Source organism: Raphanus sativus, chromosome 5 (assembly GCF_000801105.2).
Source record: "Raphanus sativus cultivar WK10039 chromosome 5, ASM80110v3, whole genome shotgun sequence".
In the NCBI taxonomy this organism is placed as follows: Eukaryota; Viridiplantae; Streptophyta; class Magnoliopsida; order Brassicales; family Brassicaceae; genus Raphanus; species Raphanus sativus.
Genome location: NC_079515.1, coordinates 21,375,358 through 21,483,487, shown reverse-complemented (window position 1 = coordinate 21,483,487; position 108,130 = coordinate 21,375,358). Strand labels below are relative to the sequence as shown.

General features: G+C 34.3%; 16 protein-coding genes, 1 long non-coding RNA gene and 3 pseudogenes across 25 annotated transcripts; 13 read left to right on the top strand and 7 right to left on the bottom strand.

Moving 5' to 3' along the window:
* The first annotated feature begins 3,166 nt into the window (after nt 1–3,166).
* On the top strand, nt 3,167–4,142 carry LOC130494933 (cytochrome b-c1 complex subunit Rieske-2, mitochondrial-like; annotated as a pseudogene).
* A 12,049-nt stretch (nt 4,143–16,191) lies between these two features.
* Nucleotides 16,192–18,313, bottom strand: LOC108860147 (peroxidase 3-like). Its single transcript, XM_018634052.2, has 4 exons — nt 18,046–18,313; nt 17,772–17,960; nt 17,527–17,689; nt 16,192–16,746 (listed from the first exon to the last, which is right to left on the bottom strand). The coding sequence occupies exons 1-4, from the start codon at nt 18,256–18,258 to the stop codon at nt 16,331–16,333; spliced, it is 981 nt and encodes a 326-aa protein (XP_018489554.1). The 5' UTR covers nt 18,259–18,313; the 3' UTR covers nt 16,192–16,330.
* A 4,406-nt stretch (nt 18,314–22,719) lies between these two features.
* Nucleotides 22,720–24,713, top strand: LOC108856825 (uncharacterized). Of its 2 annotated transcripts, XR_001950258.2 has the most exons (6): nt 22,720–23,161; nt 23,249–23,355; nt 23,461–23,527; nt 23,629–23,706; nt 23,779–23,891; nt 24,254–24,713. It is a non-coding gene; the product is annotated as an uncharacterized LOC108856825 (long non-coding RNA). The 2 variants fall into 2 exon arrangements; XR_001950255.2 differs by lacking the exon at nt 23,461–23,527 and having other exon boundaries at nt 22,721–23,161.
* Nucleotides 24,714–29,574: 4,861 nt separating this feature from the next.
* On the top strand, nt 29,575–31,163 carry LOC108860847 (peroxidase 1-like). Its single transcript, XM_018634697.2, has 4 exons — nt 29,575–29,859; nt 30,004–30,189; nt 30,277–30,436; nt 30,526–31,163. Exons 1-4 carry the CDS (start codon nt 29,590–29,592, stop codon nt 30,930–30,932), a joined length of 1,023 nt encoding a protein of 340 aa, XP_018490199.2. The 5' UTR covers nt 29,575–29,589; the 3' UTR covers nt 30,933–31,163.
* Nucleotides 31,164–33,163: 2,000 nt separating this feature from the next.
* LOC108860722 (peroxidase 1-like) lies at nt 33,164–34,732 on the bottom strand. The gene is made up of 4 exons (XM_018634575.2): nt 34,508–34,732; nt 34,235–34,420; nt 33,852–34,011; nt 33,164–33,768 (listed from the first exon to the last, which is right to left on the bottom strand). The coding sequence occupies exons 1-4, from the start codon at nt 34,718–34,720 to the stop codon at nt 33,362–33,364; spliced, it is 966 nt and encodes a 321-aa protein (XP_018490077.1). The 5' UTR covers nt 34,721–34,732; the 3' UTR covers nt 33,164–33,361.
* A 2,158-nt stretch (nt 34,733–36,890) lies between these two features.
* LOC108857597 (homeobox-leucine zipper protein HDG2) lies at nt 36,891–45,026 on the top strand. 3 transcript variants are annotated; one of them, XM_018631596.2, is made up of 11 exons: nt 36,891–37,107; nt 39,585–39,643; nt 40,641–40,915; nt 41,017–41,134; nt 41,835–42,023; nt 42,264–42,674; nt 42,753–42,854; nt 42,944–43,319; nt 43,397–43,668; nt 44,151–44,246; nt 44,324–45,026. In XM_018631596.2, exons 3-11 carry the CDS (start codon nt 40,674–40,676, stop codon nt 44,669–44,671), a joined length of 2,154 nt encoding a protein of 717 aa, XP_018487098.1. In that variant the 5' UTR covers nt 36,891–37,107; nt 39,585–39,643; nt 40,641–40,673; the 3' UTR covers nt 44,672–45,026. The 3 variants fall into 3 exon arrangements, with proteins under 3 accessions (XP_018487098.1, XP_018487097.1, XP_018487099.1); XM_018631595.2 differs by having other exon boundaries at nt 39,579–39,643; XM_018631597.2 differs by lacking the exons at nt 36,891–37,107; nt 39,585–39,643 and adding an exon at nt 40,420–40,543.
* Nucleotides 45,027–45,566: 540 nt separating this feature from the next.
* On the top strand, nt 45,567–46,519 carry LOC108862785 (uncharacterized). The gene is made up of 3 exons (XM_018637023.2): nt 45,567–45,726; nt 46,043–46,122; nt 46,287–46,519. The coding sequence occupies exons 1-3, from the start codon at nt 45,616–45,618 to the stop codon at nt 46,357–46,359; spliced, it is 264 nt and encodes an 87-aa protein (XP_018492525.1). The 5' UTR covers nt 45,567–45,615; the 3' UTR covers nt 46,360–46,519.
* A 21-nt stretch (nt 46,520–46,540) lies between these two features.
* Nucleotides 46,541–50,958, bottom strand: LOC108862784 (glutamate receptor 3.4). 4 transcript variants are annotated; one of them, XM_057010847.1, is made up of 8 exons: nt 50,617–50,936; nt 49,997–50,061; nt 49,778–49,905; nt 49,544–49,666; nt 48,152–49,470; nt 47,756–48,065; nt 47,270–47,679; nt 46,541–47,183 (listed from the first exon to the last, which is right to left on the bottom strand). In XM_057010847.1, exons 3-8 carry the CDS (start codon nt 49,866–49,868, stop codon nt 46,710–46,712), a joined length of 2,727 nt encoding a protein of 908 aa, XP_056866827.1. In that variant the 5' UTR covers nt 49,869–49,905; nt 49,997–50,061; nt 50,617–50,936; the 3' UTR covers nt 46,541–46,709. The 4 variants fall into 4 exon arrangements, with proteins under 4 accessions (XP_056866827.1, XP_018492522.1, XP_056866826.1 ...); XM_018637020.2 differs by having other exon boundaries at nt 49,544–49,905; nt 50,617–50,935; XM_057010846.1 differs by having other exon boundaries at nt 49,544–49,905; nt 49,997–50,935.
* Nucleotides 50,959–52,023: 1,065 nt separating this feature from the next.
* Nucleotides 52,024–53,097, top strand: LOC108860277 (50S ribosomal protein L6, chloroplastic-like; annotated as a pseudogene).
* Nucleotides 53,098–54,314: 1,217 nt separating this feature from the next.
* LOC108856812 (NEDD8-activating enzyme E1 regulatory subunit AXR1) lies at nt 54,315–57,769 on the top strand. Its single transcript, XM_018630703.2, has 14 exons — nt 54,315–54,474; nt 54,585–54,757; nt 54,850–55,013; nt 55,161–55,271; nt 55,374–55,453; nt 55,546–55,696; nt 55,794–55,887; nt 55,972–56,060; nt 56,230–56,303; nt 56,394–56,556; nt 56,663–56,748; nt 57,035–57,118; nt 57,207–57,387; nt 57,491–57,769. The coding sequence occupies exons 1-14, from the start codon at nt 54,398–54,400 to the stop codon at nt 57,572–57,574; spliced, it is 1,611 nt and encodes a 536-aa protein (XP_018486205.1). The 5' UTR covers nt 54,315–54,397; the 3' UTR covers nt 57,575–57,769.
* Nucleotides 57,770–59,756: 1,987 nt separating this feature from the next.
* LOC108858509 (glycine-rich cell wall structural protein 1) lies at nt 59,757–61,276 on the top strand. The gene is given in 2 exon segments (XM_057011042.1): nt 59,757–59,949; nt 59,952–61,276. Coding segments are annotated over 2 exon segments (1,197 nt in total). The 5' UTR covers nt 59,757–59,870; the 3' UTR covers nt 61,070–61,276.
* Nucleotides 61,277–67,284: 6,008 nt separating this feature from the next.
* Nucleotides 67,285–70,394, bottom strand: LOC108858507 (uncharacterized). Its single transcript, XM_018632424.1, has 3 exons — nt 68,023–70,394; nt 67,708–67,943; nt 67,285–67,649 (listed from the first exon to the last, which is right to left on the bottom strand). Exons 1-3 carry the CDS (start codon nt 70,392–70,394, stop codon nt 67,285–67,287), a joined length of 2,973 nt encoding a protein of 990 aa, XP_018487926.1.
* Nucleotides 70,395–72,591: 2,197 nt separating this feature from the next.
* Nucleotides 72,592–73,333, top strand: LOC108860579 (CLAVATA3/ESR (CLE)-related protein 20). The gene has a single exon (XM_018634441.2). It carries the CDS (start codon nt 72,827–72,829, stop codon nt 73,055–73,057), a length of 231 nt encoding a protein of 76 aa, XP_018489943.1. The 5' UTR covers nt 72,592–72,826; the 3' UTR covers nt 73,058–73,333.
* A 2,754-nt stretch (nt 73,334–76,087) lies between these two features.
* LOC108858506 (uncharacterized) lies at nt 76,088–76,639 on the bottom strand. Its single transcript, XM_018632423.1, has one exon. The coding sequence runs from the start codon at nt 76,637–76,639 to the stop codon at nt 76,088–76,090; it is 552 nt and encodes a 183-aa protein (XP_018487925.1).
* A 10,834-nt stretch (nt 76,640–87,473) lies between these two features.
* Nucleotides 87,474–89,819, top strand: LOC108862150 (receptor-like protein 54). Its single transcript, XM_018636194.2, has one exon. The coding sequence runs from the start codon at nt 87,474–87,476 to the stop codon at nt 89,817–89,819; it is 2,346 nt and encodes a 781-aa protein (XP_018491696.1).
* A 728-nt stretch (nt 89,820–90,547) lies between these two features.
* Nucleotides 90,548–92,429, bottom strand: LOC108862153 (uncharacterized). Of its 3 annotated transcripts, XM_057011414.1 has the most exons (6): nt 92,151–92,429; nt 91,863–92,061; nt 91,720–91,788; nt 91,501–91,633; nt 90,919–91,375; nt 90,548–90,855 (listed from the first exon to the last, which is right to left on the bottom strand). In XM_057011414.1, exons 1-6 carry the CDS (start codon nt 92,335–92,337, stop codon nt 90,842–90,844), a joined length of 1,059 nt encoding a protein of 352 aa, XP_056867394.1. In that variant the 5' UTR covers nt 92,338–92,429; the 3' UTR covers nt 90,548–90,841. The 3 variants fall into 3 exon arrangements, with proteins under 3 accessions (XP_056867394.1, XP_018491699.1, XP_056867395.1); XM_018636197.2 differs by having other exon boundaries at nt 90,548–91,375; XM_057011415.1 differs by having other exon boundaries at nt 90,548–91,375; nt 91,863–92,087; nt 92,151–92,263.
* A 3,697-nt stretch (nt 92,430–96,126) lies between these two features.
* Nucleotides 96,127–97,608, bottom strand: LOC108858505 (MATH domain and coiled-coil domain-containing protein At2g42465-like). The gene is made up of 3 exons (XM_018632422.2): nt 97,403–97,608; nt 96,687–97,066; nt 96,127–96,579 (listed from the first exon to the last, which is right to left on the bottom strand). The coding sequence occupies exons 2-3, from the start codon at nt 96,975–96,977 to the stop codon at nt 96,127–96,129; spliced, it is 744 nt and encodes a 247-aa protein (XP_018487924.1). The 5' UTR covers nt 96,978–97,066; nt 97,403–97,608.
* On the top strand, nt 97,604–99,584 carry LOC108862152 (nucleolar GTP-binding protein 1-like; annotated as a pseudogene).
* Nucleotides 99,585–99,689: 105 nt separating this feature from the next.
* Nucleotides 99,690–106,476, top strand: LOC108862151 (myosin-8). The gene is given in 23 exon segments (XM_057010178.1): nt 99,690–100,209; nt 100,370–100,515; nt 100,610–100,769; nt 100,952–101,010; nt 101,101–101,260; nt 101,348–101,497; nt 101,587–101,723; nt 101,811–101,957; nt 102,030–102,131; nt 102,420–102,477; nt 102,560–102,661; nt 102,753–102,790; nt 102,877–103,003; nt 103,122–103,182; nt 103,372–103,616; nt 103,704–103,813; nt 103,893–103,953; nt 104,043–104,220; nt 104,302–104,397; nt 104,623–104,889; nt 105,118–105,223; nt 105,317–105,517; nt 105,894–106,476. Coding segments are annotated over 19 exon segments (2,067 nt in total). The 5' UTR covers nt 99,690–100,197; the 3' UTR covers nt 104,316–104,397; nt 104,623–104,889; nt 105,118–105,223; nt 105,317–105,517; nt 105,894–106,476.
* A 245-nt stretch (nt 106,477–106,721) lies between these two features.
* LOC108858504 (uncharacterized) lies at nt 106,722–107,523 on the top strand. Its single transcript, XM_018632419.2, has one exon. The coding sequence runs from the start codon at nt 106,818–106,820 to the stop codon at nt 107,370–107,372; it is 555 nt and encodes a 184-aa protein (XP_018487921.1). The 5' UTR covers nt 106,722–106,817; the 3' UTR covers nt 107,373–107,523.
* The last annotated feature ends 607 nt before the right edge of the window (nt 107,524–108,130 follow it).

The window sequence follows — 108,130 nt, the reverse complement described above, 5'->3', positions numbered from 1 at the left end:
TTTCTAGATTTTGAAAAACAAACCTTTGGGAGATGGTGATTGGTGAGAACATGTCTGTTTTAGATCTAAACTAACCAGACAAAACCGATTTAAAAAAACAATTAATTTACTTCTTTTCTTCTTTCTTCATTTCAATCTAATCTCTTTTTCTTTTTTGGAACCAGATCGTATTGTTCCGTAAGATCAATTCTACGACACACCTGATCTCCCTTTACTCACTTCGTTGTTTCCTATAGAGGAACCCTAGTTTCCCTCATTCTCCAATCCGCTTTCCAAACGACGACATTCTTTCCGACAGATGTTGTTTGTTCTCTGATTAGTGATTTCCTCCTCTGTACCGTTCTTCCTCTGTTCCCCTCCTCCTCTGTTAGACATGGAAGATCTGTTTATCTCCTCTGTTCGACATAGAAGATCTGTAGACCACCGACTCCAAATTTCCGACATGAAGATCCGTTTCTCTCTTCTGTTTTGGTGGTGGTGGATGTTGTGGTGGTGGTGGTGGTGGCTGTGGTAGTGGATGTGGATACGAAGGTGGAAGACGTGAAGAAAAGGAAGAGGCGGTGGTTGATAATGCGGTGGTGGATGTGGATATGGAAAGTTGAAGACATAAAGAAGAAGAGGCGGTTGTGGATGTTGTGGCGGTGGATGTGGATACGAAGGTGGAAGACGTGAGGAGGAAGAGGTGGTGGTGGATGATGTGGTTGTGGATGTGGATACATGGGTTGCAGATGTGAGGAAGAGGAGGTGGTGGTGAATGTTGTGTTGGTGGATGACGTGGCGGTGGATGTGGATATGGAGATGGAAGGCGTGAGGAGAAGAAGGTGGTGGTGGATGATGGATGCCGTGTTGATGGATACTATGGTGGTGGATGTGGATACAGAAGTGGAAGACGCGAGGTAGTTGCATTGGATCTAAGTCTTTGATCTTCATGAATAGTTAGTGTTGTGGTTGTGATTTTCTAGATTTTGAAAAACAAACCTTTGGGAGATGGTGATTGGTGAGAACATGTCTGTTTTAGATCTAAACTAACCAGACAAAACCGATTTAAAAAAACAATTAATTTACTTCTTTTCTTCTTTCTTCATTTCAATCTAATCTCTTTTTCTTTTTTGGAACCAGATCGTATTGTTCCGTAAGATCAATTCTACGAAGACTAAATTTATGTGTCTCTACTCAATCTAACATATATTACACAAATGGTGAGACCTTTCTAGTTGGTTTCACCGGAAATCTTTAATATTTAAGGTTCAATTTTTTTTGTTTTCTCTGAACAAATCTACTATAATGAAAAACATGAATTCAAGAGACTCATTCAAGTTTGAGTTTTCAGATTTTCTAAAGCATACAAGTTCTTGTGGATAGATCATGAATACATGTTCAATCTTCATCTTCACTGATATCTTTTTCTCATCTGACCACCTCGTATTTGACCATTGCGCACTTGACCCCCCCACTCTCATATCCACAACCACCACATTCACTCAACTGTTGTCCACATCGATCAAATCCACACATCCTCTGTCCGCAGCACTCACATTTGCACCTCACCACTGAAACTAACACATCCACACAATTGACGTCCACACTCACCACATCCACACAACTGTCATCAACATCAATTACACAACTGTCGTTCGCATCCACACAACTGCCGTCCACATCTACACAACTGCCGACACTCACTTCTTCCTCTCTCACCACATCCACATGACTGCCGTCCACATCCACACAACTCCCGACACCAACATTCACCACATCCACACAATTGCCATCCACATCAATTACATTCAGCCTCTCAGGAGAAGGTGGTCTTCTGCGTTCTCTGCAAAGTTTTAAATAAGATGCAAAATTTGGGGTTTAGCCCGAGAAGACATACTAGACTCGAGTATTTGTTATAAGAATCGAGATCTAACCTTCCATGTGGAGTTTGTTGTGAATCAACGGAGGCAGAAAAGAACCGAGATCAAGATCGAGAAATAGAGAATGAGATTTTGATATCGAGAAACGATCGAGATTCAGAGTAAGATGAACAAAAATCAAGAAGATGTCAAAAGTGAGAAAGAGAATTAGGATTCAATTTTAGAGTTCGATTTCTGGATCTAGAAATGTCTCGAAGAGAAAGAAAGAGAAAAATTGGGATTCATTTGAACTGAGATTTTTTGGATACAGATGGAAAAAGAGAGAAAAAGAGAGAGATATTTTGGGAAGAGAAAAGGTTTTAATTACAACTGAATAAGTAACTAGTTACAAAGAAAATAAACCCATATACTTAAGAAGGCAACGAGAGAGAGAACCATACACTTAAGGCTTTGAGGGACAGTAATGGCAACAAAAGGACAGCTGTTCCCATAATGTGTCCCAAACCCACAATGTGTCTATGGATGATAAAAAAAAACAGAAAGTGCCTGTTTCCGTAAGTCTCTCCCTGTTAACGCATCTAATCCAGATTTTAGAGCTTATAACTCTGTATAATCGTGGTTCAAAACACTCATTCATGCCGCTCTATCTCCACATCTAAAAGGTTAAATGTACCTTTCTAAACTGTATACCCATCCATATTAAGAGAGAGACTCCGGATCTGTTCTCAGTGGGATAGGTTCTTCGTTCCTCGCTGGAGGCATGAGGAGTGCCGCCGTGTTTGGGAGCGGCTTGAAACTGGAGCTGCAAGAGTTGGCCGGAAAACTCTGTCTGATGTGAAAAGTTACTCCGTTTCTAAAGTTCGGATCTTCTGTATCACTGCATTTCGTTAGTATGAGGAAGATGGATGTTTTCTCCATCTATGGGCACATCATGTTAACTATAGTCTTGGTATGGAGGATTCATTTTAATGCTAAAAAGGCTTTCTCAGCAACTTGCATCAGTAAAGGAATATGGAATACCATTTTGTTTTACCAGAAGAACTATGTTGGCAATCTTCGCTTTTGTAGTCTTGTTGCTTTCTTTTCTATCTGTCGCTCAGCATCTGATCATTGAATTTGTAGAATTGTTTGGATGAATCTGTTACTATCATGCATCATTCTTATACCACATGACTCCATTTTTTTATATTTACTTATGAGTCATTTTGGAAGTGTCTGCATTAATGTCAAGTCGAACATTTTGTTGCTTATATGTATAGAAACACTAGAATGAAAATACCGCCGTGGTATGATATATGTATTAATGTTTCTTGCTATTTCCAGGTTTCTCATCTCAAGTCATTACTCAAGGAAATGAGATAGGTTTTGCCTCCGAAGTCCCAGCCACCGTCGAGGCTGTCAAAACACCTAACTCGAAGATTGTCTACGACTATCATAACCAAGAGCGTTACCCGCCTGGTTACCCTAGCAAGCTTGCATTCGCGTATTTCGTCCTCTCCGGTGGGAGGTTTGTCTACGCCTCTGTTCTCCGCCTTCTTGTTCTGAAGCTCATTGACAGCATGTCCGCAACTAAAGATGTCCTTGCCCTCGAATCCCTCGAGGTCGACCTCGGGAGCATCGAACCGGGAACCATTGTTACTGTGAAGTGGCGTGGTAAGCCCGTGTTCATCAGGAGGAGAACAGGGGACGATATCAAGCTTTCCAATAGCGTGGATCTCTGAGAGACCCTCAAGAAGATGCGGTCAGGGTTAAAAATCCGGAATGGTTTGTTATGAACAGCCTTCGTTTAGGTTAGAAGAAGAAAAGAGAAGAAAACGTATTGAGGCAAATACCCGTTTAGGGTTTCTTATTAATGATGTGATAATAATTTACAAACCCTTAGACCCATATTTATACAGCCTCAAAAAAACCCGATTTCCTTTTCCCAATAGAAATAGTAACTTTCCTAAACCGAAAAGGCATACCGTACGCGGGGGCCGCAGGCCCCCGCACCCCCCAGGTGTCAACTTTGACTACGTCCGACCCACGAGTGCTGGGCATTTTACTGATACAACAGAGATTTGAGACACACAGATGCAACATGGTTAGTCGTGGTTGGAGTCTGCACTCACCTGGGGTGCATCCCTTTGCCTAATGCTGGTGACTACGGTGGTTGGTTTTGTCCGTGTCACGGTTCGCATTACATCTCTGGAAGGATTAGGAAAGGTCCTGCACCGTATAACCTGGAAGTACCAACCTACGGTTTCTTGAAAGATAACAAGTTACTCATTGGTTGATGATGAATAAAAGCACGACAACAGACTGTCTGTGTCTGAAAGATCCTCATATGTTTTAAAAAAAAATATTTTGACGCTAAAATATTAGCCGGGGGTTCCTCACACTTTTGGTCTCAGCAAGTAAAAGATTGTCTTGGTTTTGCTCAATAATACTCTACAAAACTGTTGTAATTTGTATCACTTAGCAACTCATCTGGTGATTAACAGTATAACACTGTTCATAAGTCTGTTTATTTTTGAAATCATTTTCTTTGGATTTGAATAGTATTAGCAGTTTCTACTTTGACTTTTAGCCTATTACATTAAAATTTTAATTATAATAAAAATTATACGAAGTGCTGTTGTAGCAAATTTTCACATCCGGTAACTATACTAATTTTAATCAGATTTTTTTGTGTTTAATAATTTTCATAATCATTAATAAATCGTTTTTACAATTTAAAATGAAGTCTTAAACAAGTATTAATTATATAGATATATATATATAATTTCATATTAAACAAAAAATATTTTGGAATGAAAAAGAATAACTAAACCAAAACATCTATATATAATAAGACTTTTTCTTGGGTTCACCAACCAATAGAAAGTTGTCATTTTAAATCTAGTATTTTTTAATTAAGGAAACAAAATAATTTGCCAAATTATGTTATGTTTTTAAAATAAATAAAAAGATTAAATAAATAAAAATAAAAATAGTTCTAAAAAATATTATTTTTAAAAAATATTTATTTATAAGATTTAGAGTTTAGTGTTTAAGATTTATAGTTTAGAATTTATCCAAATGTTTATTGTTTTTCCAAGTGTTAGAGTTTACCCAAGGGTTTAGGGTTTACCCAAGGGTTTAGGGTTTAGGATTAGAATTTAGGGTTTAGTGTTTTGTTGACAACATGTTTAGTGTTTTCCAAGGGTTTAGGGTTTACCCAAGGGTTTAGGGTTTAGGATTAGAGTTTAGGGTTTAGTATTAGAGTTTAGGGTTTAGTTGACAACATTATTTTTTTTAATTCGTTTTTATATACTATTTTATTTATTTTTAAATTTTATTTTGAAAAGATAATATAATTTGACAAGTTATTTGTTTCCTTAATTAAAAGATATTAAATCTAAAATGACAATTTTCTATTGGTTGGTGAACCTTTAGGTTCACCTTAGAGAGTGAACCCAAAAATAACTCATATAATAATAAACCAGTTTTGGTCCTCCTGTGACATAATTTTTTATGTAGGAATTTTTTTTAATCTAATAGTCATAATTCTCTTTATTTTATGATCAGATGGATATAAACAATTTTTGCTATGTACGATGATGTCATCAAAGTTTTTGGCAACTTTTCTTTTTAGAGTCATCTATTTTAAACAACACATCATTTAAATAAACATAATCATACAATTTCATCATTAAAAACTTATTGTAAACAACATATCTTTTACATAGACACAATCATATATTTTTATCATTAAAAACTTTCTGTTTTGAGTAGTTATTTATTTGAAATGACACATCTCTTGAATAGTAAGAGACATACATTTTTTCATAATTTGTGTATTTTGTTAAAAATAATTTGAAAAGTTAGAATCTGACAGTTAGAATTATTTTTTTCTCATCTAATGGTCCTGAAAATTTCCTTACTAATAATAGCAATCATATTTAATGTTGAAAGCCTCTGTCGTTTAATAAAAAACCAAAAATATATTTATTTTAAGAATTATAATTTTTATTTTTTAAAAATTGTGTTTTTCATAAAAATTACTTAAATCTATTATTTAATTTTAGTGATAAACCATTATAAATTTTGGTGTTAACTATTGCATTCTTTAGCCAACCATTGCAACAATTAACTATCAACTATTATAATCTTTAATATTTAGTTGAAAATTTGCATCTCTTAAATATTTTTAACATGAAAAATTGTTAGTTGTTGTTAGTTGTTATTGATTTTAGTGAAGGGGTGCATGTGTTAAGGTTTGTGTCTTTTAGTTAAGTAGTTTTGTTTAAGAATTCTAAAGAGAAAATACACAATTCTTCATATGTAATAAGAAAACTCTTCATTGTAGAGATGCATTGAAAGGATACAAATACAATAAAGAGATGCATTTGTTCACTTGTATTGTTTCGTTTTTATTTAAACCCTTGTTATTGTGATGAAAAATAATAAGCTCAATTTTTTTCTCTTAATAAAATGTGAAGTTTTTTGTTCCTTGAGTTTTTAGTCATCACAATTACATAGATTGTGATATATAATTATTTTCTATTTTCTAAGAAATTCATGTTTTATTCTCTATTTTATTTTAGAAACTTTAGTTTCATTTACAAAATTATATTTATTAGTTTCTAGGACGAAAAGTTATGTATTTTTGTTTTCACTTTGCCCATATAATTTTATTAATACTTTATCTACATATTTGCAATTATGAAAGGTTATGTCTTTTTAAATAGTTCAAAAAGTAAATAAAATATCTTAAAATTATATTATAAAAATTTAAGAGTCATGTCTATTCATTTTGTTTTAAATGCATCTTCTCTAATGAATTCAATGAGAGAAGGACCCGAATAAGTAAAACAGCCACAAAGAAAAAGGAAAAAATAGAAGACAATTATTTAACTTATTATTGTTATTCTATCAAATAACAACTAAACTTCTAAATACATTACTAATATTTGTTATTTATTTACATATTGTATCTTTACACACATTTGTTGTGTACATATATTAATTCAATTATTTACTCCATTAAAATTTATTTATTTAACATATATTTAAGAAAGAATGAACATTAAAATACAATAAAAATCCGCCCTTCACGCGCGTTTACGCGCATGGTTGTTTCCTAGTTAAAATAAAACCAATTGAATAGTACTTCACACGACTTCTCTACCGAATTAATAATCAACTAGATACTGACCCGCCTTTAAAAAGGCGGGAATATTTTTTGCTTTACATTTTTTTAGAAATTTAATCTTAATATTTATATTTTTAATTATATTTATGTTTTTATTTGTATAACATTTCCCTTAAATGATTAATAAGATGTTTTAATAATTTTATTAAAATAATTAAACCACACTTATATCAATACATAATATATAATATATTAGTAGATGATATATTGGATTGTTTAGTTTCATTTTCAAAAGCATCTTCCAACCATCCAATAATAAAAGTATATGAGAGAAGGTGGGTTCCGAGATTTTGGTATTATTAAATAATATGTATATCAGCAATAGTATTACGTTTGTTCGGTTAAGTTAAATCCCACCCCAAAATCTATCCATTAACTTTAAATTTTAAGTTTGGATTAGTTAACCTTAAGATATAAATATATATTAATTCATTAATAAATTCTATTTTTTTTATTTTCTTTCTTGAGTATTATTTTTGTGAAAATAAATTAAAAAGCTATCCTATAGAATTTCACCATAAATTATGATAAATACTTTAAAATTTAGATATAGTACTAATTAATTTAGAGCGTATAATTTAAAAATAAAATTTAGGCGTATATAAATAGAACTATTAATTTTTAAAACTATTTCATTGAAAGCTTAAGTTGTAACAATTGTTGCATATAGTGTAAACATATTTAAATATACACCGCTTTACACATTGTAATATTAATTCACAATACTATTATTTTTATGATGGTTTAAAACCTATCAACCAACATTTTGTTTTAAATGCATCTTCTCTAATGAATTCAATGAGAGAAGGACCCGAATAAGTAAAACAGCCACAAAGAAAAAGGAAAAAATAGAAGACAATTATTTAACTTATTATTGTTATTCTATCAAATAACAACTAAACTTCTAAATACATTACTAATATTTGTTATTTATTTACATATTGTATCTTTACACACATTTGTTGTGTACATATATTAATTCAATTATTTACTCCATTAAAATTTATTTATTTAACATATATTTAAGAAAGAATGAACATTAAAATACAATAAAAATCCGCCCTTCACGCGCGTTTACGCGCATGGTTGTTTCCTAGTTAAAATAAAACCAATTGAATAGTACTTCACACGACTTCTCTACCGAATTAATAATCAACTAGATACTGACCCGCCTTTAAAAAGGCGGGAATATTTTTTGCTTTACATTTTTTTAGAAATTTAATCTTAATATTTATATTTTTAATTATATTTATGTTTTTATTTGTATAACATTTCCCTTAAATGATTAATAAGATGTTTTAATAATTTTATTAAAATAATTAAACCACACTTATATCAATACATAATATATAATATATTAGTAGATGATATATTGGATTGTTTAGTTTCATTTTCAAAAGCATCTTCCAACCATCCAATAATAAAAGTATATGAGAGAAGGTGGGTTCCGAGATTTTTGGTATTATTAAATAATATGTATATCAGCAATAGTATTACGTTTGTTCGGTTAAGTTAAATCCCACCCCAAAATCTATCCATTAACTTTAAATTTTAAGTTTGGATTAGTTAACCTTAAAGATATAAATATATATTAATTCATTAATAAATTCTATTTTTTTTATTTTCTTTCTTGAGTATTATTTTTGTGAAAATAAATTAAAAAGCTATCCTATAGAATTTCACCATAAATTATGATAAATACTTTAAAATTTAGATATAGTACTAATTAATTTAGAGCGTATAATTTAAAAATAAAATTTAGGCGTATATAAATAGAACTATTAATTTTTAAAACTATTTCATTGAAAGCTTAAGTTGTAACAATTGTTGCATATAGTGTAAACATATTTAAATATACACCGCTTTACACATTGTAATATTAATTCACAATACTATTATTTTTATGATGGTTTAAAACCTATCAACCAACATTTTGTTTTAAATGCATCTTCTCTAATGAATTCAATGAGAGAAGGACCCGAATAAGTAAAACAGCCACAAAGAAAAAGGAAAAAATAGAAGACAATTATTTAACTTATTATTGTTATTCTATCAAATAACAACTAAACTTCTAAATACATTACTAATATTTGTTATTTATTTACATATTGTATCTTTACACACATTTGTTGTGTACATATATTAATTCAATTATTTACTCCATTAAAATTTATTTATTTAACATATATTTAAGAAAGAATGAACATTAAAATACAATAAAAATCCGCCCTTCACGCGCGTTTACGCGCATGGTTGTTTCCTAGTTAAAATAAAACCAATTGAATAGTACTTCACACGACTTCTCTACCGAATTAATAATCAACTAGATACTGACCCGCCTTTAAAAAGGCGGGAATATTTTTTGCTTTACATTTTTTTAGAAATTTAATCTTAATATTTATATTTTTAATTATATTTATGTTTTTATTTGTATAACATTTCCCTTAAATGATTAATAAGATGTTTTAATAATTTTATTAAAATAATTAAACCACACTTATATCAATACATAATATATAATATATTAGTAGATGATATATTGGATTGTTTAGTTTCATTTTCAAAAGCATCTTCCAACCATCCAATAATAAAAGTATATGAGAGAAGGTGGGTTCCGAGATTTTTGGTATTATTAAATAATATGTATATCAGCAATAGTATTACGTTTGTTCGGTTAAGTTAAATCCCACCCCAAAATCTATCCATTAACTTTAAATTTTAAGTTTGGATTAGTTAACCTTAAAGATATAAATATATATTAATTCATTAATAAATTCTATTTTTTTTATTTTCTTTCTTGAGTATTATTTTTGTGAAAATAAATTAAAAAGCTATCCTATAGAATTTCACCATAAATTATGATAAATACTTTAAAATTTAGATATAGTACTAATTAATTTAGAGCGTATAATTTAAAAATAAAATTTAGGCGTATATAAATAGAACTATTAATTTTTAAAACTATTTCATTGAAAGCTTAAGTTGTAACAATTGTTGCATATAGTGTAAACATATTTAAATATACACCGCTTTACACATTGTAATATTAATTCACAATACTATTATTTTTATGATGGTTTAAAACCTATCAACCAACATTTTGTTTTAAATGCATCTTCTCTAATGAATTCAATGAGAGAAGGACCCGAATAAGTAAAACAGCCACAAAGAAAAAGGAAAAAATAGAAGACAATTATTTAACTTATTATTGTTATTCTATCAAATAACAACTAAACTTCTAAATACATTACTAATATTTGTTATTTATTTACATATTGTATCTTTACACACATTTGTTGTGTACATATATTAATTCAATTATTTACTCCATTAAAATTTATTTATTTAACATATATTTAAGAAAGAATGAACATTAAAATACAATAAAAATCCGCCCTTCACGCGCGTTTACGCGCATGGTTGTTTCCTAGTTAAAATAAAACCAATTGAATAGTACTTCACACGACTTCTCTACCGAATTAATAATCAACTAGATACTGACCCGCCTTTAAAAAGGCGGGAATATTTTTTGCTTTACATTTTTTTAGAAATTTAATCTTAATATTTATATTTTTAATTATATTTATGTTTTTATTTGTATAACATTTCCCTTAAATGATTAATAAGATGTTTTAATAATTTTATTAAAATAATTAAACCACACTTATATCAATACATAATATATAATATATTAGTAGATGATATATTAATTGTTTAGTTTCATTTTCAAAAGCATCTTCCAACCATCCAATAATAAAAGTATATGAGAGAAGGTGGGTTCCGAGATTTTTGGTATTATTAAATAATATGTATATCAGCAATAGTATTACGTTTGTTCGGTTAAGTTAAATCCCACCCCAAAATCTATCCATTAACTTTAAATTTTAAGTTTGGATTAGTTAACCTTAAAGATATAAATATATATTAATTCATTAATAAATTCTATTTTTTTTATTTTCTTTCTTGAGTATTATTTTTGTGAAAATAAATTAAAAAGCTATCCTATAGAATTTCACCATAAATTATGATAAATACTTTAAAATTTAGATATAGTACTAATTAATTTAGAGCGTATAATTTAAAAATAAAATTTAGGCGTATATAAATAGAACTATTAATTTTTAAAACTATTTCATTGAAAGCTTAAGTTGTAACAATTGTTGCATATAGTGTAAACATATTTAAATATACACCGCTTTACACATTGTAATATTAATTCACAATACTATTATTTTTATGATGGTTTAAAACCTATCAACCAACTATTATCAAAAGAAAAAACCTGTCAAGCAACTCTTTCTTAAGAAAATAAATAATAACTAACGGTTATAAAGTTCGTAGAGGAAGAATACATTAAACATACACTACGTATCAAACAGTTATTAAAGTAGATAGTTACGGTTTTAATTTTGTGGTTAGATGCATTGTTGAAATTTTAAATGGACACACCTAATATCAATGGAGCATATTTCAACTTTAATAATAGAGTTTTTTGCAAAATTGACTCAAAACTCAAAGTCAAATACAAAACTAACATATGCTTTTTTTTTGAATTTTTCTTTTGTCCTCTTCACCCCACAGGTTCACATTATTCACGAAAATGCCATTAATTTTTTTTTTCTTTTTTTTTCGAAAGTGACATTTTTACTCTCTCAACCTCATCATCTTCAAGTATTTACAAGATTACCATTGCCATCAATACCCTAACCACCATGAACAACCAATTTGAAACTCTTAATGCATCTCAAATCAATTTACACCCTTTTTCCCAATTGTTATGAACTAAAAACAACATTTCTTTCACTTTGTCTCCATATTCATCCAAAAAACTCAAGTTTTTTATTATAAATTTTTTTATGGTTGATAGAACCATTCAAGCTTATGATTCTTGGTGGGTTACTTTCGTTTGAGGTTCTATGTGGTTGGAAAAGACTTATGTGTGTTAAAGAAGTCATCTCATTAATTTAAGGTATGAAATTGATTTTTTTTCCAGATCTGTTCGCCTAGAAGACTTAAGACTTACAGGTAAGTCTTCTGGCTGTAGAAGACTTACTTGTAAGTCTTCTGGCTGTAAGTCTTCTAGCTGTAGAAGACTTAAGGGTAACTCTTCTGGTCAAACTGGATGACTTACTTGTAAGTAGTCCAGTTTTGTTTGTTAAAAAAAAAACTCCAGACGACTTACCAGTAAGTCGTCTGGGATAAACGGGTTAGTTTTGTAATTTACCGAATTGTGTCAGATATTTGACTTTTTCTGGACGACTTACTTGTAATTCGTCTCTGGGAAAACAGAAAAATCAATATTTTATTATTTCTAGACGACTTACAAGTAAGTCTTCTCAGGTTAGTTTTGCAATTGGAAAATAAAACTTAAATATTAATTTTTTCCTATACGACTTACTTGTAAGTCGTCCAGTCAGACGACTTACTTGAAAGTCGTCCAGTGAGACGACTTACTTGAAAGTCGTCCAGTGAGACGACTTAAGTTAAGTCGTCCAGAATTTTTTTTCTGAGATTCTGGTCAAACCTTATTTATCTCAGACGACTTTTAAGTAAGTTGTCTAGGAAAAATTAAATATTTAAGTTTTATTTTCCAATTGAAAAACTAACCTGAGAAGACTTATTTGTAAGTCGTCTAGAAATAATAAAATATTGATTTTTTTGTTTTCCAAGAGATGACTTACAAGTAAGTCGTCCAGAAAAAGTCAAATATCTGACACAATTCGGTCAAATGCAAAAATAACCTATTTGTCCTGGACGACTGATAAGTCTTATACACAAAAGATTTACCAGACGACTTACTGGTAAGTCTTCTACAAAAAAACATTTTCAACACAAACTTGTAAAAAATGTGTTATGCTTTGACTAGTTACTATTATTTTTTTCCATCTCTTAAGTATTTTTGTTATAGAAACCAATGATGATTATTGTTATGAGTTGGAACAATGGGTAAAATGCTTCTTAAAATGTTGTATCAGTATGAGGCTACCAACATTCTTATTTATTACATATATTACATCTTGGAAACATTATTAATGATTTTACAAAAATGTCACAACTAAGGGAGTACACATGTAAATCACAAAACATACCACAAACAAACTATTATATATCATTTCTCTACAAAGACAAACTTAGACTCCACTTAATATGGAAGAAAACTTCTTCAGAAGTCTTCTAGGAGGTCCAGACGACTTCCAAGACGTCCAGAAGACTTCCAGGACGTCCAGACTACTTCCATGAGGTCTAGACGACTTCTAGGAAGTCCAGACGACTTCCATGAGGTCCAGACGACTTACAGGAGGTCCAGACGACTTCCAGAAGGTCAAGAAGACTTCCAGGAGGTCCATAAGACTTCCAGGAGGTCCAGACAACTTCCAGGAGGTCCAGAAGACTTCTAGGAGGTCCAGACGACTTCCAGGAGATCTAGAAGACTTCCAGAAGGTCCAGACGACTTCCAGGAGGTCCAGAAGACTTCCAGGAGATCCAGAGGACTTCCTGGAAGTCGTCTGGACTTCCTGGAAGTCGTCCGGACTTCCTGAAAGTCGTCCGGACTTCCTGTAAGTCGTCCGGACTTCCTGGAAGTCGTCTGGACTTTCTGGAAGTCTTCTGGACCTCCTGGAAGTCGTCTGGACCTCCTTTAAGTCGCCTGGACCTCCTGGAAGTCGTCTGGACCTCATGGAAATCGTCTGGACCTCCTGGAAGTCGTCTGGACCTCCTGGAAGTCGTCCCAGAAGTCTTCCATATCTGAAAAACCTGCATATCCAGATCTGAAAAATCTGCACATCCAAAAACGTTCAAATGGCTTAAAAACATAGAAAATGAGTGGAAGATTAGATAAACATACTTATATAGAACACACAATGTACATATCCAAGTGGAAGTTGAGAACCATCTGATTAAAAACCTGCAAAAAAGATAGATTATTCAGAAAGACATGAGACAAAACTGAAAAATTCATATAAAGTTTGGTGTTTTCAAGTCTAAGAGATTAGAGTGGCTTTGGAGAGTATTAGTTTGAGGAAAAAGGTAAGAACTTTATGCAACAAGAAGTTACAAAATGAAGAAAAATGAGACATAAAAATACATTTCTAAAATTAATAGATCTACCTTTAAATGAGTGGAAGATGAGAATCATGTGATGAAAAACCTGCAAAAACAAGATAAATTAGTGAGAAAGACATGAGACAAAAACAATCAATTGATATAAGCTTGGTGTTTATAAGTTCAAAGAGATTAGAGAGAGGTTTGAGAGTTTTAGAATGATGAACATTACATTTTTGTTGCAGCCATTTGAGAGGAGGAGAGAGAATGTGTAAATTTTTCTTTATATAGGGAGACAAAAAATCCAATTAGGTTAAATATTTTAGATTCAGAAGACTTTCAAGTAAGTCTTCTGAATAGAAGACTTCCTAGACGACTTACTTGTAAGTCGTCCAGAAGACTTCAATATTTTTAGCGGGAAACTCAAATATTTTTAGCGGGAAACTAAATATTTTTAGCGGGAAACTAAATACTTTCACTCATCTATGTTGAAAACAATCACTTTTATTGTATCTTAATTTATATCACTTATAACATATGTTAATTACATGATTTCAATTTTTCATTTATCAAAATATTTTTTTTATAAATTTTATAAATTATTTTTATGATCAACTATACCAGAAGACTTACTTGTAAGTCGTCCAGTCGTCTAGAAGACTTACTTGTAAGTCGTCTAGAAGACTTACTTGTAAGTCGTCTAGAAGACTTACTTGTAAGTCGTCGAGACCCTAAATTTAACCCCTAAACTAAATTGACTAAAATTAACTAACTAAATAAGTTATAAAATCAAATTAAACTTGCTTAGTGTTTACTATACACATAAATAAACACATTTGGGTAAATTTCATATTTTTCAAAAATATTTTTATGCTTTCCAAAATCTAACCCTAAGAACACATACAATACTACAACATATGTTAGCAAAACCTAAACCAAAGAATATCATGACTCACTATTTTCACTCATCTATGTTGAAAACAATTCACTTTTGTTATATTTTAATTTATAACACTTTTAACATATCTTAATTACATGATTTCGATTTTTCACTTATCAAAATATTTTTTAAAAAATTTATAAATTATTTTTAAGATTAACTATACTGGACGACTTTCAAATAAGTCGTCTGGACGACTTACTTGAAAGTCGTCTGGCCAGAAGACTTGCTGAGGTTAAAAACGTAAAAAAACTGTTTTTTTTTTTGGTCATAAGGGGTTAGTTGTAATTTCAATAGTCTTTTAAGTTACTTCTGCATTTAATTCAAGTTTGGATATACTTTTGCATTTGAAATCAAGTTGTGAGTTATATTTGGCAATTTTCCCTTAATATAATCACGTATGTAATTTACTGTGATTAGTCATATCTAATATATCTCAATCTATGATAAATTTGAATCGCTTCAGCCGCAAGAAATGGAAACTTTGGATTCGATAACACTGTTGATCGAAGAACTGAGCAAGGAGTTTCCATCCCTCATGGAAACACTTGTGTATGAGCGAGACAGGTTAGTGTTTTCTTATCATGAATCATAATCTGAAAACTGAAATAGGAGTATTGGTATTAGGCTATTAGCAAATGTAGAGATGATTAATGATTTGATTGGTGTGGCAACATAAATGAAACTCTCAGGTACATGGCATTCTCTTTGCTGAGAGTTGCAAGTGAGTACAACACGGTTGTGGCAGTTGTCGGCAGTGGGCATGTTAATGGAATCAAGAATAATTGGAAGCAACCTGTATCGGTTCGTTGCTGTGAAATTTTGACAGTCTTATTATTCGTTTCCGGGTTGTGGTTTATTTCATACTTTCATGGAATTTACAGATAGAGGATCTTATGGGGATACCGAGCGACGACTCAGTGTTTACAGTGAAGAGGATATTATCATCAGTGGCAATTGCAGTAGCAGGGACAGCTATTGTTACAGGCATAGTTCTTGCAAGAAGAAGATGAAGTAGACTGTGTGATGAGGGCAGAGTTTTTTTCTCTTCAATTCAACTGAGCGAGCCCTACATCGTAATGATACAAACTTTATACAACAATGGTTATATTTCAAATAATAATTTCTCTTTTTCTATTGGCTTTTTTTTTTCTTTTAAACACTCGAATGTATCAGAATGGTTATATTTCACATAATATTTTCTTTAATGCTTTTGGATGGTCACATCACAATCATTACAATCATCATATCACTATCCTTATTATTTTCGCAAAATAAAGACACAAACTCCCATATACTTAAGTTTTGCACCACTTAACTATTTGCAACTGAGCATTGCCTTCTAATCACTCCTGCTGACCCAGTCTTGACATTGATCCGACCCATTTTCTCCATCGACTTTGCAAACTCAGAGAAGAAGCTCTCCACCGAACCTTTCAAGATCTGGTTTATGTTTGAGAGCGTTGTTGGGTTGGTGGTGAGAGCAGAGTCTGATTGAAACAGACCTCTACGCTTGAGAACCATCTGGTAGTAATTAAGATCAAACGTTTTACGACTCCCTGGATTCATCTCCACGATGGTCGTGTTATCATTGAGGCTAGGACATTTCCTGGACTTTAGATTGGCTGCGTATTGGCTGTCTAAGGCCGGATCTTGGTCTCCACGACCCGTGAAGTTGTAGAGACGGTTTGCGAAAGAGAAGCAGTGAGATACTCCGATAGTGTGTGCCCCTGTTATAACAGACCACATTTTTTAAAGAAAAGCTTGAATCGCAAGCTACTATGTTTTATAAACAAAAACGTAGGTCAAATGTTTTGAGACAATAAAATTGCATTTGAGACTTACAACTTTTACCAGTTTTCTAAAAAGCAGGGTAAATGGGGCCATAGTATCCATTATAGCAGAAAATATTCCGAAACTATTTTTCAAAATTGATTAAGAAAATATCAGTATAAACGGCGCAATTCCATTTAACCACTAGTCCCCTACAAGTACAGCTGTGCTTGTAGTGTGACCGAAAAGGTATTTGTCTTAGGTCTCCTAAAGATTATGAATTTTTAAGGTCTTCTATGATACTAAATCACTTATGGTATAGTGGTTTTAGTGTCTTTGTAGATGTGCTTTCACATGAGTTCAATCCTCTCTTTCACTCATATTTTCTTGATTATTTTTCTTATCTTAACAAATATTCTAATAATTTAAATTTTTATTTTTAAGAGTAACTATATTTGTTTCTTATACCATAAAAATTTAGTTGTTTGTAAGACAAAAAGAAAACATTTATGTAAGAAATCTTTTAAATATTTTAACTTCTTTCTTTAGTTCTTTTACAAACTATGTATAATTTTAAATATTTTTATAACTACTATTTAGAATTTGTAAAAAAAAAACAAATTTGCCTTAGGCGTCAAAGTTCCTTGGCACGGCACTGACTACAAGTCGCTTAACTACTGTTTAACGATCTTTGAGTATTAAGGTTTAAACTTTACCAAAGAGGGAAAAAAAATTACCAGAGAGTAAGACAAGGTCCCTAAGATCAAGTCCTTGGTTTGCAAAGAGTGTCTGAAGATTGGTGAAGTTACTGGTTGGAGGAGGAATGTTAGCTAATGCCTCTGATACGTTCGATATCCTCCCATCTCTTCTTCCGGTCGGTACACTCCAGCTTGGTCCTCCCTACAGCATACCATAGTTTATGACGACAAATACTAGAAATAGTAATTTACAATTATGTTTTGTGAATATAAATGTTGCTTACGGTGAAAACTACGGCGTCTCTAGATGCTAGAGCGATAATATCAGCGCAAGAGACGACTCCTGGACACTGAGCTTCAAGCAGAGTTTTGATTGCCTCGATGAAGCCAAACCCTCTAATCGTTAGGTTAGGCGTTGCGTCTCTCTCCGCATTTCCTGACGTTGAGTTTATAAGCACTGATCCATCACAGCCCTACATGTAGATATATCGTATATCCTTGTTATTAATTCAGTAGCCAAAATAGCATGTTCTATTAAAAAGATGAAAAATGGTTTACCCTAACAAAACAATCGTGGAAATGCATCCGTAAGAGAGTAGCGGCAAGGGAAGGAGCATTAGAAATGTGGTTTGAAACAAAATCTTGAACAATCTTTTCGGCGTTTGGACAAGTGTTGGCGTAGAAGTTCATCTGTAACTGAGCTTGGATTGGCCCGACCAATCCCACAAGTAAAAGAGAGAGGGACAGAGCAATAGTTCTCAGGCAATTCATCTTTATATTTGTGGTTTTCTGAGACAATGTATATTTTGGGAGGACTATGTTCAATGTGTGGTGTATTCAGACGTTGGAACTTGGAGGTTGTTTATATAGAACATTTTGACTGGTTGGTAATGTGTGCCTGGGTGCATGGGGTCCATCTAAGCTACCTATGTGCTCTTACGTGTTACTCCCTCTCTTTTTGAATAAGTGTCGTTTGACACTTTTGCATTTGAATTAAGAAATCAATTAATTTTGCATATTTTCCATATAAAAATACAATTACTCATACACCTACTTCTATTTCAACCAATAGAAAAATAAATTGCAGAATAAAATCAATAAATTCTACATCGAAAAACTAAAACGACATCTATTTTGTAACGAAAATTTTCCTCTACAATAACACTTAATATGAAACGGAGGGAATATATTTTTATTTATTTATTTATTTATTTATTATTTTCTGATTCGTCTTTTGTTAAAGATTATTTTTTTAAAATAAATAAAAAATTATTTTCTGGTATAATCAGCGTCACTCACAAAAAATGTTGAGACAAAAAGGAAAAAGAGTATATCATGTTTCACCTCAATGCATCAAAGTCCTCAAAAAAGATTTAAATGTTTGATTCTTGATGATGTTTGGACAATAGAACTAATTTTGTTTCATCTCACAAATTTGCCAGTGTACTATTTGGGTTTTTTTTCTTCTCAAAATATTTTTAGGGGAATTCTAATTTTACCAAAAACTTGATGCTATTTTCAAATTTACATAACTATTTTCATAAATACCTTAAATTTGTGATCAAAAATATCAATATAATCCTGCTAAATCATTTTAAATGTTTAATAATCATTTATAAAACATTTATAGAGGTTTATAAACTAAGCTTAATCCTGTAATTAAATATACAGATAAACACTAAACAATAATCATTGAACCCTAAATCCAAAATATTTGGGTATTTTGATTAAATATATTTTTAAGTGGTATCTAACTTATGGTATTTCAAATAATTTCTCATTACTTTTTACTTTAACGTTGATACACTATATTTATTTATTACAATATGAGGATATCTGGATAATTTATTTTCCACATTCATGATGTTTTATAACACTTTGGCCTTGTTGTTATTTTTATTTTTTATTTTTCTTATTCGTGAATATATTTTTAGTGACTAATATTGCAAAGTGAATTCCAAAGTATATCTACTAATAGGGATAAAGTAAGAATTAGATATGGTACAATGAGGGTGAATGTTTGGTCCATTAATGGAACTAGAGTAAGTTGTAAGTAACATATAAAATTAGAGCAAAACTTCATTGATTGTATTTAGCGTTATAATGTCATAATCAACAAAAATAAAGCTAATTAATTCGCAAAGTTTAATAAATATAATTGTTTGTTTTGTTATTTTCAGTTAATATCTTAGTTGAACAATAGCCCTCATATGAAACGAGTTGTTCACTTCGTGATTCCACTGATTTTTCTTTATGCCAAATTTACAGCACTCACCTAATCCCCCTAATAGTACAGCTAGGAGAACCGCAACGAACAAATTACTAACAGGCAAGAGATTATTCCACGACTAGATGATGATCCGTGCCCTACGCGGAGTAAATTTTTTTAAAATATGTTATAATTTATATATTATACACAATACATATTTTATTATCAGTAATTTTTTTACATTCGATTAAGGATGGACATTTAGGTACCATTTGGTTCAGTTAGGTTATTTTTGGTTTGAGTCTTTACGGGTATGATTTGAATTTTTACATGTTCGGATAACTCATTTATTTTAAAAAGATAAAGTTCATATATACTTTAAATTTCTTAAAAATCTAAAAATAAAATAATATATCATATAAATTTTAATAATGTATGTCAATATATTTAAACTTAACATAAAAGTTGGTTTAGCTTAAATATTAGGATAGAAAATCATTAGATATTTTAAGTATTTTTAGTATTTTGAGTATCATTAAGCTATTTTAAATATGTACTTATAACTATTTTATGTATTTCTAAGTATTTTGGACAATTTAAAATTATTTTATGTATTTGTATTCTCTTTTAGATATGAAATTTAAAAATAATTAATATATTTAAGTTTATAAATCTGGTTCGAATATACTCGGATACCCGAAATGTTTCGGTTTGGATCGGGTTCGGTTCCAGTTCTCTAGATATCAAAATTTTGAACCCGTTCGGATATCTAACAAATTTGGTTAAAGTTTTGTACTACTTTTTTGGATTGGATTTGGTTTGGTTATTTGGATTCGAAGTTTTCACCCAACTCTATATTTTTTATTATAGCAAAATTTTAAATGAAAGTAATGATGGTTCATATTGATTTTGGGTATGCAATAATTTTTTAACCAAAACACATTCTACTATGTACGTGACTCATTCAATTAATCATTAAAAAGTTGTTCAAAACCCATTAAAGATAAACGACAGATTTAACTTAAAACGTTACCACTGATCACAAAATTTCCAGTGTCAGACTTTTACCATTTATAGTCATTTTAAAGAATTCAAAATATAATATATAAGAATTTTTTTATTATACGTTTAATGTGATTGTTTAATTTATTTTAATAATTTTGAACCTGTTCGGATATATAACCCATTTGGTTAAAATTTTGTACTACTTTTTCGGATTGGATTTGGTTCGGTTTTTGGATTCCAAATGTTCACCCAACTCTATATTTTTTATCGTAGCAAAATTTTAAATGAAAGTGATGATGGGTCATATTGATTTTGGGTATGCAACAATTTTTTAACCAAAACACATTCTACAATGTACGTGACTCATTTGATTAATCATTAAAAATTGTTCAAAACCCATTAAAGATAAACGATAGATTTAACTAAAAAATGTTACCATTGATCACAAAATATTCAGTGTGAGACTTTTACCATTTATAGTCATTTTAAAGAATTCAAAATATAGCATATAAGAAATTTGTTTATTATATGTTTAATGAGATTTTTAATCTATTTTAATAGTATAAAATTAAATAAAAGTATGGATGATAAAAGAATTGTTATCAAATCTTTATTATTTATATCATTAATTATGATATATATGTTAATCCATATTAGGTAATTTTGTAACTTTTATCTAAGGAACAAATAGAGAATATAGTTTATACACTACTAATTAATTTGATAGTTGATTTAATAATAAATATAATATATGTTTAATATATATTTAGATGGACTAATTTATTTTTCTAAAAATTCTGAAAATCATTCTTACAATGACACACGGTTACAAAAAATGTTGTAATGTTCCAGAATTAATATATAAGGACATTTCCTTATGTTAGCATAAAAAATAAAACAATTATTATGTTCATATGAACTTTATAAAAGAATTGTCCATATGAACTTTATGAATGAATGGTCTATAGTTAAAAAGGACGTAAACATCATGCTACTAAAACCTCATTAGTCATAACAATCTAATTTTAACAAAAAAAATCGTGTATCTAAAATTCTATAGAAATTTTGTTATCGTGAATTTTTTTATGGTTGTTTAGTGGACCAAATAATACTATATGGTTTTGCTACTTTTGAACGACTTGAGAGTTTGTGAGCACATTTAGAACAATTCGAAAATATGGGCCGTAGGAAAAGGCCCAGAAAATCACGTGAACGAACCAACGCAAGATATTTTATAACTTACGGTTATATTAATGAATGGTCTGCAGTGGCATTTCTGTTATTATTCTAGTAAGTTATGTCTTATTTAATAGAGGATCTAAAAATAGCTGTAGTGATGACACCTCAGCACTAAACTCAATGTTACAACTTAAAAAAATGCTGCTCAATTAATATATAGAAGCTTACAGTCGTTGTTTAATAATTTTATAATTCCTTAAGGTGTAAATAAGATTAATTAAGGATTTGGTAGCGACATCGATTTCAATATGCCAATATATCATATGTTAAATGCATAAACACAAAATTATTATGAATATTCCAGTTCTACCACGTACATTCTTATCTGGAACTTTTGTTCTGTCCTTTACTGTTGCTGATCATATCTTGAGCCTATCTTTCTTGGTAACATGCGATTTAGAAACATTGTATTATAAGGAGAAATGAGAGCACATTAATATTCCATCCGTTTTAATTAAGTTGTCGTTATAAAATAAAATATTTTTTCAAAATAAATATCATTTCATAATTTTAATAATGTTAATTCTATTTTCTATTAGTTAAAATGTAGTTAAAATTATAGATAATAATTATTAACAAAGTGATTAAGAATAAAAATATCTCGTTAATGATAATGTGACTGTACAAAATCTATTTATATAAAATAGACTTTGCTTCCCTCTGAGGGTGTCCACCTAGGACGCCAGCGTGGAAACTCCAAGCCTGAGAGAGCGACACGTCAGCTGGGGAAATTAAACTCACCGTTTCATTTATTCCTCTTATGATGGACTTCGTTCATGTATTGTGAGATTGGGCTGTGAGATTGGAAGATTAGTCCGGCCCGGTGAGATGTATGTCGTCTCTAAACCTAATTCGGAGAGTTTGTCTCTCTTCTAGCGGTGGCAACGCGGTGATCTTTGAGCTTCTTCTCACGTTCTGAAACGGTCGGATTTATGACTTCTCCTTTAATCCCGTTGTTTCTCTTCCCCATGATGTCTCTTCAAAGCGTTGTTTAGATCTAAGAGGCGGTGTGAGTTCAGAATAAATATATGTGAAAACCCTCTCTTGATTGTGTGGAAGAAAGCATTGGTTCATTTTCCTACAGAGCCACCAGAGAAGCGGGTGTATGATCCACCACAAGGTCAAGGCATAAAGCTCGAGTCCGAAGAGGAAGCTGTTGGAGAGAAAGGCGACAAGTCTTGGTTGAGAGTCTCTTTGGCATCTACAGAGCATCTCAGCTAGGTCAGTGAAAAAAATAAAATTTAAAACATCTAAGCAGTGAGTTAAGTGTCAAGAAAATTGCAACTTATAATCGAGTTTTGGTTGCAGTCCGATGTAAGGGTTCTATTATTGTGTGATAAACCTAATACCAGGGGACTACCATCAGATACACTCTCCGGCTGACTGGAATGAATTGGTTCGTTGACAATTTGCAGGTTTGGTTACTCTCTAATCTCTCATTTAAGTAGACAACCTATTTGTGAAAGCATCTTTGTAACGATTGGTATCTCTCTAATTTCTATAAACAAGCAATTTTACAGGCCTGTTGTATCCTGTGAATGAGTAGCTATTAGAACGATAAAAATTCTCTGTGTTGAAAATGAAAGGGTAATTATTGCTTTGTTTCATTGTAGACGTACCAAATATGTGTAACCTTTCCTTTTCATCTCCAGACACTAATCATCAGCTGTTAATCTGATTGAGAACAGGTCGTGCTTGAAGGGATATGGAAACAAGGTTTTATGGCACTTGCTGCTGTTGGTGCTACCAACATTGGATCCATTGAGGTAAAAGTCTAATGAATAAATTGAAACCTTAACTCCCTGAGCCAATGACATTGCTGATGTTTGCTATCACAGCTTTTCATCGAACCTGAACTAAGAACAAACAAGCCAAAGAAACTGTTTCCTGCAGCCTCTTCTATTGTGTAGAAGAAAGCTTTGGTTCGTTTATGCATATACAAACGTTAATGGTTAGACCTCCTCTATATCCTAATAAGTCATTTAGATTTTTTTCTGCAATTGCTTAGATTCCAGATTTAGGTTCTAATACTATCTAAAGTAAGGTATGCTTTTTCAAGAAATATATAACTTTCGCTTTGTCAACTACACTACTTTCGTTGGTCTTACTCACCCTCATTTTAATATTATATTTCTTCCTTGCAAATGCTATTGTAGAGGTTGATATGAATCTTAGTTTTGGTCTCAGGCGTAAAGTCAGAATGTAATACCCATTCATGATCATTCTGCTTTAAAGATAATTGCATATATTAATATTGGGTTTGTGCTTTGGCACAACAAAGTGGATTTAATAGTTTATCTGCTTATCTTGCAGACTAATGTTTTGTATCTCATTTTCGAGAAACAAAGGTTGCTGGCAAAATTAGCGAACACCACTAGGCTTTCAATGGGGAGATGTCAAACTGAGACGACTGGGTGTTTGTCAAAGACTGTTTATTTTCTTTTCTTTTTTACTATGCTTTTACAGGGTTAAAAATAAGGAAACAGAACTTGACGAGTATATGGTCTACACGATTGATAGAGAAGAAAATAATCAAATGGAGACTAAAGATAAAAATTGTTTAGAAGACTCCAGTTGAGCTTAGCTAAGGCTAAGGAAAGTCGTCGTGGTCAAGCAAATGAAGTTTTCTCCGTCACGAGTCTGAGAGAAACGTGTTCCAAGCTGAGCCCCTCATAGCTTTCAAGATTCCTAACACATTTTTCATTTTTAATTAAATTTTGTTGCATTAATTTGGAAATAAATTGCAAATCAACACGAGACATAACTCACAAGATTCCTATAATTATCAATCAAAAGAAAAAAGCATACAATAGTAGATATAAAAATGCCATGGTATTTAAAAAAGAAAATTGATATTAGTAATAATCCATAGTACTACAATTAATATATTGTAGCTATTTTTTGCCACATCTTGATATACAAAGGGCCATTCAAAAATAAATAAAGGGATGTGTATTTAAAGAAACATTTAACCATCGACGTCATACGTTAAATAAATTTTCAATATATAAACAGAAAATTAGTTCTCACATATACAACAGAACTGTACTTTAATAAAATATGCTCTACAAAACACTATGGCTCTAAATGGTGACCAAAGGAATGAGTGGGAATGGATAATTCCTCTTCATTCTTCAAATTTTACACCATTCATGTGGAATATTATTTTCCTAATGTTACTTCTCATTCCTTTTAATTTAAGGAATTATAAAGTAAAAATATTCCTTATAAAATCTGGCAAGGAACAAGAAGGAATAAGTATTCCTATTATTTTGTTCCTCTGCATTCAATTCCTCTTTGTTCCTATTATTCCTTTTGTGGTCACCAGTTAGAGCCTATATAAAACATGAAAGCATAGAAATAGATATTAAATAACTAATGAAATTAACATATGTAGATTCAAACCTATGTATGTTAGAACCGATAAAGTAAAGAACTCATGTATCTTTCCTTTAACAACATAAGAAGGAATTAATGTTTCTAAATTGAAATAAATATTTATCAGTGTTTAAATTCGGATAAATGCCACGCTCATTTTCTTCATTTAAAATAATACATTTGTTACCTTTTTTTGCTAGCATTTATATTTTTTATTTTTACATTTTTTTCTTATTAATAAACACATTAATAAATTAAGTCAGTATATATAAGCAAATATAACCAGAAACATCCAACAAAAGAAACAAAAAAAGGCTAAGAAATTTATTACTCTTTAGTCAACAATTCAACGTGGTTAATTATGTTACAATACATTCAATAACCATATTAACCCATTATAATTGCACCATAACATAAAGCAAAAATTAATCCTCAAGTATAACAAAAAACAAAAAAAACAACTATTGAAAAAAAAGTTTATTTACTTTTTAACACTATAATAACTAATGTAATAAATATAGTAAATAAAAATACTGAAAACTTTATATTAAATACAATATTTGTATAACTTATATATATAATTATTTAAATATATGTCTATATATTCATATAACGGATCAGATCGAATATCCATTCTTAAAGATATTAGTATTTGTGCTTTGATTTGTTTCTTAAGGATATTTAATATTATTATGTTTTTTTCTTCGTAGAGTTATATATATCCGGATTTTTCGGTTTGATTCGAAACGGATAACAAATCGAATCAAAATTTACAGATATTTCCATAGCCCTACTAAAAACCATCCGAACATAGAAAAACGTTTACAAAAAGTTATATATTTCATAAAAACCGATACACCAAATCATGTGCGTAGCGCGGACCCACCTTAGTTTTCTATATACTGGTGTTTAATATATGTTTAGTAATAGATATTTTTTTACTATTTTTTATTTCTCACAATACTTATTTTTAGAACAATTCAGGACATTCGGGTTATAAAGATCACAATACCTATTTACGGTATTGATCTTTTGATTTTATCAAACTCAAGAAAATAAAAAATGTTTAGCAGTGTATTTAACGAACATTTTTTTGTCACCAAATTTAAATTTAGAAAAATTAAAAATTGATACAGCAAGAAAACCAAAAATTCATATATTAAAAAAACAATATATACAAAATAAATAAAACCAAAATACATTAAAAACTTATACATTCTATTGTTATGATTTTACTTATATGTTTTTGAAAATGTATAAAACCCATTCACAATATTTTTCCCATAGATCAATGAAAATTAAAAACATTGAATCTGATATATTTTCCTCTTTTAAAAATTCTATGTCACGAATCTAATAGTGATATATATATATATATAACTTCACTTACTGAATAAAGATATAATATACAATAATTTAACAATAAAACATTAATGAAGTTCTACAAGTTTTACAGCCTAAAAATAAAAATAAAACATAGCTCCACTAAACAGTTGTATTAAAAAGTTAATTTAGTGCACCAAGACTAAAAAAAGAAAAGCAATAACAAAACTAATGAATTATGCATAATATAAACCCAAAATTTTCAAAACAAAAAATAAATATAACAGGAATAATTTATATATAATATTATCGTTTTATATATCACAAGTAAATTATATCCCGCCCGAAGGGCGGGCCGACCCTAGTGTATATATACAAGTGAATAATCATACACTAATCTAATTTCTCTAACTGACTCAACACATCACGTGAACATCACGTGGTTACTAACATAATACGACCCCACAAGCCTTTAATCTTGAGGAAGAAGAGAAAGATAAAGGTTTTAGATTAATAATATGAACAAAAAGAAACGAAATGGCGCAGGTTGCAGAGCTTTTGTCAGAATCAGCTATGTTATGAGCGGAAGTAACATGTAACGTGTTGAGGAAGCCAGACTTCATGCGATCCCAAGTAACATGGCAGTCAAGTTCCACATGTATCGTCCTCTCATGGAATATAGGATTGGCTGCCAGATGAAGAGCTGACTACTGTCACATAAGAGAGTAACAGGAAGCTTGACGGTGATCTTGAAAGCATTCAATAGTTGGTGTAGCCAAAGAAGATCACAAATAGCATTGGCTAAGCTCATGTACTCAGTCTCCGTACTACTTCAACTGACTACATTTTATTTCTTGGATTTCCAGGAGATAAGTGAACCACCAAGGAAACACACATAATCAAGAAACAGAACGGCGAGAATCAGGACAGGTCCCCCAATCAGCATCAGCAAAGGCGTGCAATGTGAGATCAGACGAAGGAAGACTACATTTTGGCATTGTAGATTTTTTCTCAATAGATTTTCTTATAACTAAAATAAAATTTAAATTTATAAATAAATTGATTTATTATTAATATATTTATGGATTGTTAATGTAAATAATCAAATATATCATATTTAGTAATTAATTTAATGTTCCTACTTGTAAACAATAAATTAAAATTAGAACTTTAAATTAATAGATTAGATGTTTATATCTCTTTCGGTTTCATATTAATAACCTGACAACAAAAAAGGATACTTATAATATGTTAATTGAAACTGAAATTGAATCAAAACAGAGCCAAACCCACATATCTTAACCAAAGCCACATAAATTTGGTTTTAACCTGTTATTCACATCTGAAAGGATTAAATACGTACGTTACTGAAGTGACATTTTACACAGCCTTCGCACGAGAAAGATTTGAAAGCAATAGGAACTAGGAAGTCACAATATGGAATTGTATTTGTACCGGATGTCTTGACTTTACCAAGAGGGCAAAATGGCTTTTGTCATCTCATGACGCTGGTTTAGAACCAATATAATGGTAGGAAAATGTCAAACATGCCTTATAAGATTTGCCATTTGATTTTTTTCCCCAATAAAATATATGATATGTTAATAATATCAACTATAGCTAGATCCGCAACTGCGAAAGGTTTTAATTTTTACTTTTTTATATAAATTGTTTAATGGTATTTTAAACACATAGGTTATTTGTTTGACAAAAAAAACATATAGGTTATTTAGATATTTTTAAGTTTTTACGAACCAACCCGGATCTGAAAGGATGCAACTCAAAATCCATCTGGAAAATTATAATAATCAAATAGAGTTTCAATTTTTGTCACGAATGACGCAATTTTATTCAAACTTGTGAAATTATTATGATTAACGCGTAAAATATATGATGTCGAATTATTATAGTATTTACAATTAATGAAATAGTTAAGAGTGAAAAATAAAAATATAATAGAAAAATATGTAAAAATTATGTTTTATACTTTGTAATAAATGATGTCAAATTAAATAAAAAGACAATAAAATAATTGGTTATAATTAATTAAAAAATAAGTAAAAATAAAAATAACACTTAAAATAGATAAGTATTATTTTGTATTTCAGTTTTAATAGAACAGATTAATAGAATAAATGAAAAGAAAGTAGGAACATTGTCATGTGTATATGTTAAAGAACATTGTAAGATATGTTAAAGGAAAGTTTTTACATTTTTTAGTTTGTTTCATTGTGACAACAATCATATCATGGTTTGTTTCATTGTGACAACAATCATATCATGTTTGTTTTAACAGGATTATGGGGGATCAAAACTTTTTAATGTTGAAAAATACATGATGAACATTGGTAAGACTATAAGATCATCTTTCCTTGAATTGATTTTGTTTTTTATGTATTTTATTTTTGACACGAGAATGGAAATTTTAGATATTTTTCCTTCAGGAATAGATTGTTGAAAATTAAACGTTGATGGGTAATTGAAGACTGGAGGCAGACGATGGAGTTTGAGAAGATGATGGAAGAGAAGAAGAAAAGATGATGCAGGCGACGAATGCGAGAACGTGTGTAACACAAATGACAAGCAAGATAATATTATTTTCAAATTTTACAGATTGCATTTAGTAGTAAAATAATTATCTTGAGGTTTGAACATAGTATTGATTTCAGAATACTATTTTATTAATGAAAAAACAGAGCTTCACTAAAAAGAGTCAATATTTTGAGTTTATTTTATCTCTGAGATTTTAATATTTAAGCATCAAACAAGAATGATAAAAATCGTGGAGGCCTGCAATGTTCTTCAAATTCCAGCAAGAAACATAGGTATTATCTTAGATGACAATATTATTCAAAACTCCCTCCAATGAACTATAAAATGCCTGCGAGTTTCTCATTTTTCTTCATCCCTAAACTTGGCTGAATACTCAACAAAGAAGAGAGACAACAATGGCGCTCAAGAACTTACTTTCCCTTATGGTTCTTCTTGGCGTTGTTGGAGTTTCCGTTGCAAGACCATATGATAACCCATTTAGGAACTCACAAAGTAACCCACAAAGTAACCCAGGTACGATGGGTAATCTTGACCTCGACTACTACCGCTATAAGTGTCCGCAAATGGAAGACATTGTCCGTCGTGTTACAATTCAATATGTCTCTCCCAAGCCAACTCTTGCTGCTGCGCTTCTGAGGATGCATTTTCATGATTGTTTTGTCAGAGTAAGTTAATGACATGTTTTAGTAATATGTGAGGAATCATGACTGGACAGACTCACATCTTTTATATCCTAGCTAGTGTTTTTTTTAATGAATAAGACCACACTAACACTTTTTTTTCTTTTTGTGTGTATTAATCAAATTAAGGGATGTGATGGTTCCATTCTTCTTAAATCACCAAACAATGATGCGGAAAGAGATGCTCCCCCCAACTTGACATTGAAAGGCTACGAAGTGGTCGATGCTGTCAAGTCAGCGCTCGAGCTAGAGTGTCCTGGTGTTGTTTCTTGCGCTGATGTTCTTGCCTTGGTCGCTAGAGATTCCGTTTTAGTGGTAACATGCATTTTGCATTCTCTCGTCTCAAAACCATGAACATTGTTGTACGTACTAACTTATTTTGCTCATTGATTGGTTTCCTAGATAAGAGGACCATGGTGGCCTGTTCCATTAGGGCGGAGGGACGGACGCATCTCGAGAATTTCTGAGGCTAACTTACCATCTCCTTTTGCCGACGTAAATACACTGAAGAAGAACTTCACCGACAAGGGTCTTAACACTAAAGACCTAGTCGTCCTCTCAGGTATACTTCTATACAAAGTACTCAATATACATCTTTGGGCTTGTTAAGGATGATATTGTCAGCTGAGTATAAAATAATTTCTTGAACAGGGGCTCATACCATTGGTGTATCTTCTTGCGGTCTCATCAGCAGTCGTATCCACAACTTCACGGGCAGAGGCGATTTTGACCCAGCGATGAACCCTAACTACGTTAAAGAATTGAAGAGTCGGTGTCAGCCAAAAGATGTCAAGACCATAGTGGATATGGACCCAGGCAGTGTCGATAAGTTCGACTCTCACTACTTCGACGCTGTGGATCAGAGGAAGGGTTTGTTCATATCTGATTCAGCACTTCTCAATGACTGGGAGACCAAGTTATACATTAAGACGCAGGTGTGGACCGGTGGGGCTTCCTTCAACAGGGATTTTGCAGAGTCAATGGTTAAGCTCGGTTTCATCGGGATTCTTACCGGGGATCAGGGTGAGGTCAGGAGCAGATGCGATCTTGTTAAGTAATTTGGAAGTTTCTGTTTTTCTCATATGATTGAAACCCTTAAAAGCTTTCTTCTTTATTATTCTGTTGTATTATTATTTTTTCATCAAAGTTCTTTGTGTTAAAATAATGGTCTCTGAGTCCTTTCTCCAGGAATGTTCTTTATCTTTGAATTTTCGGATATATTATTTTTATGTAAGTCATGTATTTCTTTCTTTCACAGGTGTTATCAATAATAAGTAACAATCATTGTTTTAATTCTCTTTTGAGTTTGATATTAAACAGATATCCAAAAAGCTATACTAGAAATACATTTTCATTAGAGATTGAATTTGAATCAAAACAGAACCAAATCACGTAGCTTAAACAGTCTTACACCATGGTCTCAACCTTTTATTTACATCCGAAAAATGACGTAACTCAAGTGACATTTCACACAGCCTTCACACAAGAAAGATTTGGAACCCTGGGAAACTAATAAGGAAAGTTCCCTGGCTTTACTAAGAGGGAAAATGGTTTTTCTCATGAGTCATGACGCCTGTTTAGAACAAACCTTATGTAGGGAAGAAGTAATATTTGGCTTAAAATGTTTGATATTTGTTATAAAAAATATATAAGGAAAAAGATTTGATATGATAATTCAATGAGAAGACAGCAGGAACGTTGTCATGTATCTACTTTATTAAAACAGAAGTACATATATAGAATAACTCTAAAAATTGCACAATAATTACAATTCAATGCCACTGAATATTTAATAAACCTATTTTTAAGTATTGCTTGTCTTTTTCTGATATTAAATAATTTCCTAAACAAACTACTAAAGATTTATTTTTTGGAAACTTACAAACTACCAAAGATTGCATTAATAATTGACATGAGTATGATATAACTTACGCACGAAATTAATTCACTTACCATATGAAGAGCGCAAACGTAGGTTATAACATGAATCACCTTTTTAGTTTATTTAACATGCACCAACATTAAATTATATAAAATTTATGTGTAATTCGATTCATAGAAAAAATAAACAAAGAAACATATTCTTCATAACAGTTGGACAATTTCAATTCAAACTTCTTTTACCATAAAATCACAAGTTTAGGATTGAAAATCATTCTTTGAAAATAATTAATAAACTTAGCTTTAAGTAGTTAATGAACAATATTGTTTTAAATTTTATGTAATTATATTTTTATTATTTATCAGTAATAACTAAAAATAGAAGTCACATAAAGAAATCCTTTATATAATATATAAACATATTATGTTACATATATTATGTTACATATATTTTCATATAGCACCATATATTTTAAATAATATATACAACAATTTTATTATACATTATCATAAAATTTTTGATCCATAGAAAATACATTTGTGCGGATATAAGAGTAATATTTTTAAAAATATGGATGATACAATTAATGGTTTATAAGACAAAATAAAATTACTCAATTAAACATTTATTTAATCAGGTTAATTTTTAAAATATGTATTATCACTTATACGAATAAATACTTATTACAAGTTTAGATCAAATTCCTAACTATTTTAGCTAATTAAAATTTTCAAAAAATAGATATTTTTTGAAAAACTTGGTAACCAAGTTTAAATCCATATATTAAGTATTTTTATAATTTTTAGTATAACAATAATATTTAGAAAGTTAACCAAGAAGCAATTAAAATTAAACATTGTACTCATAAATTAATTAAGTTGACATATATTATCAGTCAAAGTTGTTATGATCTTTCCTAACGTGATTTATAAAATATTTTCACAATATATTCTACGAAATATTTTTATAAAATTCAAACCGAATATTCTACGGAATAAATTGTCTACAATATTTTTATTTTCTTACAAATTTTATAACTAATGTATCAATTTGTAATACCATACTAATTCATATTTATTTATTATCTTAGTTTTAATTCAGAAAATTACTTTTTAGATATTTATACATAAATCAAACTGTAAAATTTTTGGATTAGTTTATATGAGTCTAATAAATATCAATCATATAATTTACTGTAGAACGCAAAAAGGTTATTCGATGTAATTAAACACATTGTTATTTCTCAAAATATTATATTAATACCCATATTATAAATCATGTATAATATTTAGTATAAACAAAGATAGAAATGAAAATTAACATCCGCTCGGTCGAGCGGGTCAAAATCTAGTTTTTTTGTTAAAGAACATTGTAATATATTGAAGGAAAGGTTTCTGGTTGTTTGTAGCGAAATGATTATGTAACTTATAAAACGTGATGAATAATCAACTAAACATGAGATTCCAAAACATCATACAAAGGAAAAATGAAATACTCTTGTCTGAAAACAGACTTGAAGGAACGAAAAAACATACAAAAAGAGTTACTGGGAAATTGCTGAATCAACCATCCAAAGAGTGAGCTCTTATATTAACTTGATGAAACTCAGTTGACGAAGGCACATCTCTTCCTGATCTCTCCTTTGTTCCCGGTGAGGATTTCAACGAACCCGAGTTTAACCATTGACTCGGAGAAATCTTTGTTGAAAGAAGATCCAGCCGTAGCAACTTGTGTGTCAATGTAACTTTTAGTGTCAGGGTCATCAAGAAGTGTTGAGTCAGATGTGAACAAACCCTTCTTCTGAGCAACAATGTTAAAGTAGTGAGAGTCAAACTTCTTGACACTCCCTGGGTCCATCTCCAGTGACGTCCTGAAATCAGTTGGCTTGCACCTTTTCTTCAATGCCCTAACGTAGCTAGGGTTCATGGAAGGGTCAAAATCGCCTTTCCCGGTGAAGTTGTAGATACGGCTGTTGATGAGACCACAATTAGAAATTCCAATGGTGTGAGCTCCTGCATAAAAAAAAACATTCTAGTTCAGCTTAAATGGTGACATCAGGTTTTTATTAACTTCAAGGAAAAATGTACATACATACCTGAGAGAACGACAAGATCTTTAGTGTTAAGTCCCTTGTTCAAGAAGTTTTGTTTCAAAGCAGCAACTCCCGCGAATGGGGATGGTAAATTAACCTCAGATTTTCTTGAGATACGTCCATCCCTACGGCCCAGTGGAACCGGCCACCATGGTCCGTTAATCTGTAAGAAAAGCATTAAGAACCAAGTTAGAGCAATCCCAATGGAGGTTTCTTAACATAAGCTCTAAAAATACATATGTTGAGAAACCCTAGTTGAGATTGTTCTTATATAGACTTCTATTTCAAAAAAAAAAAAATTTAATAACCTAGAAGTATTCCAAACCTATGAAATAGCCCAAACTAATCACTAAGAAAAGATTTTTGGAAGGAAAAGAATGCAGTACCACTAAGACAGCGTCTCTAGCAACTAAGGCAAGAACATCAGCACAAGAAACAACACCGGGACACTTCTTCTCTAACGCTGCCTTGGCAGCATCGACCACTTCGTAGCCTCTAATAGACAAGTTAGGGATAGCGTCTCTTTCTGCATCCTTGTTTGGAGATTTCAAAAGAATGGAACCATCACATCCCTATATGGATCATCGTAACAAGAGTTAGCATTGTTCTTCATATATCCATTGTTACAGTTCTAAAAAGCAAAGTGAATGTAAGCTTACTCTAACGAAACAATCATGAAAATGCATCCTTAGAAGCGCTGCGGCAAGGCTCGTCTGGCGAGAAACATACTGAACTGTGGTACGACGGACAATGGCTTCTGCATCCGGACACCTCTGTTTGTAGTAGTTAAGGTCAAGACCCTTAGGGTTAGCAACTGAAACTCCAACAACGCTTAGAAGAACCGCAAGGACAAGAAGGTTCTTGATCGCCATTACTCTCTCTCTCTCTCTCTCTTGCTCGTTTGTTTTGTTGAGTATTACCGAACAAGAAAGGTAAGAGGGAGCTTGGAGATGAAGATGAAGGAGAGACTCTTAGGCCTTTTATAGATCATCCAGAGACCTTGAAAACGTCCATGGAGAAGTGTCAAGTGGGATTTAGATAAACCCATTTGCAGTATTCCTCTTTTCTTAATTTAGGTTTGAAAACAGAGAAGGAGGAGGACATTGCAGGACTCCACTATCTTTTCTATTTTGTTAAGTGGTTGAGTATAAAATTTTCACAGAAGCGAAACAACTCAAAATCATGCAACGACTAAGAAAGATTCAAATCCTCTTTTGCTCTTTGAAAAGCTATTGACTTTGGACAACATGTAGTTAGGGGGAATTATTTTATTAGTTTTTTGCTCTTAAAGTTGAAAAATACTTATCGTATGTGGAATCCACGTTCTGACATTAGCTTAGAAAATCATCCAAGTTGCTAAATCTAGTAATTGGATCTCATATGGCTTAATGTACTGCACTCTCTTGTGGGACAAGTAACAAACTATTTCCGGAACTTTCTAGTTGTGATTATGGATACTTTTCTATGATGACGGGCCTTAAATTTTATTTCAGTCTTACGGCCCATCTAGGAAGGCGGAAACAAAATTTTAACAACAATTTTTTTTCAAACAATTTTATTATATAGATTTCGGAAACAAAATATAACCGTGAATTCCAAAAAAAAAAGAAAAAAAACAACAATTTTATTTTGGTAACTCTTTTTTTTTTTTTGGAAGGCGGAAACTCATACTTTTTTACCAACAATTTTATTTTAGATTTCGGAAACAAAATTAACCACGAATTCCAAAAATATTCTACCAATTTGTTTGACCAGAACAGAATGATGCTATTAGAAAAAAAGAGGTATACACCATTATGGTTTTCTTAATATAATCGGTTGGATAAATCTTAGATCATATTTCTTTTTTTCAAAGACATGTATGTTTTTTTCTGATGTCTCTTAGATCTGTTTGGAGAAACACAATTAGTACTAGAAAGTAAACTTACTTGAAAATGTACTACTCTATCTATCCGAGTTTGGAATATTTTCAATTAATGTTAGAAGGTGTACCAGCTAATTGTCTGTTACGATACACAATGTTATCTACATAGGCCGAAACTCAAGTTTAAACCGGCCAAGTGACAATAGTTTAGTTTGCATCGACAATCAAAACTTAGAATCAACATGGATACACGCTGAATTTCCAAAGATTACCATTACACTACCACTTCACAGTGAAAAATTAATATAGCATAGCACCAAAACTGTAAACATGTTCACACGATCAGAAAACATCGATAGCTTCAGTTCAAAATTCAGACGATTTATTATATTTGTCATGATCGCTTCCAACATCTATTACGGATCCTTTTTCTGCGCTGACCTTATAACAGTTTTTGTATATGTATATGTAGGAGTTCTTTTTAATTTAACATTTATAAAAGTAACAGGAAAAAAAAACTCAAATGTTAGGCATTGAATTATTAGTTTTTGTTAGTAGGAGAGTACGAAGGAAGAGGAGGTTAAGTGCAAGAGAGGCATGAGAGCAGTAAATGGGCTAAGCCATGCAGCCTCTGTGTTAACATTCAATGCTAAGAAACTACTCGCCACCCTATCATCATATACGTACACGTACAGCTCCATCTACATACGCGTGATACAAATCAGAGATTAACTTTTACTCTTTTAGTCTTGGTGATTTTATATTAACTCGTTGACAATAAAAAAGAGTGTAATAGCTTACGGAATAATGAAGTAAATACGCAGTATCTTCATATATCTTCGAGTGATAAAGAACGTATAACTACATATGAATGCATGAGTTAAAACTATAAATTAGTCTTTGTCATTTAAAAAAAAAATCTGTATTTAAAGAGCATAACTGCACGCAAGTATAAGTGTAACTAGTGTTCCCAAAAGAACTTTTAAGTATATAAGTATTTTAATTTACGTCTGATAAATAATTATGTAATTATCACGTATATATATCTAGAATTTAAAAGTCCTTCTATTTATTAATTAAATAGTAAGACATTTCGATTGTTACATTATCTATCTCCGCTAGATTGCGCTCTCTCTCTAAAAGCGTGTAGGATAATTAAGTATCCCTCTCTCACCATTTAATTTCATCGCACCCTCTCACACCCTCTGCCATTACTTCTCTCTCATTTTCCTCTCTCTATCTCTCTCTCTCTCTAAGATTTGTACCTACCTTTCAAACTCTTTGCCAACAAACCGCTTCACAAAACTGGTTTTCCGACAAACAAATCTCAGACCAGACACCGATATCGATTCCCTCCACTCTCCCTCTAGGGTTTCTTCGCCTCTTCCACGCAGTGTATGTTTCGATCACCCCATCATTTATCGGTGATATTTAGTTTATCATAATATTTGAGTATAATCTTTTCTCAAAAAAATATTTGTCGAACGGATTAGATCAAGAGAAAATTGGATAAAAAGGACACATCCAAATTGAGATTGTCTCATTAGAACTTAACCACTGGATTTTAGGAAATTAGGATTTATAATAATGTTAATACTAAACTACCCCTATAAAAACTGAATTATTGATTAACTAAAAATAAATATTAATCTTCTTAACACTAAAAAAAGAAATACTAATTCCCGTGATTAACTATAATCCCTCATTAACAAAAAGATACCCTAATCCCTCAATTTTCTTCTTCGTCGCCTAACTCCTTCCCTCTTTTACCATGGCTTTTTTTGGAACACCTTCTACCATGGCTAAATCACTATTCTATCTCTCCTAGCTTCTTCCTCTTCGTCAATGATGGTAAAGTCACTTTCTCTACTCTTGATTTTTGACAAAAACGTTCTCAACATATATCTTCTGCATCTTCCAAGGATATATAGAAAACATCCATTCTTTAAGTAACCCATGTCACATGACACAGATGGTAGCGTTCCTCTCTTGTGGGGGAACTGATGCTGAATGCCATATCGTTCTTTCTGATGATGTTGAAACCATGAAAAAAGGTTGTGGTAAATATTTTGCGCCATTCCCTGAAGGTAACACATGAAACTAGTTTCTGGTTTTTAATAGACATACATAAGTAATTCTTCTTGGACCTAAGTGCACATACGGTGTATACTTGTATAATGCAGGGTGTTTCTTTACCTCCTCTAGAGGCTTGACGAGCTATGGGTATCCATTGAACGAGCTAAAGCCTGTACTGTGGGTGGAAAGTTCCGGTCAGGTGTGCAGTGTGGCAATCAAGGTGGATTCTGAGGCTAAGAAAGAAAGCACAGTGCCTAAACTCGAAAGCATCCAGAATTGGTCCCAGCAAATTTAGAGGCAACATGTGATTTTGGCTGAGTTTTTTTTCTTACTTTGCTGGACTCCATGGCTGTGTTCCACAGATTTAAAGTTTATCACTCTTTCACATACTGACCATTCTAAGTAGTAAGAACTCTATGGATCTACTCTGTTGCAGATGTACTTGGTGACATGAATCTATGAATAAACGACTTATAAACTTATAATTAAGTGCATACGAGTAATAGATATCTATATGTGAAGTCATGTGGGTAAATATAGTAGCGATGAGCAAAGAAAAAAAAACTGACATACATTTGTACGTAGTAAAACATAGAGCTCACTCTTGTATCCTTTAAGAAGGCATAATAAAGCCTTGCTGGAGGCTAAATATTTCAGATTTTTACTGAGAAAAACTCCTTTGTTTGACTCTGTTGGCTGTGCTCAACAGATTTGTGATTTGGTCGTTTTACTCTCAAAACGCCTCTTACTACTTTGCAGCTCTATTTGGTAATAATAAGCTATTTACAGACATGTATGATTCAGTGCATGCATATGATTTACATCAGTCACGAGTAAATAATTTCCTAGCTTCACTAAAGTCGATGAAAAAGAGAGAAACAGAAAGAATGAAGAGTTCGGGAAGAGGAGAAAAATGTGGGAGAAAATATTCTCTGAGATATTTAAAATAGATTTAAGAAACATCTATAACTGAATATGGAAATTTCCATATTTTTCGGATTTGTCTAGAAAACGTAAATTACCTAACTCAGAGCACAGTAGTATACGTAGAAATCATATTATTCATAATGCATCACATAAGGTAAAAGGTACATAAGCTTAATTTCACAAAAAGTACGCGAGTTACATCATAGATTTGTGGTTATATGTCGTTATATATCCTTAGGTAGAGTAAAGACATATTGCTAGATTGTAATGTTACATAATCTATTTAAGATATATGTGACAAGGAAATCTATATAACGTTATATACCATGGGTATAGCGATGTATAAAACTTATAGTTCGATTTCTATATAAAGTAGATTACCAGAATGTGTATTCTAACCGCGGTTAGAAAACAAAATAAAATATGATTCCAATTTTTTTTGAAAAAAAGATAAACATATAAATTGTCATACTTATGTTTCCAATAGTTTTCATATTTTTGTACATTTTTATAGTTAAGTTTACTATTTTTCTCATAAACGAAGGGTAAAACATGTCCAAAATTGTTAAAAGTATGAAAAATCCTAAAATGACAAAGAAAAATTTAAAGTGTCTCTTTTTTTCAATTCTCCCTTAGATCAATCCTCGTAAATTTAATAGCCTATTCATAAGACTCTCATTTTCACGATGATTTTATAGCGTCTGTGTTGAATGTTCAGTTAGTCATTTATTTTCCGTCTTAATTTTCATTCTTTAACATTAATTGATTACTAAATAATTGTTATGTTTGTAGATGAAATACTCCCAATATTATTGCAACTCATCTCTTATCTTATTATCTGACTTTCTAATATCTTTTTTTAGTTTCAGTTAATTTCTGCATATGAATTTCTCCAGACAACAATAAAGAGGAAGAATTAACGTTAAAGGTTCGTTTCTCTTTGTATATTCTTCTTTATACAGTACGTTTGTTATCATATATAAAACGTGTATATAAATCACATGCATACACATATTTATCACTTATGTGTAAAAAAACGTCATATATAAACGATGTTGATACTAAAAATAGCTGGAGAAATTTAATAAATCACCTAGGCCTTATGTCACGTAGGCTGTAAGTTGTATAATAACTCCTATGTTGGCCCTAGCACCGTGCACAGACATAATAATATTTTTCATTTCAAGTTAAGAAAAAAAAATTAAGCAAAAAAAATTAGTTCTAAAAGATTGGAAAATATTTTTTTTTAACAATTGCCAAAACCTGCTAATAATTACTAACGTGTTACCAAAAAAAGTATTTACTAACAAATGAGTCCAAAATTTCTCTTTTCTTCTTCTCTTTCCTCACTCCTATATCAACTATTCTATTAAAATTAGAATTTAAGGGGTTTACTCTAAATCAAATATAACAAATCATTATACATCGAAATTAGTATTTGAGTTATCAAGTGATTTTCATTTACACTACTATATACAAATCTTAGTCCATTTAAAATTTTATTCTTAATTAACCTGCTGTTTAGCTTTTTCTATAAAGCAAAAAAATTCGGAGGTTTGAATATTTTGTGAAATTCATTATTTTGGTTGGTTATTTAATAGCATAATAATATATGAGTGTGATGTTTTTTTTTTGTTTTTTTCTGAAAGGCTCTTTTTTCTTTTGCTTTCAATCAGTGGGTCCTTTGTTTCCTACAAGCATCTGCAATTTCTTCGTTTTTCAATTTGCCTATACCCTTTTGTAACATCTTCAAGAGGAAGATAGAAAACTCCAAAGTATTATAGTTGTTAACGTGGAGAAAGTATTGCCATACGTTTTCACAATCTTGGTGAAATTTCTCTTCTTCTCGACTTGACTCGACTCGTACCTAAGAAGGAAACCTATTTTTTGCCAGCTCACAAAACTTTCTTCTCTTTTTGTTTTAGGGTTTGCTTTCAGTTTCCAGCATAAGAAACAAGATGTTCGAGCCAAATATGTTGCTTGCAGCTATGAACAACGAAGATAGCAACAACTACAACCATGAAATAAACAACAATAACAATGAAGGGTTTCTTCGGGACGATGAATTCGACAGTGCGAATACTAAATCGGGAAGTGAGAATCAAGAAGGAGGATCAGGAAACGATCAAGGTCCTCATCATCCTAATAAGAAGAAACGATATCATAGACACACCCAACTTCAGATCCAGGAGATGGAAGCGTATATGCATATAATTCACTTAATAATTCATTTCTTACTTTTTCAATATTTTCCATTTTTTGTCAAATTAGTATGATATTATTATTTTGGTTGTTAAATAGATTCTTCAAAGAGTGTCCTCACCCGGATGACAAGCAAAGGAAACAACTGAGCCGTGAATTGGGTTTGGAACCTCTTCAGGTCAAGTTCTGGTTCCAGAACAAACGCACCCAAATGAAGGTAGATAAGTATATATACTCTTATGACTACATACATTTCTGGATATATATTAGAGAATTTTCATTTATATATATTGAAAGGCTTGTGTTTATGCTTAGACGGTCAGACCTATGCATGTGATCTCAATCACACTCATTTTAGTATATGATTATGAATTTCATATATATATATATATATATATATATATATATGCCTAATTAACGAATGAGAAAATCTTTGGTGGCTGATATAGAATTTACTATATTGATTCTGGTAGAACTTTGGCAGATTTAAAATCTTGTCAGTCAAAACAATTGACTTTTGTATACTTTTTGTCTAGTACTTTTTTAAATTGAAAAGTTTTTCTTTTGCCAAACTATACAGCTATATAAAGTTCTTTAGCTAAAAAAACAAAAACTTGCCCATTTAATAACTAGGATAGAACCATAATTCATAGTTTGAAACGTTTTGGACTCCTGTGCCTACGTTATGCAAATACGGGGAAACACATTACGTGTACACAGGCGTGTTATGTACGTATAATACCTATACTTTTCCTCTTTTAGTAAAAATCATTTGTTGCTTCATTTTACTCAAATTAGAAACTATAGTTCTATAATTTAGTTATATATGATTAACAGCAACAAAACAGAGGAAAAACTAATTAACTATATAAATTATTATGGGAGACACCATAAAAATAGTTTATTCGCGCATGCAGAACCACCACGAGCGACATGAGAACTCGCATCTTCGGGCGGAAAACGAAAAGCTTAGAGGAGATAACCTTAGGTATCGAGAGGCTCTTGCAAATGCTTCATGTCCTAATTGTGGTGGTCCAACAGCTATTGGAGAAATGTCCTTCGACGAACACCAACTCCGTCTTGAAAATGCTCGATTAAGAGAAGAGGTATGTGGATAAATTGATCAAATCCATATCTATAGATTTTACTGACTTTAATTATATATACTTTAACGAAAAATTTAAAACATATATTCGTGTGGGAAATAAATAATCTTAAACATATTAACTTACGGAAACGAAGAGAGTATTTCAGAATAACAAAAATGAAATAACTAATAACGTTAGTTCTTCTTTTGACTCAAAACGATATATATGAAACATATTCTCTTCTTGTTTGTCATCAAGATCGATAGAATTTCCGCCATAGCAGCCAAATACGTAGGCAAGCCAGTCTCAAGCTATCCTCTCATGTCTCCTCCTCTTCCACAACGACCTCTAGAACTCGCCATGGGAAATTTTGGAGGCGATGTTTATGGAAACAACTCAACCGATCAGTTCAAGTCCATCACTGCACCAACAGAGTCAGATAAACCGGTTATCATCGACTTAGCCGTATCTGCAATGGAAGAGCTCGTGAGGATGGTTCAAATGGACGAGCCTTCTTGGATAAATTTGGTTTTAGACGAAGAAGAATATACACGGACGTTTCCTAGAGGAATTGGACCTAAACCGGCTGGATTTAGATCCGAAGCCTCACGGGAAAGCGTGGTTGTGATCATGAATCATATTAATATTGTTGAGATTCTCATGGATGTGGTAATAAACATTTTCATTTTGCATATTATAAGCATTCTTCTATATGTAAGAGTTTATAACATTGATATGTTAATGCAGAATCAATGGTCAATGGTTTTTGCGGGGATGGTTTCTAGAGCGATGACATTAGCGGTTTTATCTACTGGAGTTGCAGGAAACTATAATGGAGCTCTTCAAGTGGTAAATGTTTTGTCTTAACTCTCTTGTCACAATGTAAACCTAAAACTAAACAAAGACTTGGAACTCAAGTAACCACACTGCTTTCTCAGATGACTGCAGAGTTTCAAGTTCCAACACCGTTGGTACCGACCAGGGAAACTTATTTTGCACGCTACTGTAAACAGCAAGCAGATGGTTCATGGGCAGTTGTCGATATTTCATTGGATAGTATCCAGCCAAATCCACCGGTTAGATGCAGGAGGCGAGCTTCCGGATGTTTGATTCAAGAAATGCCAAATGGATACTCCAAGGTGACTTGGTTGGAACATGTGGAAGTTGATGACAGAGGAGTTCATGACTTATATAAACACATGGTTAGTGCTGGTCATGCGTTTGGTGCTAAGCGTTGGGTAGCTATTCTTGACCGGCAATGCGAGCGGTTAGCTAGTGTCATGGCTACAAACATTTCCTCAGGAGAAGTTGGAGGTATAAACATATTCCTTGTTTCACAAGTAATCTCTCTATAAGCAGAGTTATAGTGTAATATATTGATGAATGTGCAGTGATAACTAACCAAGAAGGTAGGAGAAGTATGCTGAAACTGGCGGAGAGGATGGTTATAAGTTTTTGTGCAGGAGTGAGTGCTTCGACGGCTCACACATGGACTACATTATCTGGTACAGGAGCTGAAGATGTTAGAGTGATGACTAGAAAGAGTGTGGATGATCCAGGAAGGCCTCCTGGTATTGTTCTTAGTGCAGCTACTTCCTTTGGGATCCCTGTTCCTCCAAAGAGAGTTTTTGACTTCCTTAGAGATGAGAATTCAAGAAATGAGGTAACCATTTTAGTTACTAACAACTCGGTTCTGACTTGGAACAGAGTTTCAATTAAAGTTTTCAATAGAATAGTTATGAAATAAAATGTTACAAACCAAATAAAAGTCAAATATATAATCAATATTAATTTTAAGTTAAGTTCAACATTCTAATTTTAAATATTTATTAGCATGAAATATAAAAAATTAGAAGCAAATAATATATATATTTTTTTTCTAACGACATATTTCATTATTAATCTTGAACTTGTACATAATCTTCATGAAGAAGATTATAATGATGGGAACATCATTATATTTGAGCTACGATTTCTGGCAAGAGCGTCTGCCACCTTATTTGCTTTTCGGGATACCCAATTAAAATATATTTAAAAGACAAAAATAATTAATAAAACTAGTTTTTGATAACATATTACAAACAAATCTGTTGTGGTCCGGATTTAAAAACACTGGTTTCAATTAATCTTTGTGAGACATTGCAGTGGGACATTCTGTCAAATGGAGGAGTTGTACAAGAGATGGCACATATTGCTAATGGGAGAGATACAGGAAACTGTGTTTCCCTCCTTAGGGTTAATGTGAGTAGATATGTAAACTCTTGTTTTAACTCATCTGATCAAGGCTGATAATTTTCAATCTTTATCTTATGTCACAGAGTGCAAACTCTAGCCAGAGCAACATGCTGATTCTACAAGAGAGTTGCACTGATCCTACAGCGTCATTTGTGATCTATGCACCAGTTGATATTGTAGCGATGAACATAGTGCTTAATGGTGGTGATCCAGACTATGTGGCTCTTCTTCCATCAGGTTTTGCTATTCTTCCTGACGGTAATACCAATGGTGGAGGAGAAGGAGGGTCGCTGTTGACAGTTGCTTTTCAGATTCTGGTTGACTCGGTTCCCACGGCTAAGCTGTCACTTGGGTCTGTTGCAACTGTTAACAATTTGATTGCTTGCACTGTTGATAGGATCAAAGCTTCTATGTCTTGTGAGACAGCTTGAAAAACGAGCGAACCTCACAAGAGAGTTTTTTTTTTGGTGTTGAAAGGGGAGGAGTCAAGAGCGAACCTTACAAGATATAGACCATTGAGCAAGGTTATGTGTTGTAGTGTCAAGTTTTGATCTGCTTATTTGTTGAAACTATAAGCAGTGAAATTTTTTTATACCTGAAAGTGAGAATGCAAATGGTGTAAAGAGGTTCGGGAATTGACTTCCCCACCAATATACTTGGTCAGAGATGCTTTTGAGCTTTTCTTTTCTTTTTTTGGTTTAGAGGGACCTTAATCAAGAAATTTGAAGTTTGTATTCTTTTAGGTTTAATTTTGTTTATATTTTCTGCTTCTCTTTCACTTGTTTATTTTGTCTTTGATTTTGCTTTGAAGTTGGTTTATCAGAAAAAGCTTACACTTTATGGTTTCAGATTAAACCGCACCAAAGATGGCATGAATCTGATACCAACCAAGGAAAACTATCATTGATTGTTGGTGAGAGAACATTAGCTTGGACAGAACTCCAAAATACCAAATGCAAAATGTGATATAGAAAAGAGATTAAAGAAAAGACTTATCAAATGAGAAAAAACTTTCAAAGTTCTGGGTCGAAACATGGGATCTTTGGGATGAATGAGAAACCAGACCAGGAAGAATGGTAAAGATTCCTAAAACTCAGGCAATCTGAATAACAATCTATTAGATACATTCCCTGAACCAATATCATATCCCCAAGCTCAGCACCCTAAACATTCACAGAAAAAGAAACATCAAACAAACCACATATATCCAGAGATGTAACCGCTTTTTAACTGTTGGTTTACATAACCGGACTAACAAACCGTTAAAATATCCGGTTCCGGTTCAGTCAAATCGTAATTTTTTTCCGGTTCAGTCATACGATAAACTGATTTCAATTTTTCCAAATAGCTCAGCAAAGAGTAAGAAGAGAAAAGGATGAGCGAGACGAGACCAGTGCCGAGGAGAGAGAGTCCATGGGGTTTACCTGAAGGTCACCGTGAGCCCAAAGCTCACCGCTGCAACGATCGCGTGGAAGACGTCGTCCAGGTCTCTCTCACCTTTTCCCTTGGATCTCTCTTAAAATTTCGTGTATTCTCCTAAGATTAACAGCATCACAGAGAGATTCAGTGTAATCAAATTAGGTTTTTTTTTTTCTAATTCGAATCTCTTAATGAACCAGCAATTTAGGATTGATATGGCCAGTGAGATTTAAAAGGGATGAAAGATGAGAACTTTTAATTTTGAATCTCCAGCTATTGGCAATTGTTTGTGATCTTTACACAGTTTTAATGCATTAGAGGAAATCAATTTTGCTTTCCCCCTGTAACATGATTGTAGCATTTCGTACTTATGTTTTTTGCAGGCGTTTTTCGAGGGAAACCCATTTAAGACGGTCCCAGGACCTTTTAAACTATTCTACCGATGCATGCGCTCTAAGCCAGGGTATATCTGCAATCTCTTACTCTCTCTCTTACCATTAATCTGTTGTTGTTGTTGACGATGGGCTGGAGAATCTTAAAGTGTTTACCTTTAAGCCTTTTGTTCTTACTTGTTGTGGCGCTTAATCATTAGGCTCTGAACCATTCATCTTGTTTTATTTTCTTCAGAGAGGAACCAACAGAGCCATTCACATACCTCGACCTGGAACCTCCGAAAAGAGAAGTAAAACTTGAGGAATAGTGAAGTCCACCTCCTTTTGTTTTCCTTGGAAATTTTTAATTGAGAGCATGTAAGCGCCATGAGTCCATGACTGTGGTTTTAAGTTTCTCTTCAACATGTATCAGGCAACATCTTCTTATTTCATCATGGTGTGCCAATAAAATTGATACTTGGAGTTCCATTTCTGTTTATGTTCTGATAGTTATGTTCACTTGCAAGCCTCAATCTGAATCAGAATAAGATTTACAGTTTATCTCTGGTTTTTTGGTTCCTCAGAACTTTGCTATTACAAAAATCTTATGATGGTTGCATCTACCCCCTAAGTATGTTAATAGTCATTTATAATGAATTGCTGAAAACTCTCATCTGTTTTAAGGAATGTCAATACGTTGTGAATGCGAACTCCCAGCTCCACTTTGGCTACTTTTGAGTTTCTTGCTACTCTTCTGTTTCAGCATCTCCTTGATCTCTGCCTCCTTCGTATCCACAACTTTGATCAGCTCCTTGAAACTCGGCGCTCGTAAACCTTTCCCTGATCCAGACGCCTCAGTCACTTCACACGCCCTTTCCTCGTCCCCACTATCTGGTAACAACCTCTGGTACTGCCAGAAAACCCTCCAGAAGAAGACAGTGAGTGCCATGAAGCAAGTGATGCCGCAGATAAGGAAAAGTCCCCAGAAACTCTTGAGCGAAAGCTGAGAGTTCTCGCTGTCTGCGATCTGCATCGAGCATTCATGCTTATAGTTAAGCCACTTCCTGTGTATCTTCTCAAGCTCCCCTTCTTCAGAGAGCTGCAAGATAGCCGTCGACATGTCTACTGCTAAAGGAGAGTCTCTCTGGAATGCCTGCAACGTCATGTTTCAGAGACTTTAACTTAAAGCAAGAGTTATATAGACAAAAAAAGAAGAAGCTAAAAGCGATTTTGACATACGAAACCCCAGCCTGTGCGTGTGAATTCTTGTCCTACTGTACGGTACTTGCAGTTGCTGTTTGTCAAAAGGACTTCGATGTAAGGAAGCTCGTCTACAATGGCTGCTACACCGCCATCTTTGGGACCACGTTGAAGAGCAGAAAGGTAGTGTTCTTCGTCTCTTAGTGGAACAATCCTATGAGGAGATATGTTAAGTTCGTTGACCAGATAGTTTCTAGCGAAAGTACCGTCTTGAACACCTATTGGTTCGTTGCTCTGTATCAAACTATCTATTCCTTCTATCCGAGATGTCAGCTGTTGAACGGTTAGGATCGAAGTAAGACTAGCTGTGTAGCTTGAGTTGATGATCAGAACCACGAATAACCATATGATTAACACCAGCCTCCCTAATGTGCTCACTGTGTTTTCTCCTGAAAGATCAAAAGGAAAAAAAGCAAAGTAAGCTTCAGTGTGAATCCACTGATCCTCTTGCTAGTGTATACTTACTATGAGAGAAGAACATGGTGGAGAAGCTAAACCAGAAGATGGTGATGAGTTGACGCCTAGGAGGACCTCTGAACTCATGGTTGAACCGGTGTTCAAGAATCCAGACGATGGCACCCACAAAGAGAAAGAAAGCTCCAGTGACAGCCCACATCTCTATAGTGAATGGTTTCAGGAATGACCAAGGACTAGACTTAGCCACCTTAACCGGAGCCACCACCACAAGCCCTGATTCTATAAACGGCTGTGTGAAATCCACAAACCTTGTCCTGTTTGTAGTAATCGTGATATCTCCTACAGCTACATCAAAGCTCTGCAGGTGAAAAAGAAGAGAAAAGGACAGGTTAACATCTTTGGTAAGCTGTGTTCTTGATATTGAGTTTTTATAAGCTTACTTACATCTGCAACAACGTCATTGATAAGACTGTCGTAAGAAGGATTCTTCTTCCCATCTCCATATAGTATATAATTTCTTGGAACAGGATAAGGAAGCAACTCAATTGCAGCTTCAAAGACATCAATACAATAGCCTCTAACACCAGGCGGATTCTTGTCTTTAGAGACGTAATCTTTATAGCTCACACGGTTAGGCACCGCTATTTTCAGCGGCTTTCCGTTGTTAGGAAACACCCAACCACGAGGAGGCTTGGTCACTTCACCTGGCCATATGATTCCATGAAGACGTTGGTTTGCTGTAGATGTGTTTGGTGGTTTGGAGTACAATGTCTCCGGAGTCACCACTGAGAGACCTGAATGATTTGACCAGTAACCGACTCTGCGTGGACCTGATCCTTCTACGTTTAGCACTTCGTAAGCCGGGTTAACACGGTTCCTCTCTGAATCAAACTGGATTGGTCCGGATACACCGGTATGATTCATCCCAAGAATGATCTTTAGAAGCTTCTCTCCTTCGTTGAACACATTTAGTGCTGATAACTGAATGCTGCTATCACTTGTTTTGTGTAACCTCTGATCGTTGGAGAAAGTTATTGTACTGTTCTCTCTGAAGAAACCATCGAGGGCACGAGCGATCAACCAAACAGAATCATAAGCATACAATGCATAAGAGTTGAAGCCATTCTTCCATCTCTCCTTAAACTGTCTCTTCATACTACTCTCTGCTGTGTAATGGCGAAAAGCAACGACTCCTTGCAAGAGATCCATTGTTTCCGAATCCACGGGCTCCATGGAGTCTATAGCTGTAGGAAGCCAGTCTGTTGCGATCCAGACATAACCGTTTCCCATCATTCCAAGAGACTTAGCCACAGAGAAAACGTTTAAACCAGAGTCAGGATTCACATGGACAACGTAAACCCGAGACGCCATCAGATTAACAGAGACCAACAGGCTTTCTATGGAGGTGGAATCTGCACCGGGTGTGATTGCTGCTTTGTAAGAGATCTTGGAGCGTTTCTTGGCTAAAGCATCGCTTAGGATAGATACGCCGTTTCTGCCGTACTCGTCATCGACGTATATGGCAATGACTTGTCTCCATCCGGAATAGGAGATAAAGTCTGTGATGGCTTGCATTTGGAAGTAATCGTTCTGCGTGGTGCGGAGGAAGTAAGGGTATTGGAGAGAGGAGAGAGTAGGATCCGTCGCTGCAAATGACAAGAGAGGTACGTGGAGCTCGTTAGCTACGTAGGAGATCATGTGAGCGATTCCTGAAGATTGTGGACCGATGGCTGCAACCACTTGTGTTTCCATCAGCTGCAAAGCTACAAACCATAGAATAGAAAGAAACATGATCATTTTGATACAAGTTTTAAGAGAGGAGAAGCATTTTATTACCTCCCATGGTGCCTATGAATCCACTGCAGTTAGAGTCTTGAAAGACAATATTAAGCTTGGTACCCTTTAGTACGGTTTGGTCTGCATTAACATCGTCCATTGCGGCTTTAAACGCTGGTTTAGCTGCTCTTCCGATGAAAGAATCATAAGTAAACAGAGCACCCACATTTACAGAGCTTGGCCTCTGAGGTAATGGTGGAGATGTAGAAGAGTTTCTTGAGAGAACACTTTTACCAGCACATTCCTGTGGAACAACCCACAAGACAGAAACATATAACAACGCAACTCCCATTGCTTTCACCATAGAAACTCCTCTTATCATCATTTTCTTGTTCTAACCATTTGATTATTTGAAATGACACCTGGAGCATGAATCAAAATCAAGATTTTACAGCAAAAAAAATAAAGACAAGAAAATGGTCCAGAGAATCTAGTGAAAGAAGGCAAACAAACCAAGATCAGGAGTTAGATTCTGTAGAGATTGGTGGATACACACACTTGTGTCTGTGAACCTATAACTGAAAATAAAGAAGTGTATGAGGGCCATCTTAAAGATGGTTTGCAAAAAGGAAAAAGAAGCAAAAAGCGTAATTAATTCAATGAACAGAGAATCATATGGCGATGGCAGTGATATGTCAACTAATTAAAGATTATTCTTCACATAATTAAAGACATAAAAACAAGCTAATAATATCGGTGATATTCCAAGCTAAATAATATCGGTTGCTCAAAAAAAAAATATCGGTGATATTCCAGCTTGAATAAAATAAAAATATTCTAATTCTGCAGAACATGGCAGTGGCCAGTGAGTGGTTAAAGAATGAATGATGTCAAAAGTACATCCATGTTAATATCTGAATTTAGACAAGGTTCTTTATTTTATTAAGCTTAAACTAATTTTAATATGTAAAAACTATGTTCAATTTAAAAATACTTGAAAGGAGATTTCTTTGAGATTTTGGACCAAAAATTTGTAGAAAAATTCTCAAATTCAAGTACTTCTAACCAGCTGAAGTATAGTTTTTTTTTTCAAAAATAAAATAATAATGCAATTGTAATAAAAAAGAAGCAACCTTGGAACAAGTGCGAGCAACAAGCTTGAATCAGAAATCGATATATTATTCTGGAGTAACCGAGTGAGTTAGCACTGCCGCACTGGGGCATGAAAAAAGAGAGACAAAGAAAAGAGGAAGAAGAAGAAGCAGCAGCAGTAGAAGAACTGTTTACTCAGCTCAAGCAAAGAATAATCAAAATAATTCTCTATTTTCTTCTTCTTTTTTAATTATTAATTATCTTTTTGTTATCGATGTTTTTTTCTGAGTGGTCAGTGTAGTAGACGTAGGCCAGGATGTGGGGTATCCATATGCTTTTATTGTCTATTCATACTATTGAAGAACCAGTGTTTAAAAAAATAAAAAGAAAAAAAGAAAAAAAGAAGAATCAAACTGTTTTTTTTTGTCATTTTGATCCGTTCTTTTCTTGTGTTAGGATGGAGGACGTGCACTCTATGATCTTATAATAAGTACTTTGGAATCGTTATTAGTTAACCCACATGGGAAAAACTTTTATAAGTGTCAATGTAACAAAGGCCAGCCTTTGGTCAAACAAGTGTTCAACTCATTATACGTCAATTAATTCCACACACAAAAACAAGAGATATTTTCACCCATAAATAATAAAGTTAGTTATACTACTGGTTTTGGGACCAGAATTTTCACACGTTAAAAAGGTTGCATGAAACACAAGTATTCTTTGTCTTTATTATATATTTATTATATAGTTCATAAAGGAATATTATAAAGTAGAGATGTATTTGTAATTAGTTGAAATTATGAAATCTAGTTTGTTAGTATTACTATTAAGTAATAACAAGCTATTGAAGCCCAACAGAATTTTTCTATTTAGAGATGACAAAAAGTATTTGGCTAAGAGAAATCTCGACCAGTAGAATATATAGTTCGATTTTTTCAACTTTTAGTCGTATTTTCTCAAGTTGTTGTTAGGATTTTGCTGAGTGTGCGGGCCCTTTGTTTTCTTTTCTTTTTGTCAGCCATGTGGGGTCGATTATCATCTTCTTAACTAGTTAGAGAGTATAGTTATGTCTGTAATTATTGACTTCAATTCATCTCATCTACCTTGATTGGGCTTAGCTGTTGAGAATAGCCCAAACCAACGCTGATCAGCTAATGGGCCTATGATAGTCACAGTGGGCCGAAAAACTAGCATTTCAAAGAGAGGACAATGGATAAGTAGATTTGGCTGAACAACACGGACACTTTTTTTTTTTTTTTTGACACTCTTCTTTTCAACTGCGGAGGTAGTGAGGTAATAGGGGGGTCATATGACCCCTATCAAATTTATATTTATTTTATTTTAATGTAATTTTAGATGAATTTTCTGAAATGTTCAGTTAAAATTACTGTTTGACCTCTGTAAATATGTGTTCAATCCTTCAGATCCACCCCTTACTTTATTTATTCTATAGTATTAATAGTTATGTATATAAAAATAAATTATTATGACCCCTATACAAATTATTCCTACCTTCGAGTTGGTTCCAGCAATGGCTTCCTCAGTCGTATCTTCTTTTCAACCGAGGTAATGCCGAGATACTAAAAACCCTTATGCCGACTGATTACTTCATTGCCTTCTTACTTCCCCAATCTATTCGTATCACGATCTTGTAGACGTTGTTAGCCATGGCAATCAAAAGTTTATAAGAAGTATATTTGCCTTAATCTTGCATTAACCTGGTGCCAATTCAGTTTGTGTGTATTAATATCTGGTTGGTAGAGCTATCACCCTCTAGAAATGTTTTGTTTTGTCTGAAGAAAGATATATACTTTGCTTTTGTTTAGGTCATCATTTTTGGGAGATATAAATGTGTCCAAGGTCTCAACAACACCACAATCTGCTCAAGTGGGTTTCTCCACTAAGACCATCGAGTGCAAAGAATCAATGATAGGAAAGCAACCGATCGATGTACCATCCAACATAACCATCACACTAGAAGGTCAAGACTTGAAAGTCAAAGGTCCATTAGAAGAGCTCGCTTTAACTTACCCACGCGAAGTTAAGCTCACCCGGTTAACATGTTAGTGGGAGTATCAAAGGGATTTGAGAAGAAGTTGATACTAGTGGGCGTTGGTTATCGTGCCACGGTGGAAGGGAAAGAATTGGTTCTGAACCTGGGGTTTTCACACCCGGTTAAGATGCAGATACCAAAGAGTCTGAGAGTGAAAGTGGAAGAGAACACGAGAATCACGGTGAGTGGGTACGGTAAGAGTGAGATAGGGCAGTTTGCTGCGACGGTGAGGAAGTGGAGGCCACCGGAGCCGTACAAGGGTAAGGGAGTGAAGTATTCAGATGAGATTGTTAGGAGAAAAGAAGGCAAAGCTGGAAAGAAGAAGTGATCTTGTTTATGGATTTACATTTTTACCTTTTATCACCTCTCAATGTTAACGTGTGCATCGCTCAAAATTTGTTTAGAAAATTTAACATTTTGTTTTGGGATTTTGGTGAATTTTAAAGCTCAATTGTGAAGAGTTACTTTATGTGTGAACTGTGAAGTATGAACTACTCACTGAAAAGATCCCCTATCGGTTCATTCTCACCGGTTTATTGACATTTAAATTTGAATAACACACTTATCCAAATTCAGAACAAAAAACAAAAAGCAAAAACAAACCAAACCAAAAATCAAATCGTATTTTTAAAACAGAAAATATAATCCAATTGGAACCAAACTGAAAATTGAATGCTATCTAAATTTCTATGACAGAGTTTACATAATTATAAAATATTAATTATATTTATTATTAAAATATTATTCTTTGATCAAATTTGAACATATTTTATCTATATTATCTAAATTAACCTAATTGTCTAATATTTTTATTTGAAAAATCTGATATTTTACCTAAAAAGTTTAAATTATCGGAAATTATTTAAATATTAGTCCGTATCTAACTTTATTATTAACCAAACTCAATTGGTTAAGTATCTAAAAATTCAGCTTTATTACTTGGTTGGCGATGAAAGGTAGACTTTCAACAGGGGAAAGGATGAGAAGCTGGAATAATGGGGCCGATACTTCTTGCAGGCTGTGTCAGGAACCTTTTGAAACTTTAAGCCACTTGTTTTTTGATTGTGAGTACTCAGGAAAAATTTGGGAAGTTCTGATGAAGGGAGTTCTAAAGGATCAATACATTGCGAAGTGGGATGATCTGATTAGCATGATCTCAGCAAATTTAAATGGCAGTAGGATTGAGATATTCACGATGAGATACATGTTTCAGTCGACTATTCATTTGGTATGGCGAGAGAGAAACAAAAGGAGGCGTGGAGAAGATCCATCTCCTGCTGAGGCTCTGATCAGAATTTTGGATAAGAACATCAGAAACAAGTTTACTGTGATACGAAGGAGAGGAGATAAGAATTTTGAGAGAGGTATGGAGTATTGGTTTAGTACTTGTTGAGCGCTTGCTAGTTTATTGGGAGGAAGAAGAGTTGAAGTGTTGGAAGATTTGAAGCTTTTAGAAAGTTGAAGTTTGATAGTTGTTTGGTTTCTGTTTTCCTTTTTAAATTTTGATATGAAACTTATAGAAAAAGTAAGCTCATAGATTGTAAAAAGTTTTTTCTTTTGAATTAAATTTAACATTCAATTCAAAAAAAAAAAAAGACCCGAATAGAACCGGAAAGATGTTAAATAAACCGTTGAGAATAAACCGATTAATTCCAAATTAACAATTGCTTATAAACCGTTGAGAATAAACCGATTGGGGGGTACAAGTTGATCGGAGGCAAACAGACTCTCTCATTCTCTGCGTAGCTGCGAAGCGAACCACCACCACCATGCCACCGATGAAGAGGAAGAAGGAAGAGGAGGCAACAATCTCAGAGCCTAAAACCAAGTACGATCGTCAACTCAGGTACACAACACACTACCCTTCCCCTCTTCCTCCTCCTCCTCCTCCTCCTCAAATCACTCATCGAACGCTTCTTCTCATGAGAAGTAACCCATTCGAAAAAAAAATCGCAGGATATGGGGTGAGCTAGGGCAAGCTGCTCTGGAAGAAGCGAGCATCTGTTTGCTCAATTGCGGCCCCACCGGCTCGGAGGCGTTGAAGAATCTCGTCCTCGGTGGAGTTGGGAGCTTCACCATCGTTGACGGATCCAAAGTCGAGCTTGGTGACCTTGGAAACAACTTCATGGGTATATTCGATTTTGGCTATATATCGCCCTTCCTCTTTGGATTGCTTGTGTGTAGCTTTTTATGTGTGTGATTTGTTTTTGTACATGTGAAGTTGATGAGAGGAGTGTTGGTCAGTCAAAGGCCAAGTCCGTTTGTGCGTTTCTCCAAGAGCTTAATGATGCTGTTAAAGCTACGTTTATTGAGGAGAATCCAGATACTTTGATTTCCACGAATCCGGTTTTCTTCTCTCAGTTCACTCTCGTTATAGCCACTCAGGTACACGATTGAGTATCTAAGTAGAAACTCGTGATGCCTTCTATTCAATGTTTTTAGATTTACCTCTGTACCTTTCTTAGTCCCTCACTGAATATTGCTTTATTAGTCCTTTTTCTCTATGTATAAGTCTTCATCCCTTGTGTGTAGCTGGTGGAAGATTCAATTGTGAAGCTTGATAGAATCTGTCGAGAAGCAAACGTCAAGCTGGTTTTTGCTCGCTCTTATGGCCTTTCTGGCTTTGTTCGTGTCTCTGTTCAGGTTATTACCTCTTTTTTACCCAATACTTGCTAAGAAAACTAGTAGATTTACTGTGAGTATTGCTAATGTATTATTTTTAATTTTTGTTTCCTTGTTTATCAGGAGCACACCATAATTGACTCAAAGCCTGATCATTTTCTTGATGACCTTCGTTTGAATAATCCGTGGCCTGAACTCAAGGGGTACACTGCTTTAGTATTCGCGCTCATTACGTTGTCTTGGCCAATCCTTTGACTGTGTGATGTTACATTCTCAATTATTCATTGAACTGCAGTTTTGTGGAGACAATTGATCTAAATGCATCAGATCCCGTTGCACATAAGCACATACCATACGTTGTCATTCTTGTGAAGATGGCTGATGAATGGACTCAGTCTCATAGTGGTAATCTTCCCTCTACCAGGGAAGAGAAAAAAGAGTTTAAGGTCGAGTTTCTTTTATTGCTACGTTGCAAACACATTAACTAGCTTGCTTTCTTCTGCTTCCTAGTTCTAATCTATATTTATATCCTTAAAATATTAGGATTTGGTTAAATCCAAGATGATATCTATGGATGAGGATAACTACAAAGAAGCTATTGAAGCCGCTTTCAAAGTTTTTGCTCCTCGTGGAATCAGTAAGTTGTATCTCGTGTGGTGTAGTAACTAGCAAAAAGACTTTGTTGTGTGTCAAATCAAAGTATTCCTGGTTTCTATTACAGGCTCAGAGATTCGACAAATTTGCAATGATACTTGTGCTGAACCGAGTTCGAATTCCTCAGATTTTTGGGTGATGGTAGCTGCTCTGAAGGTTTGAAACTAAAAAAATTGCTCTGTGAAACTCATATTTTCATGTTCTTTTAGGAATTGCTAGTGCTTAGGGTTGATAAATAGTTCGTAGTTCTACTTCATGAATTTGTTATTCCTTAACTGCAGCTCATGTTGATTTGTTCATAATACTCATACATCACCGTCTACAGGAGTTTGTCTCAAACGAAGGTGATGGAGAGGCACCCCTTGAAGGCTCTATACCAGATATGACATCTTCAACAGAGTTAGTGCAACTACCTCGATAGCACTGAATTTCATCTGCAGTCTATATTTCAGATTGCTAATGTAGCTGCATTGTTCCTTTTTCTTGAAGACACTACATCAATTTGCAGAAGATCTATCAAGCGAAAGCTGAGGCTGATTTTCTTGTCATGGAGGAACGAGTTAAAAATATTTTAAAGAAAATTGGTCGAGATCCGAGTAGCATATCAAAAGCAACAATCAAGAGCTTCTGCAAGAATGCAAGAAAAGTTAAAGTGAGAATACTAAACTTCCTTACAAACTTAATATGTATTCTAATGCTGATGGTCTACATAAACATAGTTTTTGACTAAAATATTAGCTGCCATATGTGCTTTGTAGGTATGCAGATATCGTTTGGTAGAGGACGAGTTCAGCAATCCTTCTGTAAACGAAATTCAAAAGTGTTTCGCGGACGAGGATTACAGGTGCGAATGCCTTCACAGAGTCTGTCATTTGCATATGAAAACAAAAGCATGCCATCAACTGTGTTGAAAGATGACCTTTATACATAACGGTTGCTCTTTTGTTCGTTACCTCATTATACCGAACTTATAAAAGCTAACTTTTAGTTCATCTTAGGCTTATACAATAGCAAAATAGATTATGGTTTCTTAGGGTTGCATTTCGATTCCAGTTGGTAGCTCTTATGCTAAAATCGTTCATTTATTTATTTTTATTTTTTTCTTATGCTAAAATCGCTTATTGTTGCAGTGGTGCAATGGGATTTTATGTTCTTCTTAGAGCTGTGGACAGATTCACTGCCAACTATAACAAGTTTCCTGGCCAGTTTGATGGGTAAGAAACTCATTATGCAACAAGCCAAATCTTATTTCAGAACAGTTGGTTCTTGTTTGGTTATCATTTATATGCTACAATTTTGTAGAGGAATGGATGAGGACATATCTCGGTTAAAAACCACTGCCTTGAGTCTTCTTACCGACTTGGGCTGTAACGGCTCAGTAGTGCCCGATGACCTTATCAATGAGATGTGTCGCTTTGGTGCCTCAGAGCTTCATGTGGTTGCTGCCTTTATTGGAGGAATCGCATCTCAAGAAGTCATCAAGGTTCATACTTCCTTCTTATGGCTCTTAACATAATTGTGTAAAGCACGAGCGCGCAGAGATAATTGAACTTGTTGTTGTGTGTATCTCTTTCTCTGTGTTGCAGCTTGTCACAAAACAGTTTGTTCCAATGTTGGGGACGTACATCTTCAATGGCATTGATCACAAGTCTCAGTTATTGACACTGTAGAAGATCTTCACTTATTGGTTTGAAGCAGAAAGAAGAGTTTTATTACGTCTTTTTAGATACAAACTGTTAAAAAGAAAGTGGGTAATGTTGTTTGAGCATATCAGATGAGAGAGGTGAGAAAACTAGTTGGTTTGGTTCTTTCTTTGTTATTTAATTTTGGATTTATATGCTTCAAGCTTATCCGGTTTAGTTCTCTCTTTTCCTCTCACTAGAAGTTCGCCGTTTGAGTTAAGTTCTCCGGCCGGCAGTCTAGGCTATTTAGCCACCGTCGGTCCGGCTAAGGGTTGTCGTTTTGTTGTTTTACTCTGTTTCTATTTAGTTTCTGTTATCTTGATGGATTTCCGGCCCGGCATGGTTTGTTCTCGGAACTGCATGTCCGGTTATCAACTCTAGTATCGCACCAACCGATTGGTGGATGACTGGTTTCTGACTCTGGGACCGCGCTATTTCTTTTTTGGTGGTCGCCGGCTTACATGGTTTGCTTCGGAAGAACTCGAGCTGTGTTTTGGTTTCATTTTTGTGTTGGGTGGTCTGAGTTTGGAGAAGCTCTCGGTTTCTCACCGATTGATGCTTGCCAAAACCTAAACGGAGGTGTAGAAGCTGCTGAATACTATACCATCAATACAGTCGTTGGTGGTGTCTTCGGTGGTCGTGGTCAAGTCCCGGTGTTTCCGGTGGTCAAAGTTTTTGTGATGACTTTCAGTTGATGAAGACAAGCTCGTCTTTCCGGTGATTCTGTGTTTCCGGTGTTTCGGAGGAGGAACAAGGAGCGGTTCCGGCGATTTCCAGTCGGTTACGGTGGTGTTGGATCTTTCCACGCGTCGGTTTTTGGATCTCGTGTCTTCACACGTGGAAGTGGAAAACGGTGGATAATTTTTTTTTTTAGTTGGGCTTTGTAATATTGTCTTCTGAGCCTATGTTTGTATCTTGTTTATTTCAGATGGGCCTTTGGGCTTTTAATAATAATATATGATGGAAAAACAAAAGTTCTCTCTTTTCCCATGAGATTACAACATTTCTTTAAGATCTAAGCATATATTCAAGCATGCATGTACGTATACAGTTTACATACATGATTAATTGGAAGTGAATAATGATTGGTGGTTTTAGTTGGGGAAATGGTAAACATTAAATATGCATAGTAAGATTTAGACAATATACACCTTACAAGTGCATGTGAGGGATATTTAATTTGTCTCTAGATTTTACCGTTGACTTTGTCGGCATCGTCAACTCTCACTAATTATACTAAATTTAACTTTCCCATGCCCATATAAAAGCCATCAGCAAATATTTTCAATACCCATGGTAAATGTGAGCGAAAACAATGCACTATTTAAAAGAAATAAAACAAAATAACAAAAAGAAACCACAAGATTAAGTACTAAAAGTTACTCCCTTCGTTCCTAAAAGATGATTGTTCTAAAAAAAATTTTGTTTTTAAAAGATGGTTGTTTTATGTTTTCTATGAAAAATTGCACTTTTTAAGAAAATTAATTGATTTTATTGGATTATTATTGATAAAAAATTATTGAAAATTGAAAATTACAGTGTTAAGTTTATTATAGTGATTTAATGTATTTTCTTAATATATATGAAAACACTAAAAAAAACTATCTTTTAAAAACAAATGGAGTATTAACTACCACGTTAGAAAAATTCCAAAAAACTAGTTCTGGTTTTATACCAGTTTTTTCTATATATGGTGTAATATATAAGATCAGGGATCTTAACTAATAATTTGATACTTTTTTTTTACATTTTTATATTTTTTATTTAAGAGACAGTTTTTAGTTTTTCTTAGTTAAAATCTAAGAAAAATTAAGATCTCTTAACCGAAGCTAAAAACTCATGTTAAAAGACTAGGGTTAATGATGGTCTTAGCACTTCACTTCTCGGATATTAGGGTCAACTGTCAAGTGTCAAATAGTGATGGTTTGAAATGTCAACAAGTTTTGGATAATAAAGAAAAGTAATTAATGAGCAAAATTAGAGATCGAAAGCTACTGATGGGAGTCTGAACTAAGTAAGTGTAGGTCTACTTTGACTATAGATAACACAATTTTCATTAAATGTTTCCCACCAATGGCCCAACGGCCCCAAACGCGTAGAACGTAACATGCATGGGGATCCATATTAATGGCATCTAACATCTTCATGCTACTTGCTTGTTAGTGTTTACCACTCTTAAGATTCATCTATCTACTATAAAAGGCAATGTTTACTTCCAGTAGCTGAGACACTACAGGAAGAAAAAAAAAGAAAGAGAAGAGACATTACAGTTTTTTCTCTAGAGATGGAACCTAAGAATGTTACATGTTTGATTATTTCTTTAGTTTTGCTTCATTTGAGTATGGAATGTGTTCTTGGGGATGGTCTGTGGTGGATCCTGCGAGGTATAGGGACGATGATTGTAGGTGGGGCAGGAGGTGTGGTGGACGTGGCCGGTTTGGACGCGGTGGCGGTGGAGGTTTCGGAGGAGGTGGAGGTAGAGGTGGTGGTGGCGGTATCGGGGGTGGTGCAGGACACGGTGGAGGTTTTGGAGCTGGAGGTGGAGTCGGCGGCGGAGCAGGAGGAGGAATTGGTGGTGGAGGTGGAGCTGGTGGCGGTGGAGGAGGAGGTATTGGTGGTGGCTCAGGTCATGGTGGAGGATTTGGAGCGGGAGGAGGAGTTGGTGGAGGAGCTGGTGGGGGGATTGGTGGTGGAGGTGGAGCTGGTGGCGGTGGATGTGGGGGTATTGGAGGTGGTTCCGGCCATGGTGGTGGATTTGGAGCTGGAGGAGGAGTTGGTGGTGGAGCCGGTGGAGGATTAGGTGGTGGAGGTGGAGCTGGTGGCGGTGGAGGAGGCGGTGTTGGAGGTGGTTCCGGACATGGTGGCGGATTTGGAGCAGGAGGAGGAGTTGGTGGTGGAGCTGGAGGAGGAATCGGGGGTGGAGGTGGAGCTGGTGGAGGTGGTTCCGGTAGTGGATTTGGAGCAGGTGGAGGTGTAGGTGGTGGGGTTGGTGCAGGTGGAGGAGTTGGTGGTGGTGGAGGAGCTGGCGGGGGTGGAGGCGGTGGTGTTGGGGGAGGATCCGGCCATGGTGGTGGATTTGGAGCGGGAGGAGGAGTCGGTGGTGGTGGAGGATTTGGTGGTGGAGGTGGTGGCGGCGGAGGAGGTGGAGGAGGTGGAGGCGGTGGTGCTGGTGGTGGATCTGGTCATGGTGGTGGTTTTGGAGCTGGAGGGGGAGTTGGTGGTGGAGCGGGAGTGGGTGTTGGGGGAGGCGGTGGACTAGGTGGTGGTGGAGGAGGTGGAGGTGGTGTGGGCGGTGGATCTGGACATGGTGGTGGATTTGGTGCTGGAGGAGGCATTGGTGGCGGTGCTGGTGGAGGTCATGGGATAGGACATGGTGGAGGAGGAGGCTTCGGGATTGGAATAGGAATTGGTGTTGGGGTTGGTGGAGGCTCCGGTCAAGGTTCTGGCAGCGGAAGCGGTAGTGGCGGTGGCAGGCACCGTTAATCCGAGCTCTTATTAACACACTGGCGTTTTAGTGTACTCGACAGTACAACTACCACGCACTTGTGTTCTACATTTGTCATGCATAAAAACAAAACAAATGTATGCTACGTCATTTTTCATTTCAAGATGTGTTTTCTTCTATTTTTGTGTAAGAATGTTTTGGGGGAATGATATTGTATTGAATATGGATATATCCTTTTCGTTTTACAGCATTTTTGGCCTTAATTCTGCACGTATATTCACTTCTCTAATCGGAGCAGCATTTTTGGCCTAGATTCTAAACGGGAAAAATAAAATAAAAATCCCCACAGTTTATTTATTTATCTCCGGAGTAAATATACGACTTCACAAATCACAATGAGTTTAATTAACTCGTTTTGCATACACATAGGCCCATCTCCACCGAACCAACTTTATGCGGAATTTAACTTTTATAGCCACATGGCTACCAATATTTAAACAAGTTACTGCGAGCAATCCGATTTTTGTCGAGATCAACACGTCTAATTAACGTTCACAACGTTAACACATTAAACTCTCTTTTTTTTCAAACACATGCATGTAAACTTCCTTATAAAGAATGCATGAAATCACTCTTTTGTTGTTAAAACTATTTGGGTTCGTATCTATGACCCGGTGTTGTCCTCAATGATATTTAGAATCAAATCCTGAAGCCAATCCACGGGGTGGTAACCTCAAGATAATATATTTTAGTGATGTTTTTGGCCTTTTTGATATTACCTGTCATCATGCTTCAACCGCTTGTGTCTTTCTCATTCTCTTCCAATACTTTTTTTTTTGGTCAACACATCATGGTTACTTCCAAGTTACAACAGTAAAAACATCAACCAAATCAAATGCCAAATCTTGCATCGAACAACATGTGGAACATTTTTCATGTGTAACATCGGTAATGTGAACTCATATATCTAAACAAATGGAGGACTGTGTGGTACACGGCAACCAAAAATTATTTTAACAATGTAACTTTAGAAACATTGATTTTTCCATCTTGCAAATATGTTAGTCTTTCTATTTCAGCATACGATTGATGTCTTCACAAATTCAAAAATAATAATATTGTTGTATAGTCCATGTAGGTAAGGCCGTTTTAAGAAAAGAAAGAATGAATTAATTTAGTTGGAATATATGGTTTTAATTTGAAAACTATAATTTGTGAAAAATACCAATATTTATAGTTTCCCATTATTTGTGTATGTGGGTTTGACCGCGCGTGAATTGTTTGGATCTTGGTTGTCAGTCATATATTCGGAGTTCGCTACTTTGAACTGTGAAAATAGTTTTTTTTTTACTAGTTGGACTTGGAACGGCTGAACTTTCCAACATATCATGTTTTTATTATCAATTTAGAGTAATATGGATGCTTATACGTAGTAGAATTTAAACGAAGTCTCTAACCATAACAACAACTAAACTATGATATTTATGTATTAATTGCTATATTAATCTTTCTCATTTTTACTTCTAATTTTTAATTCACTTTATAAGTTTAAAAAATTATAATTTGAATTTCTTGTATACTTATTAAAAACATAGATTTTTTATATATGATATGTTTTGAATTTTGTAAAATTGATATATATTTATAAATTGAATGTATATAGTTATAATAAGAATTTGTACTATTCTATTTACGAAAAAACAGAATAGTAATGATAAAATTTACTTCCTCTGTTTTCTGTTTTTATATGTAAGTAGTTTTAGTTAAAAATGTTAATATTAAGAAAATTGTTACTTTTGAAAATACAACATTTAATACACAAATCCAACCAGTAATAAAAATGTATAGATTATGAGATTGGTCACATGTAATAAAAGTAAAAGTTGCTTTGGGTTATGCAAACATTTTGTACTACGAAACATTTTTTTTGCTAAAACTACTTACATATAAAAACAAATGGAGTATATTTTTCCATTTCTCCATCTATATCTTTTTCAATTGTCATCTCGCCTTCTATCAGTCTCCCCAATCTTCATCTTTATCATTTTTTTCTCTCCTCATTTCAGTCTCCCTCTCTCTCTCTCTCTATCTCTTCAATATATAATGTTCAAATGATATATTGTTGTATTCTATTATATTTACGAAGTGTAAAATAGAATTAGAATCTCTCTCTCTCTCTATATATATATATTCGACATCTCTATCATCTTCTATCTATTAAGCATTCCTATCTTCTTCGATCTATTTCACATCCTCCTTCTCCCTCCCCTCCATCCTTCTTTCTCTCTCTCTTTCTAGTGTTTTCCGCAAATTCATTTTCCATTTTTTTCATAATCTCTATCTTTGCATTTTTTCTTTTCCTTTTACTCCTATCTTGTATTTTTGTTGATATATCTGTTCATATACTATACTATATAATCATCAAATATAGAACTGTAAATTTTTATTCTTTATAAAATATCAACTATATTGTTTTTTCACGTAGTGTAGTTTACACTAAATATTTGTCTAACGAATAAATATATTCTTTCATATTGTCCATTGCTTAAACTACATTAAACGCAATAGATAAATAAAATTATATAACTCAAATTATTTTCTGCCATTACAATTATTTTTATAATATTCTATTATATATATGTGTTTTTCCATAGTATATGGTTCTATTGTTTGGTAATACACACGCTCACACGCTGTGAAAGAGTATAATATCTGATTATGTTATCAATTGACACATTTCACATGAAGCATGGCTATATTATTAATTGTCCGGTTTCATATGAATATCGAGCAAATCAACCCATCAATTTATCCCCTTTGATTTGACCTGTACTAAATTTATTATTCGATAAATCCTACTCCAACTTTTATTTTTTTGCAACAAAACTCTTGCAAATTATATGTCATCACATACTGAGTCGGTTTAGGTTTGGATCAGGTTACTAGTATTTGGTTTAGGTTTTGATCAGGTTACTAGTAGTCGGTTCAGGTTTGGATTGGATGGGCCAGATTTCTTACATCCCCAAATCTACTAGATTGGTCCAGCGTCATATACTCACTCTCATTCATGGTTAGCAACATTCAATAATCATAAAATAGTATTGAATCAGCCGCAAACTATGAAAACAAACTTATTAAATCCACAATATGACCGTCACGAACATTTCAACATTTGACATGATGAGATGTTAATGTGAATTTTGAATTAAACATAAGATATACTATTAGATTAAAAATCTCTTATACCACTAGGCCAAGGTCGTTTTCACAAGTAAAAGCGATTTAAATTCGTAGGTTCTATTTTATAAGTTATTATTATCATGACTTTGAATTAGTCTTTGAAGAAAAAGAAGGCAGGTTTTTTCCGGTCTCATTTCTAAAAAGGTCAATAGAAAAATTAAACTTTATGTCACTTTGTCTCTTTGTATTTGATATTCTTGATTATGATATTTATACAAAATCATGTCGCTATTCAAAGCTTCATCATTCTGCATACGAACACTTTTCACCTTAAAGCTACATGATTATACTCACGCGTATTGGTAAGTAGCAAACTCTGATATGTTTTACGTTCACATGTGAAAATTAATGAGAAATCAATAGGGATCACTCACTACAAAAATTCGGATGTAAAGCATCGTTTTTTACTCATGTTTGGCTCGGTTATTGACTGATGCAAATGACTTACCATCAATAGATTATGTGATGTAACTATGTCTGATGCAAATTATTGTGTCACTTAATATAAGTGATAATAATATTATCATCGGTTTGGGTAAATGATGCAAAATTGGAATCGTTCCTAATAATCGACGTGCATCTAGAGTCGTTCAATATAAGTGATGGTATCATTTTCTATCGGTTAACTAAACGGGACAATATTTGCCATCAGTTGTTTTAAGCGACACCAATATATTGACATCATATAGTTTAACTGACACTATGTTTCCATCAGTTTTGTATAAATGATAGTATCTTTCCATCATCTCTCACAATTGATGCAATGATTTGTATCATTTAAATGCATGTTTGTATCACTAAAATAGGTGATTCAAACATTACTGTCGTTTTTTTTAAAAAAAAAATAAAGAATTAGTATCACTTATAGTAATCGATTCCTTATGTTAAATATCATTATAAATTCATTTTAAATATTTAAATGAAATAAATATTTAATATAAACTGAAAATCTTAAAATGTAAAAAATACAAATTGTATATGAAGTAAATGTAGATAAATTCATCCAAGATAGAATACCAAAGTATAATTCCTACAGTTTGAGATACGAAAACAAATAACTTAATGCCCAAACTTAAGAATAAGGACTGCCTTCATTCCGAGCTCCATTTTGACTATCCTGTAGAGCCTACAATGATGTTTAAGTTATTTGGAATTAGACATGCATTTAAATTTTCTTAAAATGATGACAGTAATTACCTGGTCATATGCACCGAAAGCTCCCAAATTTGGCAGAGTTGACAACATTGCTGTAAAGTTTGGCAGCGTCGATAGAGTTGCAGCTGGAGCTCCAAGACTTGGCAGAGTAGTTGGCAAAATTGTACCAAGAGCTCCCAAATTGTTGATGAGTGCATTTGGCTAAATAAAAAGTCCACACGCATATTAAAACAGACTCTAAAAACAGTACTATGTGTATGTATGAAAGTCGTTACCTGAACTGTAGTACCACCAAGAAACTGTTGAACAATACCAGTCAAAATTTGAACTTGTGACGTTAACCCTGTAACTTGAGACCTCAGCTGATCCACAACTGCATTATCCTGTTCTTGTATTTGGAACTGACTAGGAGAATGTTTCTGCAATTGTGAAGCAGTAGGTCCTCGTCCAAGACACCGGATTCGTCCGGATCTTTCCGGTCCAAAAACCTTAGCAAAGTCATCATCTAATGTTGCAGCAATGTTTGCACTTCTACTTGTTGGATTCTGACTTATCAACTCAGTGAGTTGTTCCTGTCATTTCCATTAAAGATTTTTGAAATTATAAGACTTGTATAAGTTCAGAGAAACAAAGCAACATATAATATAATTTTTACTAAACTTACAGCTCGTTCTTTTGCCTCTTCATTGACAAAAGTACCATCTTGTTTCTTGCGACTCTGAATGAAAAACTCAGCTCTACTAAGCTTCTTCCCAGTTTCTTTAAACTACAGGCAAAGTTCAATGTAACATCAATGAACTCATAAACAAAATGAAGAAAGTATAATATAAAAAACTTACAATATCCTTTTGCTTTCTTGCGAAGCTCTTTCTTCCACATGAATGTGGCAACACATTCTTTTTCTGATTATTTATGTTCTGTTCTTGAAGTTTCTATCATAAAGAAGTGATAGTGAATTAGTGTTTTGTGGCCACAAAAACAGAAATCGTATGATCACTTACCTTCCATTTCTCTCCATATCTGTCATTCACAAAGTTTTGCCACTGATCATGAGGAATGGTGGAGGGACGGTTTGCTAGAGTTTCATTTCTACTTGATCGCTTGCATGTCTTCCAAATCCGGACTTTAAGATCCTTGCATCTGCTACCTAAGACACTTATCGCATATTTCCTTCTTTTCTCTGGGTCATCAAAGCTGAATTTTTTCTGCATTTCAATGACAACAAAGCAAGTACTAATGATAATATAATACCACTGTTTAAACGAATGTACATTCTCATAGACATGGTTACCTTAATGAGATTCCAAGCAGCTTCTTTACGGTGATTTGGATAGACCCTCCAGTCTGTGTAGTCGATTGGCAGAAGACCCACGTCCGTGCTCAGTTGCCCCAACCAAGAGCCAAACAGCCCTGCGGAATCATCATCTGGTTGGCCAGTTTCTTCATCAAAATGTACAATGACCTTGCGGTTTTGTAACTTCCACACATCTTTGGTTGTCATCGTTTGATCAAGTATTTCTCCAGAGCCATCTATCAAGTATGTAACATATATCATTAGTTCATATTCTAAACAAATAACAACCCTCTGGAATATTACTTACCTATGACCTTAACTTTCCATTTGTAACTGTTACATTCAGGTGCAAGTTCTGGAGTTGTCTGCCACGCTGGATCAAAATTTGGATGTAATATGTCTTCTGGATATTGAGTTTCATCTGAGTCAAATGTCATGTCCATGACTCTGTAAAAGAAGAAAATAAATTATTAGTATAACAAAAAATTACAAAATGTACAGAAATATAGATAAATAAAACATATGTTCTATACATGTAACTAAATCGACCAAATAGCTCATTTTCTATACATTTTGTTCACCCATTTCATATAAGTCTCTAGGTTTGACTTTTACAGCAACATGCCATCCATTCTCGCATTGATCTTCTACATAGTAAACCATTTCCGCTTGAGAAGCCAAGATGTAAGGTTCATCTTCTTCATCAAGACCAGTGTGTAACAGACGAGAAAAATTCACCATGCTGTGACCATATCTATCTTGTTTGAACCCTCTGTTATTCCTAGTATCAGCCCATTGACACTTGAAAAGAACAGCTTTAAACCTATCATAGTAGTTAATCTCAAGAACTTCTACTAACTTGCCATAGTAAGCCAACTCGCCTGATATTGGGTTCTGGTCACGACTACTAGCATAACTAATAGTATCAGCTGAAACATAAACACCACTGTTTTGTGTTTTCCTATCATCATCTCTGGCTAACATCACCAGCACCAACAAATCTACCTATTAGTGGGAAACTCCTTTGTAGTTCTGAGGCTGGTCTCTGGTTCTCATCCACTGCAGGACGATCATCTACTCGTCCAACTCTATTAAATCTGGTCTCTATGTCTTCAAGATACATAGAACAGAATGTCACACACTCGTCGGCCAAATACTGCTCACATATCGACCCTTCTGGTTTGGCTCGGTTCCTCACATATGACTTGAAATATCCTAATATTCTGCACATAATTCAAACAAAGATTTCTCACTACTAAAACTAAGTACCAAATTATAAATCTATGGTTATACGATACTGACCTTTCTATAGGATACATCCAACGATAAACGACAGGCCCACCTTCTCTTGCTTCTTCAACGAGATGGACAGTTAGATGCACCATAACCGTGAAAAAGGAAGGAGGAAAAATCATCTCCAACTGGCACAAAGTCAGTGCAATCGACTCTTGCAACTTATCTAGCTCACTGTCATCAAGAACTCTTGAGGATATATCTCTGAAAAATCTACAAAGGTTAATGATTGCAGATACTACATCCTCTGGCAACAAATTACGAACAGCTATTGGCAACAAATCTCTCATTATGACATGACTGTCATGACTTTTAAGTCCTGATATCTTTCGAGTCTGCACATTGATACACCTTGATACATTAGACGCATAACCATCTGGGAGCTTTACATTTTTAAAAACACTTAAGAACAATGTTTTTCCCTTGTTGTCTAAAGTGAACCTTCCAGCTGCATACTTGCCTTCAGCATCAGGCCATTGCTCTGCTTGTATACCCATTTCACGGAGATCTTTTCTAGCCTTCAAATTGTCTTTTGACCTGTCCTTATCATCTAGTAATGTGTAGATAATATTGTCAAACACATTCTTCTCAATGTGCATTACGTCCAAATTGTGACGCAGGTGATGAAACTCCCAATAAGGCAACTCAAAAAAGATGCTTTTCTTCTTCCATTGTTGATCATTTGAGTTTTCCATCTCAGCTCTGCTTCTTTTTTTTCCAGCTGCATCTACTTTCTTCCCGAATATAACATTAACATTTTCTTGTTGTCTTTTAATGGTAGAGCCCGATGGTGTAGGTGGTGGAGTTCTAGTTTCCACTGTTCCGTCGAATGCTTCTTTACTTTGGCGGAATCTATGACTTAATGGCAAATATCTCCGATGGCCCATGAAACAATTTTTCCCACCAAATCGTAACCTATGTTCTACTGAGTCGTAGTTACAGGAGGGGCATGCCAAAGTGGTGTACGTATTCCAGCCAGACAATGCTCCAAACGCCGGGAAATCATTCACAGTCCACATCACAGCAGCACGCATATTAAATGTTTCTTTCGTTGAAGCGTCTAAAGTGCTGACTCCATCAGACCAGAACTCTTTCAACTCCTTGATGAGAGGTTGTAAAAAGACATCTATATCATTCCCAGGACCTTTTTTTCCACGAATTAGCATGGACATAATCATAGAGGTCCGGTTCATTGATATCCAAGGAGGAAGATTGTAAGCGAACAAGACTACTGGCCATATACTGTAACTTAAACTCATAGAACCGAAAGGATTGAAACCATCTGATGCTAATCCTAGTCTGACATTTCTAGGATCTGCTGCGAAATCAGGAAAGCGTGAATCAAATGACTTCCAAGCCTTTCCATCCTTAGGATGCCTAATTTTACCATCAGTATTAGCAGCCGTTGAATGCCAAGTCATGTCAGAAGCGGTCTTGGAGGACATAAAAAGTCGTTGCAAACGTGGCTTCAAAGGAAAATATCTTAAGATCATTGCTGGTATCTTTCTCTTTTTCTTCTCCTTTTTCTGACTAACTGACGCAGATGACTCTGGTACATCACCTCCAGCTGGTACTCCTGAAGTATCTGGTACATCACCTCCAGCCTTTTTTCTTGTTGTACTTTCTTTCCATCTTGACAACTGACACACATCACACTTCTCCCTACTAGCATTCTCTTCCCAGTAAAGCATACAATGGTTTGGACAAACGTCTATGGACTGATATGATAAACCTAGGTTACGAATGACCTTCTTCATGTCTCTGAAGGTGTCTGGTAATTTCGCAACTGGAAAAGCTTCTTTTATCAACTCAACCACCATTGATATCCCCTTATCGCTGATCCCACAAAGACACTTAATATGGTAGAGCTTTAAGATAAATGAGAGCCTTGTGAACTTTGTACACCCAGGGTAAAGTTCTTCACAATACTCACCTAGCTTTTCATCAAACTTTACTCCATGATTAGCTGTAGAAGGCTCATCGGTGTTGTTGTTTACAGGCTCATCAACGTCTACTGGTGGCACTTCTCCGTTGGTAGAATGGTTAGTGATGTTAGGGAACAAGTCATTCAAGAGATGTGTCATAGACTCGTCTCTTGAAATTGGATCGGTGTGTATCTCACCACCGAGTTGATTATTAATTTCAGGTAGCTCAATTTTCTCACCATGTAGGACCCAGTTAGTGTATGATTGCATAAATCCATAACAGATAAGATGATCCCTAATCTCTATTCTGGTCCTAGGTGTGTAGAGCGAACACCGGTTACACGGACATTTTAACTTCTCCACTTGAATGTTACCAAAAGCAAACTCTAAGAAAACATCGACTCCATCAATATATGCTTCAGATAACCGTGGTTTGTAAATCCAAGACTTATCCATTACAACCTAAGTAAGATTTAACAAATATTGTGACATATTATTGTTTCAGTTTCTAATTATGTTTCAAACACTTACAAAAAATTTGAAGATCAAACGACACTACACAAACAATCATGCGTGACTTTATATTCGAATCATTTAGATTAAATCTAGCTAACGATGAAAGAGGTATAGCCAAGCAAGCATCAATAAGTATTTACCTTTTGGGGGAGATGATGATTGATATAAGTCTCGATAGCTTGCTTCCTTAACCTCCTTTCTTTGAACGCAAAAACCCTACAATGAAAAAATCCCTTGATATATATACCAACTGTAGTAAATATTTTGATAACAATCCCGCTTGGGAATAGGAATTGCGGGAAAAGAAATACATATATATACATATATATAAATATAAAATAACCATTTGATACTTAATAAATCTAACACACGATCTAAACAGGTAAGTTGACAAAAAAATCAATATTTTGGGTCTATATATTATATAACATTCATATATAAGATCAACTTAACCGAAATATTTCTATCCCTTTGTAACTCAATTACGAAAACATTTACTATACTATATATATTACTAATATTATTTAACTATAAGAATCATATAGATCATTTAGATGGATATGTGATACTTAGCTTATTGTCTTCTAATCAACCGTAAACAATGAAGCTTCATACTCAATCTCCAAAGCAACACAGTTCCAAGATTCCAAAGCTACAGAAGTATGATATCGGAGAGGATTTGAGCTCAGAAACATCGATTGGAGAAAACCCCCAATTTGACTACACCTAGGGATTTCAGAGCAAAAATTATAAATCATCATTTCACCAATTTCAAATTGCAATATAAAGAATAAGGAGGCGTTGAACTTATCTTCATATACTGAGTGATAAAGACGGAAACTTGGGCAGATTGAGAAGACTCCATTAATTAGCTCAAACTCGGCCATAGATCGAAGCTTACAAGAATGAAACCGGGAACGATGGACACTCGAATCGTCATTGTCGACTCAAAGACACCAATCAGAACAGAATTTTTTTTTACCGACCAAACAGAATTTTTTTTTATTACTTCAGGTGGTCTACTTGATTCTCGGTGGAGCTAGCGAAGGAGCTCGAGCTGAGTGTTTTTTGGTTCAATCTGTACATTACAGATGATAAAATATGGACTTATGTGGGTTATGAGCTTCAAATAATATAAGTAAACCCATATTATAAATTTGGATCAGTACAACAAGTGATGATAATCAAAATCAGTTTATAAGTGATCCAAATTGTATTTTATGTTTAAAAAATCGAAAACATTTTTTGGCATCACTTAAAAGAATGATATAACAATAAATCGGTTTTTATGTGATACAAATAATTAAAAATGGAATCGTTTACATGGTTCAATACAAAAAAAGAAATGTTTCTATCACATGGATGAAAAACTATGTCATATTATTGAAAATCACATCATATAAAATAAACGACGTTAAACTATATGAAAGGCATCGTTTGCTCATATTTGACGTATCAGGACATCACTACTATTAGTGACACAAATTAAACGATGTTATAGACCAGAAATCTTGTAGTGACTGTATTTGTGGCACTCCCACATTTATGACCACGTACTGGTGATAATTATTTTTTCCTTTTGAGTAATTTCAAATAGTTGCATCTATAATCAATACTCACTATTAAAACCGACCAGTTTTAGGTGGGAAGTGGGGTTCATCGATCACCATTGTAGTCTTCATTTTCTCTCCGTTACAAATTACTGACAGTTCCACAAATATTTGTCCTCTTAAATATAAATAACAATATTGTAGAATTTTAGATTGGTTTATAGATCAATGTATACTAATTGTATATACATGTACTGTATGGATGTTGTTTGTTTATCCGGAAGAAATCGGTTGTCTGAGTGTAAAATGTACCGTATATATTGATCATTGATGTATAAACCAATTTAAAATGTACCGTATATATTGATCACTGATGTAAAACGATACTAATAAAATTCTATCTAAAGTTATGGCTGGTTAAAACTATATTTATCAAAACGCTTTAACATTACAAGTATGTCGGTTTTCAGTAATGTTGTTATGTTGTGTTATCATTTGTATTTTACTAAATGGTGGAATGCTTGTGAGATAAAAAAAAAGAAGTAAAAATGCATGTTGTGGGAAAATAGAAAGAAAATATAATAGTTTCTAGTCGCATTAAATATTTACTTATACAAATTTATGTTGACAAAGAAGAAACTTTATGAAGTGGACCACGTATGTTTACACACCAATTCCCTAAACAGAAGGCAAATATAAACGCTCTTAATAACACGTATCGAAGTTTGTGTATCACAGCTTCTTGTTTCTCATAAGGGCACCCTTCTCCTAATCAATAATCATACCCTCACTATCTCTCTCATAACAAAAATAAGTTAAAATATGAATCCAGGACGTCTTCTTTGTTTCATTGGTTGTGTCTTCCTCGTTGTCTCATCTGAAGCTTCAAAAATTCACGTAGAAGGACGACGCTTCTCCTCCCAACCTTTATCTAGCCAAGCAAGAGGGTTTCTCCCTTCTCAATCCACCTTGCCCGTCGTCGGCGCCGGAGAAATATTACCGGAGAAACGGAAGGTGAAGACGGGATCAAACCCTTTGCACAACAAGCGATGAGGAAAAGTCAGATAATTAGTTTCTTAAACACTCTATATCTCTCTCTCTCTTTGTATTCTTAACACAGAGATATATATCACATATGTAAATCTACTACACATACATTAATATAATGTAGTATTTATTCAATCTTTTTTTATTCTCTTCGCAATACTTAGATGTTTATAAGATGATAGAGCGTGTATCAATCAATATTTTTCATCCAGCTCAATTAGAAAAAAATAATCAAAACGTAATGGTTAGCTCGTCGGGATGACCAAAAACGTAATTATTCTTTATGAAGTTTCGTGTTGTTGACCTAAATAAATAATTATACTATACTTTTGACTTGTGACGATGCCGTTGCGTTTGCGTTATATACTTTTGACTTGTGACGGTGCCGTTGCGTTTGCGTTAAGGAGTTAGTGCAGCTGAGCTACTAATTAAAGAGATGAAGAGCCGTGAAGTTAACATTACTCAAGTAGTATTCAACAGTTCGATTAATGGGTATTGTAGAAAAGGGAGGATTGATGATGCATTGAGGATTTATAATGTGATGGAGAAGAAGTGGTTCCAAGCTGATGCTTTTAGTTATAATAACATAACAAGATATAGATTGTGAGCCACGCAGTGGAAACTTCCACATAGAAGAGTCAAGCGCAACGTAACTTTAATTCTTATCATCGTTATACTTTATACTCTCTCTATATTATCAATAAGTTGTTTTGGCTGAAAACCAAATCAAACATACCAAGTATTTTTGTTCAATTTCTTTCTTTTGTTTAAAGACTATTTTCCAAAATGATGAAACCGTGTTTCCATGTTTCTTCCATTTCCTCTTTCTTATCTTGTCTTTTCGTCTCCAGTTTCTTTGCCAGCAGTCTTGTTTCTCTACCATTTCCTCGTCCGGACCAAATTCAGATCCTTATGGCGTTTAAGATCGAGTTTCCAATTCTCAAATGCAACTTCAGTAAGTGGACCGAGCCTAACAAAAGACAAAATCTTGGACTACCAAAGAAGTTAAGTCCTTTGATAGGGTTGTATTTGATAACATGACTGGTGTAGTGACGGAACTACATCTACGTGGTGCATATCTCAGTGGCAGTCTCAGTGCTAATAGTAACCTATTTATATTCAACCATCTCAAGTACCTCAATCTCTCTTACAACTACTTTGACTCATTCTCATTCCTTCCCGAACTTGGCAAACTCAGAATGTTAGAGGTCTTGGATCTCTCGGATATGGACTTAGTCGATGAAATGGAATTGGAACTTTCAGAAAACGAGTTTATTGCCAGTTTTTTTCCCTCTGCTCAATCTATCAAGGCTCTCTTTTTTAGATCTTTCCTATAATTTGTTTTCTGTACATGTTCTTGTTCTCTACTCACCATGGCTTTCATGTCACATCTTTATCTGAGCGATAACTATCTCAATGGTGATTACTAGAGCCTCTCTTAAAATTAACCAACCTTAGGGTACTCGACCTATCTTTTCAGAACACAACCGAATCAACTTTGTCTCCTCGGGCTTCTAGTCTTTAGAGTTACTTGATCTTTCTGGAAATGCTATATCAAGACTTAATATCGGATCACCAAATTTGGAGGGACTAGCTTTGTCTAACTGCAACATCAGTGAGTTCCCCATATTTATTAAAACCTACAGAAGGTGCAATTTTTATACATGGGAAACAACATACTCAAAGAAGCAGTGCAAATTATAACTTAGCTGATCCGATCCATTTCATATTTAATTACTGAGTTCTCTTCTGTATGTAGTGATCATGCATCGTTTTTAAAACAATCTCTCATCGTGGAGATCAATAGAATCGCTGAGACCTTTCCGTTTTGGCTGAAGGATCTACAGAATCTAAAAGTCATGGTCCTACGATCAAACATGTTCCACGTCCAATCTGCTACCCTCAACTTCGTCTATCATTCCAAAACTGCAGATGATTGACATATCGCGTACCGAATTCACTGGAAGTGTACCGCATGATTAATTTGTCAATTGGAGTACACCCTTGATCAGTATTCCTCAAGAAAAAGAAAGTCAATGTACTTGGGAGATAATTACTCATCTTGATAACTCTTCCATGTATTTGAAAAGCAAAGGAATAGAAATGGAGATGCAGAAGATCCTTGAGACCTACACAACCATTGATTTCTCGGAATCGATAGATTTTATGAAGTAGCTTATTGTGCTCAACCGATCCAACAATGATTTCACTGGTCATATTCCATCTTCTTGGGCTAATCTCACAAGGCTGGAGTCACTAGACCTATCTTGGAACCAACTTTCTGGAACTATCCAGCAGGAGCTAGCGTAACTCTCGTTCTTGGAGTACATCAACATAGTTGCTTCAGGGACACGGTACCATCAACGCCTGGGCAAAAGAGCCAGAACATTCAAATCAAGAACAAGTATTGAACATTCAAAAAAACACCTGTGTTTAAAGAAAAAAAAGATGTGTATGTGTGAGTGATATGGACATAGATATGTTTTATCTTATGAAATGAAAGTCAGCTGTCCGGAGGTTTTTCTTTTCTTTCTTCCCGTTAGATAACTCATTTGTTGATCATTCATCCGTAACTAAATAAAAATGGTACTCAAATTCCCTTACACAAACATGAAAACAGAGAGGGTGTCTACTCTGTTCTTCTACAAAGTCTCTCTGCTCTCTTATTTTATTTTCTTGAGCACGTGATAGGTATATGTTCTTCCTGGATAGGTTACTGTCCATCTAGCATTAGTATGGAGTATCAGAACTTATTCTTGTCTATAATTTCACATAAGAGGTAACAATAATCTTTCATTTAACTGCAGAACATATAAGTCTTGTCTGGTTTTAGGTGTTTTGCTTTGTAAGACTGTATTACTTTGACTGAAAACAGTCTGAAACACTACAAATATTAGTTTATGTGAATAAAATAAAGCTGAACAAAAACTTCAGAGTATGTGACAATCAAGGTCGCGCTACACACCACAGACATTGTTGTAGATCAAAGACCCAAACCGAAAACCTAGCGACTACTTGGTTCTGCCGTCGACTGGATTATATCATACAGTAAAAGCTTTGTATGGTACCAAAATATAGCCAATGTGCTTGAACAGGGGAGCTCAGGCATGAACATAATCCTAGGTGTCCAAAAATGTTTACACCGGGAGTCATGTCTTCTGTTACGATGGTCCATTTGAGATTGCAGTTATCATCTGAATCAAATCCCTTTGCAAACTCACATTCAAAGTTAAAATAATCACCTGGATCCATCCCCGTGAAAAGATCAAAGTATGTGTCTAATAACCCTTGCTCAAACTCAAGCTCCATGTTATCAGCAGCATCCCCTTGTTCTGTTGGATCAAACTGAGGATGTGAATTCTTAGTAACCTTGCTGTCCTCTGAGACTTGTTTGATAAGATCAAGAACCTCTGGCTCAAAGGAGTTAATCTTGTCTTCTTCTATTTCCTCTTCTGGCGAGGTTATTATACCTTTTGTATCTCCGTGGCTATAGTATAAAGAATCCTTAGGAGCAGGTGTGGTATTTAAATGGTCGAAGTCTCGGATAACTTCAAAGTCAAAGCTCTGTGAAGGTAGGTAGATATACATGGATCACCGGGTACTCTACAATAGCTACTTTAGCAAGCTGTTGCCTCAAAGGAGCCTTGATGTCCAGCTCCTTGAAAGTAGCCTTTGCACCCTGCAAGTCTGCAACACAAGAGAGAGGTAAATATAGTGCAAGAGTAGACAAGCAAAATAATGTAATGTAGATTTGACGGTATTTACGTCATTAGTCCCTCTATTAGTTTAATTCATATATTAACCCCATTAGTTAAATGGTAACGAATGTTTACGTAGATTTGACTAGGGCTGGGAAAAAAATCCGAACCCGAAAAACCGAACCGAACCCGATCCGAAAAAGTAGCACCGAACCCGAACCGAAATTGATTAAATATCCAAATGGGTTCAAAATTTTGGTATTTAAAGAACCGAAACCGAACCCGATCCGAACCGAAGTATTTTGGGTACCCGAATGTATCCGAAATAAATTTATATATTTAAATATATACATTATTTTTATATATAATGTATATCAAAAATATTAAAAATATATAAGATACCTTTAAGTTTTCCAAAATACTCAAAAATATATGCAAATAGTCAAAAGTAAATATTTAAAATAGCTAAAGTATACTGAAAACACTAAAAATAGTTAAATATCTATTGATTATTTATCCAAATATTCAAAGAGAACCAATTTATATGTTAAATTAAGGTATTTTGACATATATGTTATGAAAATTTATATGTAATATATTATCTTTCTTATAGATTTTGAAAATTTAAAGTATTTAATGAATTTTGAAAATTTAAAAACATTTTAAATGGGTTATCCGAACCCGAACCAAACCCGCAAAGATCCGAACCGAACTCGAACCAAAATTTAGAAATATCCGAATGTGACTGAAATTTTTGACCCCGAAAACCCGAAACCCGAATAGACTGAACTGAAACCCGAATGGGTATCCGAACGCCCAGCCCTAGATTTGACGGTATTTACGTCGCTTTTACATTTTAAATAATTATTAAAAAATAATAATTTTAATTTGAAGTTGGGTTCAGACAACAGTAAAGCATTTACTCATCAACTGTGCCATACCAAATTAATGGTTGTGTTATACATTGTTACTATTTATATCTAATATCTTCCACTCATATATTTATACTTATATTCTAGTTCCTCAAAATAAATAAATTATAATTGACAACAATTTCGAATTTTTTTTATAGAAAGTTTGAATTTGAAAATATATAATTTAAAACTATTTAAAAATATTTTTTATATATTTGAAAATACTTTTCTTTTATTTTTAAATACTTTTATTTATTTTTATTATTTGTTTAAATAATTATTTATATTAATATAACTATATTTATTTAAATAACTATTTATATTTAAAAATTATTTAATATGTCACGGATTCAAATCCTGTCATCCCTAACTAAATAAATAAAAATAAAAATAAAAAATAATTTTTTGAATAGTTCCAAAATATATGTTTTCAAATTCAAACTTTTTTATAATAAAATTTTCGAAATTGTTTTCAATTGTTTCCATATCTTCTTTTTATATTTCGAAAATGCTTTTTGATTTTAATTTTTTCAAAACACAGTAACAATAATTAAGGTAATTAAAAACAATTAATTATAATTTATTTATTTGTGGAACTATAATATAAGTATAAATATATGAATGGAACATGCTAGATATAAATAATAACGATATATGATAATAAAAAATTATAGTTGATTATTAATGTTTATACATAAAATTAGTTTGGTAATATTATATTTTAAATTTAATAATATTATATGCATAAATACATTCATAAAAAAAATTAAAATTTTTAATTTATGTAATATTTTTATATATTTTTGTATTTTAAATTTTTTTTATTTTTTCTTAGTTATTTTTACGGATCCGGATCCGGGTACCCCAAATATCCCGGATATCCGGATCCGTTCCAGCCTACTGTATATACTAGAGCTATAGATATTTGTTTTACTTCGTCGAATTACGAAAATACAAAATGTTTGGTTCTAATCAAAAGAATATCTCAACCCTCCCTCAAATTTTTTTATCTTTCTTCTTCCGAACAAGTTTTCTATTATTCAAAAAAAGAGAGATAAGAAACTTTAGGGAGAGTTGAAAACTTGGTGTGGGACAAGACAAAGTTAAAGCAGTATAGAAACTCAAAGTTTAAAGTGGAGGTAGTTAATTTTGAAAGTTTTTGTATAGAGAAAATAGAAAAGGAAGCAAGCGAGAATAAGGTTTTTCTCTCTTTAATCACTGTTCATCTTTCTCCCTTTTGCTCTTAGAAAACCAGATCTAGGGTTCCTTAGCTCGCCGACTTCGGTGGCTTCTATAGTACCGGAGTCGGGTACCTCCTTGTGTATATTCGGCTTTTTGTTTTGCTCTGTTTTCATCCTTGGTTTTGTTGGATTACGTTACGGCCTCTCCGAAATAATCTTTTAGCTTCGATGTTCCGGCTTTTATCCACTTGACAAACGATGATGGCCTATGGCTCTCAGATCTTGATAAACCCAAAATCGGGAAGGATCACTTTAACCGGATGTTGGATATGAACCGAGAAGGCGAAGACACTTCTGGAACTGGAATGGATTAAATGGATCGTCAAGAGGTGCGGAATGACTCTTGATATACCTGCGATCTAAGGCTAACCACCAAAGAACGGATATAGTGCGTTGGCTAACCACCAAATAACACATAAAGATGATTGGCTGACCACCAAATCAACAAGCCGGTTCAAACCGATGAACTAGCTAAAAAACTCTCTCTCACTCAGAGAAAAGAAGAACAAAATAAACTCCAAAATAATCTGATTTTATTCATGAAAGTGACTACATATTTATAGTGTTTGTAGTCAAAGACTAATAATGAGAAATGCGGAAAACAATACATAGGAATTAGATATTTGACCAGATCTGAATTAATGAGTCAAATACTCAGTCTTCCATGCAGATTGGTCAAAGATCACCATTCAGATAATGTCCAGGTTCATTCGAACCAGATGGATGCACGGAGTAAAGATTAGGACGCCTGCGGGACTGTCTGGATGGTCTTGCGGATGAGAATGCATGTCTGTCTTCGGTTTCCTCACGACCCAAGCTAAGTCTGGCTCGACCGTAGGTCTTAGAATGTACGGCTCGGTCTGTGTGATCAACACAAACTGGTGGAGAAACCTTGGTTTGGTCGATCTGGTTGACAAGATCGCCACTTTGGACCGTGTCCTTGAAACAAAAAGGACGGTGCTCGATTTTGGTTCTATCATACTCTCCCTCTTCAAAAAGATTTGTCCTCAAATCTGAAACATTAAAAGGAAAAAGATTATAAACAAAAGAATTATAATCAGCACAATGCTCATTATGAATGTGGTCCGACTTTTGAATGGACAAAGATACTTCCTTTTCTGGCTCGGTTTCAACGTTCTTCAAGGTCACCAACGGTTTCTGTTTGTGGCACTTGTTAGCATAATGGCCGACCTTATGGCATTTGAAGCACCTGGTAGAAAGAGCCTTGCTTGTGGGTTTCACAGCTTTGATTTTATCAAAACAAATATCATTAGTTTTCAAATCAGAATTTGAAAGATAAGAAGACTTACATTGATGTTTTGGTGCTGAAGAAGTGTTGGTGTTTTCCTTCCTTTTGAGTTGTCGGACAGCATGAATCACCTTATGCAACATCTTCTCCAAACTGGCATAAGTCTGAATCTCATTCTGATCAAACACATCACGGCTACTTCTCTTGGTTTTGGTGAAGGGACGATCACCACTTCTGACCCACTTCTCATCATCAAACCTGTTTTGTCTCTTCCTTTGTTTCTGCACAAAATCAAACCTATTAGCAGCAAACTGTTTCTTATTTCTAAAAATTAATTACTCTTTTTCCGAAACAGTTTTAAAAGGAAAGAAGATATCATCTTGTAGTGGTTTTGATTTCTTGAGAAGTCCAAACATCCTGAAACACTTAACAAACGTTAGCACATAAAAATCCTCACACTCTCAAAGTGTTTAGCTCACGATTTTTAGGTGATCACTGAGTTCTTTACTGGTTCAAAGGATGATAGACAGTCAAAATTCAGCAATCAAAAACCCAAAACAAACTTTGTGGAAAAAGAAAAGAAATGAAGATGAAGAGATTTTTTTTGTGTGGATCCGCCTTAACTGTCCTAAGGCTGAGTTTCTCTTCAGCCAGCAGGATTACTCTTCCACCACTCCAAATGATTCAAGCCAATCTTTTACTTTTTCTCTTTTTTCTTTTTTTTTGATTTTTTTTTAATGGCGGTCACAAGGGAGTAAAGGAACAGCCCGGATCCAAAAATAAATAAGAAATGATGAAGAGATGAGAAGGTGAAAAGAAGATAGAAAACAAACCAGTCAAAGTGGCTCTGATACCAAATGATCCCAAAATTGGGAAGGATCACTTTAGCCGGATGTTGGATATGAACCGAGAAGGCGAAGACACTTCTGGAACTGGGATGGATTGAATGGATCGTCAAGAGGTGCGGAATGATTCTTGATATACCCTCGATCTAAGGCTAACCACCAAAGAACGGATGTAGTGCATTGGCTAACCACCAAATAACACACAAAGATGATTGGCTGACCACCAAATCAACAAGTCGGTTCAAACCGATGAACTAGCTAAAGAACTCTCTCTCACTCAGAGAAAAGAAGAACAAAATAAACTCCAAAATGATCTGATTTTATCCATGAATGTGACTACATATTTATAGTGTTTGTAGTCAAAGACTAATAATGAGAAATGCGGAAAACAATACATAAGAATTAGATATTTGACCAGATCTGAATTAATGAGTCAAATACTCAGTCTTCCATGCAGATTGGTCAAAGATAACCATTCAGATAATGTCCAGGTTCATTCGAACCAGATGGATGCACAGAGTAAATATTAGGACGCATGTGGGACTGTCTGGATGGTCCGGCGGATGAGAATGCATGTCTGTCTTCGGTTTCCTCACGACCCAAGCTAAGTCTGGCTCGACTGTGGGTCTTAGAATGTACGGCTCGGTCGGTGTGATCAGCATGAACTGGTGGAGAAACCTTGGTTTGGTCGAGCTGGTTGACAAGATCGCCACTTTGGGCCGTGTCCTTGAAACAAAAAGGACGGTGCTCGAATTTGGTTCTATCAGATCTTCTCTTTGAAACTAACTGGGCTTGGAAATGGTGGTTTGTAGTGGTTTGTTGTGCTTTTGGTTTTCAGATATGGCGGCCCTGCTCGTGTTTGGGGTTTTTGGCGTGATGACCGATCTAGCTCTGTCCTCCTTGTTTCCTGATTGTGTTGGTTGTAGGTGTGAATCCGGCGATTCTGGTTCCCTTGCTCGTGGAAATTCGACCTAAAACAGATATGTTAACCTGAGGAGAGCTTTCTTAGTCTCCTCCCCTTTGCCGTTGGTGTCTTCCCGGACATGCTTTCCGACCTTGGCTTCTTCTTGCTACTGTTGCCGGTGCGAGCTTGTGTTTATCAGAATTTCCGATGTGTTCAGTGGCCCCCCAAAGTCTGTGCTTTATTAGTTGGAAGGTTTTTTCAGAGATTGTTGGTCACTGGGACTATCATTGCGGCCTCGCTGGAAAGGTATCTCTGGGACGAGGGTTAAGCAAATGTGCTGGTCCTATTCCATGTTCTTAATCTATGTTTGTTTCATTCCTTTGTTGTTCTTTGGTCATTTGCCTTTCTTTAGGTCTTGGTTCAATTTCTTAGATTGTATTTGAAGCCTAGGTTTGTGCAGTACTGTTGTTTTCCTCTGTTCTATTTCTTAAGTCTCCCAGTATTGGGCTGTAGTCTCAGGAGATATAGTATTATCTGCTTGCTTAGTATCCTGATTGTATGGTTTCAGATTAGAGTTTCTAATGAAAGTATTGTTCAGTGAAAAAAAGAAAAAGGAAGCAAGCTGTTGTAACAAAGGTTTTTGGAAAGTTTACAAAAAAACAAAGGTTTTTTGAATTAATTTAACAGTCAATTAAAAAAAAGAATAACAAGTCAAATCAAAATATATGAAATGTAATATATATGGATATTTTTTCCAACCCTACTGATAGAAGAGCTTACTCAAATGTGGAGTAGAAATGTGAATCAAGACATATTAGGCCTTACTACGGGTGGGACCGTGACCGTGTGGAGTAGACATGTAAGTCTTGCAAAGTTCAAAGTCAAGAAGAATATTATGAGATATCCAAAATGTTGTCATGGATAAAAAAGGAAATAGAAATAGTTTTATAGGAAACACACCTCTTTCGTTGTGCAATCAAAACTATCTACGTCTCCGTGATCTAGCGCACAGTAATTTCAATGGTTCAATTTCATCGTTATTCCTCCATGCGTGGTTAATTTATGAAACATTTACACTGAGAGACAGTTTTAAGTTTTTTATAACACACTAAGGCAGTTTCCACTACTAGAACACTTTTTTCTAACTTTCTTCCTTTTCCATTATGTTTACTAGTTGAGACCAAAATAAATTGTAACTAGTAGGTCCTACGTTTCTCTCTCCTAATCTTCTCCTTTTTCAACATTAATTTTTTTTCACAAATCAAAAAGACATTGATTTTGTAAAAATCGATGATGAACGACAATTATCATCCGGCGCATCTCCATCGGTCTCGTCGCATTCTCCACTTTTCAACTTGCCTGAAACTCCCAAGTCGAAGCTCTCCTCCTCCACGATTGAAACCGACATGAAGATTATATCCACTGTAATCAAATCTCTAAGCCACCGTAAGAGCGCCGTCCAAGTCATCTCCTCTGCTGATATGCTCTCCTCCTCTGCAACCACTGGAGAACCACACCGAAGCTTATTCCAGATCAATTTCCGTTAAAGTTGCAATCATTGAACATAATTTATCCAATTTTCTTTTTATTACAATTTGGTCCTTTAACTTTTGACTAATCACGATTTGTCCCATTTATTTGCAGATATACAAATGTTTCTCTGATTTTGTCCAGAACATTTCAATTATGCATTCCAGACCCTTGCTTTATACAATTGTATGCAAAACCTATTTGTGGTACAAATGAACCGGTGTACATGTGAGTTTTCATGAAACATTGTACATGTGGACATTGAAATATATGTGTACACATTAACGATATATATCTTGCAAATATTTAAGTTTGCAAGTGAAGTGGTGTACATATACCCATATAAACATGTAAAACATGTACATATGTACACATATTCGTACCATGACATAATATTACTCATTTGGATCTACAAGTTTCAAGACGTGTACTTCGACTTAGAAGTGAGATAGCAGAAATATGTGTACACTTTACCACAATATCAAACTATCTAATTGGATAATTTGCAAGTTTTAAAATGTGTACAATTACATGATGTCCATGTGTACACACAAAATTTATTATCATGTACAATGATTCACTTAATTATATAATATTGTCCACGTGTATACCGATGCATAAATACTCACATGTAAGACCAATTTTTGTTTTTGAGAAAGATAACAAATGACATATGTGTATACTTTGTGACGTCTATACGTGTAGAAACTTGAACAAATTAGAAGTTTAAGACGCATTCACATGTTATTTTTGTGTACACTTTGTACCACGTACACGTGTAAATAAAAAATGAACTAATATATATATATATATATATATAAAGTTGTACACATATAGGTGGATTGGTGGTTCCTTACTAAAACAATACCAAAATACATAATAAATAGATCAAGACAAACTGAAAATGGTACATGACAACAGGTGCATACATGATTTTATGTTTTTACGAACCAATTTCTCTTTTTCCAAAAATATGTGTATATGTGGTATAGTGTACATATCAAATGACTTCAAACATTATAGTTTCATTTCTTGTATGCATTTTGTAAAACTTTAGTATATAAAACCACAATTTTGATGTGCAATAAGCATGTTTCGAACATATGTGTACATAAATTATATATAATATTGTACATAACCACGATTGTACACATGTACATAACCACGATTGTACACATGTGTACATGACCACAATTGCACACGTGTACACACATGTTATATAGAGAAAGTAAGAAATATCATATCAACGCATATGGCATCAAAATCTAAACTAAGCTTCACTCCAAGAAGGTTTCCATTCACGTTAACCACACTCCCTCATCCTTACACTTACAAATACAAAATTCTCTCTTTCACATGTACACATGTACGTTGAAATTATGTACACCTTACCAAAATATCAAACCATCTAATTGGATAATTTTGCAATTTTTAAAATGTGTACAATTATATGATGTCCATGTGTACACACAAATTTTACTATCATGTACAATGATTCACTTAATTATATAATATTGTCCACGTGTATACCGATGCATAGATACTCACATGTAATATCAGTTTTTGTTTTTGAGCAAGATAACAAATGACATGTGTGTATACTTTGTGACGTCTATACATGTAGAAACTTGAACAAATTAGACGTTTAAGACGCATTGTCATTTTATTTTTGTGTACACTTTGTACCATGTACACGTGTAAATCAAAAATGAACTAATATATATATATTAAAGTTGTACACATATAGGTGGATTGGTGGTTACTTACTAAAACAATACCAAAATACATAATAAATAGATCAAGACAAACTGAAAATGTTGTATATAACAACAGGTACATACATGTTTTTATGTTTTTACGAACCGATTTCTCTTTTTCCAAAAAATATGTGTATATGTGGTATAATGTACATATCAAATGGCTTCAAGCGTTATACTTTCATTTCTTGTCTGCATTTTGTAAACTTTAGTATATAAAACCACAATTTTGATGTGCTATAAGCATGTTTCGAACATATGTGTACATAAATTATATATAATATTGTACATAACCACGATTGTACACGTGTACATAACCACGATTATACACATTTGTACATGACCACAATTGCACACGTGTACACACTAAGCTTCACTCCAAAAAGGTTTCCATTCACGTAAACCACACTCCCTCATCCTTACACTTACAAATACAAAATTCTCTCTTTCACATGTACACATGTACATTGACATTATGTATCTGTGTACATAAATGACGTACATAAACAAAACACAAAATATAATTATTTATTCTGACAGTATGGGACAAATATGAAAGCAAGCAAAAGATAAAAGATCATTATGTAATTATAAAGAATGGCTGAAATGAAAAATCAAGAATTTAAAGAGTTAATTTGAGTAGACATCTGTAAAATTAAAAATTTTGGGGTCAAAACACAATTATGTGAACCATAAAGGACCAAACCAGCAAAAAACCTAAAAATAGCCATTGATGCTCTCGAGCTTTTTTGACAGAGGCGCGACGACGAGATCTGGGGCCATGACGTCGTAGGTTGGCGATGACTGAGATTCATGGTAAAGCTTGATTGAAACAGAAGTATATATGCGGTGGAACAACGAACATCCAAAAAATTATGACAAATTTTGGACTTTGACGATAATTAATCTGAGTATTTTGCTTTTGAGATCTTTATGTTTTTCTCTTTTCCGGAAAGATTGAGAAATAACAAAAAATTTAGAATTATTTTTTGGATTAAAAGAAAAATAAGAAAAAACGATGAAAGAAGAAGAAGATAAGAAAAGAAAAAACAATGGGTCCTACTAGTTAGAAATTCTTAAATCTAGTTTCATTTTAGTTGAGATAAACTGTTTTAGTAGCTGAAACTGTCTCTAAATGTAATAAAAACTTAGAAACTGTCCTAGAGTGAAAATAACTCTTAATTTATCAGTAGAATATATGGATCTTCAAGAAAAAAATGTCATCGTGCTTTTTTAAAAAAAATTGTTTGAAACAAAGAAAAGAAAAAGAAAAAGAAAAAGAAAAAGAAAAAGAAAAAGAAAAAGAAAACGAAAAGAAAAAGAAAAAAGAAAAAGAAAAAAGAAAAAGAAAACAGTAATAAAACTTTTTCATTGTTGAAAAATAATTAGCCAATTACACATTCCCACAAGGTCTATCTGATATGGGAGAGACGGACCGGGTATCTGCAATATATTAGAATAACCGAATCCGGATTCGTGTCTTCCGATATCGGGGGTTTGGATATCCAGATTAAAATCCGAATATTCGCGGATATCCGGATCTGAACTTTTTTTTTAATTAAAAAATAAATTAAAAATGAACTAATTAACCATTTATTTAATCTATTTAAAATTACATTTAAAAAGTAAAATTGAAAAATTATTGAATTTAATAAAATTAAATTTTAGTTATTTTATATTAAACTATATATGATATACATATTTAAATATAATTATATTTTAAATATATAATAGGCCCGGATCCGGATCCAGATACTCAGACCTAAAATCCGGATTCGCAGTCTGATCCGGTATCTGCTCCAAAAAATGGATATTCGGAGAGTCAGGATCCAGACAGTATTTTTATAGTAGCTGAATTCATAGAGAATATGTTTAAGACTTTATAGTGTACTTTTTGTTTCACAAATTACAGATAGCTCTAATAACACTTGCATAGTAAATCAAAGGTCTGCTATTAGGTATATTAGATTTTGTCTAATGTTATATACTTCTGTCAAGCAATGCACGTCCAAAGTTATCTACTTTGAAACTTAAAAGTTAAAACCGATAGATCAAAGTTGGAATCGGATGACTCAGCGATGCAAAAGTCTCTGCTTTTGATTAGTACTCGGCTGCTAGAAATTAACATTTATACTTATTATATGATGACCACTGACTTGACTTCTACATTCAAATAATTGGTCATTGATCTATCCTTATATATTATTGGAAGTTGTACCAAATCATACATACGAAGCATCTTCTTCAATATCTTTGTTTTCTTTCAATTCTTTTTATTTTCCAAATGGTGAAACCGTGTTCCCATGTTTCTTCCAACTGTTCTTTCTTCTGTTGTCTCTTTGTCTCCAGCTTCTTTGTCAACAGTTTTTTCTCTCTTCCATTTCCCCGTTCGGAACAAATCGAGTTCCTTCTGGCTTTTAAGAACGAGTTTCCAATCCTCAAATGCGACTTCAGAGACTCAAAACAAAAGACAAATTCTTGGACCAGCAAGGACGTTGAGTCCTTCGATGGGGTTTTCTTTGATTACGAGACTGGTGCAGTGACGAAACTAGACCTACGTGCTGCATGTCTCAGTGGCACTCTCAGTGCTAATAGTAGCCTTTTCAGACTCCACCAACTCAGGTACCTTGATCTCTCTTCCAACTCCTTTGACTCGTTCTCATTCCTCCCCGAACTTGGCAAACTCACAGACTTAGAAGTCTTGCATCTTTCTTATATGGGCTTATCCGGTGAAATTCCATCGTCATTCAGTAGCCTAAACCGTCTAACCGAATTGGACCTTTCAAATAACGAGTTTGTTGGCAGTTTTTCACCTCTACTCAATCTATCAAGGCTATCTTATTTATATCTTTCCAATAATCTATTTTCTGGATGCGTTCCTTGTTCTCTACTCACCACCATGCCTTTCCTATCATATCTTAATTTAGGAGAAAACCATTTCACGGACTCTGTTGAAACTCTGAATTGCTCTTCTTCATCATCATCTAATCTTGAAACTTTATACCTCAACTATAACCATCTCAGTGGTCGAATCCTAGAGCCTCTCTCTAAATTAACCAACCTCAAGAAACTATACATATCTTATCAAAACACAACCGACCCAATCAACTTCGTCTCCTCGGGCTTCAAGTCTTTAGAGGAACTGGATCTTTCCGGAAATGCTATATCAAGGCTTAACATCAGCTATTCAAATTTGAAGGTGCTTCTCTTGGATAACTGTGGGATTAACGAGTTTCCCATATTTATTAAAAACCAACAGAAGCTGCAAATTTTGTACATGGAAAACAATAGACTCAAAGGAGAAGTGCCTAAGTGGTTATGGAGTAAGCCTTCTTTGTATGCATTGTTGCTGTCTGACAACTCCCTCGATAGCTTTGAAGGCTCGCCAGTAATGCTTCTCAACTCATCGCTTAACGTGCTAGATCTGAGGTCAAACGCTTTTCGAGGATCTCTTCCTATTATTTCACATGTTTTCATGCTTGTATCAAATAATAGTTTCACAGGAGACATACCTCTTTCATTGTGCGACGAAAGCTACCTAGAGATCCTTGATCTATCTCACAACAACTTCAGCGGTTCGATTCCCCGATGCTTGAGTAATTCATCAATAAAATATCTGGATCTCCGACACAACAATCTCACTGGGAGACTTCCTGACTTATTCAACAACAGTGGCTCACTAATAACACTTGACGTTAGCCATAATCAGATAACTGGGAAGCTTCCAAGATCTCTCACAAATTGCACAAATCTAGAGTATCTAAACGTGGAGAGCAATAGAATCGCTGACACTTTTCCGTTTTGGATGAAGGATCTACCACGCCTACAAGTCATTGTCCTACGATCAAACATGTTCCATGGTCCTATAAATTCCCCACAACAACCTGTATCATTCATGCAACTGCGGATAGTCGATATATCGCGAAACCAATTCACCGGAAGCCTACCACATGATTACTTTGTCAATTGGAGTACACCCTTGATAAGTATTCCCCCAATGGAAAGAAAGCTATTGTACGTGGGGGTTGATTACTCATCTACGTATCACCCTTCCATGTATTTGAGAAACAAAGGAATAAACATGGAGCTGGAAAAGATCCTTGAGGCCTACACAATCATTGATTTATCTGAAAACAAACTTGGAGGACATATTCCAGAATCAATAGGCCTTTTAAAGTCGCTTGTTGTGCTCAACCTATCCAACAATGACTTCACAGGTCATATTCCATCCTCTTGGGCTAATCTCACAAGGCTCGAGTCACTGGACCTATCTCGGAACCAACTCACTGGAAAGATCCCGCAGGAGCTAGCAACCCTCTCGTTCTTGGAGTACATTGACGTTTCACATAACAACCTCACGGGCCAAATACCACAGGGCACACAGTTTGGAGGACAGCCCAAATCATCTTTTGAAGGGAATCTCAATCTTTGTGGTCGTCCTCTTGACCATAGTTGCTTCAGGGACAAGGCACCAGAGGCGCAAGAGTCAGAACCTTCAAAGCAAGAACAAGTGTTGAACTGGAAAGCTGCGGCAATGGGATATGGCCCTGGAGTCTTGTTTGGACTGGCGGTTGGACAAGTCATTTATTCGTACAAACCGGTGTTGTTCTACAAGTTGTTTCGTCTTTGAAGTGAAGTATATGGCTTTGGTTTTGTTGAAATAAGTTGTAAGGGCTTTTGTAACCGTTTCATATAGATATATAGGGGGTGAACCCAAGTCTTGTCCAAATAAAACTCATGTGTTGATCATTTATCTTTAATTAAATAAAACTGGTACTCGATTTTCCTTACACAAACATGAAAACAGAGAGGGGTCTACTCTGTTCTCTTATTTTATTTGCTTGCGCACTTGATAGGTACATCTAGCATTAGTACGGAATTTTTCATTTAAATGCAGAACATATATATTGGTCTTGTCTGGTTTTGTATTCTCTTTTTTTTTTGTCTTGAATGAATGTAGATATCATTCAATCAAAAACCTATGTTACATCTAGTGCATCTATTGTTTATTTGTGTAGAGAATCAACAAATCAGTAAATAATGAAAGAATATGCGCTTGCTTCATGGTAGAGTTGAGTCTTGCATTCTTGTCCCAAACCAAGTGCGTAGGCCCTCATCGAGATACACATGTCCCTTCCCTTGAACAGAAAGCAGTTGAAGACTTACTGTTTTATCCACAAATTTGATTAGAGCACCTGGTTTTGTATTCTCTCTTGCTCATTGCTCGTTTATTGTTATATAAGCTTTTGTTACTCTCCTGGTCGAATTATCTTTGGGTGTTTTGGCCTTTATGACTGTAGTACTTTGACTCAAAACGGTCTGAAACACTACAAATATATTTTTCTTAGTAAAATAAAATAAGGCTGAACAAAAACTTTGGGAGTAGGTAACAATCAAAGATACACACGACACATACATTCAAAGCACAAACAACAACGTTGCGACTACTTGATTCTGCAATCGGATGGATTGGACTACCTAGTTCAATAAAACCTTTGCTTGATAACAAAGGAGCTTAAGCATGAATATAAATAATCCTTTTGCTGATCAAAAATGTTTCACTGGGAGCTAGTAATGTCTTCTGTTATGATGATCCATCAGATTCTTTGATTTCCCTCTTCTTCTAGTCCATTGGTGTTCAAATCAGTAGAGCTAGATATTGGAGACTGCAGTCATCATTTTGAATCAAAATCCCTTGGCAAACTCACATTCAAAGTTGAAATAATCACCTGGGTCCATCTCCGCGAAAAGATCAGAGTACGTGTCTATTAACCCCTGCTCAAACTCAAGCTCCATGTTATCAGCAGCAGCATCCCCTTGCTCTGCTGGATCAACCTGAGGATGTGAATTTTTGGTAACCCCTCCCTCAACCTTGCTGTCCTCTGAGACTTGTTTGATAAGATCAAGAACCTCTGGCTCAACGGAGTTAATCTTGTAGTCTTCTTCTATTTTCTCTTCTTGTGAGGTTATTATGGTACCTTTTGTATCTCTGTGGCCATAGTACAAGGAGGAACCATTAGGATCTGGTGTGGTGTTTAAGTGGTCGAAGTCTCTGATAACTTCAAAGTCGTAGAGATGTGAAGGTAGATATACATGGATCACAGGATACTCTACGATAGCTACTTTAGCAAGCTGTTGCCTCAAAGGAGCCTTGATGTCCAGCTCCTTGAAAGGAGCCCTTGCACCCTGCAACACAAGGGAAGAGAAGTAAATATAGGGTAGAGTAGACAAGCAAAATAATGTAATGTAATCTGTTGTAATAACCATACTCAAAAACCTAGCAAAGACGAGAATGATAGTAGTGAGAGTACCTTAGGGTATTGGCGAATAAAAAGCTTGAGAGAAACAAGATCCACATCACAAAAAGGCTTGAGCTTATGAATCCAAGGGCCTGGCTTAAGATGATTCTCAATCACAGAACAAAGACTTGTATCTTCACCAACTCTGTGATAAATTGTTTCAACATCGTCAAACAGAGCAAAACAAACAAACATGAAACTGTCAGTCAAAGAGAAGATTGATTAACTAACCCATGGTCAACAAGAACCACATCTGTAGAGTGGAACCGCCACTCAATTGTCCAAGAGATGCACTTACTCCTGGAAACCATCAACAGATTAGTCATAATCATTACATTCAGAGAGACATCAAGCAAGCTAGTAATGTGATTTACCGGTTATCGTAACGACTCTGATTCATTTCCCGGTTCAACATCCCACTGGAAAGAAACAGTAGATTAGTTCTTCCCCTAGCAGCAGCAGCTCGAAGTTTGCTACGCTGAGTTTCCTTAAAGTAAGGATTTTTACATATTTGATTTCTCCTTCTCTGAGCAGACTCTGCTACTCTCTTCGTCTCCTCCAGCATTCTGTAGTCTTTTATCATAGAAGAAAACAGAAAGCTAACACTCTGTTTAATTACAGGAGATCAAAAAGCATAAAACTTTTTTAATGTGAATTATTACCAGAGAGAAGGAGATTATCATCGAACTGTGAGAGGGTAACGAAGTCTGTGAGCTTCCTCTTGCCGTTACAACCTGTTCGATGCTTGTGAGCTTTCACGCAAGGAAGACCACACGAACGGATTGAACATCCTGGACATTTGTACTTCCATGCTTTCACCTTGCACTCCCCACAGACCGAACTATCCATTGTTTTGTCAAAAGATTCGAGGTTGTCCTCTGTCAAGGTTTATGAGAGCCGTTATGGAGGCGTTTAGGGTTTATGGGAACATTAAAACATCGGAGATGTTATGTTTCCAAAATTTACGCTTTTTAGTCCCCAATGTTATAATGATTTGTGGGGGCTATCTAGATAGTATTTATAAGTTTATGGGGTTATTTAGAGGTTATTTGAGGTTTATGAGTTATTTAGAAATTAAACAAAATAATCCGTGAGAGAACTCAAGTTTGACTCACCGGTTAACGAGATAACCGATATTTTGAAGCAGCTGTCCGAAAGATACTGCTTGGTTCAACTAACATCGAGCTCCCGGTTCGGCCTTGTAGATTGATTTATATTTTTGGATGTGAACTGAAGAAATAATTTTGTTAATTTCTTTTGGTATCTTGGTCGCTCAGATATTAGGGTTTTATCAAATAAAAGTTACAAACAATGGTGTCCATTCACAAGAGTTATACATATTTTTCCACTTCCCCGTTTTTTGTCAAATATATTTAAATCTATCTATACTATTATTTGCGAAGTGATTTTTCGCAACGGAGCTCTCACGTTAAAAGTTAGAGTGGTTAATATCCATACTACCAGTGATTTTTCGCAACGGAGCTCTCACGTTAAAAGTTAGAGTGGTTAATATCCATACTACCCTTAATGAATTTTATATATATAATTAATTTTATAACCAAAACGAAATTATTAATAATATTGTTTATTTTAAAAAAAATAAAATAATTCTCATATATTGTGTTGTTATCTTAAAATATTTTTCAATTATAAAAATTAAAAATTAGGTATAAAACAATTTATAATAATTAAGTGGTTAAAATCAATATTAATTTTTATTAATATTATTTTTTTTTAAATAAGATAATTCTTATGAATTTTCTTGTTATACTAAAATATTTTTCAATCATAAAAGTTAAAATAAGATATAAAACAATTTATAATAATTAAGTGGTTAAAGTCAATATTACCTTTAATGAATTTTATATATAGTTGATTATATAATTAAAAACGATTTTTATTAATAATATTAGAATTTTTTAAATATGATAATTCTTATATATTGTGTTGTTATCTTAAATTTATTTTTTCAATTATAAAAGATATAAAATAACATATAAACTATTTATAATTAAATATTAACCAACTAAACCATTTTGTATAAATATATTTTCTAAGATATTTCTATATAAACTAAAACGAATTTATATTAATCAAATTAATTTTTAATAAAATAAGATAACTTATATATTGTGTTGTTATCTTGAAATTATTATTTTTGTTATAAAAGTTAAAAAATAAGATATATAACAATTTATTTATATCTTTACTATTATATCTGAATTTATTATATAGTTAAAACAAATTTATATTAATAATATTAATTATGTTTAAAAATAAGATCATTCTTATATATTGTGTTGTTATCTTAAAATAATTATTTCTATTTTAAAAATTAAAAATTAATATATTAAACAATCTATCTATCTAAACTATTATTTGAGAAGTGAATTTGCTTATTTGTGATGCTATTCATAATTATACATTTACTCATATTTTTTGCTTAATTATTAATATTAATTAATAAATAATTTTAGTGATTTAACCGATAATTTGTCATTATCTTAAAAATAATTAAAATATGCTAAAGATAATATCATAGCTAAACTTATACATATAATTTAGTAATATTAAAGTATTACATATATGTTTATAATTACCCATAAATAATTATAAACTTAGATAAAATTACTTATGTATACTATTATTATATGTTTAAAATCACTTATAATAATACAAATATCAAAAGCATTGATACAATAATAATTTATTACTATATATAATAATAAATACATATAATAATTTATTATTATATGTTTAAAATCATTGTGATAATTTCCGAAAAATTAGTGGAAAATTCAAAATTATTTATACTATTATTTACAAAATAATTTGTTTGCTCTCACGTTTAAATTTAAAATGTTAAATTTGTTATTATTCTTAATAAATAATTAGGTTATATTTTTAATATATATTTACCCATAAATAAAAAAATTCATTAGTTTGGTATTCATCATTATCTAAAAAATTATATATTATATTATTTAAAATATTTTACATCATATGTTTTAAAAATAAATATAATGTATGTATATATGGATATTTTATTAAAATAAAAAAAATATTGAATATAAAAAATAATATTTAGTTAATTATTAAATATTTCAAAAGCATGAGAATAATTTTTCAATAAGGTTTTTAATTTATAGTAGATTTGTTTATAATTTTTTTTAAACTATTAAGTCCGCAGGTGCGGGCAAAACACCTAGTTGAAAAAACAAGAAACCAATAGCAATGTTGGAAAATACTAGTAGAGAATTACTAATTAGTATTTAGTAAATTCTAGACGATTTTTAAAACAAATAATGGATCAATAATAATTGAAGCTGGTTCGAAAATAATAAACTGGACGGTTTGATCAAGATAACCGAGTTCGGTAATCCGAAAACTACATCTCGGAGTCTCGTGAGAACTAAAGACAGAACAGACTCCAACGTAGACATTTTTCAAATTCTCAAATCACTGTAGAAGAAGAAGAAGAAGATATTGTCTTCTTCCTGATTGCGAAGGTGACAGATTGAACCTCTTTTGGGTTCCTGAGATGCAATTTATGGTGTCAATAGAGCGATAACATCGATGTTGATTTGTGAGTGATGGTGGCGAAGCTATCTATCGGAGTCATATTTCTACTCATCTGTACTCTCTCGCTCGCTTCTCTTCTCAGCTAACGTCCCGAGCCTACGCGTTCATCTAAGGTTGTTACGTCACTCTTTAGTATGGATTTTGAGTTGTGATTTTGTAGCTGAAGATATCATTTCCCCTTCTTGTGTTGATCTTAAGCATTTTGGTATTTTTGAGTAGATAAAAGTGGTGGAAGAGCTATGGGAGAGTGCTGATTCTGGTGGTTGGAGACCATCTTTTGCTCCACCTTCTGACTGGCCTCGTATCTTCATCTCATGTTTTTGACCTGTAAAGATTTTACTCCATGCTTTATTCTCACAACTCTTCTTAGGGATTTACAGGATCGGAATGATGATATAAGTATCTTTTGATTACTTTTACGGAGGAGACGACGAATGGTTTATCTTCGAGTTCGTTCCATGTAATGGTGGTTTGAATCAGCAACGTAGTGCGGTATGTGTGCTATTATTGTATGTTTAATCAAGGTCGTTTCTTACACTTGGATATTATTAACATGTGGATGATGATGATGTTGACCCGTTTTACCTTCTTTCTTTCTCCTTTTTTTCTTTCTTTCTATTTGATGAGAATAATGTGTGCCAAAATAGGTAAAACTTAACATATATATAAATTGGTTTGGCCTGAATATTTGGATACAGCACACGATTCAAATATTTTAGTGTTTTGAGTTGTTTAACTATTTTAGACATTTGTATATGTTTTGATTTTTTTTATATAAATCTGAAAATAGTTAATATATTAAAGTATATAAATCTATTTTATATATATTCAGATACCCGAAATACATTGGTTCGGGTCGGTTTCGGTTCTGGTTCTATAAATACCAAAATTTTGAATACATTCGGATATTTAACCAATTATGGTTTAGATTTGATACTAATTTTTCGGATCGGATCTTTAGGATGCGGGTTTTTTGCCCAGTCCTAACAATATATATTTCACTCGTATTTTATTTTCTTTTCAAGTGAAAATTGCAATAAAACATACAGTACAATATTAGTTTTTGTATTTAGAGAAAGAGAAACACGAGAGAAAGAACCTCTTTATAAAAGAATTTACAAAACCAAACGAAGAAACTTTAGCAGCAGATTTGATCCTCTCCGTATCCAGTTCAACTTTCAGATCCGACAAAGTCAGTTCCATATTTTTGATCCTTCCCTCGAGTTGTTGGACCCGAGACCCACCAGACATTGTTTTCTTCCTCTCCAAGGAAACTTCCTCAAGCCTTGCATTCAACCACTCAAGACTGAAGCCTGCTTCCTTCAGCTCAGTCAACTCGCTTTGAGCATTGTTCAGTTCAGTGACAGAGAAGCTCTGTGGAGACTTTTCCAGCGTCCCAAGGAGGCCGAGGAGGAGATTCATGTATGATGTTTTCACCCCTTGGTTCTTTGGTATGACATCTACTGCAAAGTCTGGGTGAGGTAGTGAGATATCTCCCACTGGACTAGCCTGCCAAAAGAAGAAAGAACATTGTTACTATGCTAATCATGCTTGTGTTGTTTCTTAATGGAAATTTAAAGAAGAAAAGGAAATCAACGGCTCCCCCTTCAGCTTACTTGAGAAGAAATGATAGATCTGATCTTCTCCTTGTCCAGTTCAACTTTGAGATCTGACAAATTCAGTTCCATTATCTTGACGTGTTCCTCGAGTTGTTTGACCCAAGGCCCATCAGAGAGTACTTTCTTCCTCTCCAAGGAAAGCTTCTCAATCTTTGAATTCAACCAGTCGAGCTTAAAGCATGCTTCTGTCAGCTCAGTCAATTCGCTTTGAGCATTCCTTAGTTCAGTCACGGACAAGCTCTGTGGAGACTTTCTCAGCGTTTCCACAAGGTCGAGGAGGAGATTCATGTATATGATGTTCTCACTGCTTGGTTCTTTGGTATGACATCTAATGCAAAGTCTGGGTGATGTCCAAAGATATCTCTCACTGGATTAGCCTGCCAAAAGAAGAAAGAGTATTGGTACTATATATGTCAACCATTCTTGGTGTTTATTTAATGTAAAATTTAAGGATGAAAACAGAAACAAGAGGCTCCTCAATCCGGCTTACTTGAGAAGCAAAAATATGGAAATAAAAACCAACACAAGTTTATAACTCAAAAACTATAAAAAAACCAACACAAGTTTAGAGCATGGTTATATTTAATGTAAAATTTAAGGATGAAAACAGAAACAAAATATATTAGGCTTGCCCCTAATATTATATATGCATCTACATATTTAACCTAACGTGGGGTTAACGTCTTATTTGGGCTTCAAAACAATATGCTAACCCAATGTCTTTCTTTTTTCTTCTTGAAAAGCTGTAGGCGCATCTCTTGCCCATATGGACTTGGCTTCGGTCTGGTCAAAACTCACACCCTGTGATTCCATCATACCTGGAGACGTGAGGCAAAGCTTGACAGGATCGGAGGGTTTCACTAGATTTCATCATCCAAACGAAAGATTGATTGACCCGTTTTACCTTCTTTCTTTCTCCTTTTTTTCTTTCTTTCTATTTGATGAGAATAATGTAAATAGTTTAAGAATCTTAACCAAATAAATAATTAAGTAAACAACAATGCAATCAGACCTCAAACATATAAACGTTGTCCCCATCGGCAACGAGTTCTTCGATCATCATCTCCCGCCCACCACCCATTCCCGCGTTCCCTCCTCCTCACGTCTCAAACTCACCCGTCTCCGCAAACTCCACACCCGCCACGTCACCAACACACACCTCACCTTCTCCAACAAACTCTCCACCATCCTCCGCGACTTCCCTCCCCCTAACGACATCCACCCTCTCTACGCCGACCTCCTCCGCCTCGTCCTCGATGAAAAACGTTACAGCTTCTCCCTAGGTCAAGTCCACACCGCGAGACGCCTCATCGCAAACGTGGCTCACGATTATGCTAACCTTGTCGAGTTCGTTGGATCGGCCAAGGAGTGTAAGGCCTTGAGAGCGAGCGCCGTCGCGGGGATGTTTAGCGTCGTGAACGAGATCACTCCTGCGTTGGCTTATTTAGAGCAGGTGAGGCAGCACATGGTGAAGCTTCCTTCGGTTGATCCAGAATCTCCGACGCTCTTGGTTTCGGGGTATCCTCATGCGGACAAGGCTCGTTTTGTTGACGGAGTCGTTGGTTTTAGGACAGAGTCGTCTGCGGCTTTCGATGTGGGTTGTTGTTGTGCTGGTTACGATGGTTTGATGAGGTGTCAGGTGATTGATAGGGTTTTGGATAAGCCAGACTGTAATGTTGTTGTCGATGCGTCATCTTGGGGATGCGGTTGTGTTGTTCTTTCTGGATGTTTCTGGTTCTTCGTGTGGTTACGGTGTTGCGGATCAGGTTGTTTTTTTGCACTGCGTGAAGGCTATGTTTGTGGATAGACCTTTGTTGGTTGTATTTGATGCGAGTGTGTGAACGAGATTGGGAACTGATTGAAGAGATGATAGGTGGAATGGGAGGAGAAATGGGTTTGAAGATTAGTGATCTGAGGACTGAAGAGGGTGTTATCTCTGTGAAGAATGTTGCGTGCGAGAGGCTGTTGGATCAAAGAGGGAGACTGAGTTGTTGTGTAGCTCTGGAGGAAGTTAGGGTATTGAGGAACAAATACATTAGTCCTCAAGAGCTTGATGTTGAACATAAAGGTTCAGAATTGTTTGTGGATCCAGACGTTTTGTTTAGGCTCGAGGAGCTGGAGCATGAAGATGGAGTAGAGCAGTGTGAGAAAGAAAAAGAAGAAGAAGAAGAAGAAGAAGAAGAAGAAGAAGATTTAAGAGGTACTAATAAAGTGTCAACAAATGACTTGATAAGAAAAAAATAAAAATAAACTGCATGAGCAATTGCATTGTTTACTTGCATTGCATTGCGTCATCGGTTTAAGATATACTGTACAAATGGTGGTTTGATGCTATAAAGATACATTTATCCGGTTTATGAAAATGTGTCTTGTTTAGTGTAGTAATCAAAAAGATTAAAGATCGCTGTTTAATCCTTCTTTGAGAGAGGCGGTGAGTCCCAAAAAGCAGAGTGAGTCTTTTTTGTCCTTTTTGTCTGCATTATAAACAAACTCACACTCACACAATTTTTCATCCAAGGCAAAAGAGAGAGAGAGAGAGAGAGAGAGAGAGAGAAAAGAAGAGAGAGAGAAAAGAAGAGATGGCGTGGAGAGTAGTCATTCAGTTTGTGAAGACAAGGGGAATTCCTGCAGCTAGAGCAGCTGCTGCTTGGTTCAAGAGGTGGAGAGGTAAAGCACACTGATCTCTGATCTTTCTTCTTTTCTTTCTATTTTTGGAGATTTGAACTTTTTTTTTTTTGGGTTTATGTGTTTACACTTACAGGGAAAGTGTGGGAGAGGGTGAAGAACGTAGATGAGGATGATGTTATTACTGTAGGGCAGGAGATACAGAACGCCATGAAGAAGAAGGAGGAAGAAGAAGCGCGGGGAAGGGAGGAGAGGAGGAAGGCGATTGAAGAAGGGATGAAGAAGAAAGCCCAAGCCCAGGAGAAAGCCCAAGCTCAGGAGAAAGCCCAAGCCCAGGAGGAAGAGGAGGAGATGAAGATGGAGGAGTGGGTGGGGATGGAGGGTGAAGAGGAGGAGGAGGAAGAAGATGAGTTGTTGGAGAGGTCGTGTTTGATCTCAGACCCGTTTGGAGGGTTTGGGATTTAGGGTTTTGGATTTCAAAAGAAAATGGTTGTTCGTTCTTTTTAATTATATATATTTTGTCTTGTCTGTTTGTCTGTCTTTGATTCGGGAATGTGATCCCACAACTTTCAAAAAAGGGTATTATGTCCCTTAGTATGTTAATGGAACTTTTTTTCTTATTATTGAATCGTCGTCTTTCTCTCTACATATCGCTCTCTCTCTATATACCTATCTCTCTCTCTCTCTCTCTCTCTCTCTCTCTCTCTCTACGCCCTAATCCTTAAGGAAATTTCTCTCGACGCCCTAATCCTCCTCGCCGGAAAAAAATTGCGCCCTAGATCAGACCTAGGTCAGGAGATAAAAGAGATGTGAGATCCAAGGTTATTATGGCGCCCGGAGATAAGAAATTAATCAAGAAACATCTCTGGATCGAGTTATCAGCATGTACAAAGAGGTAAGAAGCATCATCCTCTCTCGATTTTGTATATATAAATTTCCAAAAATAAAAATTAGGGAAAAATTTAAACCAATGAGATTTATGTGAGTATATTCACAAGTTATTGCATCTCCTTGTTGTTTTTTTTTCTGTTAGACTGAATCCTGTTTACTATCAGACATACACAGGAAGCATATTGATTGCTGTTAACCCGTTCAGAAGACTTCCACATCTGTACAGTAGCCATATGATGACTCAATATAAAGGTGCCTCCCTTGGTGAGCTGAGTCCACATCCTTTTGCTGTTGCAGATGCTGCTTATAGGTAATTAATTTTAACACTTACCCAATGTTTTGCTTTTTTTTTATTGTTATTTTTAATGTGAATGGCGTGTTTGCTTTGGTTTGTTGTATTGCAGACAGATGGTTAACGAAGGAGTAAGCCAATCTATCCTGGTTAGTGGTGAAAGTGGGGCTGGTAAAACTGAAAGCACAAAGTCGCTTATGCAATATCTTGCTTACATGGGAGGGAGAGCTGGTGCTTCTGAGGGAAGGAGTGTTGAGCAGAAAGTTTTGGAGGTGAAAAGATACTTATAGATGTTTAGAAACTGGAGTGGATAATTACACCAAAACTTCAGAAAACTGGTTCTAGTAGGCTAGATTGAAACATGTTCAGTTTCTTTGTATTCATTGTATTAGTCTTTTCTGTTTTATGCTTTGATCTTGTTTCTTATTGCTTATTGTATTTATGTTTCATGCAGTCGAATCCTGTTTTAGAGGCATTTGGAAATGCAAAGACTGTTAAAAACAACAATTCCAGGTAATGAGGTTTCCTTATACTCATTTATGTTTTAAGTGTTCCTTTTTTTGTGTGAAAGGTTTTAAAATCTTTATTTGTGTTATCTTATAGTCGATTTGGTAAGTTCGTGGAGATTCAGTTTGACCAATCAGGGAGGATATCTGGAGCTGCTATAAGAACTTATTTGCTGGAAAGATCGCGTGTTTGCCAGCTGTCTGATCCTGAAAGAAACTACCACTGTTTCTACATGCTTTGTGCTGCACCTGAAGAAGTAAGTTTCATTTCATCACTGAAGTAAACTGCCTGTTCATCATGACATATTACTAATGTACACCTTATTTCTTTAATCTACTGTCAGGATGTTAAGAAGTTCAAGCTTGGTGAGCCGAAGACATATCACTATCTCAATCAATCCAAGTGTCTTGCATTGGAGAGTATAAACGACGCTGAGGAATATCATGCGACAAGAAAGGCTATGGATGTCGTTGGGATCAATTCTGAAGAGCAGGTAACTAACTCATCATTTAAATTTAGCTTAAACTTGCAAGATTGTCTTTAGTCACTAACGTCTTAATCCTTTTCTGGTAATGTCTTCAGGATGCAATTTTCCGCGTTGTAGCTTCTATTCTGCATCTGGGGAATATTGAATTTGGTAAAGGAAAAGAGATTGATTCATCAGTCCCTAAAGATGAAAAGTCTTGGTTTCATCTGAAAACTGCCGCTGAGCTTCTCATGTAAATGGCTAAGACTCATTAGTTGAATTGGGCTTGCTTTGTGCATGTGCGTGAAGTGCATATAAACCCCTTTTTTTTTCTTTGCAGGTGTGATGCAAAGTCACTTGAGGATTCTCTATGCAAACGTATCATGGCAACCCGTGATGAAACCATCACAAAAGATCTCGATCCAGAAGCTGCTACTCTTAGCAGAGATGCTTTGGCTAAAGTCATGTACTCAAGACTGTTTGACTGGTGAGTTTCTCTCTCTTCTTATTTGACCAACATAACTTGCTTTGTACTAATTGTTTTTCTGTGTCTATGCAGGCTCGTTGAGAAGATTAACAGTTCAATTGGTCAAGATCCTGAATCGAAGTACTTGATCGGTGTTCTTGATATTTATGGATTCGAGAGTTTCAAGACAAACAGGTGCTTTACCGGTATGCCTGTTGTTTTCAGTTTGAAATAGATAGGTTCTATACAATATAACAAGTCTACCATTAATAGTTTGAGTTAACATACGGAATTTACATAGTGTTTTTTTTTGTATTTGTCTTGCTCAATATCATATCTCACCAAGGCAGTGCTGTTTCTAACGTGGACGGTAGAAAATATATTATGTTTCCTATTGTTGTTTGAGCTTGTGTGGTTACTAGTGTTTCACTGTCATTGTTCATTGGCCCAATGCTTACTGTTTCTAGCATTTTTTTTTTGCAGTTTTGAGCAATTTTGCATCAATTTGACTAATGAGAAACTTCAACAGCACTTTAATCAGGTTTTGATCTGACAGCTCTTTCAATTTAGACCTTGTACCTCTGCCACAGTTCTAACTTGCGCGTAACACTGCCACTATGCAGCATGTGTTTAAAATGGAGCAAGAGGAGTATAAGAAGGAAGCGATCGACTGGAGCTATATTGAGTTTGTGGACAATCAAGATATCTTGGACCTAATAGAAAAGGTTTACTGTGATCCTTCAAGCTACCTTTCTTAGTTGTGTCATTTCATTAGTTTCTAACTGGTGGTGTTTGTTTGTTTATTTAAACCTTCAGAAACCTGGAGGTATTATAGCTCTTCTAGATGAAGCTTGGTGAGTTTGAAACCCAATCTTAGATGTTTACTCCCTTCTTTTATAAAAAAAATAAATGTAGCTGAAGTGATGCTTTTGGTTTGCAGCATGTTTCCTAGATCAACACACGAGACATTTGCTCAGAAGCTATACCAGACATACAAAAACCACAAACGCTTTACCAAGCCGAAACTGGCTCGCAGTGACTTCACAATTTGTCACTATGCTGGTGATGTGAGTCTCTTTTGCTTATCCGCTGCGTTGTTCATTGGTTCACAATGATTGTTGAAAGTCAAGTAAATGATCTGTAAATATCTAGTTTAACAAACCATGAGGTTATTGTTTGTTCCAGGTCACTTACCAGACAGAACTATTCCTAGACAAGAACAAGGATTATGTTATTCTGCCATTCCGTAAATTTTAAATTTTTGTGCAGTTTAATAATTTTTTTATAGCTTAATTATTATTTTCCTGATTAAACGAAGTTTACCAGTACGAAACGAACCACAAAGAAAGTTGAAAATAGCGGGCCAGTGATACTACTATTTTATATAACCCAATGATACCACTTCATATAACGGGCTTTTTTATAGTAAGCCCAGAAACTGTTGTCTACGAAAGATACCGTATATGCTTCATATAACGGGCTTTTTTATTTCCTTTTGTCTCCACTGTGTCAGCTTAACATGTACTAAACCCCATTGCTTATTTGCAGCAACAACTGGTATCATTGCTTGAGATTCTCAATACAACGGAGCCACATTATATCCGATGTATAAAGCCTAATAATCTATTGAAGCCTGGAATCTTTGAGAACAAAAATGTTCTCCAGCAATTACGTTGTGGGGTGCGTATGACATCAAATAATCAAAAGCTTCTCGTTACAAGTTTTAGTTCAATAAGAATGATGATTTTTTCTTTTTTGTGACCTCAGGGAGTCATGGAAGCTATTCGGATTAGTTGTGCTGGCTATCCTACTAGGAAGCACTTTGGCGAGTTCTTGAATAGATTTAGTATCATTTCTCCACAAGTGTTGGACAAGAAGTAAGATGTCTCTTCCTCTCTCCGGATATGTCTTCATGCGAAGTTAATGAATTATCTTACTGACTTCTTTTTATATTAGTTCTGATGAACCAGCTGGTTGCAAGAAACTTCTTGATAAGGCAGGAATTGAAGGATATCAAGTAATGTTTTTGATCATCAAAATATCATCTTCAGTCTTAGGCTGCTTCTGTGATGTGTTACCTGAGATTTGAAGTGTTTACTTTTGTAGATTGGTAAGACAAAGGTTTTCCTTAGGGCCGGACAAATGGCAGATTTGGATACTAAAAGAACTGAAATCCTGGGAAGATCAGCTAGTATTATCCAGAGAAAAGTACGATCATATCTTGCCAAAAAAGCTTTTATGCAGCTACGTAGTTCTGCTACTCAGATCCAGGCTGTTTGCAGAGGTACTTGTCTCTGCTTTTTTTTTCAGATTGTTGTGATGCCTTTTTAATAAAGTATACGTACTCATGACATATATGATGCAGGGACTCACTGTTAAAGATATGGAAGAGCTTCGCGATGATATCAAAATGTATCTGGATTCAGATCGGGCATCTCCAACACGCGTACAGTATTGGGAGGTATTTTCTTCAACGAGTCTTTTCTTTCTTCTTGCACTCAAGGAGGTGATTCATGTGTATGAAGTGATTGTGCGTGTATGGAATTTTGATATCTTTTAATGTACCCTCGTGTTGTCCCCTTTTGATAGCTGATTAGCACTATAGCATTCTTTGTTTGTTTCATGCTGTTAAATGTAAACATGCATGCGAGTTACCTGTTTGCTTAATACCTTTGAAATTTTCCAGGCGCTTATTGTGGTATGCGAGTGGGAGCGGGATGCCTTGGATCGAGCTAGAGTTAGAGGGAAGGAGCCTCCTGCAGAGTTTCTAGCTCAAGAGAGGGGACTACACGCTGGTGTTGAAGCTGACGTGAGAAAACTTCTTGATGGGAAGACCCTCTCGGAGCTTCTAGAGAACTACAGCTGGACATTGAGTCCCAGCTGCGTTTTTTGAGTCAGCGAAAGTAAGTAGTAGAGTATTTGGGACCGGTTCTAAAACGCCTACAAAGCAAAGGTATGTGCGTGCGTATGGATGATCCTGTGGTATTAGTGGTATATATAAAACAATTTGGGTATCTTTGAGGACTAGTGGTATCTTGGACTCTCTTTTATGTATGGAAAGAAAAAAAGAAAAGAAAATGTGGCTTCTTCTTTTGTTTAGAATTATTATGCCATTTGTTAAATTAATAAACTAATAAGCTAGCTACTTTAGAAATGCAACATTGACATTTTGGTTGATCAGGTAGGTGTTATATTACGAGCAATGAGATTCGACAACTCCACAAGGATTTACCCTCTGAGGAAGAAATCAAGGAGTATATATATGGCTACAAAAGGCTCAGAAGAAGGTATTCTTTTGTGCTTTTTCTTAAAAAAAAAACCCTTATATGTGTTGGAGTTGGGGTTGCTAATTTTTATGCTATTTGGTTAATTCTCTCTAGGCATTCATTACGTGCAGCAAAGAAACTGAAGACTCAGTCAGTGTCTGGCTACTCCAATGATTCAAATCCATTTGGGGATTCCAACCTCACTGAGGTGTTTGTGTGGCGGAAAAAGGAGGAAGAGTTCCATTTCGATCAAAAGCAAGGTCAGATCAGAGGTCAGACTGCGTGAAGCTCAGTGAACCTTACATGGTTCTCAAGGTATTTACAAAGCTTATGCTAGATTGTCTATCCATATTTGTTGTGATTAAGCTTTTTCAGTTAGGTCTTTACTTTCGTGGTCATTTTCAGTATTTGGAACTAGCTGAGTTGTGGGGAGAGAAAAAAAAGCTTGAGACTAGATAAGTTACTGTGATAGTCTAAGCCCATTAGAATTTTAGATGTTGAGATAGCTGGATGATTTGGTTTTGAGATGTCGAGTGTGTAGATCTCTCTCGTTATAGACCAAGTGTCTCTGATTGAGTAGCAGATTGTCATCTTTTGGTGAACAATGAGAGTTCTCTGCTTCTTTTTTTTCAGATTGTTGTGATGCCTTTTTTAATAAAGTATACGTACTCATGACATATATGTGATGCAGGGACTCACTGTTAAAGATATGGAAGAGCTTTGCGATGAAGAAGAACAATCCTTGCGTTCTATCAAGTCCAAGGGGAACTCCCTAGTGGTTCCTCTAGGGAAACTACAGTTTGCCATATGTAGAAACAGGGCCTTGCTCATGAAGTTCCTTTGTGATTGTATGGAACCTCCAGTGCCTTGTGAGGATTTTAGGAGCACTGAAACATGATTGTATCGTGGAGCTATACAGACATGAGTTATCTTCTAAGTGGATAACCTCAGAAGATGGAAACGAACCTAGACGCATATTGCAATCTGCTATTGGATTGGATTTGGACGGTGAGGAATCTTTGGATTTGGACGGGTGAAGAATCTTTAACTGTGTAAAGCGCGCCTTTGGAAAATTGTTTCAAACAAAGAAGAGCAGAAGAAGATAGAGGTCTTTTGTCATTTTTGTTCACACAGTTAAAATAGCTCAACGAGTAACAACATCTAAGAGAAGTGATGAGATTCGACAAACATTTGTTTTCTTTTTCTTTCAATATCCTAAATTTTGTAACAAAAGGTTTCACATTTCTTCAAAAACCAAACGTCCATGAGCTGATGATGCCTTTTTTGTAACTTGGTGTTTATGTAACGTTTGAATCTAGTAATATAATCGGTAGAAGAAAAACTGTAATGACAATCTTGTTAACGTAGTAATCTTATTAATTAATCAAAATATAGGTATCTCCTTCTTGGAAATATTTCATTTTTTCTCCCGCCTTGCTTCACAAGAAAGCACGGATCCCCTGTATCTATAAAATGTCACTTTTGTCTAGGTATCTTCTTATTGGGAATATTTCATATATTTTTTCGCCTTGCATGGCAAGCAACCTAAGATCCCCCAGTCTTTATATAATGTCACTTTATTCTATCTAAAAACCCAGCCACCTTTAAAGAGAATATGGTGAATTCTGAGTCTCATTCTTCAAGCGACCAAGTCCCGCCGTCCACTCCACATGTTGACGGCTTCACGGTATCCGCGAGGAAGCTGTTAGACTGTGCGCACCATCTTCCCAAGGTGCAGGAATTGGCTACAAAAGTCGCCAGTGAGGCTTTCAAAGCAGCCATTTTAAACGACGAAGAAGGTAAGTTTTCTGACTACATGAAAGGAGGTGCTTGCAAAGAATCATTTGTGGCACTTGCAGAATGCCCTGATGGGTTTAAGCAGCTGTCCGGCATGTTTGACTGTATGGATGCCCACTCTGATTACTATGAAAAGTATAAGAAGGAGATTATTTACGAACAAATTGAGAAGGAATTTGTGAAGGAACTTGACTCCACCTTTCCTGGAGGAGAAGTCGAAGTCTTTTTGGGGATTCATGAGTTCTTCACCAAAGGAGAAGGAGGTTGTTGCAAAGAACAATATCTGGCTTCTGTCGATTGCGTCATAGAAGAAGAAGATCAATCTGATCCTTTGTTGACTACTTTTACTAAAAGGCTTTTTAGGTTCCTTTAATTGTTCGCTTTTTTTTTCTATTATATTTGTTCGTTCCCTTTTAATGGTTGAGTCTTTTTTTCTATCGATTGTTCGCTTTCTAGGAACATAAATAAAACCTTTTGATGGTTGAGTTTTCTCTATCAATGCTTTATATATATATATATGATTTGCCCTAGTGCTTTATTAACACAAACGTTACAAATGTATGAGCTGATTTTTTTTTCTTTTAAAAAGATGCACAAGACACGAAAAATATGGTAACAACTTGATTTTCTAATAATATTTGTTTTGATTTTTTAATAATATTTTTTATTTTATATCGAATGATCTCATTGACATCTATCTAGGTAAATCTTATTATTCAAGTTTCATATATTATATTTACACCATTTTGTATATTAACAAAGTCCCTTTAACTCTTGGCTGAGTTCAATCTCTCCCGCAACACTTTTGTATATGTATCTTTGTCTATTATGGCGACGTATTGTTCTTACCAGTTCTCTTTTTATATGTATTGTAAGAAAAACAAAAATTAAATCTAAACTATTAAAACTGAAGTACATTTGGTACTTAACCCTAAATTTTCCACAATAATTACCATTATATGCTACTGAAATAAACCATTTTTTTACATTATTAAACCATCTTAATTTAATTTACTTCTTTAGTGGATATGTACGTGATTAAATGCCTTTATTATAGGCCATAAGATCCTTAAATATCTAACTGTTACATATACGTAATTTGCATCAATTAAATCATTGCCTTTTTTAAAG

Bases quoted from the DNA above. Each gene is read 5' to 3' on its own strand.
- LOC108860147 (XM_018634052.2), bottom strand. From the start codon at position 18,258: ATGAATTGCCTGAGAACTATTGCTCTGTCCCTCTCTCTTTTACTTGTG. The intron at 17,961-18,045 runs GTAAACCATTTT...ATCTACATGTAG, and splicing joins TCCACGATTGTTTTGTTAGG to GGCTGTGATGGATCAGTGCT. The intron at 17,690-17,771 runs GTAAGCAACATT...GGTATGCTGTAG, and splicing joins GAGACGCCGTAGTTTTCACC to GGAGGACCAAGCTGGAGTGT.
- LOC108860847 (XM_018634697.2), top strand. From the start codon at position 29,590: ATGGCGCTCAAGAACTTACTTTCCCTTATGGTTCTTCTTGGCGTTGTT. The intron at 29,860-30,003 runs GTAAGTTAATGA...AATCAAATTAAG, and splicing joins TTCATGATTGTTTTGTCAGA to GGATGTGATGGTTCCATTCT. The intron at 30,190-30,276 runs GTAACATGCATT...TTGGTTTCCTAG, and splicing joins CTAGAGATTCCGTTTTAGTG to ATAAGAGGACCATGGTGGCC.
- LOC108860722 (XM_018634575.2), bottom strand. From the start codon at position 34,720: ATGGCGATCAAGAACCTTCTTGTCCTTGCGGTTCTTCTAAGCGTTGTT. The intron at 34,421-34,507 runs GTAAGCTTACAT...TGATCCATATAG, and splicing joins TTCATGATTGTTTCGTTAGA to GGATGTGATGGTTCCATTCT. The intron at 33,769-33,851 runs GTATGTATGTAC...TTTTTTATGCAG, and splicing joins AGATCTTGTCGTTCTCTCAG to GAGCTCACACCATTGGAATT.
- LOC108857597 (XM_018631596.2), top strand. From the start codon at position 40,674: ATGTTCGAGCCAAATATGTTGCTTGCAGCTATGAACAACGAAGATAGC. The intron at 43,320-43,396 runs GTATAAACATAT...ATGAATGTGCAG, and splicing joins TTCCTCAGGAGAAGTTGGAG to TGATAACTAACCAAGAAGGT. The intron at 44,247-44,323 runs GTGAGTAGATAT...CTTATGTCACAG, and splicing joins TTTCCCTCCTTAGGGTTAAT to AGTGCAAACTCTAGCCAGAG.
- LOC108862785 (XM_018637023.2), top strand. From the start codon at position 45,616: ATGAGCGAGACGAGACCAGTGCCGAGGAGAGAGAGTCCATGGGGTTTA. The intron at 45,727-46,042 runs GTCTCTCTCACC...TGTTTTTTGCAG, and splicing joins GCGTGGAAGACGTCGTCCAG to GCGTTTTTCGAGGGAAACCC. The intron at 46,123-46,286 runs GTATATCTGCAA...TATTTTCTTCAG, and splicing joins TGCATGCGCTCTAAGCCAGG to AGAGGAACCAACAGAGCCAT.
- LOC108862784 (XM_057010846.1), bottom strand. From the start codon at position 49,868: ATGATGATAAGAGGAGTTTCTATGGTGAAAGCAATGGGAGTTGCGTTG. The intron at 48,066-48,151 runs GTAAGTAAGCTT...TTTCACCTGCAG, and splicing joins TCAATGACGTTGTTGCAGAT to AGCTTTGATGTAGCTGTAGG. The intron at 47,184-47,269 runs GTATGTCAAAAT...ATGACGTTGCAG, and splicing joins CACGCACAGGCTGGGGTTTC to GCATTCCAGAGAGACTCTCC.
- LOC108856812 (XM_018630703.2), top strand. From the start codon at position 54,398: ATGCCACCGATGAAGAGGAAGAAGGAAGAGGAGGCAACAATCTCAGAG. The intron at 55,272-55,373 runs GTTATTACCTCT...CTTGTTTATCAG, and splicing joins TTGTTCGTGTCTCTGTTCAG to GAGCACACCATAATTGACTC. The intron at 55,888-55,971 runs GTAAGTTGTATC...TTTCTATTACAG, and splicing joins TTTTGCTCCTCGTGGAATCA to GCTCAGAGATTCGACAAATT.
- LOC108858507 (XM_018632424.1), bottom strand. From the start codon at position 70,394: ATGGATAAGTCTTGGATTTACAAACCACGGTTATCTGAAGCATATATT. The intron at 67,944-68,022 runs GTCAGTATCGTA...AATTATGTGCAG, and splicing joins TGGATGTATCCTATAGAAAG to AATATTAGGATATTTCAAGT. The intron at 67,650-67,707 runs GTGATGTTAGCC...TTTATGTTTCAG, and splicing joins AGGTAGATTTGTTGGTGCTG to CTGATACTATTAGTTATGCT.
- LOC108860579 (XM_018634441.2), top strand. From the start codon at position 72,827: ATGAATCCAGGACGTCTTCTTTGTTTCATTGGTTGTGTCTTCCTCGTT.
- LOC108858506 (XM_018632423.1), bottom strand. From the start codon at position 76,639: ATGTATATCTACCTACCTTCACAGAGCTTTGACTTTGAAGTTATCCGA.
- LOC108862150 (XM_018636194.2), top strand. From the start codon at position 87,474: ATGGTGAAACCGTGTTCCCATGTTTCTTCCAACTGTTCTTTCTTCTGT.
- LOC108862153 (XM_018636197.2), bottom strand. From the start codon at position 92,337: ATGGATAGTTCGGTCTGTGGGGAGTGCAAGGTGAAAGCATGGAAGTAC. The intron at 92,062-92,150 runs GTAATAATTCAC...CTATGATAAAAG, and splicing joins TGATAATCTCCTTCTCTCTG to ACTACAGAATGCTGGAGGAG. The intron at 91,789-91,862 runs GTAAATCACATT...GATGGTTTCCAG, and splicing joins CAGAGTCGTTACGATAACCG to GAGTAAGTGCATCTCTTGGA.
- LOC108858505 (XM_018632422.2), bottom strand. From the start codon at position 96,977: ATGAATCTCCTCCTCGACCTTGTGGAAACGCTGAGAAAGTCTCCACAG. The intron at 96,580-96,686 runs GTAAGCTGAAGG...TTCTTTTGGCAG, and splicing joins GATCTATCATTTCTTCTCAA to GCTAGTCCAGTGGGAGATAT.
- LOC108858504 (XM_018632419.2), top strand. From the start codon at position 106,818: ATGGTGAATTCTGAGTCTCATTCTTCAAGCGACCAAGTCCCGCCGTCC.